The 131,086-nt window shown below is 48.6% G+C and overlaps 1 protein-coding gene across 2 annotated transcripts; it reads left to right on the top strand.

Moving 5' to 3' along the window:
- Positions 1-27,315: 27,315 nt before the first annotated feature.
- LOC119978122 (flocculation protein FLO11-like) lies at positions 27,316-117,017 on the top strand. Of its 2 annotated transcripts, XR_005463398.1 has the most exons (3): positions 27,316-27,671; positions 62,366-62,451; positions 116,900-117,017. XR_005463398.1 is itself a non-coding variant. In XM_038819564.1 (2 exons), the coding sequence occupies exon 2, from the start codon at positions 44,543-44,545 to the stop codon at positions 46,181-46,183; it is 1,641 nt and encodes a 546-aa protein (XP_038675492.1). In that variant the 5' UTR covers positions 27,316-27,671; positions 44,541-44,542; the 3' UTR covers positions 46,184-47,757. The 2 variants fall into 2 exon arrangements, 1 of the variants encoding a protein (XP_038675492.1); XM_038819564.1 differs by lacking the exons at positions 62,366-62,451; positions 116,900-117,017 and adding an exon at positions 44,541-47,757.
- Positions 117,018-131,086: the final 14,069 nt, after the last annotated feature.

The following is a 131,086-nucleotide window of genomic DNA, read 5'->3' on the forward strand; positions in this document are numbered from 1 at the left end:
CCCCCCCCCCCCCCCCCAGGGTTTATTCTCCTTTTTAAAAACGATTTTTTTTTTTAATTAAAAAGGATTTTTTTTCACAGTTTTAAAAAAAAACTATTGTACAGTGCCATTTTGTTTGATCTCTTGGCATGCACAGTAACTGATGTTTTTTGATATGCAAATAAAACATTTGAAATCTTTAAAAAAAAAAACAAGCTTTGCAGTCCTGCCACATCCAGGCGTGAATGGTGGTGGGCAATTAAATAACAAACTGGAAGAGGAGGCTCCACAAATATCCCCATCCTCAATGAAGGAGGAGCCCAGCACATTGGAGCAAAAGATAAAGTTGAAGCATTTGCAATAATCTTCAGCCAGCAGTGCCAAATGGATAATCCATCTCTGCCTTCTGATGTCCCAGCATCACAGATGCCACTCCACTGATAGAGAAATGGGTGAAAGCACTGCATATTGCAAAGGAAAAGGGCTCTGACAACATCACGCAGCCCTTACTCAGTAATAACCTGCTCACTGACTCGCAGTTTGCGTTCCGTCAGGGCCACTCAGCTCCTGAACTCATTGCAGCTTTAATCCAGTTGTGGACAAGAGAGCTGAATGCCAGAGTTGAGGTGTGAGTGACTGCCCTTAACATCAAGGCAGCATTTGACTAAGTGTGGCATTAAGGAGCTCGAGCATGGTCCACTGCATGGACTGCTGCGGGTCAACAGGTGGGTCATCATCACTTCAGGGTGAACTCTGAATGGACAATAAATGCTGGCCTAGCCAGCAATGTAAACATCCCATGAAAGAATTGAAGATTCTTTGAGACTGACCAGCAGAAACAATCACATCACTCACCGCATTTTAACCTTCAATGTTAATGTCAAATGGGACTGCTGTTGATTTGAAATTTGTCTTGAGCTTGTTCATTTAGAAAACGCTGTCTGACTGGAGCAAATGAATGGGTTAAATATTTAGTTTGGAACATATCAATCAATGGATGTATTTGTTAAATAGTGCATCTTGTCAACAGCAACTTCCAATATTTAGTGCCTTTAGAAATGTTAGATGTTTCACGGGGAGTGGACAATAAGAAAATGAAGAACCGGCCAGTGACATATTCCACAGCTAGAGGTGAAAATGTTTTGAGGAAACATTTGAAGATAGCTTACTGAACAGTCAGAAGGGATGAGGGAGAGGTAGGGGAGGAAACCACAGTCGATCAGTTTCTGAATCATTAAGATGTCATCTGAAGTATTAGACTGAGAGGGATGTTGTAGACGTTGGATGGAGCAAGACCATGGATGGGTTCGGTAGATGAAATAAAGTTATCTGAGACAAGCCCATAGAGGTTATTGAGGATAGGGAAATGGTAGGTGAGTGAGAGCAGAATTTAATATGGGTGGTAGAGATTTTATTGAATGTGGTTTGGGAGATTAGCAAGAAGAACGTTGGTGACATTCACACTTTAGCTCAAGGTTTAGAGGTGAGGGCTTCAGCAGCAATGGGAAATACTAAGGGACAAAAGACGTTAAGTGTCGTTTGTATAGAGATCCCCAAACTAGTGATGTTGAGAATGGCATTCAAGAGCAAATTAGAGACGCATATAATAAAGGAACATCTGTAATTATCGGTGATTTTAATCTGCATATAGATTATACAAATCAATGCCATTCAGGAGAAATTCCTGGAGTGTGTACAGGATGCTTTTCGGGACCAATACATTGAGGGGCCAACTAGAGAACAGGCCATCCTAGGCTGGATATTGTATAATGAGATAGGAATAATTGGCAATCTAGTTGTGTGAGACCCCCTGGGGATGAGTGACCATAATATGATGGAATTCTTCCTCAAGATGGTAAGTGGCGTAGTTGATTCTGAAACAAGGGTCTTGAATCTTGGTGGTATGAGGCGTGAGTTGGCTAAGATGGATTCAGAAACTTAAAGGGATGACAGTGGATAGGCAATGGCAAACATTCAAATAGCACATGGGTGCAATGCTACAATTGTTTGTTCCTGTCTGGTGCAAAAGTAAAACAGGAAAGGTGGCCAACCATGGCTTACAAGGGATATTAGAGTTGATATTAGATCCAAAGAAGAGGCATCCAAATTTTGCTGGAAAAAACAACAAACCTGAGGATTGGCAGAAGTTTAGAATTCAGCAATGGAGGACCAAGGGATTGAATTAAGAAGGGCGAAATAGAGTACAAGAATAAACTTGCGGGGAACATTAAAACTGGCTGTAAAATTTTCTATAGGATGTGAAGATAAAAAGATTGATGAAGATAAATGTAGGTCCGTTAAAGTCAAAAACGGGAATTTATAATGGGAAACAAAGAAATAGCTGACCAACTAAATACATACTTTGATTCTGCAATCACAAAGGAGGACACAAATAGACCGGATATGTTTGGGAACACAGGGTTTAGTGAGAACTGAAAGACCATAAGAGATAGGAGCATAATTGGGCCATTCAGCCCATCGAATCTGCTCTGCCATTGATCATAGCTGATAGTTTCTCATCCCCATTTTCCTACCTTCTTCCCGTAACCCCTGACCCCTTATTAATCAAGAACCTATCTAGTTCTGTCTTAAATAAATCTGTATTAATAGGAAAACTGGTGTTGGAGAAATTGATGGGATTGAAGACTGATAAATGCCCAGGGCCTGATTATCTATATCCCAGAGTACTTAAGGAAGTGGCCCTAGAAAAGTGGATGTATTATTGGTGGTCATCTTCCAAAATTTTAGACTCTGTAACAGTTCCTACACATTGGAGATTAGCTAATGTAACCCTACTATTGAAGAAATGAGGTAGAGAAAAAACTGAATTATAGACCAGTAAGCCTGATGTCAGTAGTAGGGAAAATGCTAGAGTCCATTACAAAATATTTATTAGCAGAGCAATTGGAAAACAGTGGCAGAATCGGACAGAATCAGCATGCTTGACAAACTTGCTGGAATTCTTTGAGAATGTAACTAGTAAAGTTACGAGGGGAAGCCAGCGGATGTGGTTTATTTAGACTTTCAGAAGCCTTTAGACAAAGTCCAGGGATTAGCATGTAAAATTAAAACACGTGAGGTTGGGGGCCGTGTATTGAAATGGATAGAAAAGTGATTGGCAGTCAGGAAATCCAGAGTAGGAATAAATGGGTCTTTCCACGTGGTAGGCAGTGACTAGTTGCAGGAATCCATGCTAAGACCCCAGCTATTAACAATATGAATGATTTAGATGAGTGAGCCAAATGTAATATCTCTAAATTTGTAGGTGACCAAAGCTGGGTGGGAGGGTGAGCTGAGGAGGATGTAAAAATGCCTCAGTGTGATTTGGAAAAGCTGAGTGAGTGGGCAAATGCATGGCAGTTGCAGTATAATGTGGATAAATGTGAGGTTATCTACTTTGGTGGCAAAAACAGGAAGGCAGATTATCATCTGAATAGCTATAAATTGAGATGGGGTATGGGGGGGTGGTGGAAATGTGCAATGAGACCTGGGTATCCTTATACACCAGCCGCTGAAGGTAAACACTACTTTATGCAGTCAGCTCCATCGCTGATGTGGGATCAAGACGGGTTCGATGAGACTTTTGTGAAGAAGTCCTGGAAGCCTTGGAGTTTTATTTCAGCATTGGTCGGAATTTGATGAGAGAAAGGGCTAAGTTAGCAGGCGAAAACATGATGATTGTTGGTGAACTAATCTATAGGTTGGTAGGCAACTGCAATTATCAACTCAATTTTTTTATGATTTCATATAGGGCAGAACCATAGTCTGGGTTCTAGGCACAACATTATCAGATCTCTTACTGACAGAGGATTTTTTTTTTTTTTAATTTAGATTACCCAATTATTTTTTCCAATTAAGGGGCAATTTAGTGTGGCCAATCTACCTACTCTGCACATTTTTGGGTTGTGGGGGTGAAACCCACGCAGACACGGGGAGAATGTACGACAAGAGAGGATTTAACACTGAAAGCAGTTTAAGGCGAACAGAATCTGGTGGTTTTTTGAATGGAAGGAAAGGTCCCGTGGAAAAGACTGAATGCAACCTTTCAATCTGTAAGCCATAGAAGAGAAAGGCGGCCAAAACAAGAAAAGTGTGTCAACTGCTATTTTGAAATGTCTTTGATGTGACAGGAACAAACCACACAAAGAGGAATGTAAACTTGGTGGGGTGCAAAATGCCACGCCTGTGGGGAAAAATAGGCCACTTCAAAATTTAAATCACCGGTAGCATTGTGGATAGCTTCATAGCTCCAGGGACCCGGGTTCCATTCCCGGCTTGGGTCACTGTGCGGAGTCTGTACGTTCTCCCCGTGTCTGCGTGGGTTTCCTCCGGGTGCTCCGGTTTCCTCCCACAAGTCCCGAAAGACGTGCTGTTGCGTGAATTGGACATTCTGAATTCTCCCTCTGTGTACCAGAACAGGCGCCAGAGTGTGGCAACTAGAGGATGTTCACAGTAACTTAATTGCAGTGTTAATGCAAGCCTACTTGTGATACCAATGAAGATTAAATTTTTTTAAAAAGAAAATTGTGACGAGCTGTAAACAAAGAGAACATTTAACCTAGAGCTCCCGAGGAAAGGAGATGTAGCAGAACCAAGCAAAGGAACTGACCTTCCTGGGGCAGGTAAATTATACTGAAAACCACTTTTGGAGTATTGAACTCAAAATGGATGGACACCCATAGAGACATGAGCAGGGGTTTCTGTTTTATCACATGAAGTAAAATGACGCAAATTACTTTGCAAATGACAATGTTCTTGAGTAACAAATTTAAAAGTGAAAGGCCAGCTCATGGCAAAACTCAAATATAAAAACCAGGAAGTACTCTAACCTCTGTCATTCCAAATCAAGAGTACTCTAGCAGAAAGGCACACCTAAAACTGAAATTAATCTATAAAGTGGCTGATGTGAACTACAGCTGAACATATCAAAATTAATTTCCAAAATTCTTTGCTGGGTTAGGGAAGTTAAAGACCAAGCACTACATCACCCCTAAAGCAACATGCCTCTTTACACTGAGAAATGTCCTCCCTCACTCCTTTACAAAGTCAGGGATGAAATTTAAAAGATGCAGCTGTGAGGGGTAATCTTACCAGTCAAGATGCCAACACGGACGGTTATGGTCCCAAAGCCACTTAGCTCAATAAGAAACTGTGGATTTAACTCCACTAGCAAATCAGTGGAATGCGTGATCCACCCGATGGCCTCCGTGGATGAGTGTTTTGCCAAAGTAGCCAACAGTACTTTATTTATCACCGATGCGGTGGCAGCCGTGTGCACCATTTACACGGCACACTGTACAAACTCACCAAGGCTCCTCAGCCAGCACCTTCCAAACCTTGGCTGCCATCATTTAGGACAAGGGCAGCAGAGGCATGGAAACAGCACCACCTGGAAGTTCTCCTTCAAGCCACGCACCATCCTGACTTGGGGATATTATTGCCGTTCATTCACTGTCGCTGGGTCAAAATCCTGGAACTCCCTAACAGCAGTGTGGGTGTACCTACATCTCCGGGATTACAACCGTTCAACTTTCCATTTTGGTAGAAGTATTAGATGTGCAGAACATTTCGTAAATTGTAAGATGTTAGGAAGTGTAAAAGGAAGGCTAACGATAGATTGCCTTTATTGCAAGAGGGTTTGAGTACAGGAGTATTGGAAGTCTTGCTTCAATTGTAAAGAAACTTGGTTAGACTACACCTGGCATAGTGTGTGCATTTGGGGTGTTTTTGGTTGGGAAGGATATCAGGGCAGCACGGTAGCACAGTGGTTAGCACAGTTGCTTCACAGCTCCAGGGTCCAGGTTCGATTCCAACTTGGGTCACTGTCTGTGCGGAGTCTGCATGTTCTCCCCGTGTCTGCGTGGGTTTCCTCCGGGTGCTCTGGTATCCTCCCACAGTCCAAAGATGTGCAGGTTAGGTGGATTGGCCATGCTAAATTGCCCCTTAGTGTCCAAAATAAAAAGGTTAGGTGGGGTGGCTGGGTTACGGAGATTGGCTGGAGGTGTGAGCTTGGGTAGGGTGCTCTTTCCAAGAGCTGGTGCAGACCCGATGGGCGGAATGGCCTCCTTCTTCACTATAAATTCTATGTTTACATCCGTGATCCTTTCTATAGAGGGAATGTCGCAAAGGATCACCAGACTTGTTTCTGGGATGGCAGAACTGTCCTATTGTTACAACACTCTGGGTTAGCGTGTGGTCAATTCCAGACTAACGTGCGGTCAACTCCAGACTAGCCTGCGGTCAACTCCAGACTAGCATGCGGTCAACTCCAGACTAGCGTGCGGTCAACTCCAGACTAGCGTGCGGTCAACTCCAGACTAGCGCGCGGTCAACTCCAGACTAGCATGCAGTCAACTCCAGACTAGAGCGCGGTCAACTCCAGACTAGCATGCGGTCAACTCCAGACTAGAGCGCGGTCAACTCCAGACTAGCGCGCGGTCAACTCCAGACTAGCGTGCGGTCAACTCCAGACTAGCAAGCGGTCAACTCCAGACTAGCGTGCGGTCAACACCAGACTAGCAAGTGGTCAACTCCAGACTAGCCTGCGGTTAACTCCAGACTAGCATGCGGTCAACTCCAGACTAGCGTGAGGTCAATTCCAGACTAACGTGCGGTCAACTCCAGACTAGCCTGCGGTCAACTCCAGACTAGCATGCGGTCAACTCCAGACTAACGTGCGGTCAACTCCAGACTAGCGTGCGGTCAACTCCAGACTAGCGCGCGGTCAACTCCAGACTAGCGAGCGGTCAACTCCAGACTAACGTGCGGTCAACTCCAGACTAGCGTGCGGTCAACTCCAGACTAGCGAGCGGTCAACTCCAGACTAACGTGCGGTCAACTCCAGACTAGCGTGCGGTCAACTCCAGACTAGCGTGCGGTCAACTCCAGACTAGCGCGCGGTCAACTCCAGACTAGCATGCAGTCAACTCCAGACTAGAGCGCGGTCAACTCCAGACTAGCATGCGGTCAACTCCAGACTAGCGCGCGGTCAACTCCAGACTAGCGTGCGGTCAACTCCAGACTAGCAAGCGGTCAACTCCAGACTAGCGTGCGGTCAACACCAGACTAGCAAGTGGTCAACTCCAGACTAGCAAGCGGTCAACTCCAGACTAGCGTGCGGTCAACTCCAGACTAGCGTGCGGTTAACTCCAGACTAGCAAGCGGTCAACTCCAGACTAGCCTGCGGTTAACTCCAGACTAGCATGCGGTCAACTCCAGACTAGCGTGCGGTCAACTCCAGACTAGCGTGCGGTCAACTCCAGACTAGCGTGCGGTCAACTCCAGACTAGCTAGCGGTCAACTCCAGACTAGCGAGCGGTCAACTCCAGACTAGCGTGGGGTCAATTCCAGACTAGCGCGCGGTCAACTCCAGACTAGCGTGCGGTCAACTCCAGACTAGCGTGCGGTCAATTCCACACTAGCGTGCGGTCAATTCCAGACTAGCGTGTGTCAATTCCAGACTAGTGTGCGGTCAACTCCAGACTAGCGTGTGGTCAATTCCAGACTAGCGTGTGGTCAACTCCAGACTAGCGCGCGGTCAATTCCAGAGTAGCGTGCAGTCAATTCCAAACGAGAGTGCGGTCAATTCCAGCCCCGCTTGACTCTTGATGTGTAGCACAGGTAAAATTCGATTTTATTGAAAATACCCATGGTCCTTGGTTGAGCCCCAACAATCTCCAGACACCAGGTTTGTAACTAAAACACAAGTAACCTTTTATTATGTACAGTATTATAATTAAACAGGCTGAAAATGTAATTGTCTATCTAATACCTCTTTCCCAACGCCCGCTTCCTAACTCGCCCCATTCGCAACACACACACACACACAAACATTGGAGGGGAAAGGATGGTGGAAAGGGAAAGAAAATCTAAATAAAAGGACACGGATCCTTGATGCTTTTGGATGACTTCCAGCCAGCGTCTTTTTTCAGTTCAGACTTCCGGTTTGGCACTTCTTGCTTCTCGACCTGCAAAACTGTCTACTTTCTCTGCACACTCGTGATCATTTCAGATTCACAGCAAAGGATGTGCCAGGCACTCACTGCTTTCAGAACAATGGAGCAGTTCCAGGGGCTGGTTTAGCTCAGTGGGCTAGACAGCTGGTTTGTGATGCAGAACAAGGCCAGCAGCGCGGGTTCAATTCCCGTATCGGCTGAGAATTCTGAATACTCCCAGTGTACCCGAACAGCTGCCGGATTATGGCTACTAGGGGGTTTTCACAGTAACTTCATTGCAGTGTTAATGTAAACCTACTTGTGACAATAAAGGATCTTTATCTTATCTTGATCAGTTCTTTCACTTCAGCAAGAAAGACCTTTCACTTCCAAGGTCTAAACACTTCTGCTAAGTTCTCTCAGAAAGCATCATGCAGGAACAATTGTCAGGCAGAATACTCTCCCTGGATAACACACAGTTGTCAGCCAATCAATCAAACTGACCCTCTCCAAAACTGGTTTGTAAGATCCACCAGGTGCCAAAGAGTCTGGTCTCTCCTTTTTCAACCATGAAGCCTGGGAACACCGTGAGCTGGCAAACAGGCTGCCCCAACCATGAGTCTTCTGCTTAAAGGCATATCCCAATTATGGGTGCACGAACCAAAATAATAAAATTAAGAAATGGAAACAAAGCAAATAAACAGGAAAGATTCTTACACTATGAAGAGACATTGAGGGATCTGGGCCTCTATTCTGTAGAGTTTCAAAGAATGAGAGGTGATCGCATTGTAACTTTAAAAATATTTAAAGGAATAGATAGGGTAGATGCAGGTAGGTTGTTTCCCTGGTTGGGGAGTCTAGAACTGGAGACGCAACTTCAAAATAAGGGGGAAGCCTCTTAATACGAAGATGAGAATTCTTTTTACTCTGAGGGTTGTGAAACTTGGAATTCTCTACTGGAAGCTAAGTCATTGAGTGTGTTTAAAGTAGAGATTGACAGATTTCTAAATGCTAATGATGTAAAGCAATATGGAGATAGTGTGAAGGAAAAGGGCATTCAACTGGATGATCAGCCGAGATCACATTGAATGGTGGAGCAGACTCGAAGGGCTGAATGGCCTATTTCTGTTCCCTTGTTCCTAAGGCAGCTCACCACCACCTTCTCAAGGGCAATAAGGGTGGGCTATAAATGCTGGCCTAGCAACAAAACGCATCCCCTGGGCGGCACGGTTGCGCAGTGGTTAGCACTGCTGCCTCAGCGCTGAGGACCTGGGTCATTGTCCGTGTGGAGTTTGCACATTCTCCCTCAGTCTCACCCCCACAACCAACAGATGTGCCTGGTAGGTGAATTGGCCACGCTAAATTACCGATTAATTGGGAAAAAAAACAATTAAAACTCAGCCCCTGAATTAATCAAAAATAAAATTTGAATGTGGCCAGTGATTTTTGGCAGTTGGCCCTGGGCAAAGAATACAGATTGCTGACCACCATTCGGTCATTATTGTTTCAATGGCTTACCCATTGGCATAGTGTCCACTCCACAAATTGTCCAGAGAACAATGCCTCACACTCTAGCAGGCACGGAAGGAATAATATTCCATACGGACGACATACTTGTACATGGTTCCATAAGAGAAGAGTATGATCGCAGAATTAGAACAGTCCTGAGGGTATCTCAGGATGCAGGCCAAACACTGAATAAAAATGTGAGTTTTCCAAACCTATTATCAAGTCTCTCGGTCAGACAGCACAAGCTGCTGGAATCACAATCAATCCACAAAAAACAAAAATAATCAGAGTATTTCCACCGTCATGGAACACAACTGAGCTTCAAAGATTCCTTGGGATGGCTAACCCAGTAGCCAAATATTGCAGAGGTCAACAAGCCCTTGAGATGATTCAGAGAGGTCAACATCATACTGGCATGTGGACCAGAAAAACGCTTTCAAAAACATTGAACAACTTTCAACCTCTTCTGAAACCTTGGCACAATACACCCCAGAATTGCTGACCATAGTAGCAGCAGATGCATCATCAAGAGGGGGGCAGTTTTATTTCAAGTACAGAGAGACGGCAAGCATAGATAGACCAGTCTACTATGCTTCCGGGTCACTAACAGAAAGAAAAGAATGGTACTCCTTGAGAGAAAATGATACTTAAGGATATATGTGATTGTGTTTCAAAAGTAAACAGAAAATAAACCATTAGTCACCCTTCTGAACATGAAAGAAGTTGTGAAGGTGCCACCCGGAATCCAACTATTCAGACTAAAATTGATGAGATATGACTCCATCACAGAGCATGTACAAGGGAAATATCAAACAATGACAGACACACTGTCACGAATAAATGTATTCAATAAATTTAGCGTGGCCAATCCACCTAACCTGCACATCTTTACATCGTGAGAGTGAAACCCAGGCAGACATGGAGAGAATGTGCAAACTCCACACGGACAGTGACCCAGGGCTGAGATCGAACCTGGGTCCTCAGCGCCGTAGGCAACAGTGCTAGCCACTGTGCCACCATGCTGCCCTAATCACTCAGCAGTTATCAGCTACTCCAAAAAGGTTCCAGGAAATACAACAAACCCAGCAAATGGAGGAACGGCCAGACTAATCCCCACTGATCCAATACGGATGACTTACTAGTCTTCAACAAGAGAATAGACATACTGAGACGTTTGATCGTCTCCAAAGACTTCAAGGTCATCTAGGAATAACAAAATGTTGTGAAAGAGCACAACAATTAGCCTGGTAGCCGGGTATTACTCGTTCTATACAATAAATAATTTCTAATTATCTTGTGCCATAAGCAGTCCTGGACAAAAGCTCAAATTCGATACATCACGAGCGACCACGCGAGAGTAAAACAGTGTGAAGAAGAATAGAGAAGTAACCAGGTTCGGAACTTTAATCACAAGCTTAGAGCCCGTGACTTATCAGTGCTAAAGCACGGGGTGAGAGTATGGGTCTGAGAGCAACAGAAGGAAGACACAATCAATGAGAAACCTCCACAGCCAATCTCGCCCAGGGTATCATAACGAGAAACTCCAGAGCCTCAATATCCTCGCGGAGAAAGCCAATGGAAACTTGGGTTCACTTTTAAGATCCTGATGAGGAAGAAGAAAAACTTGCTACAAGCTCTTCAGGCAAAGAACACCCAGAGTGGCAATGTAAGTAATGCCATTCACTTCAGAAGATGATCAGGACGAGATTAGGGGGATTAATCAATGCATCTCATACCTGGATGAGTGCAGCTCCAACAACGCTCAAGAAGCTTGACACAATCCAGGATAAAGCAGCCCCCATCCACCTGTACTCATAGAAGTACACATGGAATCCATACAGTACAGAAGGAGTCTGCACCAACCCTCTGAACGAGCACCCTACCCTATCCCTCTAAATCCACCTAACCTGCACATCCCTGGACACGAAGGGGCAAGTTAGTATGGCCAATCCACCTAACCTGCACATCTATGGATTATGGAGGGAAAGCGGAGCATCTGATGGAAACCCACACAGACACGGTGAGAATGCAAACTCCACACGGACAGTCGCCCAATGCTGGAATTGAACCTGGGTCCCTGGCGCTGTGAGGCAGCAGTGGCATCATGCCACCCATACCACTTTCTCCACCACTGACAAACAATAACAGCAGTGTGTACCATCTACAAGATGCACTGCAAGCACTCAAAGCTCCATTAGCAGCAACTTCCAAACCCACAATCACGACCATCTAGAAGGCCAAGGGCAGCAGATACCTGGGAACCCCACCACCTGGAAGTTCCTTTCCAAGCCATTCCCCAGCCTGACTTGGAAATTAACAGCCATTCCTTCAGTCATTGGGTCAAAATCCTGGAGCACCCTTCCCAGCTCACCACCAACTTCTCAAGGGAAATTGGGAATGGGAAATAATTGCTGGTATAGTCAGCAATGCCCACATTCCAAATATGAAGTTTTTAAAAGGGACCAACTCTGAATTCTGAGACTGTGGGTTATGTAGGAGAATGTAAATATGATAGGATAAAGACTTGGGGTAAGATGGAGACTGAAAGTTTACATCAGAATCATACACGCTGATGTAATGATGAAAGAATCATAGAAGAATCATAAAATTCCTACAGTGCAGAAGGAGGCCATTCGGCCCATCAAATCTGCACCGACCCTCTGAAAGAACACCCTACCTAGGCCTACCCCCCTCCCTAGCCCCATAGCCCCACCTAACCTACACATCTTGGGACACTAAAGGACAATAGTATGGTCAATCCACCAAACATACACGTCTTTTGGACTGTGGGAGGAAACCGGAGCACCCGGAGGAAATACAGGCAGACACGGGGAGAAAGTGCAGACTCTGCACAGACAGTGACCCAAGGCTGGAATTGAATCCGGGTCCCTGGCACCGCAAAGCAACAGTGCTAACCACTGTCCCACCGTGCCACCTTCAGATCACGTGACTGAATTGTAAGAAAGTTTTGGAAGGAGGAGCTCCAACCTTGTGTTAAGGTTCAAATGTGCAAATAAATTCCTGCGGTAAGTAAAAAGCAAATGGTTTTGGAAAACTACAGACTCGAGCAGCATACTTTGGGAGAAGAGACAATCCCCCAAAACCCCTGCCTGGACCTAGACCACACAACAAAACAGCTACCTTGAGGTCCATACGAGTGAAGTCATAAGGTGGCCCATGATAGAGAAGTGGCGGAAGATGACAGTCAATTGGGTTAAAAGCTATGGAGAGATAGACACAAAATGTTATGTTTGCAGTTTGACTATCTGGGGTGGACCTGTGCCACCTCAGAGCGTTCAGGCATTGCGCCAGTCAGCCGATCAGAGATAGACTGAGCAAGGTGAGAATTGAACTGGGGGCTAATTAATTTAATTTTGAAAAGGAATGGGAGGATAGTTAGTGGATTATGGCTGAAGGAAATGTTGAGGACATGTTTGAGAAGCAGTGTGATAGCCATTTTGAAAGAAAGTGTCCGCCCAAGGGAGCGGTTGACAATTTGTGGAAACCATTGCCTCAAGGAATGGTAGTTGGGTGCACAGGAGCTGAATCCAGATCATAGGCTTCATGAAGATGGTCTGGTGGGGAGTGAGTAGCAGGGGTGGGCGGCACAGTGGTCAGCACTGCTGCCTCACAGCTCCAGGAACCCGGCTTCAATTCTACCGCGTGTGACTGTGGAGTTTGCACTTTCTCCCCGTCTCTGCGCGGGTTTCCTCCGGGTGCTCCGGTTTCCTCCCACAGAACATAGATATGCAGGTTAGGTAGATTGGCCATGCTAAACTGCCCCTGAGTGTCCAGGGATGTACAATTAGGTTAACGGTAATAGGGTGCTCTTTCAAAGGGTCGGTGCAGCCTCAATGGGCCGAATGGCCTCCTCCTGCACTGTAGAAATTCAATGGTTCTAAGGTGTGAAAGCAGTGGGGTAGGAGGTGGATTGGACACTGTGGATGCCTTCAATTTGGATGGCAGATTCAGCCCCTCACACTAAATGTTGACAGAGATCATCGAACGAGGAAAATAATCAGAGGAGATAACTCTAGTATTAGCCATACCTTGTGGGGTAATCGCAGTCCAATGAGAAGATCTAATTGCTGAGAGAAACAACCTTCGCTTGAATCTCAGCCTTGAAAATGTTTAAGGACTCGGCCTCCACATCTTCCTGGGGTAAAGAATTCCACAGCTTCACCATTCTCTGAGAGAATAAATTCTTCCTCAATCCGTCTTAAATGAACTCCCCCTTATACTGCGACTCCGCCCTCTGGTCCCACACTCTCCCATGAATGGAAACAACACCCAGTCATTTACCCTGTCTAATCTCCTAAGAATCTTAAATGTTTCAATCATATCAGCTCTCATTCTTCTGAACTCCAAACAGTGCAGACCCAACCTGTCCAATCTTTCCTCATCTGGCAACCCCTCCATACTGGGTTGGGGGGAGGGGGGGGGGGGGTGCGGGGTGCGTTGCTGGTGTAAATTGGCATGTTGACCTGCAGAATTAGGTCAAATGAGGCTTTGGGTGCTTAAACGTTTGAGCAGAGCGTGCCCTGAGACATTGGATGCAGTCGAAATAAATTAGAAGCTTGCCACAGACAGAAAAAAAGATGGAAAGAGGAAATTATTGAGTGATTTAGGAGGTAGTCAGACTTTAATGTGAAAGTGAGTTTTTCAGTTTAGGAGCAGATTTAAACTCACTTTTCTGCCTTTTCCAACTCTATGTCTCTTAAACATATTTTAATCAGCTCCATTAGGTTCTTCAGTAAAGATTGGGAATGTCTAAATTAGGCATAGTTTAAATGAATGAAATAGAGTCGCTGTATCTTGCAGTGCTGTTTTACACATTGAGCTCAACTGCAGGATAAAACACGACGGGAGGAGGAAGTTCCAGTGCTTCACAGGAAACCTGGACTTGGACAAGCTGTTAATTCAATGAGTCATTGTGCTGCTGATCGACAGCCAGGTGGAAGTGGTGAAGAGCTACTGTTCCAGCCCCATGAGCTGTGAAAGCAGCAACAGATAGATAGATCTGGCTGGTGCCACTGGACTGTAAAGTGGCCTCGGCTTTAGCTAGTTGCTTTGTAGTGTTCAGTAATCTCTACTTGCATTAAAAATGATCGTGCATTGTGGCCGGTGTTGGGATATCTTCCCCAGCCAGATCTCAAAGGACAGTCTGCATTAGTGTATGGAGATAACAAAAGTGGGATATATCGCATATCTCCCCAATAGCTGGAGTGAATAATTAGAACCTACCTTTGGACCTTGCTTTAATATCTGCGTAGTAGCAGTACCGTAAACTGCTGACAGTGTTGCGGCAGAGATTGGAGCAGTTCTACACCATGTATTTTATTTTGACATAGACATAGAATTTACAGTGCAGAAGGAGGCCATTCGGCCCATCGAGTCTGCACCGGGTCCTGGAAAGAGCACCCTACCCAAGGTTAACACCTCTACCCTATCCCCATAACCCAGTAACCACACCCAACACTAAGGGCAATTTGGGACACTAAGGGCAATTTATCATGGCCAATCCACCTAACCTGCACATCTTTGGACTGTGGGAGGAAACCGGAGCACCCGGAGGAAACCCACGCACACACGGGGAGGATGTGCAGACTCCGCACAGACAGTGACCCAAGCCGGAATCGAACCTGGGACCATGGAGCTGTGAAGCCATTCCAAGCCCTTGTACTGTTCCCATTCTGTAATTAAGCAATTGATTTGCTTTCCTATTAATCCCCTTCCTCTTCCCACTCTCTTCCCTCCAAACCAAATCTTTGCTTATTACATTTCTAACTTTGGCCATAGAATGGTACAGCGCTTAAGGAGGCCATTAGGGCCATCAAGTAAGTGTCGGCTCTTTTGAAGAGAATCCAGTTGGGTTCACTCCCCCACTCTTCCTCCCATATCCCTGCATTTTTTTCTCTCCCAAGTATTTATCCATTGTTATCTCCTGGGCAATGCTGATAACCTTTTCACCACCAATTTCACAGATTAATTTGCTTTGTGAACTAAGTAACCCATTAAATTGACCTCAGAACAGACTAATAATAGACTAATAATAACAGACTAGAAGGGGCCGTCTGAAATGTTGGCACATATTTTTAGATGCTGACTGACCAATCTGCTTTAAGGATTTCCTAATTTTATTTAGAGGCTTGAAACGGCTAATTCCTTACTTACAGGACGAGCTGAATTCATATTCTTCACTTTCCACTTGTAGGGAAAACTAGAACCAGAGGGCACTATCTCAGACTAAAGGGAAGCTCCTTTAAAACAAAGATTTTTTAAAATTTATATAAATTTAGAATACCCAATTAATTTTCTCCAATTAAGGGGCAATTTAATGTGGCCAATCCACCTACCCTGCACATTTTTGGGTTGTGGGGGTGAAACCCATGCAGACACGGGGAGAATGTGCAAACTCCACACAGACAGTGACCTAGAGCCGGGATCGAACCTGGGACCTCAGCGCAGTGAGGCAGCAGGGCTAACCCACTGCGCCACCGTGCTGCCCTCTTTAAAACAAAGATGAGGAATAATTCCTTCAGCCAGAGGGTGGTGAATCTGTGGAACTCTTTGCCGCAGAAGGCTGTGGAGGCCAAATCATTGAGTGTCTTTAAGACAGAGATAGATAGGTTCTTGATTAATAAGGGGATCAGGGGTTATGGGGAGAAGGCAGGAGAATGGGGATGAGAAAATATCAGCCATGATTGAATGGCGCAGCAGGCACGATGGGCCAAGTGGCCTAATTCTGCTCCTATGTCTTATGGTCTTATGCAGTGTTCTTCAAAGTCGAGGGCGTGACCTGCGGGTGGGTCGCGGGCGGGTGTCGGGAGGGTTGTGGAGCCGTTGACCATGGCGCTCCCAATCACGCAAATCCCCGCTCAACAGCCGGTTTTCATACCGCTGGCTGCAAGCGGCCGCGAACACGTTAAAAATAAAATTTGGCCGCATTCCACATGCACGCACGATGATCGGCGCACATGCGCAAATGTGGCTGCTATTTTTTTTAACGTTTGCAGCTTTTTGTTTTACAAGTTCTGTAGTGGTTTTTATTCATTTATTCATTTATTTTATTCATTTTTTTTACAAGTTTGGATGGGTTTTATTCTTTTTTTTCATTTATTTTACTTTTTTTTTAACAAGTTCAGGGTGGGGGGGGTGGGGGAGGGGTTTATTTGATAAAATTTTACAGGAAAAATATGCAGAACTTTGGACAGATGGAGACTCCATACTTTCCGACACCGGAAGGCTTCACCTTCATCCAACAGGTTCCATTGGAGGAGCCTGTACGAGGGCCAAAGGGACCCAAAACCATTTCCTCCATTTTTGTCAGCAGCAAACAAGGTAAGAGAAAATGGTGGGTCGCGCAGGTCGGCCAGCGTGGGTCGCGAAAGTCGGCCGGTGTGGGTCGCGAAGGTCGGCCAGGTTGGGTCCCGAAGGTTGGCCGGTTGGTAAAAATGGGTCCCCGGAAACAAAGTTTGAAGAACACTGCTCTTATGGTGTTCAGATGCCCAGGGTGTAAACTACAGGCCACCTTCAGCCTTTTTCTTATCATCGCCACAGCAATCTTATTGGGTCAAGACAGAAGTCAACAAAACCACCCCCCTGTGCAGGGTGAGCACATTAACCAAACTTTCAAAAATAAAAGTTTGATCAAGGGCAGTTTGATCAAAATATGATTTTGTATACTAATCCTTTCAACAAGATATGGACATTTGGGTCACACCATTGGAATCACCTCTGTGCCTTTTCCTGTTGGAGCATATGTTTTACTGGCAGGATGCAATGTTAAAATAGATTTGAAATCTTTTTGCCGAGCCAGAGTTTAGGAGTGTGAACAGGGTGGCACAGTGGTTAGCACTGCTGCCTCACAGTACCAGGGACTCAGGTTCAATTCTAGCTTGGGGTGACTGTGCGGAGTCTGCACTTTCTACCCGTGCCTGCGTGGGTTTCCTCCGGGTGCTCCGGTTTCCTCCCACAGTCCAAAGATGTGCCGGTTAGGCTGATTGACCATGTTGAATAGTGCAAATGTTAGGTGGGGTTATGGGATTGCCGTGGGTGGGCCTAGGTAGGGTGTTCTTTCAGAGGGTCGGTGCAGATTTGAGGGACTGAATGGCCTCCTTCTGCACTGTAGGGATTCTATGAATTTATCTACACTCTTCTGAAGAGGGCATGGACATGGTAAAACTAGCATTAAAGTAAGTTCAGAACTCTGGAGAATGTTTGAACTCTTCCCCCTTAATAATAGTAATAATAGATTATTAAAACAAGTAGGCTTCAATGAAGTTACTGTGAAAAGCCCCCAGTCGCCACATTCCGGCACCTATTCGGGGAGGCCGGTACGGGAATTGAACCGTGCTGCTGCTTTGTTCTGTATTACAAGCCAGCTGTTTAGCCCATGTGCTAAACCAGCCCCTTCCCCTTTAGGATATAGATAGTACCAGCCCAGAGAAAGTACAGAGGAGTTTCCGAGGTCTTGAGATCATTCTAAAGAATACAGGTGAGAAATATACAGTAAATGGCAGAACCTTTAAGAGTATTGACAGGCAGAGGGATCTGGGTTCACAGGTCCACAGGTCACTGAAAGTGGCAATGCAGGTGGAGAAGGTAGTCAAGAAGGTATACAGCATGCGTGCCTTCATCGGGCGAGGCATTGAGTATAATTGGCACATCATGCTGCAGCTAGTTGGACTTTCTACATATTGTTTCAAGGGGCGCGATTCTCCGAAACGGAGAGAAAAGGCCGATGCCGGAGTGAAACCCGGAGTGTTTCACTCCTCGCCCTCTATTCTCTCCCCCCCCCCCCCCCCCCCCCCCCCCCCCCCCCCCCTAGGAGCGGTGTTGCATGAATCTCGGGCGCCGGGCCTTGACGCTTGCATCAAAGCGTCGCGCCGAGAATGACGCGGCCGGCGGTGCCTAAGTGATGTCAGTCAGCCGCGCACGCACAGGTTGGCCGGCTCCAACCCGCGCATGCGCGGTTGCCGTCTTCCCCTCCGCTGCCCCGCAAGACATGGCAACTTGATCTTGCGGGGCGGTGGGCACCGATCGTGGGCCAGTCACCTCACGAGCACGCCAGTGGTGCTTGATCCTCTCTCCGCCCCCCACAGGCCCCACACTTACCTGTCGCGCGATGTTCACGCCGGCAGCGACCAGGTGTGGTTGCCAACGGCGTGAACCGGTCGGGGTCGTCAGGCCGCTCGGCGGAGAATCGCCGGTCGCCGTGAAAAACGGCGAGCGGCGATTCTCCGAGCGGCGTGTCGTAGAACGCGACACGCCATTTTGGGGGGGCTGGGAGAATTGCGGGGGGTGCCAGGGCGGCGTGGCGTGATTCGCCCGGCCCTCCCACGATTCTCCCCCCGGCGTGGGGAGCGGAGAATTGCGGCCAAGAATCTCTTCCTGGATGCTCCTTTCAAACTCTGCCCCATCCAAACCTCTGCCACTATGTGAGTCCCAGTCAATATAGGGGAAGTGAAAATCGCCCACCACAACCATCCTGTTGCTTTTACACCTTCCCAAAATCTGGCTACATATTTATTCCGCTATCTCCTGCTGGCTGTTCGGAGACCTATAGAAAACCCCCAACGTTGTGACAGCACCCTTCCTATTCCTGAGCTCGACCCATATTTACTCGTTGTATGAGCCCTCCAAGGTGTCCTCCCGCAAGCTGTGATATTCCCATTAACCAGTAGTGCAACTTCCCAACCCCTTTTGCATCCTCCTCTGGCCCGCCTGAAACATCTAAATGCTGGAACGCTAAGCTGCCAACCCTGTCCCTCCCTCAACCAAGTCTCTGTAATGGCAACAACATCAATTTTCCAAGTACTAACGCAAGCTCTAAGTTCACCTGCCTTACCTGTTATACTTCTCATATTGAAACAAATGCACTTCAGACCACCAGTCCCGCTGTGTTCAGTGACATCTCCCTGCCGCCTGCCCTTCCTCTGAGTCTTACTGGCCCTATTCTGTAGTTCCCCCTTAGTTATTTCACCTTCTGACCTATTGCTCCGGTTCCTTCCCCCCTGCCACACTAGTTTAAACTAATGACAGAATGGAATATAGCCAATGTGCTATAGAGGAATCTTAGAATAGTTCTTCACGAGTCACTGAATAGTTTGCTGGGTAAGTGAACCCCATGATATGGCGCAATGTTGTTACAATGCAGAGGAACCCCAGGTTTGATCCCAGTCGCTGCCAAGCCAACTATCCAATCATTGACCATGCCTCTGGATTGAAACAGGGAACATCCAATCAGATTTCTGTCAGCCAACATGCATAGAGCCATCACAGTTTCCAGTACATTCATCCCATCATGTCCATTCTGCCACCTTGTTAGAAAGTGGCTGGAGAGGCAATCAAACGGCAAATACATATGGATTATGATAGCACTACCCAGTGTGATGCTTCAAGCTTCCTATTACCAGTCCGCTGCTTTGAGATTAATTGTTTGGAATGTGCTGCTCATACGTTTCACAACCAGCTCTGCTTTACAAAATCACGTTTCAATATAATAGAGGATTTAATAATAATAATCTTTTTATTGTCACAAGTAGGCTGACATTAACATTGCAATGAAGTTACTGTGAAAGGTCCCTATTCGCCACATTCCGGCGCCTGTTCAGGTACACAGAGGGAGAATTCAGAATGTCCAAATTACCCAACAGCACGGCTTTTCAAAGGTGGGGGTGGGAAGAGGACCATTTAATATGTTTTGTTCCTGAGAACCCTTCAATACTCTTCCACTGTGCAAGAGAATGGGCACAGCCAGAACCAATGGTTCCATTACCATCCTCTTGTGGGGATAATCATGTATTTACTGCACATTCTGTTATTAACTCACTGTTAGTGGAATTTTGAAGCACCAACTGCATTGGTTGTAATAATGCTTTGACAACGTCCCTCATGGCAGGCTGGTGCAAAAGATTAAATCACATGGGGTCGGGGTGAACTAACTGGATGGATTCAGAACTGGCTTGGCCATAGAAAACAGAAGGTAGCACTGGAAGGGTCTTTTTCCGAATGGAGGTCAGTAACTAGTGGTGTTCCGCAGAGATCAGTTCTGGGACCTCTGCTGTTTGTAATATATAAAAATGACTTGGAAGAAAACGTAGCGGGTCTGATTAGCAAGTTTGCAATGATACTAAGATTGCTGGAGTTGCGGATAGTGATGAAGATTGTCGGAGAATACAACAGGATATCGATAGGCTGCAAAATTGGGCAGAGAAATGGCAGATGGAATTTAACCCGGACAAATGCGAGGTGATGCATTTTGGTAGATCCAATTCAGGTGGGAGCTATAAAATAAATGGCAGAATCATCAGGAACATAGAGACACTGAGAGATCTGGGCGTGCAGGTCCACAGATCCTTAAAAGTTGCAGCGCAGGTGGAAATGGTGGTAAAGAAAGCATATGGCATGCTTACCTTCATAGGACGGGGCAGCGAATTATGCAAATTATGTTGCAGTTATATAGAACGTTGGTTAGGCCACATCTGGAACACTGTATCCAATTCTGGTCACCGCACTACCAGAAGGACGTGGAGGCTTTGGAGAGAGTACAGAAAAGGTTTACCAAGATGTTGCCTGGTATTTGGGGCGAATAGGATCAAAGGTTATGGGGAGAAAACAGGATTAGGCTATTGAGTTGGATGATCAGCCATGATTGCGATAAATGGCGGAGCAGGCTCGAAGGGCCAAAAGGCCTCCTCCTGCTCCAATCTTCCATGTATCTATGGAGGGTATTAGCTATGAGGAGAGATTGAACAAACTGGGATTCTTCCCTTGAGAAAGACGGAGGCTGAGGGGTGGCCTCATAGACGTTTATAAAATTATTAGGGGCATAGATAGGGTGAACAGTTGGAGGCTTTTTCCCAGGGCAGAAAGGACAATTACAAGGGGGCACAAGTTCAAGGTGAGGGGGAAAGGTTCAGTGGAGATATACGGGGGAAGTTGGGTGGTGGTGGCCTGGAATGCACTGCCAAGTGAGGTGGTTGAGGCAGATACGTTAGCGATCTTTAAGACTTATTTGGATGGGCACATGAACAGACAGGGTATAGAAGGATACAGGTGGTTGGTCTAGATAGGACACGTGATTGGCACAGGCTTGGAGGGCCGAAGGGCCTGTTCCTGTGCTATACTGTTCTTTGTTCTTTGTTCTTGAATGCCTTCGTAAATGGTTAATAATTAAGGCTCTGGATCCAAATTAAGTTTCAATACTTGCACTTTAGAATTCTGATGAGCAAGACCAACTGAGATATCCAATTAGCGATCTGACCCTCATTTCTCCAAAACAAACTAAGCCTGATCTTTGTCTCGTGACAGGAAGTAACTACCGCTAATGTGGTATTCAAATGAACTGGTGCAGCAAATTACCAGGAAGGCACGATGCAGCAGCAAGCTGGCACCCTGAATGGAGGGCATCAATCCACATTTGCTATCCCCTACATGCTGGTGCCCAGTTTCAGCACACTCTCTGAACTGAGCTGGAAATGGGAGTGAGAGAATAAGTGAAAAAAATCAGCAGAGCTGATTCTAATTCAGTTGCTAGAAACTGGCTCCAGAGTAACATTGGCAGAAGTCTGGAGCCCCACTGATTTCAAGAGGTAGCTCATGTGGTGGTTCTAGACATACACAGGAGGCTCCCAGTACCAACAAAGGGGTTTATTGATGAAAGGCAAAAGCAATTAAGAACAGGCACAGAACATAACATAACAAGTCTTTATACTTCGGCTCCAGTGTCCAACCTGTACGGGGTTCCGCTGCCAGGGCCCCACGCAAACTCCTTATTGGGTGGGGTTCACGTACTCCCGCACAATTGGCCCCAAGCCAGTCACGTGGTCTGTGGCGCCTGCCCCCTTAATGGGGCTGTACTGCCATATCACTACTCCCTTAAGTCCATTATTACAACTATCCCAAAAAACTAGATACATAAGTTTCAAATCTTATAGGAAACGGCAAGAGAAAGAGAGTCCATCAAAAAATCAATCAGTCCGGATGCTCCAGGGTCTCCCGGACCTTTGTAGCTCTGCCAAAGGTTCAGCATCTTCCGGGCAATCGAATTGTCAACAGTCAGTGTCACCTCTGGAGGCAACGCCTCAACGACAGGCGAACTGGCCTCACCAGCCTTGCCAGCTGCAACTGGTTGAGTAGATTCAGGAGCCCCTTGCTCCCCTTTAGCAGGTGGAGCTGTAGGAGTGTTCATGATGCTGGTGCGACTTGTTGACTCCAAGCTTGAGGTCGTCACCCCTCAACTCCTCAAGTGGTCTTTCTGACGGTCTTCCCATTGACATTGACCACATAAGACACCAGCCCTGACCGGGCTACAGCCCATCCTGCTAACCAAGGTGGATCCAAAGAACAAAGAAGAAAGAAAAATTACAGCACAGGAACAGGCCCTTCGGCCCTCCAAGCCTGCGCCGATCCAGATCCTCTATCTAAAACTGTCGCCTATTTTCTAAGGATCTGCATCCCTCTGTTCCCTGCCTATTCATGTATCTGTCTAGATACATCTTAAATGATGCTATCGTGCCCGCCTCTACCACCTCCGCCGGCAATGCGTTCCAGGCACCCACCTTCCTCTGCGTAAAGAACTTTCTGAAGCACAATTACAGAGCAAAACCGGGTCTCCCACCCAGGGCAACATGTCGCTCCTCTGCTCTGACCACTGACTCTTCTGGGAGACTTGACATGCCTCCAGACAAACCCCCCCCCCCCCCTCCCCCCGCATTAGGTAACACAAGATCCAACCAGGTTCTCAACTGCTGGTCCATAAGCAGATCAGCGGGTGTGACCCGGTGGAGGAGTGGGGGTTTACAACAACACAAAATTATCCAACCACTGGCCAAGTGGTTTATCAGGTTGTTTTCTCATCACATTCTTGAAGGTCTGAATGGCCGTCTCAGCCTTAGACACTAGATGGTACGGGGCCCTCCTCGAGTGTCATATGCCATTTGCTCGTATATAAACCTGAAAATCATCACGAATAAAGGGGTGCCCAATATGATAGGGTCGGGAATGACAAACACTTGGTGCAAGGCATCCATCATAGCCAAAGTAGTGGTTGGTTTCTCTTGAACCTCTAGCCACTTAGAGTGGGCACCCACCAGTACTAGAAACACCTTGTCCATAAATGGGCCTGCGTAGGCTACGTGGACCCAGGTCTACAAACCATTCCCAAGGGTGAAAAATGGCGACAAGGATTGCTACATTTGGCAAGGGTGGCACTGTTGCACTAATTCTTCAATGGCTTTGTCTGTGCCTGGCCATCAGATGTAGCTGTGTGCCAGAGTCTGATCTTTGTCTGCGCTATGTAGCTCCTGTAGGAGCGGCCCCCTGGCTGGAGACAGAATGACTACTCACAGATTGGCTATGATGGATTGGGGAACTTTTGTGGATAAGCAATGGCCAACATTCAAAGAGCACATGGGTGAACTGCAACAATTGTTCATTCTATCTGGCACAAAAATAAAGCGGGAAAAGGTGGCCACACCATGACTTACAAGGGAAATTAGAGATAGTATTAGATTCAAAGAAGAGGCATACAAATTAACCAGAAAAAAAGAGCAGACCTGTGGATTGGGAGCAGTTTAGAATTCAGCAAAGGAGGACAAAGGGATTTATTAAAAAGGGGAAAATAGAGTAGGAGAGTAAGCTTGCGGGGTACATAGAAACTGACGAAACATTTCCATAGATATGTGAAGAGAAAAAAATTGGTGAAGGCAAATGTAGGTCCCTTATAGTCAGAAACAGGGAAATTTATAATGGGGAACAAAGAAATAGCTGACCAACTAAATGCATACTTTGGCTCTGTCTTCACAAAAGAGGAAACAAATAACGTACCTGAAATGCTGGGGAACGCAGGGTTTAGTGAGAAGGAGGAACTGAAGGAAATCAGTATTAGTAGAGAAATGGTGTTTAGGAGCCAGGTAAAAGTGGGGAAGAAGCTGTTTTTGAGTCTGTCCGTGCGTGTTCGCAGACTATTGTATCTCCTGCCCGATGGAAGAAGTGTGTAAGCCGAGTGGGAGGAGTCTTTGATTATGCTGCCCGCTTTCCCCAGGCAGTGGGAGGTGTAGATGGAGTCAATGGATGGGAGGCAGATTCTGTGATGGACTGGGCTGTGTCCACGACTCTCTGCCATTGGGCAGCACGGTAGCATTGTGGTCAGCACAATTGCTTCACAGCTCCAGGGTCCCAGATTCGATTCCCGGCTTGGGTCACTGTCTGTGCGGAGTCTGCACGTTCTCCCCGTGTGTGCGTGGGTTTCCTCCGGGTGCTCCGGTTTCCTCCCACAGTCCAAAGATGTGCAGGGTAGGTGGATTGGCCATGCTAAATAGCCCTTAGTGTCCAAAATTTCCCTTAGTGTTGGATGGGGTTACTGGGTTATGGAGATAGGGCGGAGGTGTGGACCTTGGGTAGGGTGCTCTTTCCAAGAGCTGGTGCAGACTCGATGGGCCGAATGGCCTCCTTCTGCACTGTAAATTCTATAAGTCTATAATTCTATAATTGAATAGTCAATTAATGTGATAGCCCATTCTTTCCCCAGTGATTGAAGACACTTTGAAGATGCTCTGGCATGTCGGTGCCTCGGTTAAACTGGTGCCTTGGTCAAATCTGGCTGGTCGGTCCGCTTGCATTCCTTTTAGTTTCATTTGTAACGGTTGATTATAACTGATGGCTTGCTGGAGGGTCTGGAGTCACATGTAGACCGGACCAGGTAAGGACGGCAGATTTCCTTCCCTAAACGTAATTAGTGAACCAGATGGGTTTTTCGGACAATCGATGAATTAATTGTCACTGTTAACCTTTTAATTCCATATATTTTATTAAGTTGTTAAATTCCACCATCTGCCATGGTGGGATTCGAATCCACAGCCCCAGAGCTTTAGCCTGGGTCTCTAGATTACTGGTCCAGCGACAATGCTTCTACATCACCACTTCCCCTCTCTAGGGGGAAGCCAGTGGATGTGGTTTATTTGGTCTTTCAGAAGACTTTCGACAAGGTCCCACAAAAGAGATTAGCATTTAAAATTATACAGCAATACAGGGCCTTGGTGAGGCCACACCTGGAGTATTGGGTGCAGTTTTAGTCTCCTTATCTGAGGAAGGATGTTCTTGCTCTCGAGGGAGTGCAGCGAAGGTTTACCAGACTGATTCCTGGGATGGCGAGGCTGGCGCGTGAGGAGCGATTGAGCCGGTTAGGATTGTATTCGCTGGAGTATAGATGAGGGAGATGTCATAGAAACCTAGAAAATTCTAACAGGACTGGACAGGGTAGATGTAGGAAGGATGTTCCCGATGGTGGTGGAGTCTAGAACCAGAGGATATGGAGTAAACCATTTAGGACTGAGATGAGGAGAAATTTCTTCATGCAGAGAATGGTGAGCCTATGGAATTCCCTACCACAGAAAGCAGTTGAGGCCAAAATGTTTCATAGACTTTACAGTGCAGAAGGATGCCATTCAGCCCATCGAGTCTGCACCGGCCCTTGGAAAGAGCACCCTACCCAAGCCCACACCTCCACCCTATCCCCGTAACCCAGTAACCCCACCCAACCTTTTTGGACACTAACGGCAATTTAGCATGGCCAATCCACCTAACCTTGCACACCTTTGGACTGCGGGAGGAAACCGGAGCACCCGGAGGAAGCCCGCGCAGACACGGGGAGAACGTGCAGACTCCGCACAGTCACTCGGTGGTCGGAATCGAACCTGGTACCCTGGAGCTGTGAAGCAACTGTGTTAACCACTGTGCTACCATGCTGCCCCTACCGTGCTGCCCCATTTTGAAGGAGTTAGATAGAGCACTTGGGGCTAAAGGGAACAAAGGATATGGGGGGGGGGAAGCGGGAACAGGTTACTAAATTGGACGTTCGGCCATAATTAGAATGAGTGGCAGAGCAGGCTTGAAGGGCTGAATAGCCACTTCCTGCTCCTATTTTCTATGTTTGTAAATCATTCAAACTACCAATATAAGTTAATAAGACCATGGAAAATGCAATCAAAACATCGATGCTCATTTCTAGTGGAATGTAATTGAAAAGCAGAGAAGTTATGTTAAACTAGTCTCAAACCGTGGTTAGAGCACACAGTACTGTGCACAAGTCTCTTTATGACAAAAAGGACCTAAAAACAGGGAAGGTGCAAGTAAGATTTAGAAGGATGAGAGGCTTTAACTATCGGGAAAGATTGAACAGGCCCGGACTCTGTTCATGCAAAATAATATAGACAGAGATATTGCAACTTGCGGAGGAAACAAAGGCTTATAATTAGAAGTTATCAAGGAATCCAGTCAGGAATTCAGGAGGAATTTATTTACTCGGAAAGAGAATTGACGGGAATAGCATAGATGCTGGCAAGTGGATGCTAACTAAACATAGAGTTTACAGTGCAGAAGGAGGCCATTCGGCCCATCGAGTCTGCACCGGCCCTTGGAAAGAGCACCCCACCCAAGCCCCACACCTCCACCCTATCCCCGTAACACAGTAACCCCACCTAACCTTTTTTTTGGACACGAAGGGCAACGTAGCTCGGCCAATCCACCTAACCTGCACATCTTTGGACTGTGGGAGAAAACCAGAGCACCCGGAGGAAACCCACGCAGACACGGGGAGAACGTGCAGACTCCGCTCAGGCAGTGACCCAAGCCGGGAATCGAACCTGGGACCCTGGAGCTGTGAAGAAACAGTGCTAACCACTGTGCTACTGTGCTAAACAGAGGCAGAAAGGAATCAAGCGGGAATGCATATAATGTGATGCACAAGGTGTTTTCTTAGCTGGTTAAACTGGTGGCTCTTAATCTGTCCGTCATTGATCATAAACGTTGATAGGGTTAGGTGAATTAGGATGAGTGGTTCGTATGAAGCAGAGAGCAATTGTGCAAATGGCCTGTGTGTGCTGTAAATTCTATATTATCCTGTGCGAGGACTGAGAGACCAAGGATTTATGTGACACTGCTTAGTGACTCATGAAACCTCAACTTTTCTTCCAACAGAACGAAGTGTAACGTTCTGTTACACTTCCTGCTCATGTGCCGAGCATATCGTTGTGAAAGTTAATGGCGCATGAAATCCTGTGCTAGCTTTTCGCGGTCATGTTTCGCTTCAGATGCTTTCAACTAAATCAATTTATTTTTAATACCCCCTGAGAAAAATTATCAGCTGGAGATATCGCAAAGCCCAGGCTGGATGATACAAGTTGCTCACTGCTGGATCATTATTGGAAAAGAGGTTCTCGCTATCACCTTCCCTACCGAGCTACAGTAAGTTCTTTTTTTTGTAACTGCGTCTTCATTTTTAATGTTCGGGCAAGTCAGGATTTCCTAACCAGTTCCTGGTTCTTCAACGTTGCGATGTGAGTTTTCGAGCAGTACTTGGCGCTTCAAGCGATAAACTTCTATTTTCACCAAGACACTAACATCCAACTCCGAATTAGAATGCCAATCTGTGGTGCACAGCTGAGAATCCAACAGTTTACTAGTGTGGAGAATAAAAGAAGGATCTTGCATTTATAGTTTGGAGGCTTCCAGAGCAAATATTCAATTTCCATTCCGGACTATTTGTGTAACGAACTTTGTAGCTTCCCCTTCTTTGCCTCCCCCCCTCGGTCATTACAACTGTGACAGCGAGAGAGAGAGATAAAAAAAAAAGAAACCAACAGACGGTTGGAGGAAATCGTTTTGCAATCATTCAGCACAATTTAAAAATAAATTATTTCATCGCAATCCAATAAACTCTTGATTTTAGCGTTGAATCCCAGAGGACAAAACCCTTTCCATTCATATCACATGAAAAGGCCGGATTCTGTTCTCCCAGTGTGAGAAATACTGTAGTGGACGCCTACCTTAATGGGGGCCAGTGGGCAAATCTTTGCCCCACAGCAGTGGCCATTTCTCATTTAGGGAGGACGAGGCCCACATGTCAGTTCTGGAGCAGTGACTTCACCTACGGCATATGACATGGTGCCTTTTATTTTTGTTCTTAGAAATAAAGATGGAAAAGATTACAAGTAAACGAAGGTCGAGTTTCCTCAGTAAATGTATTGTTTTTGAACATAGAAGCCTGGTGCTTTTGGGCTCTTTCACCTCCAGGATCTTGGTTCAAAGTTTCCTCTGGTTGTCAGCTGTAAGAATAGTTTGTGAAATGTCTTTAGGCAGCCTTAGTTTAGTTCTTTGTGGGGATGGACCCAGTGTATAAACCTGTCTTTAATTTCAAACGTCCACCAGTCCATAAAAAGGTACCTGTCTCCTCTGGAAAATTGAAGTAATGCTCCTTTCCCCCATGTGTGACCCACAGGCAGGCCGGGTACATCATCCCAAACTGCATCTTGTTCCTGACTAGGGCCACCTTGGCCTCATTGAACATGGCCCTTCACTTAAAGATAAAGATGAAGATCTTTTGTTGTCACAAGTAGGCTTACATTAACACTGCAATGAAGTTACTGTGAAAAGCCCCTAGTTGCCATATTCGGGCGCCTGTTCAGGTACACAGAGGGAGAATTCAGAATTCTCAGCTGGTACGAGAATTGAACCCACGCTGCTGGCCTTGTTCTGCATCATAAACCAGCTGTCTAGCCCACTGAGCTAAACCAGCCCTGGACAAGCTCCGCACCGAAATCCTGGTAAATACGAACCGTGCGGCCTTCCCAGGCATTCCCGCGTCTTCTTCGCCCACCTCTGGATCCTCTCCTTGTCTCAGTACCAATGTAGCCTTACAATTGTCTGCGGCAGCATCCCCGCTCTTGGCTTCCTCTTCAATGACATGTGTGCCTGGTCCACCTCAGGAGGGCGGTCGAAGAACCCCTCCCCCACCAGCTTCTCAAACATCTTGGCCACATCTTAAAATAGTGGCAGGATTGAACACTCAGCTTGGATTTATGAAAGGGAAATCGTGCTTGCCAATCTACTTGAATTCTTTGAGGATGTAACTGGTAGAGCTGACCAGGGGGAGCCAGTGGATGTGGTATATCTGGACTTTCAGAAGGCTTTTGACAAAGTCCCACATAAGAGATTAGCGTTTATAGGGTGGCGCAGTGGTTAGCACTGATGCTTCATGGCGCCGAGGACCCGTATTTGATCCCAGCCCCAGGTCACTGTCCGTGTGGAGTTTGCACATTCTCCCCGTGTCTGCATGGGTCTCACCCGCACAAACCAAAAAGAGGGCTTAAGTGGGGTGGTGCAGACATGATGGGCCGAATGGCCTCCTTCTGCACTGTATGTTCTATGTTCTACGTGCAAGGTAGGTGGATTGGCCACGCAAAATTGCCCCTTAATTGGAACAAGAAGAATCGGGCACTCTAAATTTTTTTAAAAGAGGTTAGCGTGTAAAATTAAAGCACATGGGATTGGGGTTGTATATAGAGCTGGATAGAAAACTGGTTGGCAGACAGGAAACAAAGGAATTAATGGGTCTTTTTCAAATCGGCAGGCAGTGATTAGTGGGGTCCCACAGGGATCAGTGCTATTTACAATATATATTAATGATTTAGATGAGGGAACTAAATGTAATATCTCTGAATTTTCAGATGACACCAAGTTGTGTGGGAGGGTGAGCTGTGAGGAGAATGCAAAGTTTCTTCAGTGTGATTTGGACAAGTTGAGTGAGTGGGCAAATGAATGGCAGATGCAGTTTAATTTGGAGAAATGCGAGGTTATCCGCTTTGTTGGCAAAAACAAGAAGACAAACTATTATCTGAATGGCCTTAAATTAGAAGAGGGGGATGTGCAATGAAACCTGGGTGTCCCTGTACACCAGTCACTGAAGGTAAGCAGGCAGGTGCAGCAGGTGGTAATCAAGGCAAATGGTATGCTGGTCTTCATAGTGAGAGGATTCAAGTACAGGAGCAGGGATGTCTTGCTGCAATTATACAGGGCCTTGGTGAGGACACACTTGGAGTATTGTGTGCAGTTTTGGTCTCCTTATCTGAGGAAGGATGTTCTAGCTGTAGAGGGAGAGCAGCGAAGGTTTACCAGACTGATTCCTGGGATGGCGGGACTGATGTACGAGGAGAGATTGAACCGGTTAGGACTGTATTCACTGGGGGAATCTCATAGTAACCTATAAAATTCTAACAGGACTGGACAAGGTTGATGCAGAAAGGATGTTCCCAATGGTGGGTGTGTCCAGGACCAGGGGTCACAGTCTGAGGATGAGGGGTAGACCATTTCAGACAGAGATCAGGAGAAATTTCTTCAGCCAGAAATTGGCCAGCCTGTGGAATTCGTTACCACAGGAAGCAGTTGAGACCAAACATTGTATGTTTTGAAGAAGCTGTTAGATATAACACTTTGGGCGAATGGAATCCAAGGATATGGGGGGAAAGTGGGATTAGACTATTGAATTGGATGACCAGCCATGATCATAATGAATGGCAGGGTGGGCTTGAAGGGCCGAATGGCCTCCTCCTGCTCTTATGTCCATGTTTCTATGTTTCTATTCCGTGATCCTCATTCCCCCAATACCTTCAGGCAGCCCCATGATGCTCAGGTTCTGCCTCCTTGACCAGTTCTCTAGGTCGTCGACTTCTGCAACTTTTTCTGACCATCCGCCATCATCAGCATTTTTGCCTCCAACAAGGCAATCCGATCCTCGATCAGTCACAGTCTCCTCGACCTTCTGGATCATGCACTCTGCTCCTCCAGTTTCTACTCCACTCTCTCCAGGGCAGCCCAAATCGGCTCTGTCACCCTCGCCAGGTCCTCTCCGGCTGCCTACCTCTGTTCTTTTAATTTCGGCTGCGAGGAATTCGAGCAACTGCTCCGTCATTGTGCAGGCAACAATGCCATAGGTCCCTCCGCCATCTTTCCCCCTGCTACGCCAAGCGTGTACTCCTGTTCCGAAAAGGGCCCCTTATTTGACACACTTCTCGTCTGGTATCCCTACGACATTCCCCACCGGAAGAGAATACCTTACTCTTTAATAGTCCCACTTTTTCCAGCTGATACAGCCCTCTATAACGGGCAGAAAGAGCCAAAAAATCCAACCTCAAAACAGGCGTGACCTTGTGTGTGACCACTCGCTCCATGACCGCCACCTGAAGTTTCCTCCTTAATTTAACTCCAATTGGCAACCTCTGAGAAACGGGAGTGTCTAACTGCGCTGTGCCTGGTCTGGGTGTGCTTGATATGTCTTAACGTGTTCTATTCCCAGTGTTGACCTGATGCACTTTAAACATCAACTTAAAGATGGACTGTGTCAGGCTAAGTCTGAAAATGCATTAAATACTTGCAACCATTGTGACCTCAAATAATAATAAGAAAATGCCAAAAGTCCGCAGGATCTTGTAATCGATAATAACCAGCGTTAAGATAACATTGATTAATGAACCTAGGCTAACAAGTCTATCAACATCTGAAAAAAAGGGGGCTGTCAAATTAACTTTCCCAAGTAGCCGATCTTGACACATGAGGGGCGAAATTCTCCGACCCCCAGCAGGGTTGGAGAATCGCCTGAGGCTGCCGAAAATCCAGCCCCCGCAGTGGCAGAGATTCTCCGCCACCCGGGAAGTGGCGGCGGCGGGAATCACGCCACTCCGATCGGCGAGGCCCCTGCGGCGATTCTCCGGCCCGCGATGGGCCGAAGTCCTGCCGCTGGGAGGCCTCTCCCGCCGCCGAGGTTTGAACCACCTCTGGTGGCGGCGAGTTCGGCGGCGCAAGTGGGCCCCCGGGGTCCTGGGGGGGGGGGGCGGGAGGCGATCGGACCCCAGGGGGTGCCCCCACGGTGGCCAGGCCCGCGATCGGGGCCCCCCGCTCAGACTCCGGGCCAGTGCCCTGGGGGCTCTCTTTCTCTGCCGCAGCTGCCACGGCCTCCGCCATGGCGGAAGCGGAAGAGAAACCCACATCGCGCATGCGCCTGTGGTAATGTCAGCGGCAGCTGGCCGCTGACGTCACCGCCGGAGCATGCGCCGACCGGCGAAAGCCTTTCGGCCAGCCCCGCTGCCGGGGGCGCCGGTATTTTGCGCCAGTCTTCTGGTGCCAACCGCTCTGGCGCGGGGCTGGCCCCCAAAGGTGCGGAGAATTCCCCACCTTTGGGGAGGTCCGACCCCGGAGTGGTTGGCGCCGCGGGCGCCCCTACGCCGGGACCCCCCCCCCCCCCCCCCCCCCCCCCCGTCACGCCAGGTAGGGGACAATCCCGCCCGGACTCAAGTTTTTTAAATCAACTGCTTTGCTACAATCTGTGTAGCATTTTGCATGAAATAAATATTTTTCATCATTTAGACAACGAGACGATATTTATTAAGGCAGGCTCATAGATTAAAGTGCATCACAGAGGGTGGCCATTAATCCCATTGTACCTGTGCCATATCTTTGAAAGAGAACCTCTCAGCATTCTCTGGTGCTGCACTTTCAGCACAGCCTCCTTCTTGTGGGAACTTCCCTCCCAGACAGCGCCACTAACCGGACATCCTGTCCAAGCTTGTGTGCAGCGTTAACAGTGAAACACTAAACCCATGGTTTGTTGGAAAGTGCTTTAGGCAACATTCCAGTGTCCACCAGAGACAGCTACACATCAGACCATAAGACAAAGGAGCAGAATTAGGCCACTTGGCCCATCGAGTCTGCTCCGCCATTCAATCATGGCTAATATTTTCTCATCCCCATTCTCCTGCCTTCTCCCCATCACCCCCTGATCCCCATCTGTCTTCATCACGGTTGCCTCCAGATGTAATTCAGTCGCACGCATCAACTCTTGCACAAGCAATGAAAATCAGCACAGCACTGCAATTGTTGGCATTCCAGCATTAAACAAAGCATCAGTTTCATTTCAGACCAATTGGGTTACATAAAAAGTAAGAATATTGCAATAAAACAAAAATCTGTTAATGTACAGTTCAGTGTGCATATTTAAAATTGCAGATGGTGCAAAATTAGAGCTGTAATGTGACTAGGAGCCCAGGTAGGACTGCCAAGTTTGAACCATCAGTGCTCACCCATTGACCACTGAGATGGGATAGCAGCCTTGAAATGACTTCCCATTCACACAAGCAAATGGTAATCGAATAAACTCACAAGAATCTTTATGAGGGTGTAACAGGAGAGCAACAAGCTGCTATCACAGGAGAATAACTTTCTGAAGATATCAATGTCTGATATCAACGTATCTCACATTGTGGCTCGGGTGGCACCGTGGCACAGTGGTTAGCACTGCTGCCTCACGGCGCCGAGGACCCGGGTTCGATCCTGGCCCCGGGTCACTGTCCGTGCGGAGTTTGCACATTCTCCCCGTGTCTGCGTGGGTCTCACCCCCACAACCCAAAGATGTGCAGCTAAGGTGGATTGGCCATGATAAATTTCCACTTAATAGGAAAAAACAAATTGGGCACTTTAAATTGAAAACAAATCTCACATTGTGGCCAGAAGCCCTTAGCTAAAGGATGTTAGATTGCTAAATGATCAAAAATACTGGGTGTGACCAGAAAATACCAACGGCGGTAAAACTCATTGGCTACTGGAAGCCACAAATCAGTCTGGCCCTTATGTTTTCGTAACGTTTGTGAAGTTCATAACTGACAACAGTGTATAACAGCAGAGTTGTCTGAGTAAATGGGTAAAAATTAACAAACAAAATACCCCGGAGGAGGAGCTCAAGGGCAAGTGGGAGGAGGAGCTAGGTGAGGAGTTGGAAGCGGGTCTGTGGGCAGAGGTCCTGGGCAGGGTTAATTCCTCCTCATCATGTGCCAGGCTCAGTCTTATTCAATTTAAGATGATCCACCGGGCACACATGATGGCAGCGAGAATGAGCAAGTTTTTATGGGTAGAAGACAGTTGCATGAGATGCAAGGGCAGCCCTGCAAACCATGTCCACATGTTTTGGGCATGCCCGGAGCTTAGAGAGTTCTGGCAAGGGTTCGCGAGGGCAATGTCCAAGGTGCTTAACACACAGGTGGTGCCGAGTCTGGAGTTGGCGATCTTTGGAGTGTCAGAAGACCCGGGAGTTCAGGGGGCGAAAGAGGCCGACGTCTTGGCCTTTGCCTCCCTAGTAGCCCGGAGACGGATTTTATTAATGTGGAGGGACTCGAAGCCCCCGAGTGTAGAGACTTGGGTTATTGACATGGCTGGGTTTCTCAGTCTCGAGAAAATAAAGTTTGCCTTAAGAGGGTCTACGCTAGGGTTCTCTTGGAGGTGGCAGCCGTTCGTCGACTTCCTCGGGGAAAATTAAAATGTCAGCAGCAGCAGCAATCTGTGGGTGGGGGGGGGGGGGGGAGGTGAGTGCTTCATTGGGATGGTGTGGGAAGACTGGGTCGTGTGGGGTAATGTCTATTTAATTGTTATTGTATATTCTTTTTTTGCACTATGTTACTGTTCACTCTAGTTTGTTTTGTTATTATGGTTACGACTGTTTTATTATGAAAAATTCTGCAAAACCTTAATAAAAATACTTTTTTAAAAAATTAATAAATAAAGTTTTTATATCAGGGCTGAGGAATGGTGGAAATTAGTTTCAAAGGAAAGTGTTATGACAGAAGCAACTTCAAGGTAAACAACGCCTCATATCCTTTCATCTATATGTTTACCCTGACAATCACAATATATACATAGGGCAGCATGTGGGGTGGCACGGTGGCATAGCGCCAGGGACCCAGGTTCAATTCCGGCCTCAGGTGACCGCCTGGAGTTTGCACTTTCTCCCCGTGTCTGCGTGGGTTTCCTCCGGGTGCTCCGGTTTCCTCCCACAGTGCAAAGATGTGCGGGTTAGGTGGATTGGCCATGATAAATTGCCCCTTAGTGTACAGGGATGTGCAGGTTAGGTTATAGGATTATGGGGATAGGGCAAGTGGACACTCATAAATGGGCAGAGTGCTCATTCAAAGGGTATGGTGCAGACTCAAGGGGCCGAATGGCCTCCTTCTGCACTGTAGGGATTTTCTGATTCTGTGATACAATGATTGTTCAGTGTGCTAATGATTTGAAACTGATCCAGGCCTCTTGACTTGTTACGTACTAATCAACTGCACAAAAGTATAAAATGTTGCTGGATTATCTTTTGAGTATTAGCACAGATCATTTCCTCAGGGGTAGAGTCTGTGCTAGGTTGAATTGTCCTGATGTTTAAATGCCTTCATGACCTCACCTCATCCTTTCATCATCAGCTTTACACATTCTGTCCATTCCACAGCTCCGAGCCCGCGCTCCTTTCCACTTATTCTGCCATCCTGCACATACCCATTTTGACCCACATTTGGCAATGAAGCCTTTAACCAACAATAGAAGAATGACTAGCATTGATATAGACATCTCAAAGCACTTCAAAGCCAATGAAGTACTTCCTGAAGTGTAGTCATTGTTGTAATGTAAGACACGCAGAAGCTGAATTGCACAGCAAGATCCCACAAAATGAAATGAGCAGAAAATCTGTCATTTGTGATGTTGTCTGACGGATACACATTGGTCAGGGCAACATGGATAACTCCCATGATGCTCTTCAAGATAGTTCCTCCCACCCAAGCAGGCAGCTGGCGCCTCAGTTAAACATCAATGCCTCTACTTGTGAAGTGTACAAAATTATCAGTGGCATAGATAAAGTAGGTAGGAAGAAAACATTCCCCTTCGAAGAGGGGTCAATAACCAGGGCAGACGGCATAGATTTCAGGTCAGGGCAGGAGAATTAGAGCCGATTTGAGGAAAAGCGGTTCACCCAGAGGATGATGGGAATCTGGAACTCAGTGCCTGAAAGGGCGGTAGAGGCTGGAATCCACACAACATTTTACTTGGTCTTTATTTCAAGGGGGTTGTAGGAGAAGAGTTGGGAAGTCTTGCTGTAACTGTACAAGGTACTGGTGAGACAGCATCTGGAGCACTGACAGCCGTTCTGGTCTCCTTATTTAAGGAAAGTTTTGGGTGGGATTCTCCATCCGTTCACGGAAGCTGAAATTCCCGGTTCTGCTGCAGTGAGTAGGAGACTTGGTTGAGTGCCAAATTCTCCGTCCTCGCTAGCAATGGTTGTGGGACAGACGCACAATGAAGAATCTCAGCCATTATTTCATTGGGGGCTGTTCAGAGAAGGTTCATTAGGATGATCCCAGTATGGAGGGATAGTCGATGAACAAAGGTTAAACAGGTCGGGACTCTACTCATTGGAATTCAGAAGACTGAGAGGGATCTGATTGAAACAATAAATGGCTAGTGAGGGTAAATGCTGAGAGGATGGACGGGATTCTCCAATCCTGTGGCGGGTTGGTGAATCGCGAATACTGCGATGCCGCTCCGATGCCGGGCCGCCGATTCTCCGTCGACTGCGCGCCAGTCACGGGCCGCTCAACGCCCCCCCCCCCCCCCCCCCCCCCCAGCGATTCTCCATGCTGGATGGGCCGAATTCCTACCGAGTTCGGCCGAGTCCCGCCTGGCGCCGTTCGCGTGTGGTCCTACCCAGCGGGACCTTGGCGTTCTGGCTGCGGGGGGGAGGGTCCTCAACTCCTGAGGGGGGGGGGGGGCCTCCACGGTGGCCAGGCCCGCGATGGGGGGCTACCCATCGGCAGACAGGCTAATTCAGGGAGGGGCCTATGTTCCTCCGCGCCAGGCCCCTGTGGGGCTCTGCCATGTTGGCCGGGGGACGGTGCGGAGACGGCAACCCACACGCATGCTGGGACCCGCTGGCCGTGGCGCACATGCGCCGGCCGTGGCGCACATGCGCGGCCCCGTATCGCCCATGCTGGCGCCCGTATCGGCAGCTGGGGCGGCGTGAGGCACTCCAGAGCCATGCTGGCCCCCTGTGTGGCGCAGGATCGCTGCTCCTAGTGGCCAGATGACGCCACCGTAAAATGTTCCGGTGTTTACGACAGCGTCAACACTTAGCCCCATTATCGGAGAATCCTGCCCGATGTTTCCCCTCATGGGAGAGTCTCAGACCAGAGGGAATGGTCTCAGAATAAAGCAGCACCAGTTTAAGACTGAGATGAGGAGGAATTTCTTCTCTCAGGGGATTGTAAATCTTTGGAACTCTTTGCCACAGAGAGCTGTAGGGGCAGAGTCCATGGCCGGGATTCACCGATATCGTGGGCAAGTGATGACGCCGGCGTTAAAACCGGCACGAGCCATGCCGGCATTAACGGGCCTTCAGGCCTAGTAATCCTCCTCTTCTTCAGGGACTAGAACGGTGGCGGACTGCTGTGCGCTGCTCCGCTGCCGAAAGCCGGCCTTACACGGCCGGTGCGAGTCCACGCATGCGCGCCATGGCTGGTTTTGCTCCCGCATGCGCGCCACAGCCGTCTCCGCGCCGGCACATGCGCGTGGTTGGTGTCTCCGCGCCGGCCCCCGGGCAACATGGCGGAGCCCGACAGGGGCCTTGAGCAGAGGACCATAGGCCACCCCCCGGAATGAGCGTGCCCGCCGATTGACAGTCCCCAATCGCGGGCCTGGCCACAGTGGTGCCCGCCCCCCCCCCGGAGTCGGATCACCCCGCCCCCCACCAGGTCGGCCCCTGCAGCCAGAATGCCGAGGTCCCGCTGGGTAGAACCATATGTAAACAACGCCGGCGGGACTCAGCGGAACTCAGTGGGCACTTGGCCCGTCAAGAATGGAGAATCGCCGCTGGGGCCGCTTTCAACGTCCCTTGGCTGATGCTGCGGCAACCGCATGGGCATGATTGGCGCTGATTCTCCGGTCGCCGGAGATTCAGTGGCCCGGCGTCGGAGAGGCGTGGCGGGATTCTCGTTCCCGGCCCATGTCTATATTTAAGGTTGAAGTAGGTAGATTCTTGATCAGTTACTGGGAAAGGGCAGGAAAGTGGACATAAGGAATGGCGGATCGGCCATGATCCTATAGAATGGCGGAGCAGACTTGTAGGGCCCAACGGTCCTGTTCCTATTCCTTATGGTTTCATTTAAGAAGCACTTAGGTGGGCACTTGAAACGTCATCACAGACAAGGCCACGGGCCAAGGGCTGGATTCTCCGCTGGGGGAGTGCTCCATTTTGCCGGCATCACAGGCGTGGGGCTGCCCCGCAATGGGAAACCCCACTGACCAGCCGGCGTGACGGAGTATCCCGCCGGCAGGGTGAAACAGAAATGTGGCGCGGCGGGGCGGAGAATCCAGCCCCAAGTGCTGGATACGGGATTAGAATAGATAGGTGCTTGATGGCCAGCACAGACACGACGGGCCGATAGGCCTCTTTCTGTGCTTTAAAACTCTATGGCTCTTAAGAGTCACCTTTGATTTTTTTGTGCTCAAGTTTTGAGAGCAAGAATAGGCTCTATTCTTGCTCTCAAAACTCTCAAATTCTGGGCTCCAGAATCTCACATTTTGAGGGGCTGGTTTAGCTCACTCAGCTAAATCGCTGGCTTTTAAAGCAGACCAAGCAGGCCAGCAGCACGGTTCGATTCCCGTACCAGCCTCCCCGGACAGGCGCCGGAATGTGGCGACTAGGGGCTTTTCACAGTAACTTCATTGAAGCCTACTCGTGACAATAAGCGATTTTCATTTTCATTTCATTTTCATGAGGTCAATTGTTAATCAAATGAGCCCCACGGCAGAGACTGGGGGCAGTTTGCAATTTCAACCCTACATCTCTCAACGTTCCATCACTGTCTCCTTCCTTGACACCACCTATCCGATAAACTTTTAATTAGCCCCCTCTTGATACCTTCGTCTCTGACTCCGCATCCATTTCCCTCACAACACCACTGTGAATTACTTTGGAGTGATTTTCCACATCTATAAATGCAAGCTGTTGTTGCCAGGAAGTCACCAAAAAAACCCCAGAAATGTTCAGAAATAAATGGAAGTGAACCAACTAATAACAAAAGAACTGCTTGAAAATTCTAACTCCAGACATTGATATTCTTCAGAGAAGGGAGGTGTCATTTAGTCAAGCGCACTCACTCTGTCATTTATCTTTTGTGGTTTGAGTTGACTAAACAGGAAGCCTTGCAATGACATCCTGGTAAAATCTAAATATGTTACTGGTAAAGCTCAAGTTTGTCTTTAATTATGTCACTGATGTCATTAAGAAGAAGAAGAATTATTTTGCGTCTAAATGGGATAATCTATTAGGAAGATCTAGCTCTGTTAGATAGACAGCAAGTGATAACTGGAGGCCACACTGGTAATTGCTAATTCCATCGGTAAGATACATTTCAAATCAGACCAAAAAGGGACATAAATTTAATTTAGCAAAAGGCACAGAATGAACATAAGAACATAAGAACTAGAAGCAGGAGTAGGCCATCTGGCCCCTCGAGCCTGCTCCGCCATTCAATTAGATCATGGCTGATCTTTTGTGGACTCAGCTCCACTTTCCGGCCCGAACACCATAACCCTTAATCCCTTTATTCTTCAAAAAACTATCTATCTTTACCTTAAAAACATGTAATGAAGGAGCCTCAACTGCTTCACTGGGCAAGGAATTCCATAGATTCACAACCCTTTGGGTGAAGAAGTTCCTCCTAAACTCAGTCCTAAATCTACTTCCCCTTATTTTGAGGCTATGCCCCCTAGTTCTGCTGTCACCCGCCAGTGGAAACAACCTGCCCGCATCTATCCTATCTATTCCCTTCATAATTTTAAATGTTTCTATAAGATCCCCCCTCATCCTTCTAAATTCCAACGAGTACAGTCCCAGTCTACTCAACCTCTCCTCATAATCCAACCCCTTCAGCTCTGGGATTAACCTAGTGAATCTCCTCTGCACACCCTCCAGCGCCAGTACGTCCTTTCGCAAGTAAGGAGACCAAAACTGAACACAATACTCCAGGTGTGGCCGCACTAACACCTTGTAGAATTGCAACATAACCTCCCTAGTCTTAAACTCCATCCCTCTAGCAATGAAGGACAAAATTCCATTTGCCTTCTTAATCACCTGTTGCACTTGTAAACCAACCTTCTGTGACTCATGCACTAGCACACCCAAGTCTCTCTGAACAGCGGCATGCTTTAATATTTTATCGTTTAAATAATAATCCCGTTTGCTGTTATTCCTACCAAAATGGATAACCTCACATTTGTCAACATTGTATTCCATCTGCCAGACCCGAGCCCATTCACTTAACCTATCCAAATCCCTCTGCAGACTTCCAGTATCCTCTGCACTTTTCGCTTTACCACTCATCTTAGTGTCATCTGCAAACTTGGACACATTGCCCTTGGTCCCCAACTCCAAATCATCAATGTAAATTGTGAACAATTGTGGGCCCAACACGGATCCCTGAGGGACACCACTAGCTACTGATTGCCAACCAGAGAAACACCCATTTATCCCAACTCTTTGCTTTCTATTAATTAACCAATCCTCTATCCATGCTACTACTTTACCCTTAATGCCATGCATCTTTATCTTATGCAGCAACCTTTTGTGTGGCACCTTGTCAAAGGCTTTCTGGAAATCCAGATATACCACATCCATCGGCTCCCCGTTATCTACTGCACTGGTAATGTCCTCAAAAAATTCCACTAAATTAGTTAGGCATGACCTGCCTTTAACGAACCCATGCTGCGTCTGCCCAATGGGACAATTTCTATCCAGATGCCTCGCAATTTCTTCCTTGATGATAGATTCCAGCATCTTCCCTATTACCGAAGTTAAACTCACTGGCCTATAATTTCCTGCTTTCTGCCTACCTCCTTTTTTAAACAGTGGCGTCATGTTTGCTAATTTCCAATCCACCGGGACCACCCCAGAGTCTAGTGAATTTCGGTAAATTATCACTAGTGCATCTGCAATTTCCCTAGCCATCTCTTTTAGCACTCTGGGATGCATTCCATCAGGGCCAGGAGACTTGTCTACCTTTAGCCCCATTAGCTTGCCCATCACTCCCTCCTTAGTGATAACAATCCTCTCAAGGTCCTCACCTGTCATAGCCTCATTTCTATCAGTCGCTGGCATGTTATTTGTGTCTTCCACTGTGAAGACCGACCCAAAAAACCTGTTCAGTTCCTCAGCCATTTCCTCATTTCCCATTATTAAAACTCCCTTCTCATCCTCTAAAGGACCAATATTTACCTTAGCCACTCTTTTTTGTCTTATATATTTGTAAAAACTTTTACTGTCTGTTTTTATATTCTGAGCAAGTTTACTCTCATACTCTATCTTACGAAGGAACACATGGAATGATCTGCAAGGTGAGGTTAGAGCTAAGAGGCCATTACTGTCATTCTAACCATCCCTGGATACTGCAGCGGGAGAGTAAGGGTGCTGAACTGGGACATTTTACATGCCAAACGGCCTTTTCTCGACTCTGACAGTTCGTATATTTACAGGAGTCCAAGGCACAGTCTCTTAATTTCTTGTTTACACCCTACAAAATGAACCTTTGAAACAATCTGAATTATCAGGTGGGCACACATAGAAAGGTACTCGTGGCTCCATGTAAAAGACGGCTCGGTGGTTAGCACTATTGCTTCACAGCGCCAGGGACCCAAGTTCGATTCCGGCTTGGGTCACTGTCTGTGCGGAGTTGGCATGTTCTCCCTGTGTCTGCGTGGGTTACCTCCGGGTGCTCCGGTTTCCTCCCACAAGTCCCAAAAGACGTGCTTGTTAGGTGAATTGGACATTCTGAATTCTCCCTCAGTGTACCCGAACAGGCGCCAGAATGTGGCGACGTGGGGATTTTCACAGTAACTTCATTACAGTGTCAATGTAAGCCCACTTGTGACACTAACAAAGATTCTAAAAAGTCGGGCCATTGGCAAGGAAGGGCAGGGGTACATTAACACATGAACCAGGAGCCCCAGTCAAATATGGAGCCACCAATAAAATGCAGCATAACCCAGAAAAACTGTGCGGAATTCCTGCACCAGTCTTATTTTGAGTTCATTATGATATAGCTGGCTTTATTATTCCTGCAGGATTTGAACATTCTACAGGCCTTTCTTCATGCGATCACTTTGCTGTGGGATTTAAAGGATAAGAATTAATAACCCAGATCTGAACAATGGATTAAAAGAAAAATTCCTCCTTGTCTCTATTATCAACTAAGTGGTATAGAAAGGAAACATTCAAGGGAGGTTAGCTAAGCCACAAGTATTAGGTGATTGTCAAATCATTATGTTTAATTGTCTTCCCCTCGCGTTATTTCTATCTGAGACCTAATGGAGTATAATATAGACAGTGTTGTTATGGTACAAAAACAGGCCATTCAGCCCATTGGATATCTACAAGAAACTGGTGGTGGTAGATGTCCAATTGAATTCCCAGTGAAAGGGGGCAAATCTCCTCCTCGCCCCCTCACTCCCTTATCCCCCCATCCCCCATTGTCATGCACTGCACAACTTCATGGGAATTGCAGCCAATCTAATTAGGGTGAGAGAAAAATAATGATGTGCAGCGCACTAATTGGAAGATTCAAACACGGAACAAAACCTCCTGGTTTGTTCTGCGTTTTCTGTATAATATATACCGTGAAGGATGGCACAGCGGTGCAGTGGTTAGCACGTCTGCCTCACAGTGCCAAGGATCCGGGTTTGATCCTGACCTCGAGTCACTGTCCGTGTGGAGTCTCCACATTCTCCTCGTGTCTGTGTGGGTCTCACCCCCACAACCCAAAGATGTGCAGGGTAGGTGGATTGGCCACGCTAAATTGCCCCTTAATTGGAAATTAAAAAAAAATTGTTTTGTATATACCATGAAAATACTGACAATATCCCTTGGAGTACTTTCCCTTCCTAACACGATTGACACCACTGCTTTCACCTTGTTCATTGCCCGCGAGACGTTACAGAAATCACCTGTCAGATTATTCCTCGTACCTGGAATTTAACAAGAGGAAAAGCTAAGGACGTCAAGCTTGCTTCCTTTGGGAAAAGGGAGAGTTTCCAAGTTTCTTTACGCAAAAAAAGGGCAGAAATTCAGGACAAATTGTGATCATTCTAGAGGATTCAAGTGTTGGAACCAACAATGCTACGGACACGTGCTTGTAGGATTAGAATAGCGGTTTCAATATATTTACAACAGAGCCAGCCTGTTAGCCGTTGAACTTTCGGTGAACTGGCCGGCTGACCCTGTGGCACTGATCTTTATACAGCAGCTCCCGGGGGAGGAGTCCTGGGCGGAGCCAAGGGAGAAGCCCAGTACAACTCTCGAGCATTCCCAGAGCTACTCCCCCAGGTGGTCAGGTAGTGCAACTGCACTTACAATATAGACACATATATATATAGATTATAATCCCGTGTGAATCACATTCACCACATCAAGTACCAAGAGACACAGGTTACACATGAGTAGAAGTCAGAAGAGGAAGTCACTAAGAACTCTTTATGAAAGAGAAATGTAAAATAAATTGTCAGGAAAGGCCATGAAAGCTGTGTTTAAGAGATCGGGACACACAGATCGGGAGAGAGAAGGAATGAAGGGATATGGTAAAGCAGAGGGTGGGGCTAAAATCAATCGAACAAATTAAGTTGCCAAGCCCAACGACCTGTGTTATAATCTTTGTGGTATCAGGTATTTAAACACGGTCGGAACAAAATCAGATGTAACTGTGAGAAAAAGAATCAAAGTGTTATCTGGAACACAAGGTGACAGTAAGGGCTGAACACAATCTTAGATTTGGGTTTAATCACTGGTTTGGACTTTCCCTGTCACAGGCATTTCTGTCCCACAATCACCATTTAATAACAATAATAATCTTTTAGCGTCACAAGTAGGCTTACATTAACACTGCAATGAAGTTACTGTGAAAATCCCCTAGTCGCCAAATTCCGGCGCCTGTTGAGGTACACTGAGGGAGAATTCAGAATGTCCAAAAACAGCATGTCTTTCGGGACTTGTGGGAGGAAACCGGAGCACCCGGAGGAAAGCCACGCAGACACTGGGAGAACGTGTAGACTCCGCACAGACAGTGACCCAAGCTGGGAATCGGACCCGGGTCCCTCGCACTCTGAAGCAACAGTGCTAACTCAATGGGCCAAATGGCCTCCTTCTGTACCATGATGACTCTGACTCGTTTTCTTTTACATAAACCTGTAAGGCATTAAAAACAATGTGGATATTCCTATTGTAACAAACTTTTGTTATGTTTTATTTTAGAAGCCTAGCAGCTACCTGTGATATTAATGGTTGATGGTATGACTATTATCCATGCAAAAAGCACCAGATCCCTGTAGCATATGTTCAAAACAGTGAATAAATGTGTGCTAATGCTGTAGACTTGATTTTGCTGTACTGAAATGATTCTAAACATGCATATTTGTGGCTTCTTGCAGACATGTCACTGCTGTGGTGCAGCCTTCCTGTATTTCTTGCTGTTGTAGCTGGTATGGTTGTGATGGGGCAGATTACAAGGGAAACACTGGCGACAACTGATTTAACTGAATCAACGGCTGAGGAAGTGACCCAGGATGGTGGCAAGTACTTTGAAAGCACCACTGAGAATTTGCCAACACCCCCACCTGTCGACCAGAGTTCGTCAACTACCCCACCTGTCAACCAGAGCTCGTCAACTACCCCACCTGTCGACCAGAGCTCGTCAACTACCCCAGCTGTCGACCAGAGTTCGTCAACTACCCCACCTGTCGACCAGAGCTCGTCAACTACCCCACCTGTCGACCAGAGCTCGTCAACTACCCCAGCTGTCGACCAGAGTTCGTCAACTACCCCACCTGTCGACCAGAGCTCGTCAACTACCCCACCTGTCGACCAGAGCTCGTCAACTACCCCACCTGTCGACCAGAGTTCGTCAACTCCCCCACCTGTCGACCAGAGCTCGTCAACTACCCCACCTGTCAACCAGAGCTCGTCAACTACCCCAGCTGTCGACCAGAGTTCGTCAACTACCCCACCTGCCAACCAGAGCTCGTCAACTACTCCAGCTGTCGACCAGAGTTCGTCAACTACCCCACCTGTCGACCAGAGTTCGTCAACTCCCCCACCTGTCGACCAGAGCTCGTCAACTACCCAACCTGTCAACCAGAGCTCGTCAACTACCCCAGCTGTCAACCAGAGCTTGTCAACTACTCCAGCTGTCGACCAGAGTTCGTCAACTCCCCCACCTCTTGACCCGACAAGCACGCCCCTTACCCCCTCCACGCCTGGTACTCCAGTGACAAGTACCTTAGTTTATTCCACAACAGGGTTCCCGTCTCACTCAACACAAGATTTCAATGCTTCTCAACAAGCCTCGACTGTGTCAATGGAATCGTCCACTTTTCCGGGCCTCGAAACAGAGACTGATGCCAGTCAGGAATCTTCTTCCACTCCTGGGCCGCAGCCTTGGACAACTGAGGAGCCTGGAACTGAATCTGGCACCTCCGAGGTCACATCAGCCTCAACTGCAGTCACCAACACTTCAGAGATTGGTGGACATGTCCACCCTGACAGACAGGCGAAAACCCAACCTCCTGCCACCAGCACTCTGACCTCGACAAAGAAGCAACCTACACGTTTCGACCCAGTGACGACTGGTGTCACAACTCTGACAACAGTAACGAAAGTTAATGAATCAATGTTCCTGAAGCCGACCGTTTCCACCGTCAGCAAAATCCTGAGAACATCCACCAGACGTTACAACAGGCTTTCAACTGCGAAGGTCAAACCCAAGAAAATTAGTCTCGTTGCTCAGTGCCTAATCGCCATTGCAATTTTAGCAGGCATTTGCACCATCTTTGTCATATGCACAGTAGTCCTGTGTACCAAACTCTCCAGCCAAAGACAGCACTATCGGGTGGAACAGTCAAACGGAACTGAGCTGATGTGCATTTCTGCACTGCTCCCTGAGGAAGAAAGAAAGTTGAGGAAAAAAATGCGGCCAAAACGGATAAGAGATCATTTCAAAGAGATTTCAGCTGGGCAAAATAGTGATAGCGACGATGATGACCTTACCCTCCATAGCTTCATCACTGAACATTAGAGCTTTCCATTAGCCTCCAGATTCAGGGCTCTACTCCTGCTCTCCACACAATTAAGTATGAACCTCTGGATAACTTGACAGCTGCTGAATTGAGTCTCATGCTTTAATTAATGAGAATTTATCTCTGAGGACTTTCCATGGCTGAGCTCCGATTAGTGTTGATGAACTCGTGGTTTGCTCTTTGTTGCATTTTTTTCAGATCTATTGAGCTCTCCCCCTCTTCTCCCAATGTTGTAAAGATGTAAGACCTTGTATATATACGTATTATGAAATGAAAATCGCTTATTGTCACGAGTAGGCTTCAATGAAGTTACTGTGAAAAGCCCCTAGTCGCCACATTCCGGCGCCTGTCCGGGGAGGCTGGTACGGGAATCGAACCGTGCTGCTGGCCTGCTTGGTCTGCTTTAAAAGCCAGCGATTTAGCCCAGTGAGCTAAACCAGCCCCAGCACTATTAAAATAGTGTTGTGGACTTGCTTTGTCGTTGCACATTGAAGGAAAAGCTGGTTGAACAATCATGAGGTCACAAAACGAAGAGGTATCATTGGAAAAAGAACAAGTTCGTAATATCTATCTGGAGGAATTTGCCAAACGCGAGAGCTAATGTCAGAAGCATTGATTTGTTTCTGGTGGGACATTGCCCAGTGATCCATGGGATTGCTTCTTCAACATCACATCTCAAGCCAGCATCCTAATAATTCTCTGTTACATTGCTAAATGACACTTTGCCATTAATTTAATAGAGGCTTTTAAAATTAAGAAGGATTTCAGTAAGGTGAAATAGGAAGAACGATTTACTCCAGCTATAGAGGCAATTGATTTAGAATGAGAGTTATCAGAGGACTGAGCAGATGTTTTATGCTCGATTAAAGGGATAGTTATGACAAGGACTGTTACACATTGTAATGAATGCCCTCCCTCTATGGTTTAATGAATGAACAATCATAGACTGGAATGGCATTATAGAGGACCATCAAGAAGGCAGTGTGCTGCGTAATGCAATGCAACTGGCACTTCCGCCTGCAGTAAAAGGCCAGCTTTGAAAAATATTGTTTCAAACTTGCAATCCTGTCATTCTGCCCATTTGTGCCCTTCAACACTGACCCCCGCACAGTTTGAAGGGTCAGTGATAGAGAGAGAGCGCATTGCATTAGTATTAGACGAGCAGGTACAAGCATTGGGCAACTCTTTCAAAGAGCCAGTAGCAGAAAGACAAGTGAATGGCCTGCCTTTTGTGCTGAAAGATCCCAGAATTCTACGAAATTGGCTGAAAAGATTCATTCCGAATTAAGAAGTTCAAAAAAAGAATCCCCTCTTTTATTTCAAAGGGAGAGTGCAGAAACACACATGTTTAGCTGGATGTGCACGATTTCAAAGTGGGGCTTTTAACACCTTTTGCAAGGGGGTCATACTTGCAGTCATGCCTATAGAGCATGCAGGCTTTCAGCAACTTTTGCAAATCCAGACAGCAATAAAAAGGTTAGATTTTAATTTAGCTAATTATCTATGAGCTGTATTGTACTGGGACAAGTGGAACTCTCAATCATTTCCAAATAAAATAAGGCTATCAATCTCCCTCCCAGTTTTGTTTTGTTAAAGATGTTTCCGACAGTCATTGTCAGAAGCAATTGAGCGACTTTTAATTCTTTGTTGATCTGATTTGCACTGTTTGGAACTATCACTGAAATCCCAGGCTGGTACCTGTTTAAAATGAATTCATGTGAACTATTAATAGGCCTTAAGCGATTTCACCATCTGAATTGTTTTGAACAGTCACCATCCCTCTCCTGTGCATTTGGTGTTAGCTTTCCTTTGCCTGTTATTGTACTGCCACGTACCTGGACAACTGTTGCCGCTTAATTCTCAGATCAACCGTAAAAATGGGCACCCTCTTCCCTGGTATATCCAGGGAGCGGAATTCTCCCATCCTGCCCAAGGCGGGCTTGGTTGCGGGAAGGAGTGGGGAATCTAGCGGGAGCTAAAAAGTAATAAACCAGCAGTGTGAAAATCAGGTTGCTATTCTCCCGATGGTAGGTCATTGGCCGGTCGCTCTTCCCGCTGGCTGGTGGCGTGAATGCTATTTGCATCTCTCATGAATGCTCATTAAAACAGCTGTCTGCCGGTGTCCCATTAGGGTTTCCAATTGCGTCACGTCAGTGTGAATTTACCTCTTGTCTAAAACCCGGTTGATCAAGAGTTTTGTGCACAAGGCTGTCCACGGTCCATAAGAGACTTCGAGATCAGTACAACAAAACCTTTCTGCCATAGTGCTGCCCTGTTCCTGATTCACTGTACATCACTTTGCCGGGACAGACCGGGTCCTGTCCTCCTTCTCCACCCTGACCTGGTCTTCATGGGCAGCACCCTACTGCTGGACCCATGGACCCTCCTGTGTCACCGCTTCGGTTCAGTACTGCGCCAGGGGTTGGGAAACGTAGGGGTCTCTCTCCCCCTGGTGCCACAAATCACTATCTATCTGGACTGCACTGGGCTGAGGACTCGTCCAACCACCGCAACAGAGGTCTGAAGTTCAACCCGGATGGAGTGCGAGGTGAGACTGGGGTGGGGTGGCTGCCTGACAAAGACAATGGGCAATGTGGAAGGAGGGCTATGCAAGGTGGAGGGGAGTGAAGGGCGAGGTCTCACAATGCAGGCAGAGGGGCAAGGAGGTGGATGAAGTAGATGAACAATGGAAGGCAGAGGGAAGACAGAGGGGAGGGAAGCTGGACCTCAACTAGGCCGCATGAAAAGCTCACAGACAAGGGGGTCAGAATGATACCCCATTGTTCACTGGAAGGGGATGCATGAAAGTTCCAGATGTGGTGGATAGAGGTCTAAGTGGGGCATGGGGGCCATGCAGCTGATCATGGCCAATCCACCTACCCTGCATGTCTTGGACTGTGAGAGGAAACTGGAGCACCCGGAGGAAACCCACACAGACACGGGGAGAACGTGCAGACTCCGCACAGACCCAGCGGGGAATTGAACCTGGGACCTGGCGCTGTGAGGCCACAGTGCTATCCACTTGTGCTACCGTGCTGTCCATTGATGGGATTGGAGGGAGAACTTGCATGTGGACCAAGAATTGGCTTCCGGAAAGAAAGTAACAAATCCTTGTTGGGAGAGCAATGTTGGTGCAGGTCCTTACTGAGTGCCCAAGGATCAGTGGTTGGGCCAACATTGTTCCTAATCTACACCAATGACTTGGGTTCAGAGACAGATTGCAGACTAGTTATGTTTACAGTTATTAAGAGGGGGATGCATCAGTGGTTGAGGAGTGTGAGGAAGGCAGTTGAGTTCAAGGAAACAGCAGGATAAAGCCTGTAAATAGGCCGAGCGGTGGCCAGTGAGTGTTAATACAGATGGTGATGTCAGGCTCAGTAAGTTTGTAATTAGCATGCAATCCTCCCAGTGTTGATTGGATAAGAAACAGTAGTAACTTCAGGCCAAAGTTTCACAATGGAGATGATTTAGCTCACCAGGCTAAATCGCTGGCTTTTAAAGCAGGCCAGCAGCACGGTTCGATTCCCGTACCAGCCTCCCCGGACAGGCGCCGGAATGTGGCGACTAGGGGCTTTTCACAGTAACTTCATTGAAGCCTACTCGTGACAATAAGCGATTTTCATTTTTCATTTTCATCTGACAGTATGAGGCATGCAGAGCTGTATCTGGCCCACTTCTGTTCTTATGCAGAACTGAGCTGAGCCTGACTATAACTGAGTATCAGGGAGTATGGTGATTGTCCATTTAAGGGCAACACAGCAGAGTAAGGATCACATGGCCTGTGTGACCAATTGGGAGAATGTGAAATCACCCCATGGTGAAAGAGGCTCCAGGCAGAGACATTTTGGGAGCTAGCTACAGTCATGAGGCTGCTATACAATTCTTATTAATCAATAAATTTTGTGATCACTACTGAAGTCTACGAAAGTGCATCTTTACAGGGAGTGCATGTGCCACTGGTAGATGGGAGTAGAAGAATCTAGATCAGGGTGGGATATTATTCTAAGGAGTGTATTTGGTAAGCCAGATTTCCCTTTCTTCATCAATGATGTTGTTTTCAGATAATTCTGTGCAAAGAGATGCGTTTATCGCCTCTTCAGAAGTGGTGAAGGGGAAATGATGTCTGCATGCTGTCGTTCCATGTACAATGACATTTCCTGTGACTTGTTATTTTACTCTTAATATTATCTAAAAGATGTCATAGGGGAAAAGATGATGGGCAAGTGAGAACAATAAAAATAGAAACAATAATTTTTTGGTGGATTTTACCCCATGTGTCATCACCACGGTCCCAACACCCCCTCATTTTGATATATGCTCAAATTGGATTATCTGTGAAGATGACGCACATGATGTTATGAATGTGGGTAGCGATTGTCAAATCAAACAATAGAAGGAGGCCACTCAACCCATCAAACCTGTGACAGCCCTCTAAAAGAACTATCCAATTACTAAGACTCCCCTTCCTGCTCCGAAAGCTCGTGTTTGAAACAAACCTGTTGGACTTTAACCTGGTGCTGTAAGACTTCTTACTGTGCCCACCCCAGTCCAACGCCGGCATCTCCACATTAAGACTCCCCGGTTCTCCCCCCATAATTCTTCAAAGTTTTCCTCCTCTTCAAGTATTTATTCTGTTCCATTCAGAGAGTGACTATTGAATCTGCGTCCACTCTTCTGTCAGGCAGACCATCCCACATAACACTTAGCAAATCAAATAAATTCACATCTCACCGTGTGTCTTTTTGCTGTTATCTGTGCCCTCTGATCAGTGGAAACAGTTTCTCCATAATTGTTCTATCAAAACACTCCATCATTATCTTCTAATCACCTTCCCAGCTAATGTGAACTCTCCCAGCTTATCCAGTCTTTCCACATAGAGATGAACTGGAGGAAAGGATTATCAGCCCCGATCTCCTGAAGGTTTCAGCCCCAAATTGCCATTGGGTACATCTTGGCATCACTCGCCAGCTCTCAACCCGCCGGAGTAGGCTCTGGCACCCCATTTGCAAGAGCTGGAAGGGTGCCAATGCTACTGGGGCGGTGCGCCGCAGACGCTGTCGTAACCAGAGTTGATGTGTCTGCAGGTCTTTGTGTTTAGCTGAGCTGTAACTAAGAGGGAGGAAGCCCACGTGAAAGCCAGCTCAACACTCAGTCTTTGAAAACGCTCCTGTCCTTTCTGTCTCTCCCCCAGCAGCCGCCACCCTGCCCCCAGGAAAAGGTGGCCCATAATCGCTGGGGAGAGAGAAAACCGGAGGGCAACCGCCGGATCCCACAAGTGCCTTGCACCGCTGGGAGACTCTGGTCCCAGTGTCCTTCCCTGCTGGCAGGCGTACCGGTTGCTGACCCTATCCATGCTGGAGGTACGCTCTGAAGCCCCATCTGGCGCCCTCCTGTGGGAGCTACTGTGGACGTTGCCCTTGGGTGGGCTGCGTGATGCCCTGCCAGCAGGTGGCGCTCAGTTAAGGGCAAAGGGAATTGGTGGGTTGGAACGTTGGGGTGTGGAGTGCGGGTGCAGTGGGGTGGAGGGTGGGGGGTGCGGAGTGCGGGGGTGGTGGGGTGCAGGGTGGGGGGTGTGGAGTGCGGGTGCAGTGGGGTGGGGGGTGCGGAGTGCGGGGGCGGTGGGGTGGAGGGTGCGGAGTGCGGGTGCAGTGGGGTGGAGGGTGGGGGGTGCGGAGTGCGGGGGTGGTGGGGTGGAGGGTGGGGGGTGCGGAGTGCGGGTGCAGTGGGGTGGAGGGTGGGGGGTGCGGAGTGCGGGGGCGGTGGGGTGGAGGGTGGGGGGTGCGGAGTGCGGGTGCAGTGGGGTGGAGGGTGGGGGGTGCGGAGTGCGGGGGCGGTGTGGTGCAGGGTGGGGGGTGCGGAGTGCGGGGGCGGTGGGGTGGGGGGTGGGGGGTGCGGAGTGCGGGGGCGGTGGGGTGGAGGGTGGGGGGTGCGGAGTGCGGGGGCGGTGTGGTGCAGGGTGGGGGGTGCGGAGTGCGGGGGCGGTGGGGTGGAGGGTGGGGGGTGCGGAGTGCGGGGGCGGTGGGGTGGAGGGTGGGGGGTGCGGAGTGCGGGGGCGGTGTGGTGCAGGGTGGGGGGTGCGGAGTGCGGGGGCGGTGGGGTGGAGGGTGGGGGGTGCGGAGTGCGGGGGCGGTGGGGTGGAGGGTGGGGGGTGCGGAGTGCGGGGGCGGTGGGGTGCAGGGTGGGGGGTGCGGAGTGCGGGGGCGGTGGGGTGGAGGGTGGGGGGTGCGGAGTGCGGGGGCGGTGGGGTGCAGGGTGGGGGGTGCGGAGTGCAGGTGCAGTGGGGTGCAGGGTGGGGGGTGCGGACTGCGGGGGCGGTGGGGTGCAGGGTGGGGGGTGCGGAGTGCGGGGGCGGTGGGGTGCAGGGTGGGGGGGTGCGGAGTGCAGGTGCAGTGGGGTGCAGGGTGGGGGGTGCGGACTGCGGGGGCGGTGGGGTGCAGGGTGGGGGGTGCGGAGTGCGGGTGCAGTGGGGTGGAGGGTGGGGGGTGCGGAGTGCGGGGGCGGTGGGGTGCAGAGTGAGGAATAGAGTGCAGGGGTACCGATATGGGCACTCTGCATAACCACGGGCCACGGCGGGCAGTCAGTGAGGTGTGCAGCAAGATGGCAGCCTTGCAGGCTGCGGTAATGGCAGTCTATGCCTGGTCACCCACCATCATCCCCGCTGATGCTCCGGGCCCTGGCAGATGCCCCCCCCCCCCCCCTCCTCAACCCCCCAAGCCAGCTGTTCCGGCAGCCCACGGTCGTGCCCCTGCATGTCCTCCCACCTCTCTGCCCCTCATCAGCTATGGATTTTTAAATCCACAAGTGGAACTTGCTAATGGTAATTCCTCCTGGCGGAGGCCGAGCACCACAGGAGCCCCGGAGAATACCGGGTCAGGCCCGTTAATGATATCCCAACGGCATTTACGGTATGTGCGGAGTAGAACACATTGACGCTGTTGTCGAGGCACTGGAGTATGGTGTTCCGTTGGGCGCCCAGCGCCGGCCACGACATTCCCGTTGTACGTAATTTTCTGCCCAATTGCGTTTTGCGATTCCGGCATTGCTGGGCACAGAACCCTGCCCTGTATGTTTTAACTGAGTGATGTGCAAGCTAGGGGAGTGAGTGGGCCGCGAGAGTGACCCTCCATCTCAGGGGGCCGCACAATTGAAATCAGGTTCGCTCACTAACATGTCCCCATGAATAAGATTAAATATATTTAATACACTCTGAATATTTCACAACAAGTTATAGAAAATGCTTATTCATTTATGTATTAATAGAACTGTCATCAGCTTTAAATGGTAAAAAAGGAGATAAATTTAGACTTTGGACACAGAGGAAAGGCACGGCCCTCACAGTCAATGTTGTGAGTAATCGGTACCCACCCACCAGAGCGATAGGAAAAAAATCTACATGGACGGAAATCAGCAGAATGTGGCAACCCTGCAAGGGGGCGCGGTCAATACAATGTCTCATGGGCCGCACTCAGAACCCCAATGGGTCGCATGTGGCCCTTAGGCCGCAGGCTTCCCACCCTTGCTCTCTCAACATGCCTGCCATCTTCAATGTACATGCACACTGAGGCCCCTCTGTTTCTGCACCTCCTTTAGAGTTTCTCCCTTTATTGTATAGTATCTCCATGTTCTTCCTGCCAAAATGAATCACCTCTCACTTCTTTGCATTGAACCTCATCCGCCACCTGTCTGCCCAATCCACCAGTAAGTCCGCTTCCTTTTGAAGTTCAAGACATCCCATTGCAGTTGACAAGGTTTCCAATCTTCATATTGTCTGCAAATTTTGAAATCATGCCCTGCACATCACAGTCTATTTCATTAATAAATAACAGGAAGAGCAAGGGTCCCTCCACTGACCCCTGGAGAACTCAGGGGGCATTCCTCCAAACATTCCTCCAATCTGAAAAACACTTATTTCTCATTACTCCCTGCTTTCTGTCACTCAGCTAATTTGTTTCCAAGTGCTTACTTTCCCTTTCATTCCATGAGCTAGAATTGTGCCCACAAGTCTGTTCATAGAATCATAGAATTTATGGTGCGAAAGCAGGCCATTCGGCCCATCGATTCTATACTGGCCCCTGAAAGACCACCCTACCTAAGCCCACACCTCCACCCTAAACCTGTAACCCAGCAAACCCACTTGACATTTGGACACTATGGGGCAATTTAGCGTGACCAATCCACCTAACCCGCACATCTTTGGACTGTGGGAGGAAATCGGAGCACCCGGAGGAAACATAAGGAGAAAGTGCAAACTCCGCACAGACAGTGACCCAAGCCGGGAATTAAAACCAGGTCGCTGGTGCTTTGAAGCAACAGTGTGAACCACTGTGCTACTGTGCCACCCCTTGTTGTATGGTAGTGTATCAAATGTCTTTTGAAAGTCCATGTACACCACATCAACAGCATTGCCCTCATCAACCTTCTCTGTTACCTCCTCAAACATTTCCAGCAAGTTAGTTCCCTACCACTGAAGTCAAACTGACTGGTCTGTCTATAGTTACTCCCTTTTTGAACAAGAGTGTAACATTTGCAATTCTCCAGTCCTCCAGCAGCACTGAGATGCCCAAGGAAAATTGGAAGATTATCACCAGTGCCGTTGCAATTTCCACTCCTCCCTCTGTACCTCTCCCACGCCCGACCCACGCCACGAATTGCCACTTGCCGTTTTTTACGGCGAGCGGCGATTCTCCGAGGCCGATGGGCCGAGCGGATGGGCCTTCACGCCCGTTTCAACACGGCAGCAAACACACCTACTCGCTACCGTCGTGAAACGGGCGCAAGATGCCCGTTTGGGGCATCTGGGGGCCCGATTGGCACGGCAGTACCACGGCCGTGCCAAGGGGGGCATAGGCCCACGATCGGTGGGCACCGATCGCGGGCCGTGCGTCCGTAACAGACGCACTCTTTTCCCTCCGTTGCCCTGCAAGATCAAGCTGCCACGTCTTGCGGGGCGGCTGAGGGAAAAGATGGCAACTGCGCATGCGCGGCTGACGTCATCGACCGCGTCAGCCGGCATGACGCTTGACGTGCTGCCTTGACGACCGTCACCAAGGCCGCGCCGCCGTGACGCACGGGGCCGCGCTCCTAGCCCTGTCTGGGGGGGAGAATCGGCCCCGGAGGTGGGCGTGAAGGCTGCTGTGGGTCACGGCCTGTCCCACGACAGCCTTTACGATTCTCCGCATTTGCGGAGAATCTCGCCCAAGATTCACTTCTATGTTAGCTGCCAGAATCCTGACATCTGTCATAGGCACACTTCTTTCTTTTCATACTCACCTTGTTAGGGCGAGTTCCCAGGGCAGAGGCACCTGCATTATATGTTAAATATATATTAAACACACACTGTTTGCTATTGCATTATGAATGTATAAATCCGAGCCAAAATGGGGGATAGCAAGTTGCAGAGGCATCATGGGGTTTACTTGGCCACATTCTTGCAGTAGTTCAAGAAGCTTTTACAGAAATACCTAGGGATGACACCCCAGCCGGATGCTGGACAGCACAGCTGACCGAGAGATAAAAAAGGAATAAAATAAATAGAAGTCAAAGTTAAAACGCTACAAATGTAAAAAAGAAATTCAGGTTGTTTCAACTCCACAAGATTAGAATTTGAGATGAATCCATTTAAGTCATCCAGGCCAGTCCCTCCAAGATAAGCAATCTAATTTGAAAGAAAACTGGTAAGATTCCTTACAAGCACTGAAACATTGGAAATTGAAATCAGTTTAAAGAACAAGGGAGGACAGAGGAAAGAAATTGGAGCACAAGTTTTTAAATTACATGAAGGCATGCAATGGAGTGCCGGGTTTCTCCGCCCACTCTCCGCCCCTTTAAGTTCTGTAGGAAAATTAACAATTTCAGCAGACATTCGATTTGTTTTAAGTCACCTGAAAAATTGTGTATCTATGATTATGTATTGGTCTATGTTAATTTATAAAGGGTTTCATTGTGAATTTGTGGGAATTCAACAAGACCAGTTAAATGTAAAAAGTCTAAGCCGAGGCTAGGGGAATTTGATACTAACGTGAGAGCTTCATTGTGTTTGGGCGAGAATGCGATTGAGATTTTAAATCCGTGAAGAATAGCTGATGCCTGCAAAGTCAGCCAGTGGAAATTGACTGAAATGGAACAAAATAAATGATTGAAGTTTTGTAATGAAGAAGAATGGAGGATCTTGCTCAGTGTGGTTGTCACCACGAGCAGTATTATATGTATTATTGTATAATAGAGGTACATGGGTAAATCCCTGCCTGCTGGCTCCGCCCAGTAGGTGGCGTATAAATGTGTGTGCTTGCCAGTGCTGCAGCCATTCTGCTTCCAGCTTCAGGAGGCACAACATCTTTGCTCAATAAATCCTCGATTATTCCACTACTCTTGTCTTTGTGGTAATTGATAGTGCATCACTCAGTATTTTAATCAAGCGATTGGGAAGTTGCTTTGTCTCTTTAAGAATCTGTAGCCATGAGAGAGGGCTAATGGTTAACTGTTTGAAAGTCACGGGCTGTGGGAATCTGTATGTTTCATTTGTTTTAAGTGGGAGTTTGTGCATTTGTGTTAACATTGTTTTGGACTAGATTTGCTAAGGTTTATCTTTCTGGGGAATTAACCTTGAGTTTTCAATTACCGACCCTTTGGAAGTTTAGATCAGGAACCACATTGGCTGGCGTAATTAATTTTGGCCGCAGCACTGAAGTGCAGGTTCCTCTGTTCATGTGTGTCGTTTGATTCAAACTCTAATGTTTTCTGCTTGATATTCTGAATTTGAGATCACAGTTCAAGTGATTGGAATTAAACAGCTAACAAAAGGGAATATATTCAACAAATCTTTCTTTATAAAAATTGTGGACGGGACGGGCGCCATGTTAAGGTCCATTGGCGTCGGGCGGGAATTTCCAGTCGCCGGGCGCGTGCGGCCGAAGAATTCCACCCTATATTTCTTGCACCTTTCTGTAATTTCTCTCCATATTTGTTTCTCTACATCCCTTCCAATAGTTGGCGGTCTCGCTCCTACACTGATCAATGTTGTTGCACCTTTTTCATTCCTGACCTCTAGCCAGAGAAATTCCCCCCTTGACCCCTGGAACCACCTCCAGTATCATAATCCAATTGTCAATCTGTAGTCATCACCCTTATCAAACTCACTCCATGCATTCACATACATGCATATTCGCCCTGATTTCAGCTTTTTTACTTTCTCCTTTAATCTGACTCCATCTAATGACTTACTATTGCCTTGATACTACTTTGTCAGTTAATCATTCTCGGCTTCCCACTGCCAGTTTTTCTCCTCTCCTCTCTGAATTTCCCCTCAGGTTCCCATCCCCTGTCAATGTAGTTTAAACCCACCACCAACAGCACACTTAAATCTCCTCACGAGGAAACTAGCCTCCGTCCAGTTAAGGTGTAATCCGTCCCTCTCGTACAGGCCCCACCTGCCCCAGAACTTGTCCCAATGCCTCAGAAAGCGAAAGCTCTCCCTCCTACTCCATTTCTTTAGCCACATTTTGAACTGTTTAAATCTTCTTATTGTTATGCTCACTAGCACATGGCACTGGGGGTAAACCTGAGATTAAGGCTGTTGGGGTTCCTTCCCAACTCCCTAAAACTTACTTTCAGGATGTCATTCCTTTTCCTACTTATGTCATTGGACCCAATGTGAACCATGACCTCTGGCCTCTGGCCTGCAGCTGTTCTGTGACATTTTGACCTTGGCACCAGGAAGGCAATGTATCACCCTGGAGTCACGTTAATGGCCGCAGAAATGCCTAACTATGGAATCCCTCCATGACTATAGTATTTCCACTCTCCCTCCTCACATCTTGTGCATCTGAGTCATTGGTGATGTCCGGAACTCGGCTCTTGCTACAGTCCTCTGAGGAGCCACCTCTCTCACCAGTATCCAAAAGGGAGAGGAAGTTAGAGTGAGATAGCCTCTGGGGATTCCTGCACTAACTGTTTTTCTTCGATACTCTGGGGGTCACCCATTCCTTCTCTACCTGTGCACTTCTTAGCCCTCTAAATGTGCTATCCACATAATGCTCAGCCTCGTGGATACACCACAGTACTCTAGACACCACTAGGGTTTTGTAACCCAGAGCTCACATTTCTGCAGCTCATGCCACATCCTGCAGCTACAGTCATCAAGGGAACTTTATGTTTGCAGAACTTCCCACATCCTGCAGAATGCACATTCCGCCTGACTGAGATGCATTTGATTTAAAGAGTTTACTACAGTAGGGTACTGATCTTACACTGTCAATAACTCACCTGTCACTCACCAATCATCTCCTCTGTGTAGGGTCCGGAGAGGCCTATACTGACTGACCAATCTCGACTCCTGTGAAGTCACTTTTAGAATTTGTCTGTAAACTCCTGGTTCCTGCGCTGCTGCTTTATGGGCCCTCTCTTTCCAAACTCCTGCTGCTTTATGGGCCCTCTCTTTCCAAACTCCTGCTGCTTTATGGGCCCTCTCTTTCCAAACTCCTGCTGCTTTATGGGCCCTCTCTTTCCAAACTCCTGCTGCTTTATGGGCCACCTCTCTTTCCAAACTCCTGCTGCTTTATGGGCCCTCTCTTTCCAAACTCCTGCTGCTTTATGGGCCCTCTCTTTCCAAACTCCTGCTGCTTTATGGGCCTTCTCTTTCCAAACTCCTGCTGCTTTATGGGCCCCCTCTTTCCAAACTCCTGCTGCTTTATGGGCCCTCTCTTTCCAAACTCCTGCTGCTTTATGGGCCCTCTCTTTCCAAACTCCTGCTGCTTTATGGGCCCCCTCTTTCCAAACTCCTGCTGCTTTATGGGCCCTCTCTTTCCAAACTCCTTCTGCTTTATGGGCCCTCTCTTTCCAAACTCCTGCTGCTTTATGGACTTTTCCTGTAGCAAACAGCCAGCCCCTGGACACTGAGGAACGGTATAAAATGGAAGGATCACGTCCTTCCCTGCTTCATCAAACTCCCTCACTCCTCACCAAACTCCAATGTAAACACCACATGCTAGTGAAGCCAGCAACAGAGAGATGCTGCAGTTAAACACATGGCTAAAGAGATGGTGCAGGGGGAAATGCTTCAGATGTGTGGATCATTGTGGTGTCTTCCAGGGAAGGTGGGACTTAAACAAGCAAGATGGGTTGTGCCTAAACTGGAGAGGCACCAATATCCTGGCCAGGAGGTTTGTTAATGTGGTTCAGGAGGGTTTAAACTAGTCTGGCAGGGGGGTGGGAACCGGAGCAGCGGGCCAGCAAGTGTAGAGACTGGTAGTGTAGAGGCAGGCCAAGGCAGCACCCCCAGTGCAGTCCAAGGCAGCACCCCCAGTGCAGTCCAAGGCAGCACCCCAGTGCAGGCCAAGGCAGCACCCCCAGTGCAGGCCAAGGCAGCACCCCCAGTGCAGGCCAAGGCAGCACCCCAGTGCAGGCCAAGGCAGCACCCCCAGTGCAGGCCAAGGCAGCACCCCCAGTGCAGGCCAAGGCAGCACCCCCAGTGCAGGCCAAGGCAGCGCCCCCAGTGCAGGCCAAGGCAGATCCCCCAGTGCAGGCCAAGGCAGCACCCCCAGTGCAGGCCAAGGCATCACCCCCAGTGCAGGCCAAGGCAGCACCCCCAGTGCAGGCCAAGGCATCACCCCCAGTGCAGGCCAAGGCAGCGCCCCCAGCGCAGGCCAAGGCAGCGCCCCCAGTGCAGGCCAAGGCAGCGCCCCCAGTGCAGGCCAAGGCAGCACCCCCAGTGCAGGCCAAGGCAGCGCCCCCAGTGCAGGCCAAGGCCGCGCCCCCAGTGCAGGCCAAGGCAGCACCCCCAGTGCAGGCCAAGGCATCACCCCCAGTGCAGGCCAAGGCAGCACCCCCAGCGCAGGCCAAGGCAGCGCCCCCAGTGCAGGCCAAGGCAGCATTCCAGCGCAGGCCAAGGCAGCGCCCCCAGTGCAGGCCAAGGCAGCATTCCAGCGCAGACCAAGGCAGCATTCCAGCGCAGACCAAGACAGCGCCCCCAGTGCAGGCCAAGGCAGCACCCCCAGCGCAGGCCAAGACAGCACCCCAGCGCAGTCCAAGGCAGCATTCCAGCGCAGGCCAAGACAGCACCCCAGCGCAGTCCAAGGCAGCATTCCAGTGCAGTCCGAGGCAGCACCCCCAGTGCAGGCCAAGGCAGTACCCCAGCGCAGGCCAAGGCAGCATTCCAGCGCAGGCCAAGGCAGCATTCCAGCGCAGGCCAAGGCAGCATTCCAGCGCAGGCCAAGGCAGCATTCCAGCGCAGGCCAAGGCAGCATTCCAGCGCAGGCCAAGGCAACACCCCAGTGCAGGCCAAGGCAGCACCCCCAGTGCAGTCCACGGCAGCACCCCCAGTGCAGTCCACGGCAGCACCCCCAGTGCAGTCCACGGCAGCACTGAAGAAGCCCTGTTTTATGCTCCCTGATTCAAACCTCTGAGAACTAATTGAAGCCAGTTATCTAATTAACTAGCTGTAGTTCCGAGCAGAGCCAGCATACCCATGGTTGAAAGCTGGAACTAAAACTCAACCAACCCAAACTAAAGAGTTAATTTAGTCATTAACTTTTAGTTAATGGCTAAATTAAAGAAAAGACTAGATTAGATTTTACCTCAAAATTAACCCTTATTAAACGAATCCTTAAAAATCCCTCACTCACCATACTCCAACTTCGACACTCTCGTGCACCCAACACGACATTCCAGTACAATCAATAACTATTTTAGTTTTTAAAAAAGGGGAGCGGAAAAGTTAATTCTTGATTGGGCAACCCATCAACCAAACTGTCATTTTCCACACATTTACCTCAGAGCCACTGACCCACAGGGAGCCGCTCACACCTCACTCACAAAAGCTGCTCCACTTCCTCTCGATCCAAAATCACAGATTTACTGTACCCCACTTAAATGGACAGTATAATGAATCCCTGCTTGAGGTAGTGGATGTGAGAGTGTAGGTCAGTGGTGGGAATCTTGTGTCCTGGGGGCCACGCGTGGCCCACGATACAGTTTGTTGACCGTTGCCCAGGGTTACCACATTTCGCTGATTTATGTCCGTGTCGTTTCTTTTCCTACCCGTCTGACTGAAGTGATACGAACACAAAACAAGTGAAGTGAGGCGTGAGCTGATTGCTCACAACATTGAGTGAGAGCCGGGCGGTCTCTGAGTCCAGGGCGGCACGGTAGCACAGTGGTTAACACTGCTGCTTCACAATACCAGGGTCCCAGGTTCGAATCCCGGCTTGGGTCACTGTCTGTCTGCACGTTCTCCCCGTGTCTGCGTGGGGTTTCCTCCGGGTGCTCCGGTTTCCTCCCACAAGTCCCGAAAGACGTGCTTGTTAGGTGAATTGGACATTCTGAATTCTCCCTCTGTGTACCCGAACAGGCCCCGGAATATGGCGACTAGGGGCTTTTCACAGTAACTTCATTGCAGTGTTAATGTAAACCTACTTGTGACACTAATGAAGATTATTATTATTAAACATTTATTTTGTTTTTATCATTTGAAGTTGATGACAGTTCTCTAAGCATTTTCTACAACTTGTTATGAAATATTTGGTGTGTATTAAATGTATTTAATCTTATCGTGGGGTCATGTAGCCCACCAAGGTGAAGGAGGGCCTGTCACAGAACGGGGTGTTGGGAATCTGGTGTAGCTGTATAATATCGCCCTCTAATGGACACATTTGAGAAGTGACAAACCTCCAGGTAACATCAAAACTGGGTGCAGAACTGAACAATCACCATCAGCATTAGGATGTGTTTGCAGTTGCAGACAAAAATATGACCTTATTTTGCAGCAGGAGGTCAGCTGAGGTTCAGTTGGTAAGACTCTGGCCTCTCAGGTCATGAAGGTTGTGGGTTTAAGTGCACTGCAGCACTCCCAGTGCAGTACTGAGGGAGCGCTGCACTGTTGGAGGTCTGACCTTTTGGATGGACCATTAAAATGAGGCCCCGCCTACCTTCTCAGGGACGGCACTAATTTGAGGATAGCTGTGGCGTTCTCCCAGGTGTGTTGGCCGATATTTATCCCACAATCACCATGACAATAAGCAGATTATAGTATGTGGTCATTATCACATTTCGGTCTGTGGGAGCTTGCTGTGAATAAATTGGGTGCTGCATTTTCCACATTACAGGAGCAGCATTACTTACAAAATGTTTTGGGACCAGAGGTTCTGAGTGTTAAATAAATGCAAGTCTTTTGTTTTCCTTTGATGAAGACCATCAGAGGCTACAGCAGGATCTCGATCGGTTGGAGGCTTGGGCAGAGAGATGGCAGATGGAGTTTAATCCGGACAAATATGAGGTAATGCATTTTGGAAGATCTAATACAAATGGGAAATATACAGTAAATGGCAGTACCCTTAAAAATATTGATAGGTAGAGGGATCTGGGTTTACAGGTCCACAGGTCGCTGAATGTGGCAACGCAGGGGGAGAAGGTAGTCAAGAAGGCATATGGCAACATTGTCTTCATCGGTGGGGCATTGAGTTGAAAACTTGGCAATTCATGATGCCAATTTTTAGCTTTATAGAGCCTTAGTTTGGCCACATTTGGAGTATAGTGTTCAATTCTGGTCACCACACTACCAGAAGGACGTGGAGGCTTTGGACTGGGTACAGGAAAGATTTACCAGGATGTTGCCTGGTATGGAGGGCATTAGCTATGAGGAGAGATTGGATAAACATGGTTTGTTCTCACTGGAACGTCAGAGGTTGAGGGGAGACCTGATAGAAGTCTACAAGATTATGACGGGCATGGACAGAGTGGATAGTCAGAAGTTTTTTTCCCAGGGTGGAAGAGTCAATTACTAGGGTGCATAGGTTTAAGGTACGGGGGGGGGGGGGGGGGGGGGCAAGTTTTTTTACACAGTGGGTAGTGGGTGCCTGGAACTCACTGCCAGGGGAGGTAGTGGAAGCAGATATGATAGTGACTTTTAAGGGGTGTCTTAACAAATACAAGAATTGGATGGTAATAGAGGGGTATGGTCCCTGGAAGGGTAGGGGGTTTAGTTCAGACAGGCAGCATGGTCGGTGCAGGCTTGGAGGGCCGAAGGGCCTGTTCCTGTGCTGTAATTTTCTTTGTTCTTTTGTTCTCTGTTCTTTGTTTATCTCCTTTGACCTCCTGAAGAGCTCGGGTCATGATATGCAATGTGGGGACACAGAGGAAGGCCCATTCTTTGTTCTGGTTTCGTTCATCTCAACAGTACAGTTGACAACTCTGTTGACTGCCTCCGAGGGAACTGTGGAAAGTCAGACTGCATTCCCAGTCCTGACCATTAGGTGGCGATTTCCTGCTGCTGCCAATGAATGAGTAGCAACAATCTCATCTCCTCAGTTCAAGTCCCAGTACAGACATGAGTCCAGAATCTAGGCTTCAGTACAGTACAGAGGGAGTGCCACACGATCGGAGCTGCTATCATTCAATCGTGATGTTAACTAAAGCCCTCACCCCACCTCATCTGATCCCTGAAGTCCATGAAAAATATTCCACACCACTATTGTGATGATCAGAAGGGCCTCCCTGATTGCCCAGTTGATATTATTACTCAACCAACATTACTAAAGGCAGATTACCCAGCCATAACCTCAGTGCTATTTGAGATATGGGCTGCTGTGTTAGTGACCACACGGTGGTGCAAGTGGTTAGCACTGCTGCCTCACAGCACCAGGGACCAGGGTTCAATTCCGACCTTCGGCAAAAAAGGTAACACCCCCTTTGAGGGGGTGAGTGGGAAGGAGTGCGGCTGATTCCAGATTTGTATTGTTTTTTTGGAAAGAAGAGAAAGGTTGGGAGGAATGGATTTATGTTGCGCTTTCGATGACCACCAGATTTCTCAAAGCACATGATGCACTTTTTGAAGAGACTTTTGGCAATGCAGCCAATTTGGACGCAGCAAGATAGCAATGGGCTAGTGACCAAATGATCCGCTTTTGGGATGTCCATTGAAGGATAGAGTTTGGCCGGGACATTGGGAATAACATTCTTGCTCTCCTACGGAATAGTGCCACAATGAGTTAAATACTCATTGCTGAAGAGATCTCTCTAAGGAGGGGACAGACTGCACGCCTCCAGCCGAGCCGAGTGCGGTGTCCATTTAACTGACAACTGCATTAACCAGGCCATACTGCTGCCCACTCAGACGGCCTGTCGCAAACATGTCCACTTCTCCGCCGAAACTCTTCTTTCGCCAAACTGAAGGCGACAGTAATGCTGCAAGACCCAAACATTTCTCTACAAACCCCCCCCCCCCCTTCCGCCCCCATCCCCGCTCCCCCGACCTCCTGCATTCCCTCTAATCCTCAGCCTCGTTCTTGAACAAGTGATTGCCTGAGGGCAATTCCTGGGAGCCCCCCCCGGGTCTGTGGCAGCAGATTGTAGAAATTCCAGTGTGTGTTTAATGTACTGAGTTTTCCTTCCCCATAAACATATAAATATTTAGAAATGGCTCAATTTGGACCAAGTGTTTGTGGGGGTGGGGGGGGGGGGGGGGGGGGGGGGGGGGAGGGAGCTGCTTGTAATAGGAAATTAGATTGTGATTTGGGCAACAAATTGGTTAGGACAACAAAATAGATGGAGGGGGAGTCTCAGTGACTGGGCCCCTTTTACAGAGAGGGAGTCGTGCAGTCTGTCCCCTCCTTAGAGAGATCTCTTCAGCAATGAGTATTTAATTCATTCTAATTTTGTGTAAGGAGGATGACAGGCAGCTGGAATGGATTTTTAGGAAACATACAGACACATTGCGACATCCTATGATTGATGTGGCTGCTCATGTGGTGAATGCATGAATAACAACTGGCCAGATTATATTTATTCCTTGAAGGCGTCCCCTGTAAAACTGAGCACTCCATCAGGCAGACTGATTGCTCCTGCCATTGTTCAGTCCCTTCTGTGAAGACTCTCCCTCCCTCTTTTCTCCCCAGTTTAAAAAAAAACATTTTTACGGGATGTGGGCGTCGCTCGTCAGGCCAGCATTTATTGCCCGTCCCTAGTTGCCCCTTCAGAAGATGATGGCGAGTTGCCTTCTCGAACCGCTGCAGTCCCTGAGGTGTAGGTACACCCCCTGTGCTGTTAGGGATGGAGTTCCAGGATATTGACCCAGCGACAGCAAAGGAACGCCGATATATTTCTAAGGCGGGACGGTGAGTGACTTGGAGGGGAACCTCCTGGTGGTGGGGTTCCCAGGTATCTGCTGCCCTTGTCCTTCTAGAAGTTAGTGGTCATGGGTTTGGAAGGTGCTGCCTAAGGAACCTTGGCAAGCTCTTGCAGTGCATCGTGTAGATGGTACACACGGCTGCCAATGTTCACCGGCGGTGGAGGGATTGTGCGGAAGGAGGAGCAACCAAAGCGGGCTGCTTTGTCCTGGATGGTGTCGAGCTCCTTGATGACACATTTGGTCAAATGCTACCTTGATGTCAAGGGCAGTCACCCTCACCTCACCTCTGGCATGTTTTGCCGATGTGTGAAATTACATGGGGTTGTCACAATGCTGGCTGATCACCCTCTCCATTCATATCAGTTTTGGGTTTGCCGGATGGTATTTGAAGCCAGATTCCCTCTCTGCCACTAATTCTCCCCATTTATGCAGGCCGAGGATTGGCCCCAATGCACCCTGGGGCTTGCCTGTGCTGTTCCGTGGTCAACAAGCCCCGGGCTGGGCAGAGGCAGGGCCCGAGCCACAGGATCCACTCCCCTCTCTGTAAAGGCTGCATTCAGATGATTACATTGCTCCGATAAAAGACTACCTCAGGGCTGAATGACCTGGTACTGCTGCCAAAGCTCTCACACAGGAGGATTGGCTGCTCAGGTGAGGCACTAGGGGGCAGCAAACAGCAATGGAACTGGGATCCACAATTGAAAACTGACCTTGTAAAATGTAAATGTCACTCCCAGTCCCAGAGGAGCCCAAATCTCCCATTGGATCCCTGGAAAACCGTAGCATCTGCTGTGCCACCAGTGATGTAAAACGGAACTGGCATCTGAGAGAGAAAAATACTCCCGACCACATACTTGTGTTATCCCTTGTCTCTGAATAAAGCTCGTAGTCTTAAAGTTGACGTAGATGCTTTATTGTGAGTTCGTTCTCTCTCCAGCCTTAAACTATGTTACATCTGAGCTTCCTGTCTGTGTTCTGCTCCCAGCTGCCGTTCCTGTGAAGTCCCTCTAACTTTCTGTCTGTCTCTATTTATACCTCTCACGTGCTCCCTCTAGTGCTTGCTCAGTTGTATTGCATCTATATTGACCCCTTGTGTATATATACACAGATATACATAGAACATAGAACAGTACAGCACAGAACAGGCCCTTCGGCCCTCGATGTTGTGCCGAGCAATGATCACCCTACTCAAACCCACGTATCCACCCTATACCCGTAACCCAACAACCCCCCCCTTAACCTTACTTTTTAGGACACTACGGGCAATTTAGCATGGCCAATCCACCTAACCCGCACATCTTTGGACTGTGGGAGGAAACCGGAGCACCCGGAGGAAACCCACGCAGACAGGGGGAGGACGTGCAGACTCCATACAGACAGTGACCCAGCCGGGAATCGAACCTGGGACCCTGGAGCTGTGAAGCATTTATGCTAACCACCATGCTACCGTGCTGCCCCAATACAGAACACTACAATACACCCTGCCTTGCAGAATTCTCAATGGGTTGGCCACAGGCACATCCGCTGTTACCAAGTGGAATTTATATGGAGGAGAAATGCACTGGCCCTTGAATAGAGCCCCCTACTTAAGGCCACGCCTCCACCACATCACCCAGTAACCCCACCCAATCTTTTTGACACTTAGCATGGCCAATCCAACTAACCTGCACATCTTTGGACTGTGGGTGGAAACCGGAGCACCCGGAGGAAACCCACGCAGACACGGGGAGAAAGTGCAGACTCCACACAGACAGTGACCCAAGGCCTGAATTGAACGCAGGGTCCTGGAGCTGTGAGGCAACAGTGTTAACCACTGTGCTACCGTGCCGCCCTTGTGGTTCTATGGCAGCATCCCTACCTTCAGGGCTCAGCACATACTTCAGAACTTGATGGCCAGAGAGAATATGTTCATGAAGTACAAAGCAGTTTGATTATCGGCCTGTAAATCCTTCCAATATGCCTGATGGCAGGCAGGAAGTGCGATATGGGTTTCCCCATCAGCCATACTGCAGAAAGCAACAACAAACAACTACGGACCTTTGCCAAACATAATCGTGGACTAATCCAATGGAGGTCCATGGTTGCCAATTCCCTCTTCGGGCCTAGAGGATGAAGAAGCAGGTGTGAAGGATGCCTAGATGAGTTTAGAACATTCAATTCCAATCTTTATATATTCTTGTAGAAAAAGATTCATGCAGCTCACAATTAACGGGGGTATCCAAAGATGTACAGGTTAGGTGGATTGGCCACGTTAAATGAAATGAAAATCGCTTATTGTCACGAGTAGGCTTCAATGAAGTTACTGTGAAAAGCCCCTAGTCGCCACATTCCGGCGCCTGTCCGGGGAGGCTGGTACGGGAATCGAACCGTGCTGCTGGCCTGCTTTAAAAGCCAGCGATTTAGCTGAGTGAGCTAAACCAGCCCCCTAGTGGCCAAAGATGTACAGGTTAGGTGGGGTTATGGGGACAGGGCCGGGGAGTTGGACCGAGGTAAGGTGCTCTTTCAGAGGGTCGGTCCGTCTCGATGGGCCAAATGGCCTCCTGCACTGTTGGAATTCGATAGTTCTGTACTGCCTGTAGAGATGATTACTGCACAAAAGCAGGTTGGTACAGAACGATGCTTGCAGTATTACAGCTTCTTGTGGTGCTGGGTGTAACATACTGCTGGGCCAACCCTGGCAGACCGAGACAGTATTAATCTGACTGGGATATTTCTGCAGAGAACCACAGTCCCCTTTTTTATTGGAGTTTTCAAGTTTTGTTTCCAGCAGCCGCATCGCATCAAAACTGAAGGGAGAGAGATAAAAGCCACAGGTATCAGCGGAAAACAGAACAGAGGCCATTGCAAACAGAGGAAGACCAGATGGGTCGGTCATCCCAAAGTCACTGCTCACCCAGGTACCAGACCCAACCACACCGGGATCACCCTGCGGGCACCCTGAGAGACAGAGAGAGACAGAGAGCACCCCCATTCTTTGGGGACAACAGGATACCGACACTGGCTTTGGCTCCGGCCCAGCCCAGCACTGTCACAAAATACTGAGGAGACCCTAACCCCAGGCACTTCCACAAAACCCCAACCCTTACACCCCACCAAAGTTACACCAATCCCAGTCCTAATCTGGGCAAGGAACTCCTCCCACACAGCAACAAGGGACATACAAACTGGCCTTGGCCAATGGGGAGCCTGCACTGGGGAAGAAGAAATATTAAGACATTATTTCTTATGTCCAAATAATGCTCGTAGCCTTCCAGTTGAAGCAACTGCTTTATTGAGTAAGTTTGTTCTCTCTCCAGAGCTTAAACTAGACGGTAAATGAACATGATTGATTAAGAAGTGCTTATGATTATTTACACCTGTGCTGAGCTGTCTGTCTGTGTCTGGTCACCAGCTACTGTTCCTGTGAAGATACCGATCCTGGCTTCCATCTGTTTATTTATACGTCTCTAGTGCTCCCTCTGGTGATTTCTTAGTTGTAGTGTATGTACATTACCTCTTGTGTACATAGAGATATGCAGATCACTACAACACCCATATCAAGGGCGGGCCTGGGAGGGAGGGCCAGTCCCCCTCCCCCATCCCGACATCCAAGGGCCCCTCACTAGGCCAAGCCAGCACCAGAAACACCACCACACCCACCCAGGTGGGAAGGGATACTGAGGGCCACCCTCATCCTCAGTAAAGTTCCAACAGCAACAAAATCTGCCAGAGAGGGAGGCCCACATCAGGAGAAAAGACTGACTCCACCCAAGGGAAGTGCCAAATATAAACCTTCCCAACTCCCACCCTCCGCCCCTCACCTTGCTCCAGCTCCGCTCTCATTCCTTCCAGGGGAGACCACGAGAGAGAATCAGCAACAACAAAAATCACCCACTCCCTCCCCCACAAGGGCTGTCAGACAATGTAAGACCCAAATTTATTTAGGATAAAGAATAAAGGCTGTGCACAAATCCTATATTCGACATTCGGCTAAACGCTAATGAACTTGTCAAATCAGGATAATCACAGAATCATACAATCCCTACAGTGTACAAGGAGTCCATTCAGCTCATCGAGTCTACACCGATGCTATAAAAGAGCACCTCAACTAGGCCCAATCCCCCCCACCCTATTCCTGAAGCCCCCTAACCCCACCTAACCTTTGGACACTAAGGGGCAATTTATCATGGCCAATCCTAACCTGCACATCTTTGGACTGTGGGAGGAAACCGGAGCACCCGGAGGAAACCCACACAGACACGGGGAGAAAGTGCAGACTCCGCACAGACAGTCACCCCAGGCCGGAATTGAACCCGGTCCCTGGAGCTGTGATGCAGCAGTGCTAACCACTGTGCTACCATGCCGCCCCATCAATCAACGGTACAGGCCCATCACACCCACATTATTTACTTCCAGGCAAATGGAGAAAATGACAACATCAAGCAGACAACAACATGATAAACAGGGATAAAAGTCCAGGGTAATAACGGAGATGCGGAAATTCAAGGCAGCACTCAGGATAAAGACTTCTTCACTGGAGCACGAAGAAAGACAGAATTGAGGATGAGGCAAGATCAACAAGCACACATTAGGATCTCGCAAGGATTTGATGATCGAAGCACGAGACAGTGGCTGGGATTTACAGCATAACGTCTTGCGTTAGATCCCGCCAGGCACTGTGAGCTGGGTAAATCCCTGGAACGGGGTCTCCCGGCTTCATATCGGCCATGCTGTGCCATGGCGAGCTGCTTTTCGGGCACAGCATGGCCGTTCGATCATGCCCTACATTTCTGGGCCCTGGGAGTTTCTCCTGGGGATACTCCTTAGAATTATTTTCAGCACTGGGGAGCTGAACTCACTGGTCAGACCGTCTCCTCAGGGATCGGGCTATCATTTTGAAAGGGTGCACTGATCTCTAATTGATCGTGACAGTCCCCTACACCCTCACACGTGGGCAGTCGCTACCCTCCCTCCACACCCCCACCTCCCCAGGTGATGACAAGTCGCTATGGAGTAGCTGAGGCCTTTTCTGGCCTTCCCACACCCCCTTTTGGACCCTCCCTTTCAGGACCCTCACCCTTCATCCCCACATATCTTCCAGAGGCCCCTTCATACACCTCCTGCATCCCGCAAACCCTTCATACCACACTCCACCCTTCTTTCATGGGCACGGCACTCCTAAGACCCTGGTCCGTGGCAGTGTCACCTTGGCAGCCGGGCACCCTGACTGCTACACTGACAGTGCTCCTGCCAGCTTTGCAGTGGCACCTGGGCTCCTTGGCCGTGCCAGGGGGGTAGTGCCAAGGTGCCTGCGTTCAAGGGGGAGAGTCAGGGGGCTACCCTGTCCTGTCCCCAACCGCCCAGGGGCCTCCAATGGTCCGGCAGATCGCCAGGGTGCTGTTCTGTCTGGTCCATGGTAGTGTCCCCCCCCCCCCCCCCCCCCCCCCCCCCCCCACCCCCCCCCCCCCCCCCGCTGGGGGCTTCCTGGAAGGCGGTGGCTCCCGAGTAATCTTGCCTACGTGGGTTTAAAACCTACTTAGGCACGCAAGGCTTCTGATCCTGATACCTCGCGCAATCTGGTTAGATGCCGCGAGACGTACTGGCTGTCGCGAAGCCCGCAGGATCTACCAGCCGTGTCGCACTCCTGTTCGGGCAGAACATGGCTGGTAGATCACACCCTTCATCTCTTCAACTCCTCATCATAGCTCACCGATAGTGTGAAGAGCTGGGGATGTCATGTCTTTGAAGTGCCGGGGTCTGTGGACACGCAGAGCAGCCAATCTATACACAGCAAGATCCCATAAACAGCGAATGGAGGAATAACGTAATCGGGATGCCGGTTAAGGGAAGAGCATAGGCCAAGATACGAGGGGAATAAAAGTTAACAAAAACAATTTTGATTTCCCTGATTATCATGCCCAGTTTTATTTACTGTACTTCTTAATACCGTAATTGTAATAACGAATGCCTCTATATGGTGAGACTTAGTGAATGGGTCTGTGTTTTAAACAAGATGGACCACTTGTCTGTCAGAAATACAAGTCGAGGAAACCCAGGCGCACACTCCACAATTTTGTATCTGCCTAAAGCACATTTTAAAAGAATCGTCTCCTCCCTGTCCACATGAAATTGTAGACGTTTCCACATACTTTGCTTTGATACAAAGACTTTGCCTAGCGGGCGATCTGCCATGCGGGGAGATGGTTCATTGAGCAGCGTGGGAAAATTAATTGGCGGGATGTTTTTGAGAGAGGCCATGGTGAGCCTATTGTTGTAGTCGTGTTCACAGCAGCATTTCCCCTCACAAATTACATGAAACCCTATTTCCCACGGGCCCAGGTCGCAGCGGCCTAAACCCGGGAATAATTCCCACACCATCCAGTTAGTCTCATTCGCTCGGCGGGTACTCTTCCCAGAGACAGGTATTTGTGAAATGCCAATGATTGCACTGGCTTTTCACATTGAAACATTTCAAAGTCACCATGGCGGAAGTTTTCACTGACATCCCATTGCCAGAGTCAGATAATTGTAACCACTCGGTTCAGGCTGTTATTTTTCCTGACAACTTGTCTTTCTGTTTCTAGAATTTCTACTGTGTAACGTTTTCCCTGACTCTCCCACAAGCTCCAGTCCTTGACAAAACAGAACCTCTGACCTCTGTCCACTGCTGTTACTTTACAAACCTATTTACGTTGCAGTCTGTTTCCTTGACAGCTAGCAGGTTACTGATAGGTTCTTGAACTTTCTAAAGCAAAATTGTCCTTGCCAATCAACCTGGTCCATGGCAGTATTGACAGGAGTGAGCACCGCTTATCCTTGTGGAGACAAAGTTCCTCCTTCACACTTTAGCATCCCTGTGTTAAATTGGATAGATCTAGCGGATTCAAATCGGGCATCCGCAAGAATTCAATCACAGCAGAACTATACTCAACCACAATCGGTAACCTCATGGCCTGGCATATCGCGCACTCTATTACCACCAAGCCAGGGAATCAAACCTGGTTCTTTGGGGAGTACTGAAGAACAGGCTGATGTACCATCAATTTGACTCAAGACACAATTAGGATCCGAACTGTGGCTTTAATCAGCTAGTTGTTAGCCCGGTGGTCGACTACAGAGAATGGCCGACCGCCGGGAACTCTGGGTACTTATACCCCGCCTTGGAGGCGGGGCCTACTTGCCTCTCGACCAATTGGAGAGCAGTCACATGACTAGTCCCAACCAATCGGACGAGAGGCACATGACCAGCCAGAGCCAATGGTAAGCCAGTGCTCTGCACCAATGGCAGTGCTCATATCCATACCACCACACAGGTCAGGAAAACCTACAAACGCGATGCCAAGCAAGTGAAGCTACAACACAGGACTACATGCGTGCAAAACACCAGAAGCTATTTGCTATAGACACAACCAATGGCTCAGAACCAAGCTCTGAAGTCCTGCCATGTTGGTTATGAATGGCGGTAGATAATTGAGTAATTGACCAGAGGAGGCTGCATAAACATCTCCATCCTCAATGAAGGATGTACATCCATGACAAGGCTGATGCATTTGCAACCATCTTGAGCCAGGGGTGCTGAGTGAATGATCCATTTTGGCCTCCCCTCGGGGTCCCTATCATGGCACCCACACATTGAGACCAGGGGCTGGATTCTCCGCCCCGCCGCATCACATTTCTGCCCCGACCCGCCGGCAGGATTCTCCATTATGCCGGCCAGTCAATGGGGTTTCCCATTGTGGGGAAGCCCCACGCTATCGGGAAATGGCAAAAAGGAGAATCACGCCGGCGGAGAATCCTGCAGCAGGAGTCCACACCTCATCAAAGAAAATGGAAACATGAAAAGCTACAGCTCCGAATTCATGTTGAATAGAATTTACAGTGCAGAAGGAGGCCATTCGGCCCATCGAGTCTGCACCGGCTCCTGGAAAGAGCACAGTACCCAAGGTTAACACCTCCACCTTATCCCCACAACCCAGTAACCCCACCCAACACTAAGGGCAATTTTGGACACTAAGGGCAATTTATCATGACCAATCCACCTAACCTGCACATCTTTGGACTGTGGGAGGAAACCGGAGCACCCGGAGGAAACCCACGCACACACGGGGAGGATGTGCAGACTCCACACAGACAGTGACCCAAGCCGGAATTGAACCTGGGACCCTGGAGCTGTGAAGCCATTGTGCTATCCACAATGCTACCGGGCTGCCCTCAATGTTGAGAAAATGAGGGCAATTTTCCTAAACTGATGTGAATTGGGGCAATGCTGGTTCCATACCCCTCCTGATTTTTAAATGTCGCTGAATTCGCCAAAGCATCCTATTGGTGTAAAACACATTTCCACCCGATCCCATGGGTTGTCTGCCTGATCAGTACAGGTAGCATTACCCCTCAATGGCTCCACTTTCACTCCAGAGCTGCCAATAGGGGGAACCATTGAGAAGGAATCAATTAAATAAGACAAGCTGTTTAAAATGCCTGCACTTTGCCTTTAAGGGAGTAAAGTTGACCAATGTGGTTCCTTCAACCTTATAAACATTAGGTTCCGAGGAGGGAAGGAGAAGAGGAATTGAGAGGTTATTTTGAGATGGCCATACTTATACTGGGTGCCTCGCCCTGTTCTCCCCATTGCCACCATGGGATGTCAGGAAGATTACTTTGATTTTAGCCCATGGAATCTTTTTGATTCATGGCTACAGCAGTGCAACGTAAGCACGTTGATCTTTGTGCCAAAACCAGACAGTGCTGGAAAGTAAAGGGTGCTTCAGGTTTTGAAGCATTGGATTGAAGTTTGTCAGTATCAGGAAATGGGAACATTCCCCCACCGTACAACATTCCCTAGACAGCAGAGCAATCTGCCTGCAAAATAAATCTGCCTTCACATGCATCAATTGACCCCGTTACCCCTCTTTCCGCATCATGTGATATTTCCCCACACCAGTTTTGCTGAGAGTTAGATATTGTGCAGAGTCAGGGCCAATTTGTGTTGCAGATTAACAGCCAATCAGAACACCATGGGCACCAGCCATAAGTCATCTGACATCAAACAGTTTTGGTCAACTCTGGCAATGACTCCATGAGTTAACCCAATGAGTCATTGAGCCGCGCAGTGTGAAAGAAATAGTAGAGTGGGGGATATGCCAGGCCACGAGTTACCGACTACCATGAGATGTCACTCCTACAATACCACCAGCACCCAGCCAGCGCCCAATCTCTGTCTGTGCTGCGTTAGGTGTTCTAAGGCTAAGTCAAGCATTGAAACCTTTGGTGTCATGTTAGACCAGGCACCCATTCCATCACAAAGACATTCTTCTGTTTTCACCACAATGACTGCCGCTGACCCTACCTCTGCCTCAACTCGAGACTTAACCACTCCAACTCTAACTTTGTTGGTCACCAACTTTCATCATGTCAGCTGTTGCTCAGTTGATGGCAGTCTTACTCCTGAATCAGAAGGTCGTGGGTTTAAGTCCAACTCTAGGAGTAAAACACTAAAATTAAGGGCGCGATCGAACCAAATGGAAATGATGTCCCAAAGCAGCCCTCGCAGCACCGAGATTCACAATGCCATCCAACACGTCTCCCGTTCGATAAGGGCCTCAGCGGTGAATGGGTGGCCAAGACCACACTTAGTCCTGTTTCCTGAACTGAGGCACCAGGCTCGTTGAAACACCTCAGGGCAGGGAGAGATCGGGACACCATTTTTAAATGGCGCACTGATCTCACGGCCCCAGAACACAACTCCCAAACCCCCAAAGCCCGAAGGAAGTCACCTTTAGGGGATCCTCAGCCCCCCCCCCCCCCCCGCTCCACCCCGCGTCCCACCTCATGTGCACATGGCATCCCCAGGCGCGATCATTGCCGCACAAAACAATGCCAGCTTGGCACCTTGGCAGTGCAAGGCTGGCACCCAGGTGGCACCAGCAGTGCTTGGGTGCCACCCTGCCCAGAGAGCAAGAACCTGGGGGCCTCCGATCCCCTGGGAGACCCCCACGAATATCATTCAGACCAGCACTGAATGGCGCTTACCCGAAGTCTCCAAGGCTAATGGGGTTAGATCCCAATGTCTTGGTTACCTCAGGGATCTGCATAGTAGAGTGAGACTAGCTGCCTTGCAGATTTTCCAAAAAATGGGCCCACCCACAATGGGCGGGCTTCACATCGCGGTATCTTATGGGATTGCGTTAGATCTCACAAGGCATGGTAAGCGGGGTAGATCCCAGGAGTGGGGTCTCCAAGCTTTTTGCCAGCTATGTTGTGCCACGGCGCGCTGCTTTTCGGGCGCAGCATGGCCGGTAGATCGTGCCCGGAGATTTACATTCCAATGCAATTCTGAGGGAGTTCTACACTGTTGGAGGCACTGGGCGGGATTCTCCTTGGCTGACGCCGAAATCGGGAAAGGCGATTGCGCGGAGAATAGGTTCCGACGCCAAAATCGCGGCAGGTGTCAATTTGACGCAATGTTCCACCACCTCAACAGCGACGTCAATGAGGGTGGGGGTGACAGCTGTGCCATGACTATTATAGTTGCATCCTCGGAGCTCTCCTCCGAGGTGTTCTCTTGGGAGGTGGAGTTGAAGGGGGGGGGGGGGGGGGGGGGTTCCCCGGATGGGCCAGCGCCAGTGGCTGCAGGTCCTGCAGGAGAATGGACATGTGGTCAGCGGGAGGAATGTATGTGGTGCGGGGGGGGGGGGGGGGGGGGGGGCAGGGGGGTCGGATGCAATTTCATCCGAGCAGCCCGTCATTGACCTTCTTGTGGCACTGGGTGCCGGTCTTCCTGGTCATGCTTCCGGAGCCGATGGTCGTTGCCACTTCCTCCCGGGCGGCGGTGGCTGCCCTGAAGCTGACCCTCCGTGACCTCGGAGGAACAGGGCATCCCATCCGTCCTCCACCATATCCATCAGTCGCCCCATGTTGGCGATTGGCCTCTTGTGGCGGCATAGCTGCGATCAGAGTGGGGTTGGCTGTGCAGGTTCGGTTTCAGCGCTGCTGCCACTTGTGAGCGGGGTGCTGGCGAGCGCAGTCCCCGGCAAATCAACCGGCAAATCAGTACTTGCAGCGTGAATCCTGTGGGGCCTCGTTAAGTGGGTCAATTAACATTTTATAGCAGTGACGCCTCACGGGGCCAAACATCGGGGAACTCGCGGCATTTCCCGCTCGCTACCAACATTTCCATTAAATCATGCCCGATAAGACGTAGGAGCAGAAGTAGGCCATTCAGCCCATCAAGTCTGTTCTGCTATTCAGTGTGAACATGGCCAATCTGGTATGATAATCCTCAACTCCCCTTTCTTGCCTTATCCTAATAATCCTTGGTTCCCTTACTGATTAAGAAAATCATTAAATTAAACCACAAGATCAATATTCTGGCACTATCGAAGGAAGTTGTGGATTTAAACTCAGGGGCCCGTATGAGCCAATCATGGGTGGGATTCTCCCATCCCGCGGCAGAGTGTCCACGCCGTCGTAAACGCAGTTGCATTTTACCATGGCGTGAAGGGGCCGCTGCCAGGAGTAATTCTGGCCCCTATAGGGGGCCAGCACGGCGCTGGGGCGGTTCGTGCCGCTCCAGCTGCCGATCCCAGTGCGAACTGTGCATCGCGGGATCGACGTGTAGGTGTTCCTGCCTCCACCTGGTGGCGCCAACGCGCACATGCACTGCGGCCTCCTTCAACGCCCCGGCCCCGACGCAACATGGCGCAGGTGTACAGGGGCCGGCGCGTAGGGAAAGAGGCCGGGGACAGAGAGGCCAGCCCCCCCCGGGGTCGGAGCCACCCCCCCCCCCCCCCACCCACAGGCCGCCACCCGACCCTTGCACGCAGAGTTCCCGCCGGCTGCGAGCAGGTGTGGACGGCGCCGGCGGGACTCGGTTTTTTTTTCACGGCCGCTCGGCCCATTCGGGGCCGGAGAATCGGTGGGCCGGCGTCGGGGCGGCGTGTCCCGGTCGCGGGGATTCTCCGGCCTGGCCCAGAGCTGGGAGAATCCCATCCCATGTCTCCCATTTGAAGAGCTGCGAATAAGGAAAGCTCTGTGACTGGGATTAGTTCGCCGTTGTGTGGCGACATTAGCAGCTGCCTTGCAATTGCCTCCAGATGAGAGATACGTTGGTCATTGGTGCTGGCAAGAGCACATTGAAACACCCAAAACCGCAACAGAGCAGAGTTCTCCGTTTCAGCACAGATTGATGTGCAACCGTTAGAAAACCACTTAGTGGGAAACAAAATCACAGGCTTGTTAAAAATGTTGCTCTTTCATTTGCACCTAAAGTTATTGACGTTGAGGAAATGCAGAACTTTAGGAATAGCAGTGGGCCCATCAAGCAGATCCCTTTGTTTATCATTGAAGACTGGGGCGATCGCTACCATTACAAGTGCCTTGTACAAATCTCCAACAGTAAATGGTCGTTTCCTGGTGGTCGTGACTGGGAAGACCAGGAATCTGGGGAGGCAGGTTGTAAATCAGGACCTCAGAACATGGATGTAACCTGTCATTAGCAAGGGGAAAGTCCTGTGCCACACACACAATGCTTTGACAGTATTGTGAGCCCTTTTACAATGCGGCTGGAGCCAAGGCACACTGTGACTATTGAGAGTTAACTTCTTGGAGGGTGTTGCACTCTGGTTAGTTTATTGAGCTTTTTAATAGCAGTTTTGCTGTGTTTTTATGGCTGGCTTCCTTTTAGCTTGGGTGAACTCTTTAAAAAAAAAATTTTTTTTCTCTGCTCCTTGTTCATTTTGCAAAAGCTTACTGCTGCTGCCAGCTGTAAATCTGCTTCCAGTATCTACGTCTCTGAGAAAGGGATTCTTTTCCTGGCACTAGGAGATTTAGACAAAGAAGAGAATTTTCAGAGGAGCACAAGAGGAAGGTGCGAGTGGGCGATCTGCCCTCATCTACCCTTAGCCCAGAATAAAGTACAGATCTGGCCTAGTACGAGGGACATCCCTCCTATCTCCTTATGTGCCTCAGTATTAAATGCTCCCAATGCTAAAGGTTTTGCATACATGAGGAAATCAGAAGTAATTCGCCTCTGTACAAAGTTAAAGGGAAGGTATTGGTTAGGTCTCCATTGTAACTGAGGAAACATCTATATGGAAACATAGAAAGTCAGAACAGGAGGAGGCCATTCAGCCCTTCGAGCCTGCTCCGCCATTCATTAATATCGTGACTGATCATCCAACTCAATCGTCTGATCCCGCCTCCCCCCCCCCCCCCCCCAATATTCGTTCATCCCCTTTGCCCCAAGAGCGATATCGAACTGCTTCTTGAAAACAGATGTCAAAGATCCCATGGATTTTTCGAGAAAATAAAAAGATGGGGAGTTCTTTGTCTTGGCCAGTGTTTATCCCTCGAAGAATATCACTTCAGTCGGTGATCTGGACATTATTGCATTGCTATTTGTGGGAGCTTGCTATGGACAAATTGGCTGCCATGTTTCCTGAATTACAACACTTCTCAAATGTCTCATTGGCAGTAAAGCACTTTGAGACGTCATGAAATCGTGAAGGGAGCAAAGAAATGTAAGTCTCCCTCTTGGTTTTCCAAACGACCTTCCTTGGTAACTTATTCCACTTTCTGCAATAAAATGTTGCTCTTCACTTTTCCTTTCATTCCTAATCTCCTCGTTCTTAACTTGTTGCCCCTGGAAACAACCTTTCACCTTGAGCCGTTTCCTTTTCCGAAGCCTTGGTGCTTGTTTGAAAAAAAAACCTTTTCTCCTCGTACCACTGCGCTCCTGAAGACATCCCGGCGTCTGATTCCGTCTGGTATCTCATTCAAGGTACCTTTCTGGGTGAGTCTATATACAGTGAGTGCTTCTGGGCTATTCGGACTTGGAGCACAGCGGGCCTGAGCCCAATGCTGCCCTCAGCCATTACCCACACGCTTTATAAGTCAGCTTAATCGAGCCCTGAGGCTCAGAGGTGCTGTTCAGTACCAACATTTCCATTCTGTGGGTCTGTGTGTGGGAAAAACATGTTTATAGCCACTATAGCTTCTTATCTTCTCGTGTGCCTGAGATAAAGTCTGATAGCAAGCAAAGAGTCCTTGGGAAGTGAACAGACTTCACAGTCAATAAAGATACATTTAAAATGTAATTTAATTTAGGGGTGAGAGCCAAGAGTTGATCAGCTTTCAATTCATCGGAGGTAAGGTGTAAAGCTTCTTTGAGCAAGTTGAGATGAAATACTCTTTAGCTCCTGGGGATGGGAACCAATTGAGCCGTCAGAGGCTGGATTCCATGTGCTCAGTGATCTGTTGTCAGCCATAAATCCATAGAATAGAATCCCTGCAGTGCAGAAGGAGGCCATTTGGCCCATCAAGCCTGTACCGGCCCTCTACCTTGACACCCTACCTTGACCCATGCCCCTACTCCATACCCGTAACCGCACCTAACCTGCACATCTTTGGACACTAAGGGCAACTTTGGCAAACATTTGGAAATAGGAGACACAAACTTCTAGAATTACCAGTCTTTCAACAGGTTTATTACTGACCATCACCCTGACAGTCTTGAGCCCATTCCCTCACCCTACATCACCCCAGCTTCCTACACCACACGAGTGAGAGCCAGAGGCCTAGGAGTCTTCTGGCTTTGCCAGCTTTACCAGCCCTAGTGGCTCCCCATTGTCAGCACCATGGGGTTGATGCCCTCAGCGATGCTCCTCAGTGACTGGGCCAGACTCTGCAGGGCCTTGGCAATGTCCCCCTGCGTCTAGGATGTGCCCCTCAGCAACTGGGACATGATGTCAAGGCCCTCAGCCATGATCGTCATAGACTGAGCCATGCCTTGGCCATCACCACTCAAGATGCGGACGTTGTGCTCCAGGTTTTTCACCGCGGTCGCTACCCTAGCTGCGTTGGCCTTGGTGCTACACATGGTCGCCATCATCTCCTGCGACTGAAGCCTTTGGGACTCCTCCAATCGGCTATGCAGTCGCTGGAATGTACCTGACATCCCCTCCTGAATGTCACAGCTGTGTCCTATCATCGGTGTCAGCTCTGGGGGAACCTTGTCCACAGGCTCGGCATCTAACTGGGACCCAGCCGAGTCCTGAGATCCAGCAGACCTCCGACTGCTGTCTCGCGTAGGTGTTCCTACCTGGTGTGCATTAGCAATTGTGTGGTGCTCACCAGATTGTGCCCCAGAGGCCTGTCCACTAATGTCGCTCACCGAGGTGTGTGTCTTTGCGCTGGTGGAGGGTGCTCCGGTTTCCTCCCACAGTCCAAACACGTGCACATTAGGTGGTTTGGCCATGATAAATTGTCCTTAGTGACCAAAAAGGTTAGGAGGGGTTATTGGGTTATGGGGATGGGATGGAAGTGAGGGCTTAAATGGGTTGGAGCAGACTCGATGGGCCGAATGGCCTCCTTCTGCACTGTATGTTCTATGTTCTAAAATGTGAAAAATCCTTTTTCTCCTCCTTTAGTAAAAGATTTGCTGAATTAAAGATGATATACAGGTTCAGAGTTGTAAGTTATTGCTTCTTATGTGACGAAACTGGGCCTAATATACCAAGGGTTAATGTAAGTAATGTGTGAATCCACAACAGTTACATAAAAAGGGGGAAAGACTTGCATTTATATGGTACCTTTCCGAACTTCAGGACATCTCAAAGTACTTCACAGCGAATGAAGATTTTCTGAATTGTCGACCGGAATTCTCGGCTGTTCGGATTGTCTGTTCCCGCCAGCAGGGTTTCCCGGCAGGGTGGGGAGGCTTCAATGGGAAATCCCAGAGATCAGCGCGGGAGCAGAGAATCCCGCCTCCAGCACGGCTGGGAGACCGCAGAATCCAGCTCGTTCTCTTGGTCGGCACATAGGAAATGTGATTGCCACTTTGAACATATTTTCTAACTTCAGTCTCTGCCCGTGTACTTTGCAGTTGAATAAGGTTCAAGAAATGAAAATCGCTTATTGTCACGAATAGGCTTCAAATGAAGTTACTGTGAAAAGCCCCTAGTCGCCACATTCCGGCGCCTGTTCGGAGAGGCTGGTAAGGGTTAAAGAGATCGTACCATTAATTTAGTAAATGATGAAAATTGCAATTACCCGTTTTCTAAACTCCATTTGATTCTAGAGTTTTTCGAAGAGGTCACAAAGATGATTGATGCAGGTAGGGCAGTGCATGTTGTCTATGTGGACTTCAGTAAGGCCTTTGACAAGGTCCCTCATGGCAGACTGGTACAAAAGGTGAAGTCACATGGGATCAGGGGTGAGCTGGCAAGATGGATACAGAACTGGCTAGGTCATAGAAGGCAGAGAACATAAGAACATAAGAACTAGGAGCAGGAGTAGGCCATCTGGCCCCTCGAGCCTGCTCCGCTATTCAATGAGATCATGGCTGATCTTTTGTGGACTCAGCTCCACTTTCCGGCCCGAATACCATAACCCTTAATCCCTTTATTCTTCAAAAAACTATCTATCTTTACCTTAAAAACATTTAATGAAGGAGCCTCAACTGCTTCACTGGGCAAGGAATTCCATAGATTCACAATCCTTTGGGTGAAGAGGTTCCTCCTAAACTCAGTCCTAAGTCTACTTCCCCTTATTTTGAGGCTATGCCCCCTAGTTCTGCTTTCACCCGCCAGTGGAAACAACCTGCCCGCATCTATCCTATCTATTCCCTTCACAATTTTATATGTTTCTATAAGATCCCCCCTCATCCTTCTAAATTCCAATGAGTACAGACCCAGTCTACTCAAACTCTCCTCGTAATCCAACCCCTCCAGCTCTGGGATTAACATAGTGAATCTCCTCTGCACACCCTCCAGTGCCAGTACGTCCTTTCTCAAGTAAAGAGACCAAAACTGAACACAATACTCCAGGTGTGGCCTCACAAACACCTTATACAATTACAGCATAACCTCCCTAGTATTAAACTCCATCCCTCTAGCAATGAAGGACAAGATTCCATTTGCCTTCGTAATCACCTGTTGCACCTGTAAACCAACTTTCTGTGACTCATGCACTAGCACACCCAGGTCTCTTTGCACAGCAGCATGCTTTAATATTTTATCATTTAAATAATAATCCCGTTTGCTGTTATTCCTACCAAAATGGATAACCTCACATTTGTCAACATTGTATTCCATCTGCCAGAGTGGAAGCCTTACTGAAGTCCATATAGACAACATGCACTGCCCTACCTGCAGGCTTGGAGGGCCGAAGGGCCTGTTCCTGTGCTGTACTTTTCTTTGTTCTTTGTTCTTTGTTTTAAGCTACAGCAGGTCATTCATTTGGCAACAAAGCTCAGAATTTGTAAATCAGCCCCCCGTGAAGTGCGTTGACCCAGGGCCGCAAATTGCACTCGATGTGCCACCCTGAGTCCGTCCGTGTCGGGGTTTTCATCGGCGCCAACTTGGAGGCGGCCACAAAAGAGACCCAAAACAAGATGTGGCCCTTAACAGCCTTACTGCCAATAGGCACAAGTTAGAGTTTGGAAACCTTAATGCTTGGAAGAAACTGTCGGCAGCCACAACCTCCTCTGGATAATCTCCTAAACCAGAACACGTGGCATTTGGTCTATGCCACTGCTCATCTCTCTTATTTTCATCTATAATGTTCACTTTTGGCAGATGTTAACTAGGCTCCCCGTATTTAATATGTGCTTCTTGGGAGGATGCCAGTTACACACTATTTCTGTTACACCACACCCTCCCTTATTAATAGGACAGCATCTTAAATTACACGAATGAGACTAGTTCTTCTCATTAGCTGTGCTGAGTTGGCAGATTCCAGCCAGAGCAGTAGTTAATGAATCAATATTGATCTCAGGGTTCCTCGAGGTAAAAATATCGGCGATACAGTCAACCACTCTCATTAGAGAGTGCAGACGTGTGGTCAGCAGGTGAGGACAGGATCAGGTTTATCGACAATATTCCCATGTTCGAACAGCCTCACTGCCATTTGAACTGTTACCAAACATCTATGAGCTATTATATTGAAGCATGTGCAACAATTACATGGCCCACGCTGTAAGCCTCTCTGTTACAACACTATCTTCAATTTTGTGCACCGACCTCACTCACTTTTAGGCTCTCACTTATAGAATTAGAGTCAGAGAGTCATTTACAGCAGAGAGAGGCCATTCAGCCCATCATCTCAATGCCTGCTCCCAGATATGCAGTCAGTTCCATTGGTCCCCATCGCCTGGCAAGTTTAATTCCTTCAAGCTCCTGTCCAATTTCCTCTTTCAAATCATCTGCCATTCCCTTGGGCAGCGAGTTGCAGTTCATTATCACTCACTGGGTAACAAGTTCTTATTCACATCCCTCTGCATCTCTTACCCAGAACCTTAAATCTTTCTCCCTCCAGTCCTTCTGCCACCAGCAAATGGGAAGAGTTTTGCCCTGTCCACCGTCAGCCTGTCATAATTCTGGTAAATCTCCTCTGCGGCCTCTCAAAGATCCTCACGTTTCTCCCGAAGGTGTGGTGACCTGCAGGATGCAACACATTAGTTGGGGTTTAACTGGAGCTTTACAAAGGTTACCCATAACCTCTTTGTAAAATACTGCAGCTCCTTCTCATCGCTATAACCTTCTTCAATCTTTCTGCTGCACCAGTTCTGGCCTTTCGCGGGTCTCCCTCTACCTTTACCCCACAATTAGCAGCTGTACCTTCAGCAACGTGAGTCCCACTCTGTAGAATTCCCTCACCAAACCTCTCTCCACCTCCCATTCCTGTTTTAACTCTCTGCCTAAAATCCACCTGCTGGAACTGGATTTTGGTCAGTCCTCCTAATCTCCCACACTTTGGCTCACTGTGGTAGTCACCACGAGTAGTATATTACATGTATTACGGCACTGCCCCTTTAGTAGAGGTACAATGGTAAATCCCTGCCTGCTGGCTCCGCCCAGTAGGCGGTGTATAAATGTGTGTGCTCGCCGGTGCTGCAGCCATTCTGGTTCCAGCTACAGGAGGCACCACATCTTTGACAAGAAAGCCTTGATTATTCCACTATTCTCGTCTTTGTCAAGGCCCACAACCTGCCCTACTCCATTGAGGAGGTCAGGACCGTCACCAGAGACTGCCAGGTCTGCGAAGAATGGAAGCCACACTTCTACCGGCCAGACCGAACGCACCTGGTGAAGGCCTCCCGCCCCTTTGAGCGCCTCAGCATGGACTTCAAAGGGCCCCTCCCCTCCACCGACCGCAACATGTACTTTCTGAACGTGGTCGATGAGTACTCCCGGTTCCCTTTCACCATCTCATACCCCGATATGACTTCTGCCACGGTAATTAAAGCCCTCCACAGCATCTTCACTCTGTTCGGTTTCCCCACCTACATCCACAGCGATTGGGGATCCTCTTTTATGAGCGATGAGCTGCGTCAGTTCCTGCTCAGCAGGGGCATTGCCTCGAGCAGGACGACCAGCTACAAGCCCTGGGGAAACGGGCAGGTGGAGAGGGAGAACGGGACGGTCTGGAAGGCCGTCCTGCTGGCCCTGCGGTCTAAAAATCTCCCGGTCTCCCACTGGCAGGAGGTCCTCCCCGACGCGCTCCACTCCATCCGATCGCTCCTCTGAAGCACGACAAACGAGACCCCTCACGAACGTGTGTTTGCCTTCCACAGGAAGTCCACCTCCGGGGTCTCGCTCCCAACATGGCTGACAGTTCCTGGACACGTCCTCTTTCGGAAGCATGTGCGGACCCATAAGTCGGACCCCATGGTTGAAAAGTCCACCTCCGACATACGAACCCGCAGTACGCCTACGTGGCACACCCCGACGGGCGCCAGGACACAGTCTCCCTCCGGGACCTGGCACCCGCTGGATCCCCACCCACGGCCCCCCACCTGACACTGACCCCCCCCCCGGTTGCTTCATTCAGCCCTGCGCCACTCGCCCTCCCCCCAGCGAACCTCACCGCAGCCCCCACCCCAGTAGGATCCGTACTCCCACTGGTTCCACTCAGGGGTGACGAAGACGAGGACAACACGCTCCCGGAGTCACAGGTGACCAAGTCGGCACCCACATCACCACCAGGACTGAGGCGATCGCAGAAGAGGGTCAAGGCCCCCGACAGACTGAAATTGTAATGCTTTTCCACCACCCCGCCGGACTATTTTTTAACAGGGGGTGAATGTGGTAGTCACCACTAGTAGTATATTACATGTATTACGACACTGCCCATATAGTAGAGGTACATGGGTAAATCTCTGCCTGCTGGCTCCGCCCAGTAGGCGGCGTATAAATGTGTGTGCTCGCCGTGCTGCAGCCATTCTGGTTCCAGCTACATCTTTGCTCAATAAAGCCTCGATTATTCCACTACTCTCGTCTTTGTGGTAATTGACAATGCATCACACAGCATCCCTTGTCTTGTGAATCTAGGGAGCGCCTGGCAGTGGGTGTTCAAGAATTATATAAATGCATGTTGCTGTTGTTGTAATTGCTGTGAAGCAGCCCATTTATAAAGCTCTCAGATATAACAACCCAACCATGATTATATGACTACAACACCCACTCTCTTGTGATTATAAGACACTTGGTTAAGTTCCCTCTGTCGTGCGCCCTATTGCAAAGGGCCCTGCTCTAACAGTTCTGTTATACTTGGGATCCGTGCGCATGGCGAGCTGAATTCTGCTCTCCTTGGCAGATTCCTGTCGGAGTGGAATTTCCATGCCTGCTGTGAGTCCACCATCATTTCCACTCAACGTTCCGCATCGGGAATACTCTGCTATACAGTGTTGCCTCCTGGAAACATCCCATCACCAAGAGGGAGCCACGACCGATAGAGGACAAGGAGGAAGTGGTACTCACGATGGAGTCTTCTCCTTCCAAAAGGGAATCAGAGTGATTATTGTCCGTGCTTCAAGAACTGCCACCACCCCATTCCTGGCAGCCCTTAGATCACAGCAGTAGCAATGGAAATGGACAGCGTGAGAGAAAACCATCTCCCATCAGCAATTATAATGCAACAGTTAGGCAAGGGTTGGCTTGTGGCTGGGCCGGTGGGGATGGAGGCAACTAACAACTGGGATGGGAATGTGCCAGAAGCTTCGCCATCCAATTTGGCCTCAATTTCTGTCACTGGCCTACCCAGTTTTGGGAAACTCCAGCTCAAGACATCTACAATTATTATTGGCAACCTAGGTTAGAGTGTGCACTTCCACTCCACAAAATTTACTTCCTGTTATCTAAAATTTTTGGCTCGCTCTGGTGTCATTATTTAACATTGGTCAATATTTCTCAGTCAATTTGCAATGTCAATGGTCACAATGTAGTTGCAGCAACTGGCCACTAGGCGTCTCTGCGAAGTTAGTTTCTGAAATTTCGCTATTGCGTCGTTAGGAAATCAGCTGATCATAGGCATTGCCGCCGGCAATTTACTGGTATTAATCAACATGAAAAGACTTAGCCATTAAAGAAATAACTTGTGTTTATGTTACGCCCTTCATTCCCTCAGACTCAGAACATCCCACGGCCATTCTTTCACTTTTACAGTCACTATTGTTGTGTAGTCAACTCAGCAACAATGAGGAAAAGAATCAAATTTTTGGCAGTGCCTGTTGAGTGACAAACCAGGGGAATCTTTATGTACCCTTCGAGTTGTGTGACACCCATCTGGGCAGAGAGGTACAGTCTCATTTCAGTAAAGACCATTGACAATGGCCTGGACTTTCTTCCATGAGTTGGGTGCGCAATGATAGGAGAATTCCTGGCTCCGTGAGCTCGATTTTTAAAAATGACCCAATTGCAAAGAAGAGTTATACGGATTTGAAACATTAACTCTGTTTCTCTCTCCACTGATGCTGCCAGACCTGTTGAGTTTTTCCAGCATTTTCTGTTCTTATTTTAAAATGGATACCCAGCTGTTAGATCTGGGGGGGTGGGTTATATTGGCAATCGATGTGGGTAATACCGGAAGTAGTGAGGAGGATGCTGGGTGCGGAGGGGACTGGGCCGAAGACCTGCCTCGATGCTCCGGCACTTTGTCCAAAACTTGAGAAAAGAAGAAAACAAGAAACATCCTTCCAGCCCCCACCCCTCACCATCCCCATGCCCCATCCATGCCAGCCCCCATGGCTTGTACCCACCCATTACCCCTAAAACCTTCCATGCCAACCTATGCCCCTGTACCCACCCCAATACACCTTATACCCTCCATGCCAACCAGTGCTCCTGTACCTACGTCCCTTGGCTCCTTTATAGCTCCGATGCCAACCCATGTCTCCCACCCACCACCATTTTAACTTATACCTACCATGCCAACTCACCTGGCATCCACCATGGGCAAACCTCAGGAGCCGTACAGAGATGGGATAAAATAAAATTATATAAAATTAAGTTCTATGTGTCTATTATGGACGTCGCTTTCTTGGGGAAAAAAACACTCATTCCTAAAAAAACATTAACTACATTTACATTCCTTCCACTACACAAGGCCTTATAAGAACAAACATATCATGCATGTGCACAATATCTTATAACAACAAGCATTGGTATACCAAGTCCCATTTGGGAAAGTTTATAACCACTTGTAGCTGTCAATCAAACTATGAAATGGTCTTCACCCTACTGTGATAATGGATTATTGTGAAATCAGTCGTGCAGCAGCAGTCCAGTATTGGGGGACTGTCAAAAGTCTTAACAGCTTGACATGTGCTTTCCACAGGTCCTTTTGACAATTAAGAACATAAGAACATAAGGACTAGGAGCAGGAGTAGGCCATCTGGCCCCTCGAGCCTCCAACGTTCAACGTTCAACGAGATCATGGCTGATCTTTTGTGGACTCAGCTCCACTTTCCGGCCCGAACACCATAACCTTTAATCCCTTTATTCTTCAAAAAACTATCTATCTTTACCTTAAAAACATTTAATGAAGGAGCCTCAACTGCTTCACTGGGCAAGGAATTCCATAGATTCACAACCCTTTGGGTGAAGAGGTTCCTCCTAAACTCAGTCCTAAATATACTTCCCCTTATTTTGAGGCTATGCCCCCTAGTTCTGCTTTCTCCCGCCAGTGGAAACAACCTGCCCGCATCTATCCTATCTATTCCCTTCATAATTTTATATGTTTCTATAAGATCCCCCCTCATCCTTCTAAATTCCAACGAGCACAGTCCCAGTCTACTCAACCTCTCCTCGTAATCCAACCCCTTCAACTCTGGGATTAACCTAGTGAATCTCCTCTGCACACCCTCCAGTGCCAGTACGTCCTTTCTCAAGTAAGGAGACCAAAACTGAACACAATACTCCAGGTGTGGCCTCACTAACACCTTATACAATTGCAGCATAACCTCCCTAGTCTTAAACTCCATCCCTCGAGCAATGAAGGACAAAATTCCATTTGCCTTCTTAATCACCTGTTGCATCTGTAAACCAACTTTCTGTGACTCATGCACTAGCACACCCAGGTCTCTCTGCATAGCGGCATGCTTTAATATTTTATCGTTTAAATAATAATCCCGTTTGCTGTTATTCCTACCAAAATGGATAACCTCACATTTGTCAACATTGTATTCCATTTGCCAGACCCTCGCCCATTCACTTAACCTATCCAAATCCCTCTGCAGACATCCAGTATCCTCTGCACTTCTCACTTTACCACTCATCTTAGTGTCATCTGCAAACTTGGACACATTGCCCTTGGTCCCCAACTACAAATCATCTATGTAAATTGTGAACAATTGTGGGCCCAACACGGATCCCTGAGGGACACCACTAGCTACTGATTGCCAACCAGAGAAACACCCATTAATCCCCACTCTTTGCTTTCTATTAATTAACCAATCCTCTATCCATGCTACTACTTTACCCTTAATGCCATGCATCTTTATCTTATGCAGCAACCTTTTGTGTGGCACCTTGTCAAAGGCATTCTGGAAATCCAGATATACCACATCCATTGGCTCCCCGTTATCTACTGCACTGGTAATGTCCTCAAAAAATTCCACTAAATTAGTTAGGCACGACCTGCCCTTTATGAACCCATGCTGCGTCTGCCCAATGGGACAATTTCTATCCAGATGCCTCGCTATTTCTTCCTTGATGACAGACTCCAGCATCTTCCCTACTACCGAAGTTAAGCTCACTGGCCTATAATTTCCTGCTCTCTGCCTACCTCCTTTTTTAAACAGTGGTGTCACGTTTGCTAATTTCCAATCCACCCCAGAGTCTAGTGAATTTCGGTAAATTATCACTAGTGCATCTGCAATTTCCCTAGCCATCTCTTTTAGCATTCTGGGATGCATTCCATCAGGGCCAGGAGACTTGTCTACCTTTAGCCCCATTAACTTGCCCATCACTACCTCCTTAGTGATAACAATCCTTTCAAGGTCCTCACCTGTCATAGCCTCATTTCTATCAGTCACTGGCATGTTATTTGTGTCTTCCACTGTGACCGACCCAAAAAACCTGTTCAGTTCCTCAGCCATTTCCTCATCTCCCATTATTAAATGAGCTTGACAGTGAATGCCTTTTATCTAAGTTTAATGGATATTTATGCCGACTTTTAACAATTCCAAAAGACACCTGACCACCCCAAAGGGCACCTGACCTCTCCCAAAAGGGTACCGTACCTTTTGAAAGGTGACCCTTGCAAAATAAACAAAGTTCAGGCCTGCTGTAGCCAGATTTTTTAAAAATTTGTTTACGGGATGTGGATGTTGCTGGTTAGGCCAGCATTTATTGGCCATCCCTAGTTGTCCTTCAGAAGGTGGTGGTGAGTTGCCTTCTTGAACCTCTGCAGTCCTCGAGGTGTAGGTACACCCACTGTGCTATTAGGGAGGGAGTTCCAGGATGTTGCCCCAGCGACAGTGAAGGAATGGTGATATATTTATAAGTCAGGGTGTTGAGTGACTTGGAGGGGAACCTCCAGGTGGTGAGGTTCCCAGGTATCTGCTGCTCTTGCCATTCTCGGTGGTTGTGGGTTTGGAAGGTGCTACCTAAGGAACCTTGGTGAGTTACTGCAGTGTATCTTGTAGATGGCACACACGGCTGCCACTGTTCGTCGGTGGCACACTTTGGGTTTCACACTCCTGGGCTGCCAAAATCCGACTCGAGTGAGCTCGCTGATGGTCTATCCTTGTTCCCAGGACCTGGAAAATGGGAAATGCCATGTTCTGGGGTTGGACCCACGATATCCGGGCACTTCTGCCATCTTTGGCCATAACAGAGAGAACCTCCATTGTGGCAAAAATCAAGGCGAATGTAAAACCCTCTTAGCACGACATTGAAGGTGCCAGCCTGGATCATAGCGACATTAGGGTGCATTTAGCCAGAGAGTGCAACCCAATCAGCCCCAATCCCCCAATTTACCCCTGTAGCCCAGGAAATGCAATCCCCTTGATTTCCTTCTGAAATCATTCACCCTGGGAGGCAATGAGTTCCAGCTTATTACTGCCTGTTGCATTAATAAAACAAAACGTCCTCACATGTCCCACTACAAGTCTCGCCCAATACGTTAAACCTGTGTCCCTTACTTCTTCCCAACTAATAATGGGAACAGCTTTTCTTTGTCTGTCATGTGAGGTGAGTCATGAATCCATAACCCACAGCCCCACTGGCAACAAGGGTGACCCAGAAGCTAAGCTGACATTTAAAATAAACTTGTCGATTGTATTTTGATAATCCCAGACTCACAAACCCTTCCCAATAGGTGAAAAAGTAAATATTCCAGGGAAAAGGCTGGAAAGGTCCTGTGCAATCGACCAACTGTCATTATTTTCCCATAGTGAGGGAGTGGAGTTGCATTCCACCCTGCAATTCAGCTTATGTTGCTCTTAAACAAACACTATGCCGAGAAGATGCCTTCCCTCGGAGTGTCTGAGCAGACCAGGGCTGGCATGATTCATGCATTTTTGGGGGTTTCGTTGTTCCTGGCGCATTTTGAACTCTGTTAACCCATGGAATACCAAAATGCCTGATGTGCTTCTTGAAATAAATTCCCCTCACTTAGCTTCTGGAAAGGAAGTTTCAACGGTTCCTGTTCCCACTCCCCCCCCCCCCCCATCCCTCCCCTTACTCATCTCTCAGGACCTCCTCATTGGCGCCAGTCACAGAGTTTGGGAATGAACTGTAAACAGTAGCAATATTTCAGCGTAAAGAGTTGGCGCATCAGGAATTGCTTCATTGCTTCAATAAGCACTCCAAGACCAAAGTAAAGTTGTATATAATATTAAACATTTCCCCACTTACCTCATCCATTTTAAATCAATTGGATGGAACTCTCCCAACTCGCCCTCTGGCAGGTTTGGTGGCAGGCCGGGAAACTGGGGGGAGCCAAAAAACAGGAAAGCTGCCAGTGTAAAAAATAACTTGCAATTCTCCCAATGGCGGGCAAGTCTTCCTACTGACTGGTTTGCACCATTTGCATCTCACGAATGCTCATTAAAAGAGCTGGTCGCCAGGTTCCCATTGGGCATTCCAATCTTGCATCACGTCAGGGTGAAATTACATTCATTGAGAAAGAGTGGCGTGCACAAGGCGGTCCTCAATTCATCAGAGACTCGGAGGTCAGTACAGAAAAGCTGGGGGGAATTATGTGGCCTGACGAAGACGTGGTGGGGGGGGGGGGGGGGGGTGGCAATGTAAAAGGAGCATGGTGCAAAGAGTGGATGAGGGGGAAGGGTGAGGGCTCACGTTGGCAGGCAGAGAAGAAGGAGATCGATGAAGAAGACGGAACAATGGGAGGCAGAGGGACACCGAGGGCAGGGAACCTGGGCCCTCACATGAAAAGTTCACATACAAGTAGGTCAAAAGGATACCACATTGTTTACTGGAAGGAGATGACCAAGGCTCCAGATATATAAGGCTCCAGTGGATATAGATCTAAGTGAGGCATACGCACCGCATAGGTGATAGGCATGGGGATAGCGTGGTTGAATTGAGGAACAGACCTCTTGTGTCTGCGAACCTTTTCCCTCGGGGTTGCTGATATCCTGCACGGCCTGGGGAAGACATGTGGGCTGGAGAGAGTGATATGAAAGTGCTGGAGGTATTTAATTATGGCGCCGTGCCCTTCAAACCCGCCAGCTGCCAGCAGGAAGACGGAGCAGTTGTTGGCGCACTGGGTGTTTTCGAAGGGAACTTGCCCGTGCATAATTTATAAAATTCCAATCACAGAATGTGGCGCGGAATCCCGCCAATTTGCCATTGGGAAAGGCACCTCCAGGGCCACCTGTTACTGCACTTAGTCTCACAAATGGAGAATTCTGCCCTTCTCTTGTCTCTTCTTACCCATTTAACAAAAATATTTTGAATTCTCAATATTTGAATTTTCATTGGAGTTAAAGCTTCAGGTGGGATTCCATTGGAAGGTGAGGGTTTCACATCAGCAATTCCAGAATCGATCAGCTAACAATATTGAAATGATAAATGCTACAGGGTGAATGTAATTCCTTCGTGATGTGGAATCAATGGAGTAATCTTGACTTTGTGCGATAATGTAAAAGGAGAGATATCAGATAAGCAGCTTTGTTACAGCTGCTCCATTTTCTCCTTTTTTGAAATAAAAACATAAGAACATAAGAATTAGGAGCAGGAGTAGGCCATCTGGCCCATCGAGCCTGCTCCGCCATTCACTGAGATCATGGATGATCTTTTGTGGACTCAGCTCCACTTTCCGGCCCAAACACCATAACCCTTAATCCCTTTATTCTTCAAAAAACTATCTATCTTTACCTTAAAAGCATTTAATGAAGGAGCCTCAACTATTTCACTGGGCAAGGAATTCCATAGATTTACAACCCTTTGGGTGAAGAAGTTCCTCCTAAACTCAGTCCTAAATCTACTTCCCCTTATTTTGAGGCTATGCCCCCTAGTTCTGCTTTCAACCCCCAGTGGAAACAACCTGCCTGCATCTATCCTATCTATTCCCTTCATAATTTTATGTGTTTCTATAAGATCCCCTCCACATCCTTCTAAATTCCAACGAGTACAGTCCCAGTCTACTCAACCTCTCCTCATAATCCAATCCCTTCAGCTCTGGGATTAACCTAGTGAATCTCCTCTGCACACCCTCCAGTGCCAGTACGTCTTTTCTCAAGTAAGGAGACCAAAACTGAACACAATACTCCAGGTGTGGCCTCACTAACATCTTATATAATTGCAGCATAACCTCCCTAGTCTTAAACTCCATCCCTCTAGCAATGAAGGACAACATTCCATTTGCCTTCTTAATCACCTGTTGCACCTGTAAACCAACTTTCTGTGATTCATGCACTAGCACACCCAGGTCTCTCTGCACAGCAGCATGCTTTAATATTTTATTGTTTAAATAATAATCCCGTTTGCTGTTATTCCTACCAAAATGGATAACCTCACATTTGTCAACATTGTATTCCATTTGCCAAACCCTAGCCCATTCACTTAACCTATCCAAATCCCTCTGCAGGCTTCCAGTATCGTCTGCACTTTTCGCTTTACCACTCACCTTAGTGTCATCTGCAAACTTGGACACATTGCCCTTGGTCCCCAACTACAAATCATCGATGTAGATTGTGAACAATTGTGGGCCCAACACGGATCCCTGAGGGACACCATTAGCTACTGATTGCCAACCAGAGAAACACCCATTAATCCCCACTCTTTGCTTTCTATTAATTAACCAATCCTCTATCCATGCTACTACTTTACCCTTATTGCCATGCATCTTGATCTTATGCAGCAGCCTTTTGTGTGGCACCTTGTCAAAAGCTTTCTGGAAATCCAGATATACCACATCCATTGGCTCCCCGTTATCCACTGCACTGGTAATGTCCTCAAAAAATTCCACTAAATTAGTTAGGCACGACCTGCCCTTTATGAACCCATGCTGCGTCTGCCCAATGGAACAATTTCTATCCAGATGCCTCGCTATTTCTTCCTTGATGATAGATTCCAGCATCTTCCCTACTACCGACGTTAAGCTCACTGGCCTATAATTTCCTGCTCTCTGCCTACCTCCTTTTTTAAACAGTGGTGTCACGTTTGCTAATTTCCAATCCACCGGGACCACCCCAGAGTCTAGTGAATTTTGGTAAATCATCACTAGTGCTTCTGCAATTTCCCTAGCCATCTCTTTTAGCACTCTGGGATGCTTCCATCAGGGCCAGGAGACTTGTCTACCTTTAGCCCCATTAGCTTGCCCATCACTACCTCCTTAGTGATAATAATCCTCTCAAGGTCCTCACCTGTCATAGCCTCATTTCTATCAGTCACTGGCATGTTATCTGTCTTCCACTGTGAAGACCGACCCAAAAAACCTGTTCAGTTCCTCAGCCATTTCCTCATCTCCCATTATTAAAACTCCCTTCTCATCCTCTAAAGGACCAATATTTACCTTAGCCACTCTTTTTTGCTTTATATATTTGTAAAAACTTTTGCTGTCTGCTTTTATATTCTGAGCAAGTTTACTCTCATACTCTATCTTACTCTTCTTTATAGCTTTTTTAGTAGCTTTCTGTTGCCCCTTAAATATTTCCCAGTCCTCTATTCTCCCACCAATCTTTGCCACTTTGTATGCTCTTTCCTTCAAGTTGATACTCTCCCTTATTTCCTTAGATATCCACGGTCGATTTTCCCTCTTTCTACCGTCCTTCCTTTTTGTGGGTATAAACCTTTGCTGAGCACTGTGAAAAATCGCTTGGAAGGTTCTCCACTGTTCCTCAACTGTTCCACCATAAAGTCTTTGCTCCCAGTCTACCTTAGCTAGTTCTTCTCTCATCCCATTGTAATCTCCTTTGTTTAAACACAAAACACTAGTATTTGATTTTACCTTCTCACCCTCCATCTGTATTTTAAATTCCACCATATTGTGATCGCTCCTTCCAAGAGGATCCCTAACTATGAGATCATGAATCAATCCTGTCTCATTACACAGGACAAGATCTAGGACCGCTTGTTCCCTCATAGGTTCCATTACATACTGTTCTAGGAAACTCATTTACGGAATACAGGCATCGCTGGTTAGGCCAGCATTTACTGCCCATAACTAGTTGCCCTTCAGAAGGTGGTGGTGAGTTGCCTTCTTGAACCGCTGCAGTCTGTCAGGTGTAGGTACACCCATTATGCTGTTAGGGCGGGAGTTCCAGGATTTTGCCTCAGCAACAGTGAAGGAACGGCGATATATTTCCAAGTCAGGGTGGTGAGTGACTTGGAGGAGAACCTCCATGTGGTGGGGTTCCCAGGTATCTGCTGCTCTTATCTTTCTAGATGGTAGTGGTTATGGGTTTGGAAGGTGTTGTCTACGAACCTTGGTGAGTTACTGCAGTGCACCTTGTAGATGGTACACAAGGCGGCCATTGTTCGTTATTGGTGGAGGGTTTGAATGTTTGTGGAAGGGGGAGAAATCAAGAAATCAATCGGGGCTGCTTTGTCCTAGATGGTGTCGAGCTTCTTGAGTGTTGTTGGAGCTGCACTCATCCAGGAACATGGAGAGTATTCCATTACACGCCTGACTTGTACCTTGTCGATGGTGGACAGGTTTGGGGGGGGGGGGGGGTCAGGAGGTGGGTTACTTATCGTAGGATTCCTAGCTTTGACCTGCCCTGGTAGTCACAGTATTAATGTGGCTAGCCCAGTTCAGTTTCTGATCAATGGTGACCCCCAAGGATATTGATTGCGGGAGATTCAGCGATGGTAATGCAATTGAATGTCTAGGGGAGATGGTTAGATCCTCTCTCGTTGGTGATGGTCATTGCCTGGCACTTGTGTGGTGTTAATGTAATTTGCCGCTTGTCAGCCCAAGCCTGGCTATAGTCCAGGTCTTGCTGCATTTTAACATGGTGTTTAACATTGTGCAGTCATCCGCAAACATCCCCACTTCTGACCTTATGATGGAAGGGAGGTGATTGATGAAGCAGCTGAAGATGGTTGGGCCTAGGTCACTACCCTGCGGAATTCCTGTAGTGATGTCCTGGAGCTGAGATTATTGACCTCCAACCACCACCACCATCTTCCTTTGTGAAAGGTATAACTCCAACCAGTGGAGAGTTTCCCCCCTGATTCCCATTGATTCCAGTTTAGCTAGGGCTCTTTGATGCCATACTCGGTCAAATGCTGCCTTGATGTCAAGGGCAGTCACTCTCACCTCACCTCTAGCATTCAGCTCTTTTGTCCATGTTTGAATCAGCTTCCATTGACAAAGCCGAGATCTAACTTAGTGAGTCTGCTACAATAAAAGTATTGTTTTTTCCCCATCAATAAGTGGGACGCTTCTGATGAATGACAGGCCTGCCCTTGGGATCCATTGCACTTTACCATCCATTGAACAATGGATTAACCAATGTAATATATTAAATGGGTGCTGATATGGTATATTTTTGCGTGGCCTCAGAAGGAACCATGATTGAAAGATACAGGGGATATTTTGGAAAGGTTTATAAGAGATAGGATGTATAATCATCTGGAAAGAAATAATTTGATTAGAGATAGTCAACACGGTTTTGTGAAGGGTAGGTAGTGCCTCATAAACCTCATTGAATTCTTTGAAGGGAGATAGATATAGGACAGATGTCAGAGGTAGGTTCTTTATTCAGAGAGTAGTAAGGGCGTGGAATGCCCTGCCTGCAACAGTAGTGGACACTAAGGGCGTTCAAATGGTCATTGGATAGACATATGGACGATAAGGGAATAGTGTAGATGGGCTTTAGAGTGGTTTCACAGGTCTGCGCAACATCGAGGGCCGAAGGGCCTGTACTGCGCTGAAATGTTCTATGTTCTATCTGTTCCTCTTTGGGATTCACATTAGTACCATCAGCTCAAAGCGTTCTCCACATCAGCTGGTATTCAGTCCGAGGGACAGCACTATTAAGAGGCCAAAGGCACCCTGGTCTTTGTCACAATTGAATGATTTCGGTCAAGTGCCAGTGAAGATAAACTTGTGGGCACTTAATACCCACACAGTCCATCCGGTTCCCCCACAGTAACCTTGCTGGAAACCCTGGAGAAATGACATAAATGCCAAACTTTAGTGTTGCTTCACAGCTCCAGGGCCTCAGGTTCGATTCCCGGCTTGGGTCACTATCTGTGCGGAGTCTGCACGTTCTCCCCGTGTTTGTGTGGGGTTTCTCCGGGTGCTCCGGTTTCCTCCCACAGTCCCGACAAACGTGCTGTTAGGTGAATTGGACATTCTGAATTCTCCTTCTGTGTACCCGAACAGGCGCCGGAATGTGGCGATGAGGGGATTTTCACAGGAACTTCATTGCAGTGTTAATGTGAGCCTACTTGTGACAATAAAGATTATTATTATTATTTACATCACTTTTCTCAGGATTTCCCCCACGAGAATTACAGGCACTACATTTCAGGTGAGACTAATCCCTTCAGCCTCAAGCTTCAGAACTCCTGGCCAGGCAAAGGAAGAGCTATCTTTGTAAGCTGTGACATGGATTTACAGCAGGAAAGGAAGCACCACTAGGGATCGGCAGCTTGATCCGACACTGATTATCTTGGAGCCTTGTGTCTGGCATACAGCTCTGGGGTATGAGGGGGATCAGGGTTGAAAGGATTAATGTGTGGGACTGGAGAAACATTACCGCCCACATGATGTTGGAAGAGACACATGACCAATAGTCAAGGGGTAGAATACTCATGGTTTAGACGGAGTAAAGCCTCATCATGTATATCTATATATAATAAACCAATTATAGTTCAGACAAAACTATGTCTCAGCAGTGAATCCTCAGCCAAACACAACTAAAGTACATGGTGGCAGCCATGAAGGACTCTTTAAAAAATCACCTTTAAAGAAGTCAACTGAAAAGAGGACTAAACATGAAACATTTGGTAAGACAGTTGGGATGCGATCTTCCCAAAAGGGAACAAAGTCCAAGAGCGAGCGCGTTTAGCCGCGTGTTTCCCGGCTCTCGCGGTTCTGAGAAACACGTGGCTATTCAATGTGGCTTATGTTGAATAAGGGGCCTGAATGGGGAACGCACGGCCGAGCCCCGTTTTTTACAATAGGGGGCTCCACTTGTCGTGCCGCATCGCGTGCAAACAACAAATGCCAGCTTGGCACCTTGGTGGTGCCAGGCAGGCACCCAGGTGGCAGTGTCAGGGTGCCAGGCTGGCAGTGACAGGGTACCCAGGTGGCATCAGCATTGCCAGGACACCACCCTGCCCAAAGGGGATGCAGCCCGGGGCTTCCAATCCCCTTGGCGACCTGACCCCCATGAGTGCCGTACCAAACAATGCAGGCCTGAGGTCCCAGAGGCGATGGGATTGTATCCCAAAGCCTTAGGTTCCTGGGGAGTCTGTGTACTAGAGTGAGGTTTACTGCATTGCTCAGCGGCACAGTGGTTAGCACTGTGGCTTCACGGCGCCAGGGACCCGGGTTCGTATCCCGGCTTGGGTCACTATCTGTACGGAGTCTGCACGTTCTTACCGTGTCTGTGTCGGTTTCCTCCGGGTGCACCAGTTTCCTCCCACTAGTCCCGAAAGACGTGCAGGTTAGGTGAATTGGACATTCTGAATTCTGCCACTGTATACCCGAACAGGAGCCAGAATGTGGCAACGAGGGGATTTTCACAGTAACACCATTGCAGTGTTAATGTAAGCCGTCTTGTGACAATAATAACGATTATTGTTACTAATATTCTGATTTGCCAAAAATGATCCCAGCCACTGAGGGCAGGATTCACCTTGCAATGTCTCACAAGATTGCGTTGAATCTCGCGAGACGTTACGAGTTGGGTAGATCCCCGGAGCGGCGTCTCCTGGCTTTCAATGGCCACACTGCGCCACAGCGAGCTGTGGCCTGGCTGGAGGATCACGCTCGAGGAGCCAGGAGGAGGCTTGCAATTCACCCACAACTACTTTTCCCATTTCGCTGAGAACTATGGATTCCTACATCTCATCAGCTCCCTGAGGTATCCGCAATCCGATGGTGAGACAGAAAAAGACATCCGCACTATCAAAACACTCTTTAAGAAGAACAAGGATTTTCCAATGGTACTCTTAACATACAGGTTACTCCATTGCTATGTCGATCGGTGCCATTGCAATGTGGATCGGTATCATTGCTATGTCGATCGGTGCCATTGCAATATGGATTGGTGCCATTACTATGTGGATTTGCACCATTGCTATGTGGATTGATACCATTGCTATGTGGATTGGTGACATTGCAATGTGGATTGGTGCCATTGCTATGTGGATTGGTATCATTGCTATGTGGATCGGTACCATTGCAATGTGGATTGGTACCATTGCTATGTGGATTGGTATCATTGCTATGTGGATCGGTACCATTGCTATGTGGATTGGTAACATTGCTATGTCGATCGGTACCATTGCTATGTCGATCGGTGCCATTGCAATATGGATTGGGGCCATTGGGGCCACGAAAAAGAAGGAACAAGATAAATGTTACAATCATTCGTCAAGGGCAACCATCCATCATACATTTGGAAGAACCAGATGTTGACCCACAAACTGACAACCTAGCAAGTCAAGGAAACAAAGTTTAAAGAGGGTCTCCTGATCTGAATGGCTGTGCAGAGGTAGATTTCCTGAGTCTTGGCTTTGCCAATCTGTTCTCTCTGGAATTAGGTGTGGGCAGGAGAAACAAATGTATATTTTGTCCCCTAGCTCCGACTTCTCTGATTAGCAACGATCATGTTCGGCAGCCGTTTAGCAGACCTGAGTTACACACGAGTCCTAATAAACCGCACAATATATATAACTCCATCTCTAGTACAGAAAAACTATTAACACCCTTGCTGTAACATGTTCACCATTATACACTTCTGTACTGTTTATAGCTTCCTCACTAATTGACTGTGTGGCTCTTTTTGGTAACAGACTGTTTGCATGGGTCTAAAAGACTATGATTCAGCCGAGTACAGAATTGGTTATTGATAGAAATTTAACTTTGCGATCTTAAAAGATGGCCTTTTACTTTTGAGTATTGAAATGATAACAAACAAAAAAACTCTTGGAGCTCAGTAAGGAGTCGGAGACAAGCCTAATTGAGCTTCAGTGATTAGCTGGCTTTCAAATTGCAAAGCTTTGGTAAATTTAATGAGATTTGTCTGCTTCTAATCTGTGGTAATTCTGCTGGTATGTGGAGAGGCTGAGCAGAACACCTCGAGACAGACTGAGCAGAAATAGTTTGCACTGCAGAGGATCATAGTCTGAACCAATGTCTCAGAATTGGAACACTGCAATAACTTGCATTTATCCAACAACTTTACCATCCCAATTACTTATGTTATTTGTTTAGGTGCATAGGTCCATAAAATGCCACCAACAAGTGCTAAAGGAATGCTGGCCTTTCTATCCAGAGGATTGGAGTATAAGGACACAAGGGTTAGGCTGCAGCCATACAAAACCCTGGTTAGACCCCACTTTGGAGGGGTTCTGGGCAGCACATCCGAGGAAGGATATTTTGGCCTTGGAGGGTGTGCGATGTAGCTTTACAAAAATGATGCTTGGATTACAGGGGTTAAATTATGCAAATTAGGCCTGTTTTTGCCAGAATTTAGAAGGTTAAGGGGTGATCTGATCGAAGTATTTAAGATATTAGCAGGAAAAGACAGGTTAGATAAAGATAAACTATTTCCAGTGGTTGGAGATTCTAAAACTAGTGGGTACAGTAAAACCTAGGGCCGGACCATTCAGGAGAGACGTTGGAAGAACTTCTTCACTCAATGGGTGGTAAACGTTTGAAATTCTCTCCCACAAGCAGCAGTTGAAGCTGGAACAGCTGTTAATTTCAAATCTGAGATAGATAGTTTTTTGTTGACCAAAGATATTAAGGGCAAAAGATGGGGCAGCATGGTTAGCACAGTTGTTAGCTCCTGGGCTCCAGGTTCGATTCCCGGCTTGGGTCACTGTCTGTGTGGAGTCTGCACGTTCTCCCCGTGTCTGCGTGGGTTTTCTCCGGGTGCTCCGGTTTCCTCCCACAGTCCAAAGATGTGTAGGTTAGGTGGATTGGCCATGATAAATTGTCCCTTAATTTCCAAAAAGTTGGGGTGGGGTTACTGGGTTACGGAGGTGGGGTGGAGGTGTGGGCTTGGGTGGGGTGCTCTTTCCAAGGGCTGGTGCAGACTCGATGAGCTGAATGGCCCCCTTCTGCACTGTAAATTCTATGATTCTATGAAGACAGGTATAAGGAGTTAGGCCACATTAGGTTAGGTGCAGGTTAGGTGGATTGGCCATGATAAATTGCCCTTAGTGTTCAAAATTGCCCTTAGTGTTGGGTGGGGTTACTGGGTTATGGGGGTAGGGTGGAAGTGTTGACCTTGGGTAGGGTGCTCTTTCCAAGAGCCAGTGCAGACTTGATGGGCCGAATGGCCTCCTTCTGCACTGTAAAGTCTTTGATAATATCAATAAATGACAGGACAGGCTTGAGGGGCTGAATGGCCTACTTCTGTTCCTGTGTTCCTATGTGGTACAATTATCAAACATTTGCTGCTAATAGTTGGCAGTGATAACGAATAGAGCATTTCATTTTGAACCAGTCTGTTATATAATGGGGAAACTCCGATCAGTTCCATATTAAGAATGCCCCTAATTGCCTTAATCAGCTTAACAATGAATAGCTAGAGCAGACAGACATGAAGGTTCGATCCCTAGTCTGTGCTGTGTCAACAGGATTGCGATGGCTGATATTGGCCCAGCTTGAGTTGGCAAAAGAGAAATTGGTCAATGCCCCTACTCTCATTGGTATAGAGTGACCCCTTGCTAGGACAGCATCAATGGAGATCTAAAGTGAGGACAGGATCAGGCTCAGTTTCAAGGATCCCTATGATCCATTGCCATCCCCTGGCTAAACTCATATATGTCACTTGGTACAGGGATGTCCAACAGACCATGGGCTGGATTCTCCATTTTTGGGACTATATCCCCACGACGTTGTGAACACTGTGGTCTTTTATGCCGGAAAAACTGGCGTCAAAAGGCGACAGATTCCCCGTTTTGCTGGGGACTAGCAGGCAGCTGTCATGGAGCTCGCAGCTCTAGCTGCTGATACGGCCCCCAGCACTTCCAGGTCAGAGGCCGCGCATGCGCACGGCGGCGACCTCCAGCGGCCGCTTCGTGTTCCATGGCAGACTCAGCCCGTGGACCTGGACCGGCAAAATAGCGCCCTGCATTGGCCGCGCGCACACCCCAGACCGTCCTCATACATTTCTCCCAGCCCCAAATGAAGCCACCCCTGCCCGCTGATCAGCCCTCCCCCCGACTGTGGTGGCCCTGGGACCACGCGAGGATAACGGACGGCGGGACCATGTTAGAACCACGGCGTCAGGAATTTGGCCCATCGGCAATGGAGCATTGCGGGGCGGGCCTGAGGCAATGACTTGAGGCGGTGGATTCTCGGCGCGGCGTACTCCATGAGTACGCCGACTTTCGGGGTGGGGGGCAAAGAATTCCGAAACCGGAGTCGGTGACGATTTTGTGCGTGGAAACTGATTCTCCGCCCCGTTGCCGAACGCAATTTCGCAGTCGGGGGGGGGGGGGGGGGAGAATACAGCCCCTGATGTCTCCTTTGTCTATTTGGCTAATTCCTCCTCTTCACGCTTTACGAGGAGTGAGATTGTATGAGGATGGATTTCTCTTCAAACAATGTGCCAATAGGTTCAGCTTTTCCATAAATCTCACTCCAACAGAGCTTGCCTCTGGCAGCTGAAAGGTTGACCTATTCAGTATAATACAAGCAAAGTCTGAGCAGCTATTAAACTCAAAAAATATACATTTGGCACAAGTTGTGAGTTGGAAAGTTTTTTTCTACTTGTTCAGAGCTGGGGAAGACGGCATCCCTCGCTTGGCTGCTTTTCAACACGTTTCTGAGCACTCCCAGCAGGCAATTTAAAGCTGCCTCTAATTAGTCAATTTATAGAGATCTGAAATTGAACATGAATGGATGGACTCTCACCTTGATTAACTCCTTTGACTAAAAAAAAAAGGCACCCTATAAAGGTCTGATTAAGAACAGGATTGAAGATTACGAAAGGTGCGTCAGCACAGGCTCTGTGAAATTCTAGTCCCCTGTTGGGCCATGCAAATTAACCTCTGTGGAATGGAACTGGTCAGAGCTGAACGCGGCAGATTGGAATGTTTCCTGGTTTCCTGGGGTTTCACAAGATTAATCAGGAGGGTCAGTGAAAAATTTTACCCAGGTTTTTTCTTTAAATCTGTGGCTAATCACTTCACAGTAAATTAATAAATTGTGTGGACACTTAAAGCCCCAAATTTCCTGGGATTGAAGAGAGCAAAATCCCAATTTCTACCCGGAGACAGCCTGGAATTTGGAGTTTAATTCCGCAAATTCTGCTTCATTCAAAGCAGCCCTTTAAACATCAGTCAGAGGGATCTTCCGTAAAACCCACCTTCCCATTTCAAAGGGCCAAATCAAATGGGAGTTCCTGAGATTCACCAGCAAATTTCCCCCTTTCTGCCTTTGAAAGGCCCCAGTGGGAGTCGGGCCAGCAAAAAAAAAATCAGCCGCTTGGCCTTTTGCCAATGAAGGCACCAAGCCGTCACTGGAATAAGGTGGTCAACCCTGGAGGGGCTGACCTTTCACCCATGGCAGACTGCTTCCAATAGAAGCCAAAAATATATATCATTCAGGCGTCTGGGTGATCTCAGGTGGAGCAGATTAGGTCAGACCAGGGTAGGCACTGCTAATTTAGTCTTTGCAGATGTAGCTGTTTGTCTGGCTGTGCAAGTGACCCCTCTCTAAACTTTGGGACAGAATGTTTCGACTGGAACTTTAGGACAATTGGGGGCTTCTCTCTGTTACACGGCCAGGAGCGGAGCAGACTGCTTGGAGGTTTTGGAGGCTATGACAATGCAAACTGAACAAGGTAAATGAAAGGGATGTATTTTGATGGACAGAGTGACCTTTTCTGGTTCCATACATTTTGTCATTAAGAAAATGATTTGATCTCAGGATGTGTTGGTGGGGGTGGGGGGGGGGGGGGGGGGGGGGGGGGGAGGCATTGAGCTGTGTTGCTTTTTATACTTTGAGATGGACATCATCTACAGAATGGATGGAAAACCTTTCAACCTCAACCGGTTGAAATCCAAGAAGAAATCAACACTGACATCGCTCGAGGCACTTCAGTATACGGATAACATCTCCACTCTCTCTCAGAAGAGAATCTCCAAACCTGCGCATGTTCTATGTTCTATGCTTGACACCCTCACGGAAGTATACTGAAGAATCGTTCTCAGCCTCAACCTCAAGAAGACTCAAGTCCTTTGCCAATCTGACCCAGACCAAGACCCAGTCTCTCCCTCCACCAAGATCAACAGGGAAGCCCTACCAAATGTAGAACATTTCCTCAGCCTGGGGAGGTACCTCTCCTCCAAGGCTGACATTTGTGCAGAGATCCAACAGCGTATCCAATCCACGAGCGCCTCCTTCGGACGCCTAAGTATGAGAGTCTGTGACGGCCGTAACATCCGTGCCGACACCAAGATTCTCGTGTACAAGGTGGTCATCCTTCCAACTATTCTACACAGCTCAGAAACGTGGACTACATACCGATGCCACCTCAAGGCCCTGGATAGGTATCATTGGTGATGCCTGAGACAGATTCTCCGCATCAGCTAGGAGGACAGACATACTAACAACAGTGTCCTTGAAAGAGCCAAGTGCATCAGCATCAAGGCCATGATCATCCAAAACCATCTCCGCTGGGTTAGCCATGCACTTGGATATCAGAGCCCCAACTGTAAATCTTCTTTGCCCAGCTCAAGGAAGGCTTCCAAACAAGAGGACAAAGGAAGTGCTTCAAAGACCCCCTTGAAGGCTTACCTCAAGAAACATAGACATCAAGGCCTAGGAGATCCTTTGTCAGAATTTTTTTTTAGAATTAGAATTAGAACAGTACAGCACAGAACTTCGGCCCTCGATGTTGTGCCGAACAATGATCACCCTACTCAAGCCCACGTATCCACCCTATACCAGTAACCCAACAACCCCCATTAACCTTATTTTTTAGGACACTAAGGGCAATTTAGCCTGGCCAATCCACCTAACCCGCACATCTTTGGACTGTGGGAGGAAACTGGAGCACCCGGAGGAAACCCACGCACACACGGGGAGGACGTGCAGACTCCGCACAGACAGTGACCCAGCCGGGAATTGAACCTGGGACCCTGGAGCTGTGAAGCATTAATGCTAACCACCGTGCTACCGTGCTGCCCCTACTTGGGGGACCTACTTGGAGGAACCACCTGATGGAAGGGACATAATCCTTTGAGGACACCCAACGGTAATAGGAGGCCTGGAAAAGGAGCCTGGGAAAGGAATACCAGTGATCGAGAATCCAAGGAATGATCCCACCTGCCGGAAACACCTGCCAAGTGTGCAGTTGAAGATGCGGCTTTAGGATACGGTTCATCAGCCACGCAAGAACCAACTGAATCCATGACCAGTAACACGGAGTTTCTTAGGTGGACAATCATACTCGTTAGCGAGCAATCACCAGAGAAGAAGATTTTGAGGTATGAGGACAAAGGACTGGAAGACGGGATAAGCAATAGGTGGACTGGGGCAGGAACAGAGGTGGGTGATGCGATGGGGATGGAAGTTGACATTGGGTTGCAAACAGAGCTCAGGATAGAATAGAGCAGTGAATGGTCTGGTTCAATCTGAGACTATAGCCATTGAGGGAATTAAACTCAATGATCGGGATTAAGGGAGGAAAATACATGCAGACAGAAATGAAAGATTGGATCCATCAGCAAACAAAAACAAAAAAAATCCACCGTGTCTGCCACTAGAATGCGAGGCTAAAATCATTAAACTCCGCTGTTTTGCTATTTGAGATCAAGAGAAGAATGTGTTTGGCCTGCATTAGAAATATGGATGAAAATCTGCTGAACTTCAACATCCCAGCAAACAAAACTGGACTTGTGAAAAGGACCAGCCTGGAGAAGATACAGTTCACAACGATTTCATCTTGCATGGCGGCTGGCATAAAGATTATACTGGTCGTAATATTCAAACGTAAAGCTCTCCCCCAAAGAGAAGTTTCAGATAAGCATCGTGGTCCATCTTCTTTTCTTTTTTTATATTTTCATTGGCATTTTCCAATTTTAGCAGGTTGACAATTTGACACATAAAGCACATAATAGTTACAGAATATGATGTTTCTTATGTACAATTTTACACACGCCCCTTCTGTCAGCCTTCCCCCCCGCCCCTCCCTGCTCCCCTCTCCTCCCCCATTGATATTCGGGCTCCCTCCTTGATGGAACCATCAATTCACTAGACACGTGCTTTAAGATATGAACAGAGGTTTTAATCTACTTACAACAGAGCCAGCCTGTTCCACGTTGAACTCTTGATGAACTGAACGACTGGCTCTGAGCATTGGTATTTATACAGCAGTCCAGGGGGAGGAGTCGTGGGCGGGGCCAAGGGTGGAGCCCTGTACAAACTCCTAAGCATTCCCAGCGCTACTCCCCCTAGTGGTCGGGCAACACAACTGCGCTTACAAATGCATGGTCTCATGTATATACAATACAGTGTGAATTACGGAGTTACATTCACCACACTCCTGACACCACCTTTCGCCCTGGGTGTTGTATTGTGATACTTTGTTCCTTCCTTATGCGATTCCTGCTGTTATCCTTGTGGGTTCGCTGGGGGCGGGGGGGGGGGGGGGGGCGGCTCTCTGCCCTCTCCCCTCCACCCTATTCTTCCATGTCTCGCCCTGAAACTTCCCTGGGATCCGTTCTTGCCCCCACCCTTGTTCCTCTCCGTTTTGTGCGCTCTTGTCTGCCCTCATCAGTCCCTCCTCTCCGCTTTCTTCCTCATCTCTATTGGTTCTGAACAGGTCTTGGAACAGGCTGACGAATAGCCCCCACGCTTTGTGGAGGCCCTGGTCCCACCCTCAGATGGGTAACTTGATCTTCTCCAGGTGGAGAAATACCGATAGGTCTGCCAGCCAGTCTACAGCTGTGGGTAGTATTACTGATCGCCAGCCGAGCAGGATTCCTCGCCGTGCGATTAAGGAAGCAAAAGCCAGGGCGTCGGTCCTCTTCCCCATATGTATTTATGGCTGGACGGAAACCCTGAAGACTGCCACTCTCGAGCACGGGTCCACCCTCCACACAACCTTGGACATCGCCTGAAGAAGGCTGTCCAGAACCCGACATTGTTGTCCATCTCCATGTGAAAGGCTGGATAGATGCAGCCGGCTGCAAGAAAAGGATCTGGAATTTGAGACCAGGGGGACTGGGCAAAGGATAAAGTTTGCTCACCTGGGACATGTTCAAGTCCCACCTTGTCGATAACATAGCCCGTGATGTGAGATCAACCATCACTGAGTTGTCAGTGTTCCCGGCAGTCTATGCAAGTTTTGTTCAGCTTCTGGGCGCGTGCATAAATACATTTCTGGAGGTCAATATCCAAAAGATGAGGAGAAACTGGACTTTGGAAGGGGAAAAAACATAAACTGAAATGGAAACCCTCGAGCACTCTCTCTGGCAATATTGTGTTAATGACTGAGACATGTGGGATCAACTTGATCCCAATACTGTCAAAAAATCATTTCTAAAATGTGGAATATTGAATATACTCAACTGTACCAAGGACAATTAATTGTGGAATAATGATGCAAAAGTTATCAGCCCTACCAGTAATGATGCTGAAGATGAATCCATGTGGTGATGTTATGGTGAGGCTAATGGGACAAATTATTCAATGATTCAGATAGTGATCAGAGTGATATTAAAGGAAATCAGTGTGAAATGTTGGTATTAATTTATTATGGTATATATTTGTAGGGTGTTGGATTAAACATATTAGTTTGTAATGTTATAAAATAAATGTTAGCGAATTTTCTTTGTTCTCTCTTAGAAAATAGGCAACAGGTTTAGATAAAGGATCTGGATCGGCACAGGCTGGGAGGGCCGAAAGGCCTGTTCCTGTGCTGTAATTTTCTTTGCTCTTTGTTCTTTGTTCTTAATCAATATAATTAATTAGCGTTCTCTCTCCTTGGATACTGAGGTTTTCAAGCTTTCTGGTTTTGCTCTGAATTCCTCAGTGTCGTTTGCTTTTGCTTTGTTCCATTGTGACTGTCCACTTAGGCCCAAATCAAGCACGTATGACAAAGTGGGCCACACGACATTTGGCCTAAAAAATGTTCTCAGTAATTCATCTTTCACACGATGGACTGTATATGGTAAGACCAAGTCCATCATTTCTCTTGGGGGCTGAAAGCAAAATACTGCCGATGCTGGAAATCTGAAATAAAAACAGAAGATGCTGGATCAACTCAGCAGGTCTGGCAGCATCTGTGGGGAGAGAAACAGAGTTAACTTTTCGGACCTAAATCTGAAACCAGTTCTGGAGAAGGATCATTTAGATCCAAAATTTTCACTATGTTTCTCTCTCCACAGATGCTGCCACATCTGCTGGAGTTTATCCCGCATTTTCTGTTTCTATTTCTCTCGGGGGTTATCCCGTAGATTTTCTTTTATTCTTTATTGATTCGTGGGATGTGGGGATCACTGGCTGGGCCAGCATTTGTTGCCATTCCCAATTGTCACTGAATGGCTTGCTCACCCATTTCAGAGGGCATTTAGGAGTCAACCACATTGCTGCAAAATCACATGAAATGAAAATCGCTTATTGTCACGAGTAGGCTTCAATGAAGTTACTGTGAAAAGCCCCTAGTCGCCACATTCCGGCGCCTGTCCGGGGAGGCTGGTACGGGAATCGAACCGTGCTGCAGGCCTGCCTTGGTCTGCTTTAAAAGCCAGCGATTTAGCCCATTGTGCTAAACCAGCCAGACCAGGTAAGGACGGCAGATTTCCTTCTCTAAAGGGCATTCGTGAACCAGACGGGTTTTTACAACAATCATGGTCATCGTTAGACTTTTGATTTTTATTGAATTCAAATTACATCATCTGCTGCGGTGGGATTGGAACCTGGGTTCCCAGAGCATTACCCTGGGTCTCTGGATTACTAATCCATCAGCAATACCACTACGCCACTGCCTCCATATGGACCCACTGAAATATTGGGCTGGTTTCGCCGGACCCCGTCACATGTTTCTCGGCAGCCTGCCATTCGTTAGCAGTGGGATTCTCTCCCGCCGCTCATCAATGGGATTTTCCATTGAAGCCCACGGATGGTGGTGCACTGCCTGCGGGAATAGAGATTCCCAATGGCCGGACAATTTCAGCTCTATTGTTTCCGTATACCAATTTTCAATTTTTTTCCTCCCACAGTGAAACGCAACTCAGCAGAACGAAGCAGCAAAGGTGCGGTTACAGTAAATCCCGGAGCGCAGCAGAAAGAATAGATTCCAGCTCAGGAGAGAGTTGATTCTGTCCAGGCCCAACATACCATCCGAGTAAAGCAGAGAGGCCTCATTAAGGATTTTGATTGATGATCATGTGCTGCCAGTAAATGAGTGATCATTTCCTATTGAGCGTGTGATCCCAAGCTATCACGATGATAAACTCTGAACAACTCAGGATTATCGCATTTGAGTGAATCCAGATGTGGAACATGGGAGCACAATGTAATGGATCCATGGCAAAGCAAGCTCTGAGATACAAATCTCATGACTGGACAATTCACCGGTGAGTTAGCAGGTCAGCAGCGTGAGTTAGATATAAAATAAAGGGCAGCACGGTAGCACAAGTGGATAGTACTGTGGCTTCACAGTGCCAGGGTCCCAGGTTCGATTCCCCGCTGGGTCACTGTCTGTGCGGAGTCTGCACGTTATCTCCGTGCCTGCGTGGGTTTCCTCCAGGTGCTCCGGTTTCCTCCCACAGTCCAAAGACGTGCAGGTTAGGTGGATTGGCCATGATAAATTGCGCTTTAGGAAGGGTTATTGGGTTACAGGGATAGAGTGGAAGTGAGGCCTTAAGTGGGTCGGTGCAGACTTGATAGGCCGAATGGCCTCCTTCTGCACTGTATGTTCTATATCAGGGGTGGGCAAACTACGGCCCGCGGGCCGCATGCGGCCCGCCAAAGGTATTTCTGCGGCCCACCAAGTCATTAAAAAAAAAAAAATGTAAAAAATTTTTTTTTTTTTAAATTTTTTTTAAGGTTAATGGGGGGGGGGGGGCTGTTGGGTTACTTACTGGTATAGGGTGGATACGTTGACTTGAGTAGGGTGATCATTGCTCGGCACAACGTCGAGGGCCGAAGGGCCTGTTCTGTGCTGTACTGTTCTATGTTCTATATGAGGCGCCCAGAATCATAACCGGGTGAAGTAATTATTTTACTTAATATACTATGCGGCCCTTTGTGAATTGTGAATTTCTGAATGTGGCCCTTGCACGGAAAAGTTTGCCCACCCCTGTTCTATATTCAAAGACCATTTAGGTATTGAAACAATTAAGATTTCAATATACATGTTCAGCTATGTTTAATAACCTCAGTGAAGGGCCAACATCCAGACTACAGGACACAACTAGAGTAGAAGGGGACAAGGACAGTTGGGCAATAGTGATCAGATGATGCCATGCCTGAGGATTGGAATGAGACGGGAGACTGACAGGGGAAAGGAGTTTTGGGAAGAACAAGTTAGGGGCAACTGGAGTGGATGCAGGGAGGAGGAAGAGTTTGTAAAAGGATAGAATAGCTTTCGTTTGCAGAGAAGAGCAGAGGCATGGTTGCTGCATCTGTTTCCCAGTTGCTCACCATGTGAAGCGACTTGACACACATTATGGATTGGATTCAGTGATGTCAGTGTGAATGGTTTCGTTCCTTCCAGCACCATCTGTTCTCAAGGATGAAATTTCTTCACGAAAGGCAAAAGCATTGTATGCAAACCATATCATTATTTACGATTAAATGTTTGGTGAGAGAGGGCAAAACGCACCTGGTCCCCGTGTTTTCTCTAACCAGCCAGCAGAACGTATGTTACAACGGCTATGGGGTGGGGGGTGGGGGGGCACGGTGGCACAGTGGTTAGCACCGCTGCCTCACAGCGCCAGGGACCTGGGTTCGATTTGTGGCTTGGGCCACTGTCTGTGTGGAGTTTGCACGCTCTCCCCGTGTCTGCATGGGTTTCCTCCGGGTGCTCCGGTTTCCTCTCAAAGTCCAAAGGTGTGCAGGTTAGATGGATTGGCCATGATCAATGCCCGGGTTTACGGGATGGGAGGATGGGGGAGAGAAATGGGCCTAGCAGAGTGCTTTTTTAGAGGGTCGGTGCAGATGTGATGGGCGAAATGGCTCCTTCTGCACTGAAGGGATTCTATGAGACTGGGAGTGGGGAATCACCCAGGGGGAGGAGTTCTCAGGCCAGAGGCATTTTCAGAGCTGGCAGCAGACATGTTGCTGCTCCTGTAGATCCTTGTGAATAAAGCCTTTGTTGGTCACTAATGAAGTCTCTGAAAATGCATCATTTCAGTGGTCGTATGAGACTTTTGTTCCATCTTTCATTACCCTCCTTTGGGAGTGGAGAGGGGGCACATTTCTTTGCCAGGGTGGCTATCATCAAAAGAGTGCTATTAGGATATGCATGCAGTGGGTAAGAGCACAAACCCACATAACCAACACTGTGCCCCCCAACCCTGTAGGTTCTCCAACAGGGAGGAGATTTTACGCAAACAGTTGGGGGTAGAGATTGTGCATTGGATATAATTGGCAATTTGAGCACACATTGCTATCCAGTTTGAGTGAGTTTTCCACTCAGCTTTCTGCATCTCAACAAACACATATTGGGGGCGATTCTCCGAGCCCCGTGCCGGGCCGGAGAATCGGAGCAACCGCCCCACGACGCCCCGATGCCGGCGCGCGATTCTCCGAGGTGCGGAGAATTGGCGCCATTTGCGCCGGCGTGTTTGGCACGGCGCGGGCCACTGGAATCGGTGGGGCCGCCGATTCTCCGGCCCGGATGGGCCGCGCGGCCGCTCCAACACGACAGAGTCCCGCCGGCACCGTTCACCCCTGGTCGCTGCAGGCGGGAACTCTGTGGGAATGCTCGGAGTGCGGCCTGTGGGTGGGGGGGGGGGCTCCCTCACCGGGGGGGGGGGGCTCCGAAGGGGTCTGGCCCGCAATCGGGGCCCACCGATCGGCGGGCTGACCTCTCTGTCGGCGGGCCTCCTTTCCTCTGCCGGCAATGTTAGAGCCCTGGGCCATTGTTGTGCGTGGCGGCCTGGGGGAGGGCGGCCACGGCGCATGCGCTAGTTGGCGCCTGCCCAACTGCGCATGCGCGGGACCCAAGGCGCCGCGTCTTTTACCTGGCGCCGGGTCTCTGACACCGCGCCATGGCCCCACACCCGCAAATCGCGCCACACCCCTGCCAGCCCCCCCCAGAATAGGGGTCTGGGAATGGGCGCCGACGACGGAGTAAAACACTCCGGTTTCTACTCCGGCGTCGGCACTTAGACTCCCGTTGGGAGAATCCCGCCCATTATTCATGTACCAATATTTTAGAACGTAACTGCTTTTTGCTCTAAAGGACAAATCATGGCAACAAAGCTCTTAATTTTTGATTTGTTGGAAGGAGCAGAAGCAGAGGACTGGGAGGAGGTTTGTGTGAAGCAAGGACTCCAGTGCAGAGCTATCAGACCCAATGTTTCTGTGTTGGAAAAACAATGTGATCAAACATATTGCTTGATACATTCGAGAGTGGTATCTTGGTGCAGTTTTATTAATCCATCTGACAATATGTTTAACACAAAAAATATCCATTTTTAATCCAGTGTCTGGTGAATAACTGAAAATGATTTGATCAATCTCCAGAACCAATGCAGTTTCATTGTCCATAAAATCAGTTCCTTAGCACATGAAATGTCCGAGAAATCTTAAAAGTTGCTTTTGGTGCCGAAAAAGACCGAGTTAATTTAAATGGAGAGGTGGTTGCGTAGTGGTGATGTCACTGGACTGATAACCAGAGATCCAGAGAAATGTTCTGGGGTCCCAGGTTCAAATCCCACCACTGCAGATTCTGAAATTTGAGTTCCATAAAAATCTGAAATTAAAAGTCTAATGATGACCATTGGCGATTGTTGTAAAAACCCACCTGATTCTCCAGTGTCCTTTAGGGAAGGAAATCTGCCGTCCTTACCTGGTCTGGCCTACGTGTAACTCCAGATCCACAGCAATGTGGTTGACTCTCAGTTGCACCCTGAAGGGCAATTAGGGGATGGGCAATAAATACTGGCACAGCTAGCAATGCCTACATCCCATGATTGAATAAAACAAAGGGCGCAATAAGCAGAAATATGCCATGGTGATTAAATTGATCCCTGACGCGGTTAGTTGTGTGTCCAGGGCCAGTTTCCAGCGCTTTTCTTAAATTACGGTAACTTCACTTTCACTGGACATAGTTTATGTTTGAAATTCCTCAATCGCTGCTGCTGGCTTGGTCAATGGTTCTGCAAAAATCGGTTTAGAAATCGCTGCCTTGGCAATATTGCCAGTGAACTTAATCAATTAGCTGGAATAATTAATTCACCACAATTAGCTGGAATTAGAATGCGGGGGAGCCAATGTCTTATTTACATCTCAGGGGCCAGGGCCTGACACAGAATGGAACCGCAAGTAATTTAACATTTTTATAAAAATTAAACAAACTACTCAAGTTAGACAGGTCTCCCGCTGTCCTGCTTTCTGAAATGATGAAGATAAAGGATTATTCTTGGTGGATGTTTTTGCGACTACAAGATTGTTTCCAGCGGGGTTCCACAGGGCTCAGCAATCGCCCCCTGGTTTTTGTGGTAACTATTCACGATTTGAACGAAACGTCGGGGAATGATCAGGACGTTTGCAGACAACAAAGAAATTAGCTGCAAGGTTGATGGAGGATGGCTGGAGGTTCCAGGAAGATATCAATGGACTGGTCAGCTGGGCAGTAAAGTTGGCAAATGGAGTTCAAGCCAGAGAAGCGTGAGGTGATGCATTTGGGAAGGTCGAACAAGGCAAAGGAAAACACAACAAGCGGGAGGCTACCGAGAAGGTGTAGAGGAATTGAGAGACCTTGGAGTGAATGTCCGCAGATCCCTGAAGTAGCCGGACAGATCAATAAGGAGGTTAAGAAGGCACATGGAATATTTTCCTTGATTAGCTGAGGCACAGGGTATAAGAACAGGGAGGTTGTGCTGGACATATATAAAACTTTAGTTAAGCCACAACTTGACTACTGTGTGTAGTTCTGCCCACCTTGTTCCATAAAAGATGTAATTGCATTAGTGTGATGACTGGAAGACTTGGGAATATTGGATTCTACGTATTGGGCAATTTAAGGGTTAAAAGCCTGCGGTTCGAGTGTGTTTGACTGCAGTGGTCATGTTTTTTTAAATTAAAAAAAACAATAATTCTGTTTTTCATGGCCTAGGTGCTTTTAGCAGCCAGAAGGTGAAATTGACAAAGGAATGTGTTTTTCATTCTAAGCCAATGGACTGTGGTTTGACTGGGAAATTCCCTGGGGAGTTAGTGTGCATTGCAGTCTGCAGAGATCATTTGGTTTTTCAGCTTGGGGAGAAGAATTCATTGCTGGGTGGAGCCAAGAAATGCAGAGAGACATTTTGAAAAGCTTTAGAGAGGCAGTTTCTGGAGAAAGCTTTGGAGAGAGGAGTTGAATTCTGATCTTCCTGACACTGAGTCCACAATTCTTCCGCAGTGAGATAGATTGAGAGCCGTATGTTTCTTTTCTTGTTGTTTAATGGGAAATTGTATAGTAGTGTTTAAGTGGTCATTGAGAGCTGATCTTTTCAGGTGTGAAGTTAAATAGTTTAATAATGTATTCATAATAAAGTTTTGTTTTTAAAAATACCAAATCTCTATTTCTTGCAATTACTCCTGGAGTGAATAATTCTTTCCGCACGGTCGTGCAAGTAAAATATTGGGGTTTTGAATCAGTATCTTAGCCACTATTGGGGTCTGGTCTGGGATTGTAATGATAGAGAGTTATAGAGGAGATTTACAAGGATGTTGCCAGGACTAGAAAATTGTAGCAATGAGGAAAGGTTGGATAGGCTGAGGTAGTTCTCCTTTGAGCAGAGGAGGCTGAAGGGTGATTTGATTGAGGTGTCAGAAATTGTGGGGGTCATAGAATTAAAGATTTTACAGTGCACAAGGAGGCCATTCGGCCCATCGAGTCTGCACTGGCTTTTTCAAAGAGCACCCTACTCAAGCCCACGTATCTACCCTACCCCCGTAACCCCCACTTAATCTTTTTGGACGCTAAGGGCAATTTAGCATGGCCAATCCACCTAACCTGCACATAGAACATAGAACATAGAACAGTACAGAACAGGCCCTTCGGCCCTCAATGTTGTGCCGAGCCATGATCACCCTACTCAAACCCACGTATCCACCCTATACCCGTAACCCAACAACCCCCCCCTTAACCTTACTTTTATTAGGACACTACGGGCAATTTAGCATGGCCAATCCACCTAACCCGCACATCTTTGGACTGTGGGAGGAAACTGGAGCACCCGGAGGAAACCCACGCACACAGGGGGAGGACGTGCAGACTCCACACAGACAGTGACCCAGCCGGGAATCGAACCTGGGACCCTGGAGCTGTGAAGCATTTATGCTAACCACCATGCTACCCTGCTGCCCATCTTTGGACTGTGGGAGGAAACCGGGGCACCCCCCGGAGGAAACCCACGCAGACACGGGGAGAACATGCAGACTCCGCACAGACAGTGACCCAAGCCAGGAATCGAACCTGGGACCCTGGTGTTGTGAAGCAACTGTGCTAACCACTGTGCTACCATGCTGCTCCGGATACAGTGGATGGAAAGGGTCTATTTACCTTAGCAGAGAAGTCAGTGACTCGGGGGCATAGGTTTAAAGTGATTGATCTAAAGATTAGAGGGGAGATGAGGGAAAGTTTTTTCACCCAGAGGGTTGTGGGGGTCTGGAACTCACTACCTGAAAGGGTAGGGTAGAGGCAAAATACCTCAACTCATTTAAAAGGTGTCTGGATGTTGCACCTGAAGTGCTGTAGCCTCCAGGGCTACAAGCCAAATGCCAGAAGGTGGGATTAGGCTGGTGGCTGGTTTCTCAGCTGGAGCAGACACAATGGGCAAAGCAGCCTCTCTCTGTCCTGCTAACTTTTTATGATTCTAAATGGAGTTAGCCTTCTTATTTTGCAATGAATTCTTGTTGTTCATCATCAAGACAGTGTTAAAGGGCACCAGCTTGTTAAAATATGGGCCATTCACTGCCATTGCAAATCTGACTAATTTCACTCCTAATATTCTGAATTGGTGGTAAGTGGCTGGTGGCTTTATTTCAAACAAAGTTCTGACACTGAAGTAAGGCTGGTTTGGTAGAGAAAAACTGAAGTTACCATTTTCCCTTGCACACAATCCATTGCTCCAGATAATCGCAGTTTATTTTGCTGCCCTATCATATGGTCCTGACACAGGGCTACATTGTGCCTGGTGCTTGTGGTAGTATGACTAGGGGTATTACGGTACCTGGAAGTGTGAGCTGCCATTGGTGCAGAGGACTCGCTGCCCATTAGCCCAGGTATGTCATGTGCCTCTCAGCCGATTGGCTGAGAGGTAGGTAGCTCCGCCTACGAGGTGGGGTATAAGAGCCCGTGTTCCCCAGCAGTCGGCCATTCTTCTGTACATCTGCTGCCGGGTCCACTTCTTGTGTATTAAAGCCGATCGTTCAGACTTTATCTACGTTTCATGTCCATTGATTGTGCATCAGTGCTTTACTGGGGGTTCAATTATTTGAAAATGTTCTTCTCACAAAGACTGAATGTATTTGGTCAAACTGTTTATATTTTCTTTCCTGGTAATAGGATGGACTGCGATGAAAGGAGATTCCTCGAACCCACAACAAACAGGCCAGAAAGTTCTGTGTATTTCATTCTGGATTCATGTTTTAAAAAAATAAATCAGTATTAACTGCCATGTGAGCTAATCGTGTTGTGAAAAAGATAGCTGAATTTGTGTATAACTCTCCTTCAGACATTCTAAACCCAGAGGATTTCATTCGGTGGAAACTTCAGGCACGCAGTGGCAAAACCTCTCCAGTGAGCGACCATTTTGTTGGTCCTCAGCCCTTCAACACCATTCTGCAAGGCTCTTAAGTGACTGTAGCGTCCACTGTGCCTGTAATACAACAAAACCGATCTCGTAATTGATTTTAATGGGGGGAGGGGGCTGAGTTTTGTTAATTAGCGATTCACCTTTTTAGCAAGGGTCTCAGTGCTTTAGGAACTCCTCCATTTTAGGTCCCTTTCGCCTGTTCTGCTCCTGAAGGTGTAGGCCGGGTTGTGTTACCTTGGCCAGTCTTCATGTGCAAGCCTACACATTGACTATCGATGGGTGTCTGAACAACAGTGGACGTCAGAGCTTCAGCCTACTCTGGTTGACAACCAACAGAGGCCAAGGTGCTTCAGCCCATGAATGGGTGACTGGATAACGATCGGGAGAGAGATTATTTCAGTTTGGCTCCACAGCTCAGGGGCGCTGAAGTGAACTTTAATGCAATGCATATGCACGGGGCAATGAGTACTTTTTAACTATTATCCTTGCACAGGGCCCATGGTGAAGTACAGTGCACCTCTCTGTTCACTGTTGGCTAAATGCCTGGTTTATTCCCATAGATTCGAAGCTGTTCTCAAAGCTCCTTCTGTAAAAATCTGATTGATTGTGACTTGGAACAATGTGCATAATCTGAGTGCAGTTTGCCAGCTGCGGTTTTTCTGATTCAGCTTTTTAATTCCATCTGTGCTGTCTGCAACTCGCCAAGAGGGAACCAGAAATGGTATTCCCCCCCCCCCCCCCCCCCCCCCTCTCTATTTCAGCATTAACTACTGCAGTGTGGTTCGGAAGGAGAATGGTCAAGACCATTCTTTCCATAGACCATGCACAGCCAAGCCCATTGTGGAATCTAACTCACCCATTTGGGCAGAATATTTTGCATCCCCCTGTGTAGCGGGGAGGGGGGGGGCAGCGGCGACGTGACCGGAAGATTCCGCCTGCGGCAACAGTTGGAAAATACCACCCAAAACTCTGAATGAGCAGAGGTTCCCTGAACACCGATACGTAATGGTGCACCATCAATTGGACTTGAGTCGTAGTGAAGTTCCAAGCAACAGGCTTTAATACGCTAGATGTGAGCCCGGCAGTGGTCATACAGAGAAAGGTCGACTGCCAGCCAACACGAGCTCTTATACCCCGCCTTGCAGGCGGAGCTACCAACCTCTCAGCTAATTGGCGGGGAGTCACTTGACCAGCCACAACCAATTGGCAGAGAGGCACATGACTTGCCTGGGCCAATGGGCAGCGAGGCTGCTGTACCAATGGCAGCCTGGTTCTCTGGTGATATGATCTCTCTAGCCATACTACCACATTCACCCCTTGTGGAGAAAGAAGCGGGGGGGAGTGTGGGAAGGAGTGGCGGGAGAGACGGGGGTGGGGGGGGGTGCATGGCCCATAAAACTGGTAGTATGATTAGAGACCTTCTCGGGCAGTACCGAGGTAACTATGGCTGCCCACTGGCCCGTGGCGAACGTGCAAGAAAACCATGCTATACACAGTGTACAAGAGAGAAAAAAACCAACAATAACCATGGTAATAATAATAAAAAACATCGGCAAGGAACATGTGCAGAACATGAAAGTCCATAAGGTCCATCAAATTGACTCGATCACCCGGATGGGTGCCTTCAATTTCCTGCCGGACCTGCGCAGCGGCGCCGGTGACGTTGGATCGGTGGTCGTCCGTGACTCCGGGAGCTGTGGTCGTGGTCGTGTGTCCGTACCCCTGGTCGGAGTTGGTGGTAGCCGGGCGGGGGGAAGGGGTTCCTGTGCACTGGGTTGCAGGGGCGCTGAGGGCGCCGGGGGCAGTCGGAACTGGGGGGAGGGTGTTGGTGTTGGGGGGTGTGGCCGCACGCCGGCGGGTGTCAGGTCCCGAAGGGAGACCATGTCCTGTCGTCCGTTGGGATACTCCACATACGTGTACTGCGGGTTAGCGTGGAGTAACTGGACCCTGTCAACCAACGGGTCGGACTTGTGCACCCGCACATGCTTCCGGAGCAGGATGGGCCCGGGGGTGGCCAGCCTGGTCGGGAGTGGGGTCCCAGAGGCAGACTTCCTGGGGAAAACAAGAAGACGTTCATGAGATGTTTGATTTGTGGCAGTACAACGGAGGGACTGAATAGATTGGAGGGCGTCTGGGAGAACCTCTTGCCAGTGGGAGACTGGGAGACACCTGGACCGCAGGGCCAGCAGGATGGTCTTCCAGACTGTACCGTTCTCCCGCTCGACCTGACTGTTACCCCGGGGATTATAACTGGTCGTCCTGCTAGAGGCTATGCCCCTGCTGAGCAGGAATTGACGCAGTTCGTCACTCATAAAGGAGGACCCCTGGTCGCTGTGGATGTCGGCGGGGTAACCGAACAGGGAGAAGATGGAGTGGAGGGGCTTTGATGACAGTTGAAGTGGTCATGTCGGGGCAGGGGATGGCAAAAGGGAAACGGGAGTACTCGTCAATCACATTTAAAAAGTATATGTTGCGGTTGTTGGAGGGGAGGGGACCCTTGAAGTCCATGCTGAGACGTTCAAAGGGGCGGGAAGCCTTTACCAGATGCGCCTGCTCGGGGCAGTAAAAGTGCGGTTTGCACCCTGCGCAAATGTGGCAGTCCCTGGTCACGGTGCTGACCTCCTCGATGGAGTAGGCAGGTTGCGGGTCTTAATGAAATGAAAGAAGCGAGTTACCCCTGGATGGTAGAGGTCCGCGTGGAGGGTGCGGAGGTGGTCTATCTGCGCGCTGGCGCAGGTACCGCGGGACAGGGCATCAGAAGGCTCGTTGAGCTTCCCAGGACGATACAAGATATCGTAGTTGTACGTGGACAACTCGATCTGCCACTGCAAGATCTTGTCATTCTTGATCTTGCCCCTCTGTGCATTATCGAACATGAAGGCTACTGACCATTGGTCTGTGAGGAGGGTAAACCTCCTGCCGGCCAGATAGTGCCTCCAATATTGCACAGCTTCGACAATGGCCTGTGCCTTCTACTCCACCGAGGAATGGCAGATTTCGGAAGCGTGGAGGGTCCGGGAGAAAAAGGCCATGGGTCTGTCCGCTTGGTTGAGGGTGGCCGCCAGAGCTACAGCAGACGCGTCGTTCTCGACCTGGAATGGGAGGGACTCGTCGACAGCGCTCATCGTGGCCTTCGCAATGTCAATTTTGATGCGGCTAAAGGCCTGGCGGGCCTCCATCGACAGGGGGAATGTGGTGGATTGGATGAGGGGGCGGGCTTTGTCGGCGTAGTTAGGGACCCACTGGGCATAATAAGAAAAGAAGCCCAGACAGCATTTGAGGGCTTTGAGGGAGTTGGGAAGGGGGAGTTCCATAAGGGGGCGCATGCGTTCGGGGTTGGGGCCTATCACTTTGTTATGCACTACATAGCAGAGGATGGCTAGACGGTCGGTGCTAAACACGCAGTTACCTTATTATACGTGAGGTTAAGGAGTTTTGCAGTTCGGAGGAATTTACGGAGGTTGGTGTCGTGGTCCTGCTGGTCATAGCCGCAGATGGTGACATTGTCGAGATACGGGAAGGTGGCTTGTAAATCGTATTGGTCAACCATTCGGTCCATCTCCCTTTGGAAGACCGAGACCCCATTTGTGACACCAAAGGGAACCCTTAAAAAGTGGTAGAGTCGCCCATCCGCTTCGAACGCGGTGTACAGTCGGTCACTCGTGCGGATGGGGAGCTGGTGGTATGCGGACTTAAGGTCCACTGTGGAAAAGACTTTGTACTGCGCGATCCTGTTAACCAGGTCGGAGATACGGGGGAGAGGATACGCGTCCAGCTGCGTAAACCTGTTGATGGTCTGACTGTAATCGATGACCATACGGTTTTTCTCCCCGGTCTTAACCACCAGCACTTGTGCTTGCCAGGGACTGTTGCTAGCAGCTATGACCCCTTCCTTCAGGAGCCTTTGGACCTCGTGATGAAGGTCCGGTCCTGGGCACTGTACTGTCTGCTCCTGGTGGTTTGCAATCTGGGGTGAGGTTCGCAAACAAGGAAGGGGGTTCGACCTTGAGGGATGCGAGGCTGCAAACAGTAAGGGGGGGAATAGGGCCGCCAAATTTAAAAGTTAGGCTCCGCAGGTTGCACTGAAAGTCCAGTCCAAGAAGTGCCGGTGCGCAGAGGCGGGGGAGGACGAGGAATTTATAATTTTTTTAAACCCTTCCCTGGACCATGAGGTCCGCTACGCAGCACCCGGTGATTTGGACGGAGTGCGAACCAGATGCCAGAGCGATTTTGTGCTTTATGGGGTGAACGGGGAGTGCGCAGCGTCTTACCGTGTCGGGGTGGACACAAACTCTCTGTGCTCCCGGAGTCCAGTAGGCAGCTTGTTTCGCGACCGTTGAGGTAAATCTGTATGGTCGCCGTGGAAAGCGTGCGGGGCCGTGTCTGGTCCAGTGTCACCGAGGCGAGTCACGGCAGGAACGCGGAGTCGTTATCCAGGACGGAGTAATCACCTGCGGGGTCCTCCGTGCCGATCCAAGATAGCGGCGCCCGTCGGCCGCACATGGTGGGGGATGAACAAGATGGCGGCACCCTGGGGCTCGCACGTGGCGTCGGGGGACCAAAATGGCAGCGGCCGTGGATCACTTGTGGTGGAGGCAGCGAGGTCTGCGGGCCGCACGGGGCCCTAGAGGAGTGCAAGGGGGTGGGCCCCGCTGTCTGGAATGGCAGCGACCGACTTGGAGAGGCAGACGACCGCGAAATGGCCCTTTTTGCCGCAGCTCTTGCAGACTGCGGTGTGGGCCGGGCAGCGTGGGTGGGGGTGCTTGGCCTGCCCACAGAAATAGCAGCGGGGGCCTGTGGGATTGTCTGGGTGTCCTGCAGCGCAGGTCTGGGGGTACGAGTTGGCGGAGGTGAGGGGGCTGTGCCACGCTGCCCAAGGGGCTGCCGCGCAGCCGGGGGCATACGCGCACGCATTGCGGTCAGCGACCTCCAAAGAGGATGCAAGGGTCCGTGCCTCAGTGAGGCTGAGAGCGTCCTTCTCTAACAGTCTCTGCCGTATTTGGGGTGACTGCATGCCCACCACAAAGGCATCCCTGATCAAGAGTTCGGTGTGCTCTGCAGCAGTGACCTGTGGGCAGGCGCAGTTTCTCCCTAGGACAATGAGGGCCCGATAGAATTCATCGAGGGACTCACCGGGGAATTGTTGCCTTGTTGCCAGGAGGTGCCGCTCGTAGACTTGGTTTACTGCCCTGATGAAGTGTCCTTTTAGGAAATCCATGGCGATATCATAATCCAGTTCGTCCTCCGTCATCGAGTAAACGGCGGTGCCCACGCACGAGTGGAGGATGTAGATTGATTGATTGTTGGTTGATTTTCTGTAGTAGAGAGGTAGCTGTTGAAGCACGCCAGCCAATGTTTAAAATTTGCTGACGGTTTGCAGCATGCGGGCTGATTCGGAGGCATTCTGGCTTAATCTGTAGTTCCATTTTCAAAGTCTAGCATATTAAATTGATGCACCATCAATTGGACTCGAGTCGTAGTGAAGTTCCAAACAACAGGCTTTAATACGCTAGATGTGAGCCCGGCAGTGGTTGTAGAGAGAAAGGCCGACTGCCAGCCAACACGAGCTCTTATACCCCGCCTTGTAGGCGGAGCTACCAACCTCTCAGCCAATCGGCGGGGAGTCACATGACCAGTCACAACCAATTGGCAGAGAGGCATATGACTTGCCTGGGCCAATGGACAGCGAGGCTGCTGTACCAATGGCAGCCTGGTTCTCCGGTAATATGATCTCTCCAGCCATACTACCACAGGTAATAATAATAAAAAAAGACCAATAGCTTGAATTGAAGTTTGCATTTATTCCCTGCTGTGAACTGGTGCTTCCAGTCACCAAATGGTGTTGCTGATCTTGTCGGACCCAAGTGCTCAAAGGAAAATACTCATCATCTTCCGAGGGAAGGATCTGCATAAATATGACAGGAATTTTTCCATTTACCTCTTTAACTTTGTTCGCCTTTATTGCTTCCTGCTTCCCATGAAGGCCCAGAAAGTCAATTGCTGAAGGAAGAATCCAGAGCCAGTCTTTACTTGGAATAGGTTTATTCACAGAGTGAAACTTTACAGGTATATTTCTCCTGACTTCTCTCAGTCCTTGTAATTGTATATAGGTGCTCAGGTAACCAGCCCCAAACATTCCCTCCAGCTGCCTGTACTTCACTTCAATTGATACAATTTGCCTTTCCTTCCTCAAGTTTGACTTGTGTAATATTTTCCAGTTCTGTAAAAATGTCACTGACCTGAAGCCAACCCTCTCTGCAAATGCTGACAGACTTGCTGAGTGTTTCCAGCATTTTCGGTTTTTACTGCCGTGTAACTGCTTCCTGATTCCTTTTCGGGAAACGAGCAATGCCAACCATGTTTAATCCATCCCTGCCTGCTACATCCCACAGACAACATCAGCCCTCCAGGCACAGGCCAGTGTGCCGTGCAGTGTTTATTATCTCAATTTACCTCCACAACACCCAATCCCATTCTCTGCTGCCTAGTGATCCAGTTCCAGTTCGAAGGACTTCATCGAGTCAAGTGAACTGTTTTTTCTTTTGCTCCCTGTCTCTGTTGTGTAGGGGAGGCAAGGGTGATTTGCTAATTTTACATCACCGTGCTCTTGATTCTGTACTCATTCCTCCTCCTCTCACTCTTAATCTATCGATTTAATAATCCTCCTTCTTTCCCCTCCCCTGTCACTCTCTATTCCTCCCAGTTTCTCTTCTTTCAGTGTTTTTAATCAGGTGGAGGTACATTATGCTCAATCTCGGTGAAGTGAAATGATCTAACTCCACAGACAAGCTAGGAGCATTTCCCTCTCTCCCTCCCTCGCTGATACCTCAGAAGTGCTGAGTAGGCACCCAGTTGTTTGAACACAGCTGGCTTAGGAAACCCGGCTGCAGGACTTCACAGACCTTACACACCCCTTTCATTTCTTGGGCAAAAAAGTGATGTCACGGAACCTTCTGGGGAAGGGGGGCCGATCTTTGATTTAAACTTTATGCATCTGTTAGTGTGCGTCTTCATCCAAATGTCAAAACTATGCGTCTGCGGTTCTTCAAACATTCCTCGTGGCTGTATGACCGAATCGTAGGGATCTTGGGCTGAGTAACTCATCAAAGCCCCGCTGCTTGTTTAAAGTTGTTGCAGTGAATCGCCCGTCGATCAGGATCTTTTTTTTAAGAATCTTTTTATTCGTCACGTTTTCATCAAATAAACAACAAAAGAGAAACAAGCAAAAAAGAACAACCACAATAACAGTCCCCTCAGAAACGGCGCCCCCCCCTCAATTTCCAATCCAGTACATTTAGTCGTGCATTCCAGGAAAAAGCGAGCAGACAGTGAACAATAATAAACCCCCCCCTCCCCCCCCCCCCCCCCCACAATGTTCAACGGCAACCAATTCTCGAAAGTGCAAAATAAACAGTCCACATGAGTGAGAGAACCTCTCCTTCATTCCCCTCAGCTCAACCTTCTCAAGAGTCAGAAATCCAGCAGCACCCCCCCCCCCCCCCCCCCCGCCAGGGCACAGGGTGGAGAAGCTGACCTCCACCCTAACAGGACCTACCCCCCTCCGCTCAATCAGCGAGGCAAAGGCTAAAACCTCTGCCCCTGCACATGCCGGTCAGACACCCCTGTAGGGTGTCTAGGGACCCTGGTTCCACGTTCACGTCCACTACCCCCGAGATGCCACTGACAATCTCCCTCCAATACTTCTCCAGCTTCAGACAGGATCTAAACATGTGTACATGGTTGGCGGACCCCTCCCACAATGCTCACATACATCCTCCACTCCCTCAGAGTCGGCTCATCCTTGCCCTCGTGAGGTGCGCCCTACACACGACATTCAGCCGTATCAGCCCCAACGTCTCGCATGAGGTTGAGGCGTTTACCCTCCAGAGCACCTCACACCACAGACCGTCTTCCATATCCTCCCCCAACTCCTCCCACTTGGCTTTAAACCCCTCCATTGTCACATCGTCCTCCTCCAGAATCTTCCCATAAATCGCCGACCACCCCATTCTCCATTCTCCCTGCTGTCAATACTTCTTCCGACAACGAGGGGGCGATGCTATGGGAAGCTCTGAACCTCCTTCCGAGAAAAGTCTCAGAGTTGCAGGTACCTGAATCCTTCCCCTTGCCCTAATCTATATTTCTCCCCCAACTCTTTCAACCTCACAAATGTCCCCCACAGTGTTGCCACCACCACCGGACTCTCAGAGTAATTGCCCGGGGCCATCAGGACTGGCGCTGTTGTCAGTGTCCTCAACCCTGACCCCCTACACAGACCCTCCTCCATTCTAACCCACTGGAATTTCCCCACACCAACCCAACACCTCACCCTTTCTGCATTCACTGTCCAATAGTAATATAATCAATTTGGGAGGCCCAGAGCCCTACCTGCCGCCCTCTCTAACTTCCTGACCCTGGCTACCTTCCCCCCAAATAAACGTGATGACCGACCTGTCCACGCCACCTGCAACCCCAAATACCTGATGTGGGTTGCTGCCCTGCGAAATGGCAGCCCCCCCCCCCCCCCCCCCCCCCCCACTCCCACTCCCACTCCCGGCCGAAACATCTCCCGTCCCCGTACTGTTCCCTTCCACAGTCCCAAACTCCTAGAAGCGATGGCCATTTGATCTATTGCTAATGCAAATAGCAGAGGGTATATAGGACACCCCTGCCTGGTACCCCGGTGTAGAGCAAAATACCCAAACTCATTTTGTTTGTGCAGAAGCTCACCATTGGTTCCTTCTATAATAACCACACCCACTCCGTGAATCCTGGCCCAATCCTGAACTTCTTAAGAAACGCCATCAAATCCGCCCATTCTACGTTTCCGTGTCGAGCACAACCACCACCTTCCCCTCAGACAGCATCCTGATTATATTTAATAACCTAATATTTGAAAATAGCTGCCTTCCTTCCACTACCTCCATCTGGTCCTCCACTATCTCCTCAACCTCACCTACAACAAGGAGAAACTCCGTGTTTAGCACAAACCGCTTAGCCATCCTCGGCTATGTGGTCCAGAATGGGGTTCAGGTGCCCGATCCCGACCGCATGCCCTCATGGAGCTTCCCCTCCCTCACTGCCCCAAGGCCCTCAAACGCTGCCTGGGGTTCTTCTCGTACTACGCCCAGTGGGTCCCAAACTATGCGGACAAGGCCCGCCCACTCATTCAGTCCACCCACTTTCCCCTGACGGCCGAGGCACAACAGGCCTTCGCCCGTATCAGAGCCGATATCGCCAAGGCCAGGATGCATGCAGTAGACGAGACACTGCCCTTTCAAGTAGAGAGCGATGCATCGGACGTCGCCCTAGCCGCCACCCTCAACCAGGCAGGCAGACCCGTGGCATTCTTCTCCCGCACCCTTCATGCCTCAGAAATTTGGCCCAAGCTATCGTTGAAGCTGGGCGGCATTGGAGGCATTACCTGGCCAGCAGGAGATTCACTCTCTTCACTGACCAATGGTCGGTAGCCTTCATGTTCAATAACACGCAGCGGGGCAAGATCAAAATGATAAAATCTTGCGGTGGAGGATCGAGCTCTCCACCTACAATTACGAGGTTTTGTATCGCCCCGGCAAACTCAACGAGCCTCCAGACGCCCTATCCCGAGGTACATGTGCCAGCTCACAAGTAGACCTACTCCGGGTCCTGCACAACAGCCTTTGTCACCCGGGGGTCACACGGTTGTACCATTTTGTCAAGGCTCACAACCTGCCCTACTCCGTTGAGGAAGTACGGACAATCACCAGGGACTGCCAGGTCTGTGCGGAGTGCAAGCTGCACTTCTACCGGCTGGACAGTGCGCGCCTGGTGAAGGCCTCCCGCCCCTTTGAACGCCTCAGCGTGGATTTCAAAGGGCCCCTCCCCTCCACCGACCGAAACACGTATATTCTCAGTGAGGTCAATGAGTCCTCCAGATTCCCCTTCGCCATCCCATGCCCCGACATGACGTCTGCCACCGTCACCAAAGCCCGAAACACTATCTTCGCTCTGTTCGGTTTCCCCACCTACATCCACAGTGACAGAGGATCCTCATTCATGAGTGATGAGCTGCGTCAGTTCCTGCTCAGCAGGGGTATCGCCTCCAGCAGGACGACCAGCTATAACCCCCGGGGAAACGGGTAGGTAGAGAGGGAGAACGGGACGGTCTGGAGAGCCGTCCAACTGGCCCTACGGTCCAGGAACCTCCCAGCCTCCCGCTGGCAGGAGGTCCTCCTCGATGCACTACACTCCATTCGGTCACTACTGTGCACCGCTACTAACAACACACCCCATAAACGTCTCTTTGCCTTCCCCAGGAAGTCCACATCCGGGGTGTCGCTCCCGACTTGGCTCGCAGCTCCAGGACCAGTCCTGCTCCATAGGCACGTCTGACTCCACAAGGCAGACCCGTTGGTGGAAAGGGTGCAGTTGCTCCATGCCAAGCCCCAGTATGCCTACGTGGCGTACCCCGACGGCCGCCAGGATACTGTCTCCCTCAGGGACCTGGCACCAGCAGGTTCCCCACACACCCCCTCCGGCCCGGCGCCACCCTCCCCTCCCCCAGAGCTCCCAGCAGCAACCCCCCCCAGGACCATCCGTCCTTCACCTGCCCACGCCCGAGGATGAAGAGGATTTCGGCACGCTCCCGGAGTCACCGAACATCAGGCCAGCACCGATATCACCGCCAGCGCTCTGTCGATCCCTGTGGAACATCAAGGCACTGGACCGGTTAAATCTCTAACTGGCACCAGACTTCAAAAGACATTTTTTTTTCTGATCAAATACAGTAAATATAAATTCATCGCCGTATAGATTTCTCCACCACCCTGCCGGACTCAATTTTAACAAGGGGTGAATGTGGTAAACCACTGTTACACCTGTATTAGGTGATGTAAGGTAGGACCAGTACTACAGGTTGCCGGTAGTCCCTGCCTGCTGGCTCCGCCCAGTAGGCGGAGTATAAATATGCGTGTCCTCATTCAGCAGCCATTTTCCCAGCTGCTGTGGGAGGCCACACATCTCAGAGCAATAAAGCCACAGTTATATCCAACTCTAGTCTTTGTACAATTGATCGTGCATCACCAAGGCACTAGGGAATTTACACTAATCTTCCACCAGGGTTACAGCAGCCAATACTTGGATGTGGATGGGAGTCAGGGATGTTGAAGAACAAGCCTCACTGCAAACATCAAATTATTTCGTTCAACCACAAACATACATTGGCAGGCAGGAAAAGACCAGCTGGCCCAAGATGTCTGCCCCACACACCGTCTTGTGACCATTGTAACAAATTATCTTTCAAAATTCTGATGAGTAATGGAATTTAATATTCTTCCCGTTATTTTGAGGCTATGCCCCCTAGTTCTGCTTTCACCCGCCAGTGGAAACAACCTGCCCGCATCTATCCTATCTATTCCCTTCATAATTTTATATGTTTCTATAAGATCCCCCCTCATCCTTCTAAATTCCAACGAGTACAGTCCCAGTCTACTCAACCTCTCTTCCTATTCCAACCCCTTCAGCTCTGGGATTAACCTAGTGGATCTCCTCTGCACACCCTCCAGTGCCAGTATGTCCTTTCTCAGGTAAGGAGACCAAAACTGAACACAATACTCCAGGTGTGGCCTCACTAACACCTTATACAATTGCAGCATAACCTCCCTAGTCTTAAACTCCATCCCTCGAGCAATGAAGGACAAAATTCCATTTGCCTTCTTAATCACCTGTTGCACCTGTAAACCAACTTTCTGTGACACATGTTTTTTTAGAATCCCAAAACCCAAGTATTTACTACATGATTGAAGGCAGTTTAACACAAAATAATTTTAATATACCAAAATCAAAGACCGAGAATTCTGATAGCACACTTTGTCTTAAATGGCTGGCTTTTTAAAAGATATTTCTCATGGGCAGCATGGTGGCACAGTGGTTAGCACTGCTGCCTCACAGTGCCAGGGACCCGGGTTCAATTCTGGTCTTGGGTGACTGTCTGGGTGGAGTTTGCATGTTCTCCCCGTGTGTGCGTGGGTTTCCTCCCGGTGCTCCAGTTTCCTCCCACAGTCCAGAGATGTGCAGGTTAGGTGGATTGGCCATGATAAAAAATTGCCCCTTAGTGTCCAAAAGGTTAGGAGGGGTGATGAAGTTACAGGGATGGGGTGTGTGTGGGGGGGAGGGGTAGGGTTCTCTTTTGGAGAGACAATGCATACTAGATGGGCCAAACGGCCTCCTTCTGCACTGTAGGGATTCTATGATATTAAAAATACAATGAACAGTTACTTATTCAAATCAAATTTCCTTCTACAATCATTTGACTTGCGCTTCCCAAAACACAAGTCAGATACTGAGCAAAAATTGGGAGATTAACCTTTTGGGGGCCGCATAATCTTGCGAGGATTGGGAAACGCAATTCTCGCCGGCGAGATCGCGGTTCCTGATTTTCCACACCCCTCACTGATGACGTCTTGTGGTTCCCACCCACAAAGGGCAAGAACCACATTGGATACATTTTTATCTCATCAACTAACCACCCTCCCACCCCCTCCACATGTTCACCCTTCAGTTAATATTCAGTCACGTCTGTGAATCAATGGAGGACATGCCCCCCCACCCCACCCCCGGGTGCGCATAGATATGTGTAGCCCATGAGTGGGGCGGGGGGGGAGAGAGGAACAATCCCAGGCAGTGCCGGATACTGTGTAGAACCCCATGGGCTATATATGTGACATGTGATGATCTTTATAACTATTGACTGCAATTGTAAACGTAGTGAGTAATATACAGTATTGGAAGAAACCGATTTGCACTTTATGTAACGTCGTGTTAATTTTATGAATATTTTTGAGACAAGGTTTATGACTTTGATTGGTGGAAGACATTCTTCAGTCTGCCCAAAACCTGCTTGTCTTCCCCTGCGAAGAGCTTTCTACGACCCAATGCTGTAGACTGGCACATTCCAGGGTACGGGATGACCTGCTGTGGGGCACACTAAAGCTTGGGCCAGCTGCTGAAGAAGCTCATTGGGGAAAGGTCAATGCCTCAGACCCTCCCACCATTGGATCTTGAAGATTCGGAAACCGTGCAAAACCCCTCAGACTGAATGTGTGACATGAAATGAATGTTGTGAATCTAAACCGTAATGGTAAGTGTGGCAAGATAGCTCTAAGCATCACACATAGGATTGAAAGAAACCAAATTATTTTGAATTTTATATATAGTGCTAAGTTTGAACTGCTATGTAACGTACCTTTACAAATTTTACGAATAAAGTATATTTTTGGGAAAGAAATGATCATTCCAGTCCCACAGCAACATGGTTAATTCCCACATGCCCTCTGAAACAGCCTAGCAATGCTGTAATTGTTTTCAAAAAGGTAGCTCACCATTGCCTTCTCAAGGGCGTTAGGGATGGGCAATAAATCGGGCCTTGTCAGCAATGGTTAGATCCAATTAACTTCAAAAAAATAAAAGTGATTACAGGATATGCTTTGGGATTTTGTGAAAAGTTCTGTATCAAACAGCTTATTTGTTTATTCTATTATAAATGTTCATTTGGAAAATTCTCATAGAATCCCTACAGTACGGAAGGAGGCCATTCGGCCCATCGGATCTGCACCGATCCTCTGAAAGAGCACTCTACCTAGGCTCACTCCTCCACTCTTTCCCCATGACCCCATCTAACCTTTGGACACAAAGGGGCAATTTAGCACGGCCTATTCATCTGACCTCCACATCTTTGGACTGTGGGAGAAAGCCGGGGCACCAAGGTTGGAATTGAATCCGGGCCCCTGGGGCTGTGAGGCAGCAGTGCTAACCACTGTGCCACAGTGCCTCCCTCAGGATTCTTTTTTAACAATGAGGTGATTCCATTGCCGAAAGCTGCTGCCACTTGTACTCTCTGCTCCTGCCATTCGCGAATGCCGTGCGTACAGGGAGACGTCTTCAAGGTATTTCTGTTG

The sequence above is a fragment of the Scyliorhinus canicula genome, chromosome 1 (genome assembly GCF_902713615.1).
Source record: "Scyliorhinus canicula chromosome 1, sScyCan1.1, whole genome shotgun sequence".
Classification (NCBI taxonomy): domain Eukaryota; kingdom Metazoa; phylum Chordata; class Chondrichthyes; order Carcharhiniformes; family Scyliorhinidae; genus Scyliorhinus; species Scyliorhinus canicula.

What these genes read in the sequence shown, in the direction of transcription:
- LOC119978122 (XM_038819564.1), top strand. Translation starts at nt 44,543, where the DNA reads ATGTCACTGCTGTGGTGCAGCCTTCCTGTATTTCTTGCTGTTGTAGCT.